General features: G+C 45.1%; 4 protein-coding genes across 7 annotated transcripts in view; 2 read left to right on the forward strand and 2 right to left on the reverse strand.

Moving 5' to 3' along the window:
* Positions 1–10135, forward strand: part of LOC142201182 (patched domain-containing protein 3-like) — an 18560-nt gene extending 8425 nt beyond the window's left edge. Inside the window, exon 4 of the mRNA XM_075272009.1 lies at positions 8274–10135. Within this exon, the coding sequence (XP_075128110.1) occupies positions 8274–10135 (1862 nt within the window). The remainder of the gene's footprint in view (positions 1–8273) is intronic.
* A 4766-nt stretch (positions 10136–14901) lies between these two features.
* On the reverse strand, positions 14902–45236 carry YME1L1 (YME1 like 1 ATPase). Its single transcript, XM_075271713.1, has 19 exons — positions 45120–45236; positions 39692–39823; positions 32637–32802; positions 32171–32263; positions 31117–31226; positions 30865–31015; positions 28488–28571; positions 26945–27027; positions 25882–25972; positions 24969–25121; positions 24121–24253; positions 23347–23409; positions 21576–21688; positions 20563–20718; positions 19647–19798; positions 19052–19178; positions 18898–18971; positions 18281–18367; positions 14902–17619 (listed from the first exon to the last, which is right to left on the reverse strand). Exons 1-19 carry the CDS (start codon positions 45150–45152, stop codon positions 17476–17478), a joined length of 2145 nt encoding a protein of 714 aa, XP_075127814.1. The 5' UTR covers positions 45153–45236; the 3' UTR covers positions 14902–17475.
* A 5935-nt stretch (positions 45237–51171) lies between these two features.
* MASTL (microtubule associated serine/threonine kinase like) lies at positions 51172–73454 on the forward strand. Its single transcript, XM_075269859.1, has 12 exons — positions 51172–51407; positions 53803–53940; positions 59021–59160; positions 60405–60493; positions 60950–61056; positions 61538–61679; positions 63246–63418; positions 65243–66430; positions 68629–68755; positions 71125–71238; positions 71318–71419; positions 73051–73454. The coding sequence occupies exons 1-12, from the start codon at positions 51216–51218 to the stop codon at positions 73206–73208; spliced, it is 2670 nt and encodes an 889-aa protein (XP_075125960.1). The 5' UTR covers positions 51172–51215; the 3' UTR covers positions 73209–73454.
* Positions 73455–74825: 1371 nt separating this feature from the next.
* Positions 74826–105477, reverse strand: ACBD5 (acyl-CoA binding domain containing 5). Of its 4 annotated transcripts, none has more exons than XM_075271737.1 (14): positions 105392–105477; positions 95678–95800; positions 94401–94521; positions 93703–93775; positions 90526–90640; positions 90365–90397; positions 84873–85028; positions 84065–84274; positions 80624–80724; positions 79900–80074; positions 78948–79147; positions 77317–77364; positions 76466–76575; positions 74826–75220 (listed from the first exon to the last, which is right to left on the reverse strand). In XM_075271737.1, the coding sequence occupies exons 2-14, from the start codon at positions 95751–95753 to the stop codon at positions 75208–75210; spliced, it is 1431 nt and encodes a 476-aa protein (XP_075127838.1). In that variant the 5' UTR covers positions 95754–95800; positions 105392–105477; the 3' UTR covers positions 74826–75207. The 4 variants fall into 4 exon arrangements, with proteins under 4 accessions (XP_075127838.1, XP_075127839.1, XP_075127840.1 ...); XM_075271738.1 differs by lacking the exon at positions 105392–105477 and adding an exon at positions 105152–105174; XM_075271739.1 differs by lacking the exon at positions 90365–90397.
* Positions 105478–121896: the final 16419 nt, after the last annotated feature.

Genomic DNA, 121896 nt, shown 5'->3' on the forward strand with positions numbered 1-121896 from the left:
CCCAGTTTGGACCAATTCATGGTGGAGGGAGCCTCTAAAAACCCCAGTTTGGACCAATTCATGGTGGAGGGAGCCTCTAAAAACCCCAGTTTGGACCAATTCATGGTGGAGGGAGCCTCTAAAAACCCCAGTTTGGACCAATTCATGCTGGAGGGAGCCTCTAAACAGCCCAGTTTGGGCAAATTCATGGTGGAGGGAGCCTCTAAAAACCCCAGTTTGGACCAATTCATGGTGGAGGGAGCCTCTAAAAACCCCAATTTGGACCAATTCATGGTGGAGGGAGCCTCTAAACAGCCCAGTTTGGGCAAATTCATGGTGGAGGGAGCCTCTAAACAGCCCAGTTTGGGCAAATTCATGGTGGAGGGAGCCTCTAACCAGCCCAGTTTGGACCAATTCATGGTGGAGGGAGCCTCTAAAAACCCCAATTTGGACCAATTCATGGTGGAGGGAGCCTCTAACCAGCCCAGTTTGGACCAATTCATGGTGGAGGGAGCCTCTAACCAGCCCAGTTTGGGCAAATTCATGGTGGAGGGAGCCTCTAAAAACCCCAGTTTGGACCAATTCATGGTGGAGGGAGCCTCTAAAAACCCCAGTTTGGACCAATTCATGGTGGAGGGAGCCTCTAAAAAACCCAGTTTGGACCAATTCATGGTGGAGGGAGCCTCTAAACAGCCCAGTTTGGGCAAATTCATGGTGGAGGGAGCCTCTAAAAACCCCAGTTTGGACCAATTCATGGTGGAGGGAGCCTCTAAAAACCCCAGTTTGGACCAATTCATGGTGGAGGGAGCCTCTAAAAACCCCAGTTTGGACCAATTCATGGTGGAGGGAGCCTCTAAAAAACCCAGTTTGGACCAATTCATGGTGGAGGGAGCCTCTAACCAGCCCAGTTTGGACCAATTCATGGTGGAGGGAGCCTCTAACCAGCCCAGTTTGGACCAATTCATGGTGGAGGGAGCCTCTAAAACCCCCAATTTGGACCAATTCATGGTGGAGGGAGCCTCTAAACAGCCCAGTTTGGGCAAATTCATGGTGGAGGGAGCCTCTAACCAGCCCAGTTTGGACCAATTCATGGTGGAGGGAGCCTCTAAAAACCCCAGTTTGGACCAATTCATGGTGGAGGGAGCCTCTAAAAAACCCAGTTTGGACCAATTCATGGTGGAGGGAGCCTCTAAACAGCCCAGTTTGGGCAAATTCATGGTGGAGGGAGCCTCTAAAAACCCCAGTTTGGACCAATTCATGGTGGAGGGAGCCTCTAAAAACCCAAGTTTGGACCAATTCATGGTGGAGGGAGCCTCTAAAAACCCCAGTTTGGACCAATTCATGGTGGAGGGAGCCTCTAAAAAACCCAGTTTGGACCAATTCATGGTGGAGGGAGCCTCTAACCAGCCCAGTTTGGACCAATTCATGGTGGAGGGAGCCTCTAAAAACCCCAGTTTGGACCAATTCATGGTGGAGGGAGCCTCTAAACAGCCCAGTTTGGACCAATTCATGGTGGAGGGAGCCTCTAAAAACCCCAATTTGGACCAATTCATGGTGGAGGGAGCCTCTAACCAGCCCAGTTTGGACCAATTCATGGTGGAGGGAGCCTCTAACCAGCCCAGTTTGGGCAAATTCATGGTGGAGGGAGCCTCTAAAAACCCCAATTTGGACCAATTCATGGTGGAGGGAGCCTCTAAACAGCCCAGTTTTGGCAAATTCATGGTGGAGGGAGCCTCTAAAAACCCCAGTTTGGACCAATTCATGGTGGAGGGAGCCTCTAACCAGCCCAGTTTGGGCAAATTCATGGTGGAGGGAGCCTCTAACCAGCAGAGTTGTGGGAAAGCAGGGTGGAGGGAGCCTCTAACCAGCAGAGTTGGTGGAAATCAGGGTGGAGGGAGCCTCTATCCAGCAGAGTTGGGGGAAATCATGTTGGAGGGAGCCTAGTATTAGCAGAATTGTGCAACGCTTATGGTGGATGAGTATGAGGATGCGGAGGAATTGGAGAGGTTGAGTACAGACATGGAGTTTCATGTTGGGGTGCTTTACACAGGTGGGCACAAAAATGAAGGCTCTATCCAGTGGTGGTTCATTTTTATCAAAGTGAGCCGGTCGGCACTCTCAGCTGACAGACGGGTGCGCTTGTCAGTGATGATGCCACCGGCTGCACTGAACACCCTCTCAGATAGGACGCTGGCGGCAGGACAGGACAGCACCTCCAAGGCATATAGGGCAAGTTCAAGCCACAGGTCCAACTTCGACACCCAATACGTGTAGGGCGCAGAGGGGTCGGAGAGGACAGGGCTGTGGTCGGAAAGGTATTCCCGCAACATGCGCCTATACTTCTCACGCCTGGTGACACTAGGACCCTCTGTGGCGGCACTTTGGCGAGGGGGTGCCATCAAGGTGTCCCAAACCTTATAGACAGTGTGCCCCTCGTTTGTGTGGACCGGTGAGAACTTGGTCGCCTACTGGAGGAACTGTCCTCCCTGCCGCCAACGTCACATGCTGGAAACATCTCCATCATATTCTGCACCAATTGCCTGTGGCAAGCATTGATGCGATTGGCCCTCCCCTCTACCGGAATAAAAGACGAGATGTTGTTTTTATACCGGGGGTCAAGGATAGCAAAGATCCAGTACTGGTTGTCCTCCATGATTTTGACAATACGCTTGTCGGTTGTAAAGCACCCCAACATGAACTCAGCCATGTCTGCCACAGTGTTAGTTGGCATGACTCCTCTGGCCCCACCGGAAAGTTCAATCTCCATTTCCTCCTCATCCTCCATGTCTACCCATCCGCGCTGCAACAATGGGACGATTCGAAGTTGCCCGGAAGCCTCCTGTATCACCATCACATCATCGGACAACTCTTCTTCTTCCTCCTCCTCCTCCTCCTCCATTAAACGCGATGAAGCGGACAGATGTGTGGACCTACTCTCCAGCTGTGACGGATCGGATGCTATCCCTGACTCCTCTGTGTGATCTGAGTTATCCCTGATGTCAATCAGGGATTCTCTCAGAACACACAAGAGCGGGATTGTAAGGCTCACCATCGCATCCTCAGAGCTCACCCTCCTTGTGGACTCCTCAAACACCCATAGGATGTCACAAAGGTCTCTCATCCATGGCCACTCATGGATGAGAAACTGAGGCAGCTGACTTTGTGGCACCCTAGGGTTTTGTAGCTGGTATTCCATCAAAGGTCTCTGCTGCTCAACCACTCTATTCAACATCTGAAACGTTGAGTTCCAGCGTGTGGGGACGTCGCACAAAAGCCGGTGTTGTGGCACATGCAGGCGTTGCTGGAGAGATTTTAAGCTAGCAGCGGCTACTGTCGACTTGCGAAAGTGGGCGCACATGCGCCGCACTTTCACCAGTAGCTCTGGAACATTGGGGTAGCTCTTTAGGAAACGTTGCACCACTAGGTTGAAGACGTGGGCCAGGCATGGAACATGTTGGAGTCCGGCAAGCTCCAGAGCTGCTACCAGGTTCCGGCCGTTATCACAAACGACCATGCCTGGGCCCAGGTGCAGCGGCTCAAACCATATTGCCGTCTCATCGAGGAGGGCATCCCTCACCTCGGAGGCAGTGTGCTGTCTGTCCCCCAAGCTGATCAGCTTCAGCACAGCCTGCTGACGTCTACCAACGCCAGTGCTGCAACGTTTCCAACTCGTAGCTGGGGTCAATCTAACAGCGGAGGAGGAGGCGGTGGCGGAGGAGGAGGCGGTGGCGGAGGAGGAGGCGGTAGAGGAGGAGGAGGAGGGGGGTGTTCTTCTCGTGTCCCTGCCAGGAATGTTAGGCGGGGAGACGAGGTACACCGGGCCAGTTTGGGAAGCAGTCCCAGCCTCAACTACATTCACCCAGTGTGCCGTCAGTGAAATGTAGCGTCCCTGTCCGCATGCACTTGTCCACGCGTCGGTGGTCAAGTGGACCTTTGTGCAAAGCGCGGAACTAAGGGCCCGCCTGATGTTGAGTGACACGTGCTGGTGCAAGGCGGGGACGGCACACCGGGAGAAGTAGTGACGGCTAGGGACGGCATAGCGAGGTGCCGCAGTTGCCATCAGGTCCAGGAAGGCGGGAGTTTCAACAAGCCGGAACGCCAACATCTCCTGGGCCAGCAGTTTAGCGATGTTGGCGTTCAAGGCTTGCGCGTGTGGGTGGTTAGCAGTGTATTTCTGCCGCCGCTCCAATGTCTGAGAGATGGTGGGTTGTTGTAAAGAAGCGCCTGATGGTGCCTTTGATGGTGCAGGAGAAGGAGATAAGACAGGAACAGGGGAGGATGAGGGAGAAGTCAACAAAGTGGCGGAGGCAGATGAAGTGGTGTCCTGGCTCGTCCTCTGGAGTGCATCGCCAGCACAGTCAGCAGTGGCAGTGGCAGAGGCAGAGGCAGTGGCAGAGGCAGTGGCAGTGGCGTGAACGGCAGGCGGCCTTTGTCCTGCCGTTGCTGCCTGCCACTGATTCCAGTGCTTGGATTCCAAATGACGGCGCATTGAAGTGGTGGACAGGTTGCTCTTCTCAGAGCCCCTAATCAATTTCGAGAGGCAAATTGTGCAGACAACACTATATCTGTCCTCGGCGCATTCCTTGAAAAAACTCCACACCTTCGAGAAACGTGCCCTCGAGGTGGGAGTTTTTCGGGGCTGGGTACGAACTGGAACATCTTGGGAGATTCCGGGTGTGGCCTGGCTTCGCCTAAGCTGCTGACCTCTGCCTCTGCCTCTAGCTACCCTTTTTGGTGCTGCACTTGCCTCAACATCCACACTACTTTCCCCGCTTGACATCCCCCCTGTCCAGGTCGGGTCAGTGTCCTCATCATCCACCACTTCCTCTTCCAACTCCTGTCTCATCTCCTCCTCCCGCACAATGCGCCGGTCAACTGGATGCCCTGACGGCAACTGCGTCACATCATCGTCGATGAGGGTGGGTTGCTGGTCATCCACCACCAAATCGAACGGAGATGGAGGAGACTCTAGTGTTTGAGCATCTGGACACAGATGCTCCTCTGTTAGGTTCGTGGAATCGTGACGTGGAGAGGCAGGTTGAGGGACAATGAAAGGAGCGGAGAACAGCTCTGGGGAGCAGGGACAGTTGGGGTTATTGTTCTGTGAAGCTTGGGAATTTTGGGAGGAAGGAGGACAAGACTGTTGGGTAATAGGAGGAGAGGAGGCAGAGTCTGACTGGCTGCTGGACAATGTGCTGTAAGCGTTCTCTGACAGCCATTGCAAGACCTGTTCCTGGTTCTCGGGCCTACTAAGGTTTGTACCCTGCAGTTTAGTTAATGTGGCAAGCAACCCTGGCACTGTGGAGTGGCGCAATGCTTGCTGCCCCACAGGAGTAGGCACGGGACGCCCTGTGGCTTCACTGCTACCTTGCTCCCCAGAACCATTCCCCCGACCTCGCCCACGGCCTCGTCCACGTCCCTTTCCGGGAGCCTTGCGCATTTTGAATTCCCAGTTAGAAATTGGCACTATATACCAGTAGCAAAAATTGTGGGTGCACGTAACCCCAATATATTCTTTGAATTCCCAGTCAGACAATGGCACTATATACCAGTAGCAAGAAATGAGGGTATTTATAACCCCAATATATTCTTTGAATTACCAGTCAAACTGGCACTATATGGCAGTAGCAAGAAATGAGGGTATTTATAACCCCAATATATTCTTTGAATTCCCAGTCAGACAATGGCACTGTATGCCAGTAGTAAAAATTGTGGGTGCACGTAACCCCAATATATTCTTTGAATTACCAGTCAGAAACTGGCACTATATGGCAGTAGCAAGAAATGAGGGTATTTGTAACCCCAATATATTCTTTGAATTCCCAGTCAGAAACTGGCACTGTATACCAGTAGTAAAAATTGTGGGTGCACGTAACCCCAATATATTCTTTGAATTCCCAGTCAGACAATGGCACTATATACCAGTAGCAAGAAATGAGGGTATTTATAACCCCAATATATTCTTTGAATTACCAGTCAGAAACTGGCACTATATGGCAGTAGCAAGAAATGAGGGTATTTGTAACCCCAATATATTCTTTGAATTCCCAGTCAGAAACTGGCACTGTATACCAGTAGTAAAAATTGTGGGTGCACGTAACCCCAATATATTCTTTGAATTACCAGTCAGAAACTGGCACTATATGGCAGTAGCAAGAAATGAGGGTATTTGTAACCCCAATATATTCTTTGAATTCCCAGTCAGAAACTGGCACTGTATACCAGTAGTAAAAATTGTGGGTGCACGTAACCCCAATATATTCTTTGAATTCCCAGTCAGAAACTGGCACTGTATACCAGTAGTAAAAATTGTGGGTGCACGTAACCCCAATATATTCTTTGAATTCCCAGTCAGACAATGGCACTATATACCAGTAGCAAGAAATGAGGGTATTTATAACCCCAATATATTCTTTGAATTCCCAGTCAGACAATGGCACTATATACCAGTAGCAAGAAATGAGGGTATTTATAACCCCAATATATTCTTTGAATTCCCAGTCAGACAATGGCACTATATGGCAGTAGCAAGAAATGAGGGTATTTATAACCCCAATATATTCTTTGAATTCCCAGTCAGAAACTGGCACTGTATACCAGTAGTAAAAATTGTGGGTGCACGTAACCCCAATATATTCTTTGAATTCCCAGTCAGACAATGGCACTATATGGCAGTAGCAAAAATAGTGGGTGTATATAGCCCCAATTCTATTGCTAGGGGACTTGCAGGGTATTTCTGGGGTGAAGGTGGGGGGGCACACCGTTGGAACGGGTATCGGGGGTATATATCGGGTATACGGGAATACACTGACAGTGTATTCCATTCAGGATCCTGGGAAAGCTGGGTTGCGGCGATTGAGCCCGTCAGTGCCACGTTACACTGACAAGCTTCTCCCTGGAATTTAGCTCTTACAAGAGCTGTTGTGGTTGTCTTCTCCTTCCTATCCTAGCCTGTCCCTGCCTACCCAGAATCTAAGCCCTAGCTAGCTGGACGGAAACCTCCGTCCTCGGTGAATTGCAAGCTCAGAATGACGCGAACCTGGGCGGCGCTGTTCTTTTAAATTAGAGGTCACATGTTTTCGGCAGCCAATGGGTTTTGCCTACTTTTCTCAACGTCACCGGTGTCGTAGTTCCTGTCCCACCTACCCTGCGCTGTTATTGGAGCAAAAAAGGCGCCAGGGAAGGTGGGAGGGGAATCGAGTAATGGCGCACTTTACCACGCGGTGTTCGATTCGATTCGAACATGCCGAACAGCCTAATATCCGATCGAACATGAGTTCGATAGAACACTGTTCGCTCATCTCTAATAATGACATGTCACCTGTTGGTCGGTACGATTCCGGGGATAGAAAATTATATAGTTTTATACGTGTTTTAACTCCTTCAAAAATATATAAATTTGGTGTAAATTGTGGCAACACAAACTTCAGCAAAACTAACTTTAAAAATTCCCCTCTAGCGATGAGTGAATCGATTTTTAAGGAGTCAAATTTGTGACAAATTTCCCAAAAGCTTCCAAAAACTTTTTGGATTCATCTGGCACAGATTGCTCAAAATTGTTGCCACCATTTTACGGCAGACAGTTCCCCCTTTAGCACAACCAGTCATGAGTCTAGTAGGTGGGTGAGCCAGACACACCATTAAATAACCCAACCACTTTGTGGAACCACAGGTAGGAGAAAAAGGATGTCAGATAATGAACAGAGGTGAACCTAGCCCCTCTGCTGCCTGAGGTGGACAATCAGGGACCACTGCCACCTCTATTATGCCCCACAGTTGCCCACCCAACTCTATCATGCCACATAGTGGCCCACCCCTGAACTATTATTATACTCCTAAGTTTTTTCAGACCCTGGAGTATAATAATCAGAGACCCAGGGGAGGTGAAGTAGCATAATAAACAGTGTTACTCACCTCTCCGGGATCCAATGTTACTCCTAGCAGGCTTCGGGCCTGTATGGTAATGTCCCAGATGTCACGTGGTTTGGGACATTACCATACAAGCCCAAAACCTGCTAGGAGTAACACCGGATTGAGGCGAGGTGAATAAAAGTGTTTATTATGTTCCCTCACCTCTCCTGGGACTCTGATTATTATACTCGGGGGTCTGAAAAAATCCTCTGAGTATAATAAAAGCGGTAGTTGGGGATCGTGGCCTGGGCCACCACCTTTCCCTCTGAAAGCCGTGCCTGCGGTGGCTGCCTCACCTTGCCTCATTAGAGATCCGGCCCTTATTATGAGAGATAATAAAACACAAAATACTCATAAATTGTTTTGATATTGTTTTTTCATAGGAGTCGGGGTGGACAACATGTTCATTATAATCTCCTGCTGGCAGCAAACAAAGGTGACGAGTACAATTGAGGAACGTATGGCCGACACCTACCAAGAAGCGGCAGTTTCCATCACCATCACTACTCTCACGGATGTACTGGCCTTCTACATTGGTATAATGACCCACTTCCCCACCGTGCAATCGTTCTGCATCTACACAGGAACTGCCCTGGTCTTCTGCTACATCTACTGCATAACCTTCTTTGGAGCAATATTGGCTTTGAACGGGATGCACGAAAATAACAATAGACATTGGTTGATTTGCATGAAAGTGAATGACAAAAAGGACAATAAAAGAAGCCTTCTGTATAATGCCTGCTGTGTGGGTGGCTCATATGACCCAACGCAGGAGACCGAAACCGAGCACCCGATTACTGTATTCTTCTATAAGTACTATGGACCATTTCTTACCAAGCCATGGCCGAAGGTATTTGTGTTAGTGTTGTATCTCTTCTATTTATCTGCCAGTATTTATGGATGTGTTCAGATACAAGATGGAATTGATATTCGAGATTTGGCTACTGCCAATTCTTCCTTGACTCAATTTTATGATGTAGAAGCTACGTATTTTTCAGAGTATGGTCCAAGAGTTATGGTGGTTGTGAGTAATGAAGCCGAATACTGGGATATAAAGACTAGGGAGATTATTGAGGCTTGTATGCAAGCATTGGAGAAGAACCATCATATAGCTGAGGAATACACCGTATCTTGGTTAAGAACATACGAGAAAATAGCGAAGGAGGAAAATCTGAATATAACCACTAAGGAGAACTTCATAAAACACTTAAACCGAATTTACGTAAATTTTACAGAATTTAGACAGGACATCAAAACCGACGGGCACAGCATTAAGACTTCCAGGTTCTTCATCCAGGCTCTTAATATAGTCACGGTGGATGATGGGAAAAATATGTTGACCCACTTACGAGACGTCACAGCCAATTGCAATATTGAAGTGTTTGTCTATCACCCCTTGTTCATTTACTTGGACCAATATATTGTAATCATCCAAGACACAATTCAGAATATCGTAGTGGCGACGGTGGTCATGCTAGTCATTTCGGTTCTCTTCATACCAGACCCATTGTGCTCCTTGTGGGTGACATTTGTAATTGCATCCATCATAGCTGGTGTGACCGGCTTTATGTTCTTCTGGAAAGTTAACTTAGATTCCATAACGATGATAAATCTTGTCATCTGTATCGGGTTTTCAGTAGATTTTTCAGCTCATATTGTATATGCCAGTGTTTCGAGCAGGAAGCCAAACGCAAACCAGAAAGTGATTGATGCCCTGCATGTCCTAGGTTACCCTATCGTACAAGGGGCTCTGTCGACAATTTTAGGAATTGCTGCACTTTCTGCAGCACAAAGCTACGTCTTCAGAACCTTTTTCAAGATCATGTTCCTGGTCATCACATTTGGGGCACTTCATGGGCTGTTATTCTTACCCGTGTTCTTAATGACACTAGGGTCCTGTAGAAATCCATGGAAAAGCAAAGTAGATCCTAAAAATACTGAAGAAACCAATGCAAAGGTTTCTTCACCTGCAATTATTTACAAGGTTCATCCTTTGGCATCTGATATCCACATGAGAAAACCAGAGGCGAGTTTGCCAGGATATGCAATTACAACATCCGATGTGAGGGACTACGGTAGACTCGATGGGAATTGCTACTCTAGGAGTTGGCAGGGAAGTGTTTACTCCGTGCTTCATCAAGACACCAAACACAAGGGTGATGCTAATGCAAATACACTTGTAGAATATAGAAGGAGAATGCTGCAAGTATACCTGGGACATAAAACTGATCAAGACCACCACTAGGCATCATTGATGGAGGGCAATGCAAAGCGTGCACCTAAATAATAGACTATAGTTGACACAGGGCTAGCCTTAGGTTGGGTGATACCCTTCTATTGATGCCCCCTCATTAGAGTGCACTACATGGTTTCCAAAAAATACAATGACACTAGTAATATTCCTGTAAAGTATCCAAATAAGATGGCAACAGTGTAGTCTAAATTATCCGTAAATTAAGGCACAAAAATGCATCACCCAGGCCAATGATGCCCCAAATGTCATTGGAAGTCTGTTGTGAGACTCAGGGGTCGCATACACATATAAGGCCATTAGTAAACGCTTTTTCATATTCATTATTACATCAGTAACACAAGACAATGCATGTCTAGGAAAACTAAAATTAACAGAATCATTAATAAATATGTCGGAATTTGTAGTTAAAACCAACATGGCCAACTATGGAGGCCTCCAACTAAGATGGCTGGATTTTCAACCATTTCATTTTCAATTGAATTGTTGCCCCTTAGACACCAGGGCCTATGTATGACCACGTCTCTGCACACTCTGAAGGTCTGCTTCTATGTGACTACGGCATTGGGTGGAGACCTTGGAGATATACAACCAACCACCACACTCTCCTATATACATCTACATTTCCTATAAAGGGCACCTGAATTGTAAGGTCGGCCGAGTTTTCCTTCTGATCTGACGACTGTTCTATATTTTGCCAGAGGCTTATATGATGATGATATACAATATTAATAAACTTTTCTACATAGAATTTAAATTGTATTGTATTAGCTCTTAGATTCAAGACAAGGCTCTAGAAGATGTCTCCTGGAACTCTAGATTTTCTGGCAGTATTTGTGTCATTAATAAAAAAGGAGCCAAAAATTGTTAATAAATCAAATTTGAGAAATTCTTTGCTTCTTTATTCTTACCCAAGTTCCTCTATGGAGAGGTGAAATCTGTAAACAGCTTCATATTAGGTGTGCAGAGGAGCGGGCTCTTGTATAATACAGGGAAGCGGGGGGGCTCAGGTGTTATAGAACCTAGAACAGTGTTTCTGGTATCATATGAAAGAGGAGATTCTCCGCTTCCATGTATCATACAGATCTTCTTGTGTTCCAGGTATGACCAGTTAAAAACACAGTTGGAATTGGGAGCAGCGGCAGCTACCTATAAATATCCCAATCTCAACTTTATCAACTGGTGATATATCTGGAAACTTTACAGGCAGAACCATGAATCTCCTATTTTATGTGACACCAGGATCACTGTTCTAAGTTCTATATTGTACGAAATATATCTGTTTATATTTGTTTCTGAAGTGACCCCCTCCCCTTATGCCCAGTCCACCATATACCCAATGAAAACTATATACAGATTTTAGCTCCAAGGCAAAGAATATAGAAGTTCAGGATTTCACCGAAAGGAAGTCACTTTTCTTAATAAAGTATGTTACAAAATTGAGCAGACAAATCAAAAGTTGCTCAAAAGTTTAGTTACACAAATTTATTTATTTTTTTTGCATTTTTCATCCTTTGTATTGCAATATGGGACAGAATGGAGTCAGAAAAGAGGACAATATCATGGCACCCATGAGTAATATCCTGTCATGTTACTAACCTGAAACTAAATTTCATGATAAGACGTTGCCAAATTGCAAAACTGAGAATGACAATCTGTATAATTTGTTGGTCAATGATTTCATTGTTCAGTACTATGGTGGATCACTGTGTTATTGTTAATTCCTTATTTTGCATTTAATCAAATAAAAAACGTTATTTTTGTCAATATTCAATTGGTAGAAATAAACATGACCATATAACAGCGACATCTCTCTGCTAGTCTTCCTTTCCTTCTCATGGCATACCTGTCAAGTCATTACACAACATACAAGATGGCAGCACATGCACATGTTCTAATGTATGTGGAAACCTGGTCTGGGAAGACAAAAAGTACCCAGAGCAAAGCATGAAGGAACATCAGTCAAAAACTCCAACCATGTAAGCGGCTCAGTGGTTAGCACTGGTGTCCTAGGTATGAAGCAGCCAAGAACAACATCTGCAAGGAGTTTGTATGTTCTCCCCGTGTTTGGTGGGTTTCCTCCCAATCTCCAAAGACATACAGATACGGAATGTAGATTGTGCAGCCTACTTGGGACAGTTTTGACAATATCTCGGTAAAGAGCTGTGAAATATGATGGCGCTATGTAAGTAAGCAAAAATAATAAGACATGATGGGAACCGGTAAAGGTATACATAGGGTTCAGAATAAAAAATAAACACAATAACATGGGCACACAACTGAAAATTAGTTGGGAAGATCAGAAGACATGTCAGGAACAAACTTCCAGCAGTTGTGGTTGGGAAATCTCCAGTAAGTGAATGTAAGCATGGCTGGGATAAACACACGTCTATCCTAAGATAACAACGACAAGCAACGGAGCTCCTCATATAGGGGAGGGGGAGGTGAGCGCTCCGGTATTACTGTGCTGTCTATCTTCAGCTTTTCCACTTATCGGCTGGTTTAATTGAATTTGGCTGATGAGGGCTGAGATAAGGAGTCCGTTACCTCTGTATGGTACTCAAATCCAGCTCTGCTACATCAGTTTCCACATCAGCATCATACTGTGGATCATAGCAGATAGCAGAGCAAGTGAAACCCCGCCCACCAATGTGCGAAAAATCCAGGAAGTGACGAGTAATCCAGAGCCTTCAGGCTGCAGAACAAGAGTTATGGGAATACCCCTTTAAGTTTATGTATCACAAATAGTGCGGTATAATTAATTATGGATAATTACCCATTAATTTCTTTCCTGTCACCTCTCCTTTATGTCATCAGCTTTTATAAAAAGATTCGCTCATTACAAATACAATTATTTTATATTTATTTTGCCCATCAGATATTTTAGTCAAAATAAATTACTGAACCATAAAATGTAGATGGAAAAATTCAACAGATTAATGATGGCTACAGATGTATGCAGGGAACATCGGTCAACACCGACCATGATATTACGGGCTGTGATATTAGGTTATCTTTCTAAATGTGTGGCACAATGATAAATGTTCTACATATTGTACAGTATGAGGTCATCACTATTTATTGATCCCATTGCAAAATAAAAAAATTATAAGCTCTAGGCCAATATTGTGTTGGTCCTCCTTCAGCTGCCAAAACAGTGTGACCCATCAAGGAATGGACTCCAGATGGCACTAAGATGTTACCAACAAATCCTTTAAAATAGGTTCCCCTGTCCTGATAGATGACAGAATAATCTTATTGAGAATTTCATGACTTGCTCAATGGCCGCCAGGGAGTTGATAGGTCCTTCTTAAAACTGCATAGTGGAGCCTCCATGTGTTGAGCGCAAGGGAAAACGGGGGCCAACTGAACACTTTTGTTGTGTTCCTCAAACCCTCCCTTAACAATTTCTTCAGTGTTGTAGAGCCTTAAGCTGCTCAACGAGACCTCTTCCATTTTGGAATACTGTCGACTTGATGGGGTGCACTTGATCTGTACGTTTACATGGCTGGTAACCGTCATGACCGTCAGAGCTCAAGGTTTCCCAGCAGAACACTACTCTGGACATCTCTCCGACTCAAATATGACCATTGAGGCCAATGATTGGCCAACGCAGGCACTTGAACCTCTTCTGACCAGTCCAAGCACTGCCAACCAAACGAAGGACCAGGGGTAGGTATCACTTATTTTTTTTTTACCACCCCGAAGGAACGTGGATTTGCCATTTACCCTGAATATTCCTTTTCAGAAAGCTTTGGCAGCCCATGATCCTGTTACCAGCTGTCATTCCTTGTAAGATAACCACCATTGCATATTGGGAAGACCCTACAAGATCTGTTGTGTTGGAGATGTTCTGGTTCAGTCTACATATCACAATTTGGTCGTTCAAATTCTACACTAGTCTATTTTTATCACCTTCACCTGGTTGCTCATTTGATGTCTTGTACTTTATATTCCACCACCTGACTGGCGCCATGTCACAGGATTATTATTCATCTCCCCGTCGTTGCTTTTTAATCTTCTAGCAGGTCAGTGTATACACTATAGTAGTATTTGCTCCAGCCATAGTTTCTTCTTTCTATTTTTGGATATTCGTCCAAATCATCAAATAACACACAAAAGGGCAATCGAGCCGGTCAACGAAGGAAATAAGGTTCCATAAACTTAAAGGGGTTGTCCGGGAAATACAAAAGTGGGGCAGGAGGCAGAGGAAGAAGATACACCACACACCCCATACTCCCCGGTGTACTGCCCTATGGCACACAAAGGCTTGTTCCAACAGATTGGCACCCATTCATCTGAATTGGGTTACTTTGGCAGCAAGAATATGGATTTCTGAACATGCCATTTGGACAGTCGTACAAATTTCTGCAACATATGAATTCACCCTTTTTATGCTGCCCATACACATACAATCATAGTTGGCCAATGGTTGTGTAAATATCACTGAAACGGATTGGTCAAGGAGAGTCTGTTTCATGTGCAAGGCTAAGTTCACACCAGCGCTGGGTGTCTGTCCGGCACAGATCGATCATAAACTGTCACATGGGCAAGTGCTTCAAGGATGCAATGGACGCCCCGACAGACTTATAGTCAGTGAGGTCTCTTGGGCTACATTGGTATCTGTCATAGAATGGAACTGAAGGTTTCCAAAGACGAGAAAATAAAGGACGGAGGAGAACAGCGAAGTACAACAAACCTTCCGACTAAAGTTTTCAAAAATTCTAAAAACAAGACAAAAATAACAGAAAATCCGGACATTTCGCCATAAGAACTTCGATTTATTTACATATTTAAATATGCTTCATACACCTCAATATACACAGGTAGGAATACGCGTTACGTTCCACTGACAGGAGAGTAAGACGTCTTCCAGGAGATCCAATGTACAAGCGGGCGTGAGCGGCAGCCACACTTATACACACCAGAGATGTGGAACAGCCCGAAAAGGTCAATGCACACATAATAAAATGCAACGCTGGCAATTCAGAGATCGTTACCTAAAATAGATGTTTATTTTACGTGGATGCTCGGGACACACAGAAAACAGCTGAGCCATATATACATCATAACGCTGGTTAATACAGAGAACGTAAAGGGAGGGCAGAGAACACAAAGCCGGACATTTTCCCTTTTAAAAACTGAAGAGGCGGCCGTACGATACGTGGAGGAATACGTCTTCCACCGCCGCATTAACCCCTTCATTTTATTTACTCTGGCCATTCTCCAAAACAACTTGGTAACCCTGAATGCCACATAAGCTACACAATTGCATCGGAGGGTATGTGCAATATTTTAGTATATATACACACATACATATATATATATATATATATATATATATATATATATATATATATATATATATATATATATATATTAAAGGGGTTGTCTAGAAAGCGATTTATAATATAAAAAGGCTCTGAATGGAATTTAAAAAATTCAAGATCGCCCCTTTAATCAGACCAGATTTACGGTGACAAATTTTCTGTTTAAGCATATATTCTACCTAGAGGACTTCGTTTTAAGAAGATCACCCCTCCTCCCTAGAAGACCACTTGCACTTTTTGGGTCTTCTCAAACAGGTTTCATAGTATACACTCCTTACCGGTCCCGATTCCCCTGCTGGTCTCCACTTCCTGGTTCCTCTCAATGCAAAGGAAGTGCCACTCAGCCAATCACTGGCTGAGGAGAGTCATCGCAGTGTCTGCTGATTGGCTGAATAGTCATGTACTCTGTATTGAGAAGACCCATGGAATATCAGGACAGGTTCGGCAAGGAATCGATGAGGCGAGTATGGCTTCTCTGATTTTGTTAACTCATTCTGAGACTGTACAGACCTTACCTGCTGGACAACCCCTTTACTAGCACAGACATAAGTCCACTCTTGATTTTTACTAAAAGGGTACAATTGTATTTGTGTGTATGTGTACATAAAGGTCTCAATAATTCAAGATGTAGAAGACATGATGTCAGCTGCATAGTTATAGCACGGCTCACACTACATTAACCAAGGTTACGTGCAGGGGTATCTGATCCCCCAAAGATTGCTCCATATGGGATGGTCTTCTCCTGGACTATAAAGCCCATTGAGGTGCCTTAACACATTATGGTTGAGGCAGTCAAAATGCCATTACAGAAACTGCTCAACTGCCTTGTGTGACTATACCCTTAAGTCAGAGCCCGTGCCATCCGAGGATCCCCTTGTAGGTAATGTCGAAGTGCTCAGCCGTCCCAAGCAGGTACTCCATCATTCATTGCTACGGTACAGATGGAAGACCAGCAAGGTATGTATATGGAAAATGCCCTACCAGGAATATATTGTATCCAGCCATACAAGGAACCAGCACAGGATCAATTTCATATCAATGGGAAAACCTGTAACATATGTGATTTATTGGGAAAAAAAATACTATTTTCTCACCAAATTATCAATATAGAATTAAAAGGGACTGAAAAGAAGATCCCCATTCATAACATGGCCATCTCCTTGCATCTAAACTATAAAAATGGCAGCGATCCAGCGAATGTCAGTAGTGGAATTAAAATTAAAGGGGCATTCCTACTTTTTATAAAGTTCCTGGTGTCCTTTAGAGCTGTGAGCAGCAAGTGCTCAGTTTCTGTGCAGCACCACCACTGGAGACACTAGGTATTACACGGTGTCCATTCAAATCAATGGACAGTCCATATCATGGATGACAGGACAGGTTCTCCACTGTCAGCTGCTTTACATTGTACAGAGGGCCACCCCTTATAGATCAGACTTTATACAATAGACTTTGTGTAGTCATTCTTTTACGGTTTTCAAGATCTGGCTGAAACCGCAATACCCCTTTAAGATATCCAGACACGAGGCCTGGTACGTTCATATACAGTCACAGCTTTTTGTATGCGTTAGTTTTAGGCTTCCGGACATGAGGATCTCTTGGTCATTCTTTTGTTTTCCCCCTGACCCAATTCAAGTCCTGCACATAAGTCATAAGCAGGGCAGCCGGTGAATAGTAACATACACATCTAGACAGAAGCTGACCCAAGCACCGAGAGGCCCGAGACTGCGTGGTGGGTGATAAACGTAGCCATACTGACAGTGTACTGGACAATATTCTGCCTATGTGATGAGGGGGGGTTTCTATACCATGAGTTACCTGCCCTGAGGTCCTGCCTTCTTCTGCTGGACATAAACCTCTATTATGGTGAGGAAAGACAAGACTGGATTCTGAAACTCAGCGATATTTTGGCATACCTTAAATAAAAAGTTGTATGTAAATATAAAGAATGAATTACGCAGAGACGATAAAACCATGAGGAGCGCACAGTCCGTCACGCCGAAGATATCATCTGGCATCCAGCTTCTTTCCTTCTAATACCATCTGAATTTCTTTGGCATCCAATGTTTCATACATGAGCAAAGCCTCGGCCAGATTCTTGTGCTCCTTGGCGTGAGTTTTCAGAAGGTTTTTCGCACGTTCATAAGAATCCTTAAAAAAAAAGACAATATAAGGATTTATTTCCACTTTCTGCAAGGGACAACGAACACTACTGTGAACGTAGGGTTAATAACACAAGTCACACAGGTGCACTTCACCGTAGCACCTATAGACCAAGGGTGACCAATACGTTGATCGCGATCTACTGGTCGATCGCGGAATGCAGCCAGGGATCTCCGGTGTCTGCTTGTTCACAGTGCAGGCTGAGTCGATTCTCAGCCTGCGCTGTGAACAAGCACTCCGAACACTTGCAGGCCGGGCAGCAGCAGCTCCGGGGGATGACGCGCTCCCCCCTCCTTAGGGATGGAGGGGGCCGGGGTGCTGCTTGTGCACAGCGCAGGCTAAGAGTCATCTCCGGACACTGGCAGGCGGGGCTGCCGCAGCCCCAGCCTGCCAGTGTCCAGAGATAACTCTCAGCCTGCGCTGTGAACAAACAGACACCGGGGATCCCTGGGCGGCCACAAAACGCCACTGTCTCCTGCTCTCACGCTCCACCCGGCCCCGCCCACAGGCCCGCACCGGCACCGCCCACAAGGTGGGTAGTAGATCGTTTGCCTTGGTCAGCTAATAAAGTAGCTCACACGCTGAAAAAGTGTTAGCACCCCTGCTATAGACCAACTTCATGAGCCAAGTAAAGATTTGGCCATCTTACCTTTAAGAGAGTTCGAACTTCTTGCTCGATGGCAGCTTGTGTCTCCGGACTCAGTTTCCCAGTGTCAGAATACGTCATTACCCCCAGCTGAAATATAGGAGACAAAGCATGATGTATACACAGCAATACTATAGACGGACTACAACAGGTCTCTCTCACTAAACACCTCAAGAGGTTGTCTATTAAAGAGGGATCCATTACAGAGGACCTTCATGTAACAGCTAGAGCGAAGACTGCTTCTGTGGTGGGGCTCCAGGGGCCCCCACTATTACAGATGATCACTCCATGACAGCCTGTGAACAGGTTATGGTTAAGTGACCCTAACCTAAAATGGGGTCCGGCACAACTCCCTGTTCCCTTTGCCGCTTCTGTCTGACGCCAGGGACCGCTGAGGCTCAATTACAGGCACGCCAGTCAGCAGACCAGAAGACAGCAGGCAGCGGCGCCCAGAGCCCGTGTTCGGTCCAAACAAAAGCAGTGGGTGAACCTCGGGAGGTTTACCCAACACTTACTGTAAAAGGAGTATGATTTAAAGGGGCATGACCTAAATAACTGAGATAAAATACCCAATTTATCACCCAGCGCCAGCATGACTCCAGAGTAGTAAACTTTTGTACCTTTTCACTCATGCCAAATCTTGTCACCATCATTTTTGCTATTTTGGTTGCGCTGTCAAAGTCACTAGAAGCCCCTAAAAATAGAAAAAGTGACGTCAGATCTGAATAACTGTGCACTGTGTAATACACGGACCCAGCTCAGATAAGAGGTTACCTGTAGTTATGTATTCTGGCCCAAAAATGATTTCCTCAGCCACTCGGCCTCCCATGCTCACGTCCATCTGTGCAAGGAGCTGGGACCTGGTCTCACTCCAGCGATCGTTTTCTGGCAGAAGAGACACCTATAGCGATGAGAAATCACATATATGTAATGTATCTGCATGCACATTACTACTAATCCATTGGAGGAACAATTCTAGGGCATTGTTGCCGAGAACTCCGGACCTTCCTCTGTTATTCCTCCTGGAAAAGTATAAATAGATTGGCAGAACAGTGATACCACATATCAACGGAGCAGGTACCAACAGCCTCTCAAACCGGCGCCATGAGTGTCAGGCTGTGTAGGGGCTGACCCCACCGGCAAGGACAGAGGTCACGTCACCTTGTCAATGTAAGCATATATTTCCAGTGGGAACAACAGAGTACAGCTGTGCAATATAGAGTGCTAAGAAACCATGTTTAAAAATTGCAATTTTATGAGAAATACAAGTATTACAAGGGATACAAGTCAGAAGAACTGACCCGTATCCCTTCACCCCCCCCCCCCCTCCCGACATATATACAAGCATTGTATATTGTGCAGGACTCACGTGACCAAGTGTTGGTCCTCTTGGCATGATTGTCGCTTTGTTAATAGGCATTGCATCTTTAGTGAAGTAGGCAATAATAGCATGACCTGACTCGTGATAGGCAGTGATTGTTTTATTCTTGTGATCTATCTCCACACTTCTCCTCTCAGGACCTTTAAGGAGCAAAAAAATAAATAGATAAAAAACAATCATCATCAGCAAAAAAAAAAAAAATATATTATATTTTTAGAGAAAATCTTTATTATAATAATTGCAAAAATGTTTAATTTGTAAAATCAGCTACAAATGTAAATCTGGTTTGGTTTGTGGGAAAACTCGCTTAGGGTGAAGCCCCACTTTGCTGAAACGCAGCAGATTTTGTTGCAGTTTTTTGAGCCAAAGCCAGGAGTGGATTGAGCAGAAGGGAGAAGTATAAGAACTTCCTATATATTATATATATATATATATATATATATATATATATATTATATATTATATATTTCCTACTATATTTATATATAGTTCCCATTCCATTTGTAGCTATACTTGGCTTTGGCTAAAAAAAAAAAAGCAACAAAATCCAAAACAACAAAAGCTGCCTTTCCGCAACGTGGGGGCCTCAGCCTTAAACATTAGCTACCACTGAAGGGGCAATTGTCCATAGGGTTCACCGTTTAGGACCCCTCTCTATTAGACAGATTGGACCATCACTGCAAATACCAGGTCAGGTTGTGGGGGAATCCATGTGAGCACATATTACACTATTGCCCATTCATTCGTATAGGCGCCATGTAATGCCACATCACCGCACCAGTAACTTCTGATCTGGACCTTTCAGTTTCTAGATAGGGGATGTGCCAGATGACCAGAATCTCTCCAGCAGTTTATTACCTTTATTATTGTACAGTAAACTATACACATGAAGCACGTTACATACCCATGAGTATTTTATCCTTGGCAAACTCCAGTTCCCTCATGGTCACCATCTCTTTTCCATCCACAGCAGCTTTCAGAGCTGCCTGGTTGACCAGATTCTCCAGCTCTGCTCCAGAAAACCCCACAGTGCCGCGCGCTATAATCTCAGCTTCAACAGCTACAATACAAAAATATCAATATTCATAACCTAAATTATAAGTTTACGTGTTAAAGTTGCAGTCACAAATGACCATAAACCTACAGGGGCCTGGTTTGTAGCACTAAAATATTGATGCCTATCCTCGGGATAGGTTATTTACAACCGATTGGTGGGGACTGTCAAATAGGACAGAGCGATTTTGCCAAAAAATAAATAAAATTATATATATATATATATATATATATATATATATATATATTTATTTATTTTTTCCCAACCCTTTGGATGATTTTTATCTAGATTTTCTTCTTTCCAATTTGGGGAAATGTCAGTTGTTTCGATCACCAATCACAGACATTACTACCGGACCTCCGCTGTTTAATACAGCAGAGACCCGGCACTCATGACTTGTGAGCGAGTGCCATACTGAAAGACCACCACAAGGTGAGGGGCAGAAAGGGCAGGGGTAAATTTGACAATTCTGTTACCATCAAACTCCTTAAGGGCAAATTAATCAAATTAATGTGATTAATTGCCCAACTCTATTAGTGCCCAGCACCTCCAAGATCAGCTATATAAAGAGGCTGAAGTGTTTGGTCAAAAGCTGCAACCTATTCATTCAGCACAGTGCCATACATTGTATAGAGGCTGTGCTTGGTATTGCAGGGCTGTCACTTAGTCACATGAGACTAAGCTGCAAACAGGTCATATGACTTACATAGGAGATGTCACTGATAGTCATCTGTGCACTGCTACAGTTAGTCCTCAGGGTTATACTATACAAGGACTTGTCATGTGAGCTCTGACATCATTACGTATAGAGAAAATTACTTCATGCTGAATTGCTTTTCAGTCTGTAAATGCAGAATACTTACAGTGGTCATACTTGATTTTGCTGAGATACCATTTCAGGATTTCTGTGCGTCCCTTGACATCTGGCCTGGGGACAGTCACTTGCATGTCAAAACGACCAGGGCGTATTAAGGCGCTACGCAGGGAGAAAAAAAAATATATATATTGAACGGGGCGCCTGTATACACAACATCTGCATACCGAGCCATGAAAAATAATCAACCCTTTCCCAAATATCCTCTATTGTAACAAGAGATTTTTTTTTCTGGAAACAGTGCCACACCCATCCATGGGTTGTGTGTGGTACTGCAGTTTGAATGCCATTCACTTGACTGAAATATCTGACACAACCTCTGGGTAGGTTTTAGAAAGAAAGAACTTTAACCCCTTCCCGACATCTGTCGTACACGTATGGCGTCCGGCGGATGTCTTCTGTTTTATACAGTAGACACCCAGCGCTAATGCCCACGACCAGTGCTCGCACCGACCGTGGGCATTAAGCCCTTCAGCGCCTCGGTCAAAGTTGACCAAGGTGCCATTTTCCCCAAGTCCAGAATCCCATTGCCATGACAGTGGGGAACCTTGTGAAGGCTCCCCGGCCTGTCATTCACTGGATTCTATTGCAGGCTACTCTATGTTGCCTGGAATAGAAGCCCCGGTATTTTGCATTGTAATGCATTGCATTAGTGATCAGACCCCATGGGGTTCAAGAAATGCAAAATTAAAAAAAAAAAAAAAAAAAACTAAAAAATAATAAAAATTCAAATCACCCCCCTTTCCCTAGAACACATATAAAAGTACTGAAATACTGTGAAACACCTACATGTTAGGTATCCCTGTGTCCGAAAACACCCGCTCTGCTAATCTATAAAAATATTATCTTGCAAACATTAAGACTTCATGTGGTTCTGAGAGTGGAGAAATAAAAAAAACTTATAGGATTTGGAGGGGAGAGGTCAAATCCGAAAATCAAAAAATTCCCTCGGCGGGAAGGGGTTAAAGAACCGACCACTAACACAATAACTGAGGAAACACAAGTGAAGTGGAACCCTGCTAAACCTCCGAAACTGCTGTGTGTGTCTGACTACGAGTAACAAAATGTCGCATGCAAAATACTCTCCTGCTGAAACCTGACTCAACAGGTCAAACCGTACCTTCTGCCTAGCAAAAAGACAGCCTCCATGCTTACAACATCACCAATCTAGACTTAAAGGGAGTGTCCAGGCATAGAACAATATGGTGCCATGACAGGAAGCTACCTCCACCGGACCTCAGAGGAATCGGCTCCCCCCACATGACCTCAGGTCTACAAGGGAACCTTCTAACAACTCACAGTCTTTGCAAAAACTGAGAGGATCTACAAACTCCTACATAAGTGATTACAACAAAATTGTCTATACTATAGAGAACTGTGAATTTCTCCTTTTGCCATATCTTTGTCATACTCCAACCCAGAGTCTGATGAAGGCTCGAGAAGAGCCGAAAACGTTTACACTGTAACCACATGTTGAATAAAATTCACTTTGACTAAGCACCTACAACTCAGTAGGATCAGCTTGTCAACTTAATGGTTAAGGAGTGGGACCCTTCCCCTACTGAGATTACTCTGGAACTCCCTCAAACCTACTTCACTACTAGAGTTCAGCTACACTGAGGTGAATGTTACACGTGCACAGGTCTGGGGCTGTACTTTGAAGAAAGCAGCCATGTTTTGTTGTTTGGTTTTTTTTCAACACCCCTTTAAGACATAACAAACCACTACTGCATGGTGCCATTATTGAAGGTAACACGTACTTGTCCAAGGCTTCGGGGAAGTTTGTCGCGCCAATGATTATGACACCTTCATTGGGTTTAAAGCTGAAAAACAGGATAATATACAGATATCCAGGATTAATACCATAAGCTTAGAGGGGTTATCCAGGCTTTAAAAAAATATGGGCCAAATAACAGGAAGCATCAATACAAAACATTACCTCATATATATCCCGTTTATTTTATTTTCAGGTCATTGACCACAGCTGTGACGTTTTGTTTAGAAGCTCACTACTCCTCCCTGTGAGCAGAGCAGCCAGCAATTGAAACGTCACACCAGCACGTAACCTCACATGTGGAATTGATTTATTACCTGCGATTTCCTTGACGGGGAGACACTTTGCATTTTCATTGAGGGGCTTTGTATCCTCCCCCCTCCCCCCATAACACAATGACAAATTTCATATCAAAAAAGAACCTTAATAACCCCTACCATCATAATAGGCAAGAAGACTCTTTGTATAAGTGACCACCCTAAGGCCTTATTGACATGGACAAGTGCATGAGTCTGGGCCCGCTACCTGCCTTGTGCCACTTTCAATAGCGGTATATTTGATATGGCAGAGGGACCTTTAAGGCCCCAACAGAATGCAGAGCCAGATATCGATTTCTTATAGCTATGCCCCTGACTAATGGGTATCTACATAAGACCATTACCTTGCTCTGACCATCATGGGAATTTCTGTAGCATAACAGCAAGATCATCCCCAAATAAATAAAGTTGTACCTAATTTAATATATCATTATACGACGTACCCATCCATTTCGGCAAGGAGCTGGTTGATGGTCTGCCGAGAGTACGGGTGCATGGGGGATTCAATCCGCTTACCACCTACAGAATCCAACTCATCTATAAATATCACACACGGTGCATTGGTCTTGGCTTCCCCTTTAAAGTAGAAGAAAAAAAGTGAACGTCAAAACAATAGAATAATGACGGATCTGTATAAACTGCTGAAATGGGAAAAGAAATGGGCAACAATGTATAGAAAACATTACGACCGACATCACTTGAAGTAATAGGTCATAAGTGAAATGTTCAATAGCTATTGTCTTCCGAAACAGTGCCCCACCAGTCTACAGGTTGTGGGTGGTATTGCAAATTTTTGTTGAGTTTTTTTTTTTTTTTTTTGTAAATTGCAATTCCAACTCTTACCACCAAGCCTGAAATAAACTGTGACTTTCTGTTTCCTGGAGATGAACATTTGTGGTCATAAACACAATGGTTTGGAGCAGACTCGATTCACTTGTATGGGAGAGTTTCCTAGACATGTGGCCTGGGCAGAGGTCATTGTGTAAAGATGTGAAATCCTCTATTGTGACTGGTAGATTCTGTGTCATATCTACATATACATTGCTGTGATTACTGAGTGAGAGGGCTGCAGTAAAAAATTCTGCTACACAAAACAGGAAGTTTCAGCATATTATTTGGCTTGGTGGCCATAGTCAGAACTGCAGGATTTTTAGGATTATTTATGAAATATGGATAGCATGGAAGGAAGTCATTTTCTGGCAACACATTCCCTTTAAAAGAAAAGAAATAACCTAAAAGATGACAATAGCACTGAGGGGTTAATACTGTAACAATATAACAGGACACATACTGAAGAGATTCCTGATGCGACTTGCTCCCACGCCTACAAACATCTCATCAAATTCAGAACCGGAGGCATAATAAAAAGGAACGTCGGCTTCCCCCGCCACAGCTCGAGCGAGGAGAGTCTTTCCAGTTCCTGGTGGGCCGACCAAAAGGATGCCTAGAAGAAAAGTCAAACGTGTAAGTTATCAAAAGTCACTCAACACGTACCATATCAGCTGTGTCCCAAAAGTGACAACAGGATACCACAGCCCCTTGAGCAGTAACCCCTTGTTTGGCACAGCCTGGGGTATAATACAGTTATCAGAACGGGGTCTTGCAAGGAATAAAACATCTTTGTGATTATCACAAGAACAAAACAGGGATCTGGAAAATCATAAAGAACCGATATAAAATCTATATTAGAAAACTGTAGAACTATAATCACTCTAGAAAAACCATTTGGTCCCTGAAAGTATAACTGTATACAGGATTAGTAATCTTAGAAGTAAATTCATGAGTTTTTCAAATTACATTGCTTTAGCAATGCTGCTTTGTTTGCCTGCTAAGTGAAATTATTCCTGCCAATGTTTCCATGAAGCACGTCCTATGTAAGGAGACAGGAGGGATGACGCGTGTTGCTGCTCTCTGAGAGGGCCGAGTGCTCTCACTGGTACCCACAGCATTGCCTGCAGGACAATCAGTTTTCTGATAAAGGCTTTGGAGCCCTGACTGTTAGTTCTCTATATAAAACACAAAAATAACATTGAGTCCGTTCTCTATAGAAGCATGCTAAGTGTTCTATACAAACCTGTGTAAGGTAATAGACATTTACCGTGCAGATTAATAGGTGTGCATTGATATTAGATTTCTAGTAGTAAATAATCTCTCGCGGTAAACACAAAGTCTATTTTCTATGTGAATTCTACAAGGTGCCTTACCTTTGGGAAGTTTGCCTCCTAAGGCTGTGAATTTCTGAGGACTTTTCAAAAACTCCACCACTTCCTGAAGTTCTTGTTTTGCTTCTTCAACCTGAAAATAAACAATTCCATAAATTACAGTACAACCTGTTTGCTAAGAACTAAAGCCTTCAATCAACCGACTGCTAATAGAAGTAAGGTTATGACCTGCTATAGGGTGCTCAGGGGGCACATACTAGCCGCTTCAGTCATCATTCATTAGAATGTAAAAAAACAAGATGGAAGCTTTTGTCTGACTTGTCTGTTATTGGTTTAAACAGAAGATAAAATCACATAGGCAGGACTTTATCTTCCATCTGAAAAGTAAAAGAAAGACAAAACCCTTCTTCCATTAAAGTGAATGATGACGGATGCAGAGAGATTGTGAACCATCTGTAATATGACTTTTCAGTCCATTGCTCTGATCTTATAAGACATCAGAGAAGCTAACTGAAATTAAAAGGGTTATGATACAAGAAGTATTAGGGATAGAGAATAAATACCTGATTGATGGCTCTCTTACCACTGGCAACCCCACCGATCCAGAGAACAGGGGGTCCATTCCCCCCGATGTGTTTAGCCAAAGCGCAGCCAATGGGAGTGCCGGAGATAGCAGGGTGCTGTACTTCAGCTATCTCTGGAACTCACATTGAAGTGACTGGCAGCTTCACGCGCCACCAGTCACACCCACCTTTAGCCTGGCTGCTGTCAGGCGGAATCCACCACTGAACAAGGAACCTCCTGTTCTTGTATCATGGAATAACCCCTTTAAGCTGGTGTAAACTTTCCCGATTGGCCAGTTCTACCACTAAGGCTTACATGTACTGGTAGGCCAGCTTAAGCTGGTCATGCTATGCAAGATGCAACATATATTGATAAGAACTTGACTGGATCTGCATACCGGGGAAGATCCTTTTTTTTTTTCTATGGGAAAAGGGTAGACGACTTCCTCATAATGCTCCACTACCCAGTCGTCAGAAATATTGGGTCTTGTATGATGCCACCTAGCCCCTTTGGGCAGTGTCCCTATATTATCTGTACTCACCCCTTTCACATGTTCAAAAGTGACATTTTTCATCTGAATTGGATCAACTGCAGCATCAAGCCCAGATGTTGCTCTGAAACGAACTGCAAGACATGAAGGTTATACAATGTAACGTAAGAAATCTTTCAACATTTTTTTTTTTCCTAGTATGCAACTATGTCTCGGTCATAGACTTGTACAGACGGGGGCGGCTGTCACCTGTCCTAATATAGGACTGGTTAGCAGACAGAATATATGGTTCTGCACATAGGGGACACATTCTTGTAGGACAATAATCTTCCAATTGCTATTATACTCAGTTTTCTATAAATGCATTTTCTTTTTTTGAATATAAATATATATATATATATATATATATATATATATATATATATATATATATATATACACACACACACACACGAGATCACAGATGTCCAATCCCAAACCTTTGCGTATCAGGGTTCGCACATGGATCATTAATATAGTTGCTTTCCTAACCCCTAAATGCCAAAGTGAAAAGCAGCTGCAGTACCTAATGTGTTTCCTAGAGAGGGCGCTCCCTCTGTCAGCCCTTCGGCATGATCACATGGTGCTATTCAGTCACTCACGTAGCCATGAGCTTGACAAAGACTACAAGCATCTATCTACTAAACCATGCCATAAGTTAGATCATTATATATAAAAAAAAAATAACATATTTGGTATCGCCAAGAATTGTGATGAACCAATAAGCGACACCTTATAATCTGCCACAGAAAATAGATCTCAGGCCCAGTTCACATCAGCGTTCGGGGAGTCCGCTTGGGACCCCCCCCCAACCCGAACTGATGTGAACCAGACCTCACCCAGCAAAATCAACCCATTATATTTCTACATCAATGAGGAACAAAGTCTTCTTGCGCCAAATTGAGCCACAAGCCTCGATCCACGTTTCGCCCGCCACATTGTGTGAATGGCACCAGTTTTCTGCTATGAGTTAGAATGGAAATGTACGTCATTTCCTACCTGATGTAGATTTGACAGATTTATGAAGTATATCCGGTTCACTGCACCAGTTGGGTGGTTTATGAAGACTGATGTACAATACGTCGGCCATGGTCCATTGCTGGATGTGTTAATAGCCCTATTGGCTAGTGCAGAGCTCTAATAGCTAGATAGGACTCTACTCCTAATACACACATCGCAGCTTGTCCTGAAACGTCTCCTAAAATAACAGGTACATTGTAAAGAAGTTTTCTGGGCTTACAATATTGATGACCTATTCTTAGGATGGGATATCAGTATCGGATCAGGGTCCGTCGCCTGGAAACCCAGCATTCAATTGTCAGCCGCTACCAGAACTATACGGTGGACAGACTATCAAAATACTGCAGCTCAACTACCATTTACTTGAGAACCAAGACGTGCCATATTAGGGGTCTGAAGGGGACCCGTCATCTATCCAAAATGTCTGACTGCCTAGTAAGTCCTTATATTCCCTAAGAAACAATCCAATATTTTAGAGCAAACTGGGTTTTTTAAGCACAAAGCTCTAAAACAAAAGAAAAACTCAATATCCAACCTGATAAGAAAGGGGTCTTTGATAAACCATAGATGCCAAGTAACAGGACAGCCAGCAGGATGTAGCGGGTCCTCTTCAGAGACTCTAGAAAAGCATCGACAAGAGAGAAACATCAGAATAATGAACACTGCAAATGCAACGATGAAGAAACATGTGAACAGCAGTGATAATGGTTAGAAAAGACGACAAATCAAAAGATGGCTGGAAAAGAGATCTCTGAATGGTAAGAAGCAGCAGAAGACATCCTGAAGAACATGAGGCCTGTAAGTATTCATCTGTAGAACAGAAGGGGCCACCCCCGACAGCAGCACCACACATGTAGAAACATCTAGAAACTGGAAATATAGCTTTTTCCAGAACAATTCATACTCGTTAGGGTATGTTCAAAGTTTTTTTGCAGGCGAATTTTAAGATTAAATTTGTCTATACCATTCATTTCAATCAGTCAGTAGAAGATCAGCCTGGAGGGAAAACCAAAAAAAACCAAAAAGCTTCATGATCTACCTTCAGGCGGATTCTGCCATTGAAATTAATGGAGAGGAAAACAAAAAAAAAAAAAAAAAAAAAAAAAAAAAAAAGCTAGCAGATTTTTTGTATTTTTTTTCTGCCTCCCATTCATTTCAATGGGCTTGGCAAAGTCCTGACACTTCATTTTAACTCTAGCTTTAGGGAAAAAAAAATAAAAAAATCTGCCTGACTTCCAATGAAATGAATTAGAGAGTCGAGAGGCGTATTTTAGAGGTGGATTTTGAGGCAGATGGAACGGATGCTGAGCAGTAAGGCCAGCCTTTCTGACGGTGTAGAGATATCAGTGGTGAAAATAACAGCATATATATATCTGGCACCAGAGTGCGTACGGTCAAAGCTGAGGACTTTGTAGTGGTGTAGAATACCGCCGTTGCCAGAAGACACGAAAGGTCCCCCCGACTCCTGACAGTACTCGTCCATAGACTAATACTGGGGAAGGAAAGGAGGGGGGGGGGGGCGCGTTCCTCACATTTTACGCTGTGTTCACACCAGCGTCTAGACTCCGTTATCAGGTTTCCGTCTTCTGCATGCAGAAGACGGAAACCTGTCATGCCAAGTCTGGCCGTGAGCGCTGGTGAGCGTTTTATGTTCTCCGCAGCGAAACCGTTTTTTTTAAAACTGGACACAGAGCACTGCATGTCCGACTCTGTGTCCGGTTTTAAAAAAAAAAAGCTGGCTTCGCCACGGAGAACATAAAACACTCACCGGTGCTCACGGCCGGACACTTTTCAAACCCATTCAAATGAATGGGTTTGTAAAGATGCCGGCAGGTTTCCGTCCCCTGCCCCTGTTTTGTGCAGGAAACGGAAACCTGCAGAACGGAGACCGGGCGCAGATGTGAACGAGCCCTTTAGTGTCATTGCTGGGTGGTAAGGAACGCTACCTCTGACAGAACGGTGCTATGAACCCTACTGTCAGGAGGGGCGCTCCTCACAGACTGTCAGAAACCACCTTATGACACTGAAGAGCTACAGTAACGGCACCGATAGCTCTTCACCAGGGGCACGTAAAGTGAAAGCCGATAGTGCACAGAATTCAGTGCAATGTCGGCTTTCTAGTAGTGTATTAGACTGCATGTGCCAGAGGACGTGAAAGATCCTCTTTAAATGTCGTCATTCTTAGTTAACTGAATAACCATCTTGACTTTCTACCCTTGGTGCGGTGCTAGATGAATGATTATTTAGCCAACACCTTATTATAGGCCAACATGACTGTAGGGTTTGTGACCAAGCAGAAATTTCATAGTGCTTAGTATAGAAGTTGTATCAAGATCCTTGTAGAAACCCAAAGCGGCCCTCGGTGACGACTGTAATAAGTGTTATTAGTAACAGAACCATATTTACACTTCTATACAAATAAGGACTAAACATTTTGCAAATATAATTAAAAATTTAGCAGCGTTTGAAAGATTTTGTGTGTCCGGGTTATCTTCTCGTGCATGCCTTGCCCCTGCCCACAATAAGGACATCAAGACTGGGTTTCTGACAAGTCCCAGACCACAGAAAGTTCCTTCAGTCATGGTCATGTGCATTGGTAACCGATCAAGACAACAGATGTCACCACTAAGATGGTTAGAGGAAATCTTTAAAACCCTGCAGAATTGGTAATGGTTTATACTTGCAAAAGTATTTCAATTTTAATACGCTTACGTTCATGGGAAACCCCTTTATACATGAGCTGCCTTTGAAGGGGGCTGTTCCCATTAGGGTAGCAGCTGTCCATATTCCATCATGGAGAGAGTTGAACAAACATACACATCTGATATTGAGGACCTATTATAAAAGGTAGGTCCATCAATAGTAGAGTCCAGGAAAATCCCTTGAAGTGAAGGTATACACTATATACTCACCAGTGGTCCTCTGAGTGAGAGCTTGAGCTTTCAGGAAACCCTCTGCAAATCCGGTTTTAAAGGCGTCCTGGTGTCCTTCTGGAACATTTTTATTTTTAACAATCTTGTCCAAATTTTCTACGTCTGGAACTCGATCTCTCATCAAGAATCCCTGGGGGAGGGAATAAAAAAATATATATATAAAATTTGAGAAATAAAATTCTCACAAGCCCTTTATGAGCTCTCTACAGAGCCTGTGATACCCGTACATACCTTCATAAATGAAGGAGCGGTATTCTGTGCGGCAGCAAGGCGCTCGGATGTGGACTGCAGACGTCTCTCTTTGGTCTTCAAAGTCTTGAATCCCCGAGACTGTATGTAACCTAAGAACATTTTCAAGGAAGTTACATTATAGCTACGGGTCTTATTCTCACCAAATTTCAATAGTGTTTTTTTTTTTCAGTACTCAATACCAGAAAAAGAATCAATGAAGTTGTATTGAGGACTTCTGCCACCCCACACAAGAAATATCAGAAGATTAAATGGCATGCACTGTATACGAGGCGTCCTCACTCCTCCTTGACAGTCTTCGCTTTGTGGTTTCCATCTCTGTAGGTGGGTGCGGTTCAAAGATCAAAACCACAAAATGAGGACTATCATTGTGAAGGCCTGCCATTGAATTTTCCAGACACTTCTTGGGTGGTGAGATAAGACTTTGATACGACTAAGAAAAACAAAAACAAAAAAAAACTCAGCTTAAAGCAAAGGCCAAACGTAGCGAATTGTAGATAAATACGCTGCAGAAAAAAAAATGTGTGCACTGAATTTTGCATTTTTTACTGGTAAAATTAAGATTCTGCTTTTTGATATCGCTGCGCGTTCCTCAATGTGGGGATGAGATCAGTCATTTTGCTGTGACTTTAAGACATAGTATATTCACAAAAGCCAAAAATGCTGCATATCTGCAACGCGTGGGAACCTGAACAGCAGAGAGTCTGACCGCTAGAACAGAAGTTACGTGCTTGGGCTGGCGGACCTCACTGACGATAATAGAGTCCATCATTTTGAAACTGAAAGAGCAGAGAAAACAGGAATCCGTGCAGGACTGTTTTTCTCCGCCGATTCTCAGCAGCCCCCGATGCACATGTGAAGCCAGGCTAGTTTCAGTTTCACATTAACCTGTAAGTCTTTCCTGTCCCAGTGAATTGTATACACTTTCCTCCAAAAAATAGAGATGTGGCACTTTTTCAATGCAATTCTATACTGTATAGGATAAGGACAAGTATCAGCAGCAAAAAAAAGTCTCGAAACATAATCGTGGTCTTACCCGGCCAACGTTGGAGGTCTGTGCTGACTTGTCTTAGTGGGCTTGGCTGCGGCACAGAAAATGGTCTGAGAGTGCTGAAAGTATTCGGGTATCCTTTGAAAAAATAAAAGTAAAATGAAGAAAAGTGAACATATATGCCACTAGCACTGTGGTAGAACAATAAAAGGGGGTTTCCAGGCTTATCAATTGATGGCCTATCCTTAGTAATCAGTTGAAGACTGGAGGGGGTCTGACACCAGGGATCCCTGCCGATCAGGACCGCAGTGTTTGGGTGAGCGCTGTGAAAAACACTCACAGCGTGTTACATTGTATACCTGCTCGGCTTAGTTTTGCAGCTCAGCTCATTGACTTGAATAGGACTGAGCTGCAAACAGGCCAAGTTATCGATGAATGTAATGTCACATGTCCGGTGAAACAGAAGCCATTACTGCTTCAAACAGCTGATCTGAGCGTAAGAAGTACTCACCATTTTTATTTTCGAAGAAAGACTCAGCAGACACATACGATGTACGCCAGGAGGAGGAGCTTTTCTTTTTATCGGCGAAGAAGCCGGGAAGAACTCCGTTTAGAAGTGTATCAAGGTCTGTGGTCTTCAACTCAGACAAGCCCAGGTCCCTGAGATTTAACAGTGGCTAAAAAAAAGAAAAAAGGGAAACTTTTATATCAGAAAGACAGATAGTCCACTGATGGACAAGTCACTAAACAGCATCCACGTCCTGATAAATAGCGGAGATTTCTATTGGCAAGGACTAACCTAACATGTCATATGTGTATCCAAAACTGGGACCCATTTAGGACCAAACATAGGGCCCTTTGGCTCATAATACCGTATATACTCGAGTATAAGCCGACCTGAGTATAAGCCGAGGCCCCTAATTTTACCAAAAAAAAAAACAGGGAAAACTTATTGACTCGAGTATAAGCCGAGGGGGGGAAATGCAGCAGCTACTGGAAAATTTCAAAAATTAAAATGGTCGGAGTTTTTGGGTGCAGTAGTTGCTGGGTGCTGGGGAAGGGGAGGAGGTGTTTTGGTTGTCTGTCTGCCTCTTGCCTGAGCTTGACGACTGGGATTTTTTTCCCCCACTTGGAATTCAGCTTGGCTGACTATAGGGGATCTGCAGTGCTCCTATTAACCCCTTCCCGACAGAACAGGAGCACTGCAGATCCCCTATATTCAGTAGACCGGGCACGGTCAGACACAGGGATACCTAATGTGTTTGTGTGTCAAAGTCATTTTCTACTTTTATATGTATATGTATTCTAGGGAAAGGAGGGAGGGAAAGGAGGGAAAGGAGGGATTTACAACTTTTATTTACTTTATTTTTTTATTATATATTTTTTTTAAAGCTTTTTTTCCTCACTATTTTATGGGAGATTCTATACATTACTATTGCGGCTGGTCATAGACCATATATAATTTTTTTTTTTTTTTTTTGCTTGACTTGAGTATAAGTCGAGGGGGGCTTTTTCGGCTTATACTGGAGTATATACAGTAAGAAAAATCAACAGTCCAGGGCACATTGTCGGCCATTCATATAGACCACATATGTGAATGTCTGGCGGCCGACATAATTTCTCCTATAGACTTTGTGGTTGCAGCAACTGTACAAATATATTTGCAACCATGACAGTCAATCAATTAACTCTTCTTCCTCAATGTTTGTACCCAGGATTACACACACAGTTCTCTTTGTAGGAGATAGTTTTCAATGTACAAACCAACAGTGATCCTCACGTGACATACGCATAGGACGGACTGGAGTAAAGGTGACTGGTGTGGGGTCGGCATACTGTAGGGTCAAAGGGACCAAGCAGGACAAACAATGTGCGTTCAGCTTAGAGAGTGAATCTGGACTCTGCCATATAAAGCAGGAGGAGAAAAGATGACAACTTGTGTGTAAGAGGAGTTACTGAGGAAACTATCCTTGGGCGACTCGAAATGTCAGCGGTTAAACCAGTTTTCCAAAGAAAGCAGGAATTACACCAAAATAGAAACGTGTTCAAGGGTCATCTAGTTTCTAATATTGATGGGCAAGTCATCCATATTAGATCTGTGAGGGTCCCATAGCCGAGACCCTACAGACCTGCCGTTCGGAGACAGCTCGGCCTCCAGTTAGGTTTACATGCCAAGAGCTGCTCACTCATTGTACGGGGTTTGGGTACGGCTGTGCAATCCCATAGACATAAAAGGGGAAGGCTGCAGATTGAAAACCTGCCACTACAAATCGTACAGCAAGACAGCAGCACAGCTACTTACAAGTGCACAAGTCCTTTAACCGGTTAAGGACCGCCGTACGTAAATTTACGGTCTGCGGTCCAGGTACCTAAAGACCGGACTATTGTAAAAATACGTCCTGTCTATTTCGCGGGGGGAGGGGTGCGGGGAGGACGGGGGTTAGGTGTTACTAACACCTAACCCCTTCCTCAATAACGTCCAGTCGGAACTGAGTCCGACTGGACGTTTTAACCCTTTCGATCGCGCCGTGAAACATCACGGCGCGATCGAAAGGCATTCGCCGACAATTGAAGCTGATCGGCACCCCCCCGCGGCGAGATCGGAGGGTGCCGATAACAGTAAAAGGTAGTCTGGGGTCTGGCCAGTGACCCCAGACTGCCCGGAGCCCCCACATACCTGGTGATCCTGCCAGGACCTTCTGATGTCAGGCTGTGCGTCTACACAGCCTGACATCCTGCTACGGAATGCCATGTGGGACACCTGCAGGCTGTGTCTCACATGGCATTCTATATCAGCAAAGTATTGCTGATTGAAGTGTCCTAAATGGACACATGAAAAAGTAAAAAAAAATGTAAAAAAAATAAAATGAAGTGTATGAAAAAAATTAATAAAGTTATAAAGCCCAAAAATCCCTTTTTCTCAATAGAAAATGAATTATATAAAAAAAAGAACTAAAAAGTAATAAAAACAATGCATATTTGGTATTGTCGCGTCCGTAACAATCTGTACAATAAAACTGAAATAATATTTAATGTACACGGCGAACGCCGGAAAAAAAACGGAAAAAACTCGCCGGAAGTAATGATTTTTCGCCATCTCACCATACAAAATATGCTATAAAAAGTGATCAAAAAGTCATATGCATCCGACAACAGTACCAATAAAAAGCGCAGGTTGTCCCGCAAAAAATAAGCCCTCAACCAACACTGTCAACCGAAAAATAAAAATGTTACGCCTCTTAGAAGATGCGATGCAAAAAACATTGATTTATGTCCCCAAATGTGTTTTTCCTCTGCAGAATTAGTAACACATAAAAAAATACTATAAATGAGGTATCGCCGTAACCGTACCGACCCGCAGAATAAAGGGAACATGTTACTTATACTGTACGCTGCATGGCGCAAAATTAAAAAAGAAAAACTCAATGCCAGGATTGATTTTTTTTTTTTTAAATCCAGCAAAAAAGGGTTAATAAAATGTATTCAATAAGATGTAGACACCCAAAAATGGTGTCATTACGAAATGCATCTCATCCCGCAAAGAATAAGCCCTTATATGGCCGCGTCACCAGAAAAATAAAGAAAATATAGCATCTCACAATGTGAAGACAAAAACCCTCAAAAATCGCCAAATTATTAGAACACAACTGGGTGCGTCATGTAGGGAATATATAAGCTGTGTGAGCGGATATCAGGGGACACCCCAGATTTACAGCTTATGAGGGAACAGACACCAGAAGTGACCCCTAAAGTGACCCCCAGAGTGACTCCCCCAATCATAGGAGCTACGGGGACATAGTAGGGAATTTGGTGTTTGCAATGTCCTCCGCACCGCTTATACATTCCCTCTTCGCCATCCGCTGTGCAGTCACGTCCGGGATACTAATACTCACTACACCCCCTGATAAATTCTTTGAGGGGTGCAGTTTTCAAAATGGGGTCACTCCTGGTACCCCATGGAATCCACTTTTCTGGTACCTTACAGGCTCTACAAACATGACATGGCGTCCAGATACCAAACATCTGAATCTGTACTCCAAAAGCCGCATAGCGCTCCTTCCCTTCTGCACCCTGCTGTACGTCCAAACTGCAGTTTATGACACATGTATGACACATGTATGACACTGGTGTAACCCGGATAACGGACATAATGTCATATGTGGGTATAAACTGATATTAGGGCACAGCCGGACACAGAAGGGAAGAAGGGTCATTTGGTTTTTGGAGCGCAGACGGTTTGGTTTTTGGATGCCATGACACTTCTGTAGAGCTGAAACGCCAGTAATTTGGAATCCCCTGATAAATTACCTTATTTTGGAAACTACACCCCTGAAGGATTTATCCAGGGGTACAGACAGCATTTTTAACCCCCAAGTGTTGCTATAACTTTATATATATAACTATAACTGTAGTGGATTGTGAGAGGTGAAAATGACCATTTTTCCAGGAATACGTCCTTTCAGTGCGTAATATGTTGTGCCCACCTTGTATCAGAGATGAACGCTCTAAAAGCTGTTGTGCCTGGGATACCCGTTTAACAGTTTTTGGAGTGTCTCTGATGACATAAGTCGGGCACAACATGTTGCACACTGAAATGGCAAATCTGTAAAATTTTCATTTTTAACTTCTCTATCAGTTGCGATTTCATTTCTGGAAACTAAATAAATGCAACACTCAAGGGTTAAAAATTCTCGCTACACCACTTGATAAATCCCATCAGTGGGGTAGTGTCCAAAATAGGGTGACATGTCTGCGGATTCCACTTTATTGGCAATTCAGGGGCTTTGAAAAAGTGGCATGACGTCCAAAAACCAAACTGTGCTCCAAAAACCAAAATAGCGCTCCTTCCCTTCTGTCCCCGGCTGTGCCCAAACAGCCATTTCTACCCACATATGGCATTAAGTACGTTATCCGGGGTACACCAGTGTCATACATGTGGGCATACACTGCTATTTGGGTACCCAGCAGGGTGCAGATGTGAAGGAGCAATATGTGCTTTTGGAGTGCAGATTTAGATTCTTCGTTTTTGGACACCATGTCACATTTGCAGAGACCCTAAAATTGCCCGTACAAAATGGGGTCACTTCTTGGTGAATTCCAGTTTACTGGAACCTCCAGGGCTCTGCAAAAACATCATGGCGCCCAGAGGGTCCCTCTAAATCTGTACCCCAAAAGCTAAAACGCACAGTGGTCCTTCCCTTCTGAGCCCTGCTGTGTGCCCAAGCAGCAGTTTACACCCACATATATAATTTTTTGACCCCCGGGATGGCCCACTTAATAGTTTTAGGAGTGCAGGTCTCTGACAACACAAAGTGGGTGCAACGTATTGGGCACCGAAATGGCATATTTTTAAAAATTTCAATTTTCATTTTGTACATTAATTTTTGGGAAGCATTTTAGGCTCAAAATGATAATACCCCTTGATACATTCCTTGACAGGTGTAGTTTCTAAAATGGGGTCACTTTTGAGGGGTTTCCATTGTATTGATACTTTAGGGGCTCTGCAAATGCGACATGGCACCTGAAAACTATTCCAGCAACATCTGCCCTCCAAAATCCAAATAGCACTCTTTCCATTCTGAGCCCCAGCATGTACCCATACAGCAGATTTTGGCCACATATGGGGTATTGCCGTGTTCAGAAGAAATTGTGTAACAAACTGTGGGGGGCTTTTAATTCTTAAACTATTTGCAAAATTAAAACTATGGCGCTAAATGGACAATTTATTGGGAAAAAAAGTAATTTTTCATTTTCACGTCCCAATGTTAATAAAATCTGTGAAACACCTGTGAGGCCAAAATACTCACTCTACCCCTAGATAAATTCTATGAGGGGTGTAGTTTCCAAAATGGGGTCACTTATAGGGGGTTTCCACTGTATTGGTACTTTAGGGGCTCTGCAAATGCGACATGGGACCTGAAAAATATTCCAGCAAAATCTGCCCTCCAAAAGCCAAATAGCCCTCTTTCCATTCTGAGCCCCGCCATGTTCCCATACAGCAGATTATGACCACATATGGGGCATTTCTGTGTTCAGCAGAAATTGTGTAACGAACTTTATGGAGCTTTTTCTCCTTTATCCTCTTGTGAAAATTAAAAATTTGGGGCTAAATTGACAGTTTGTTGGAAAAAAAGTAATTTTTCATTTTCATGGCCCAATGTTAATAAAATCTGTGAAACAGCTGTAGGGTCAAAATGCTCACTCTACCCTTTAATATGTTCTGTGGGGAGTGTAGTTTCCCAAATGGGGTCACTTTTAGGGGGTTTCCACTGTATTGGTTCTCTAGGGGCTCTGCTAATGCGACATGGCACCTAAAATTATTCCAGCAAAATCTGCCATCCAACAGCCAAATAGCGCTCCTTCCATTCTGAGCCCCGCCATGTTCCCATACAGCAGATTATAGCCACATATGGGGTATTGCCGTGTTCAGGAGAAATTGTTTAACAAACTGTGGGGGGCTTTTACTCCTTTAACCCCTTGTGAAAATGAAAACTTTGGAGATAAAGTGACATTTTAGTAATTTTTCATTTACACATCCCAATGTTAGTAAAATCTGTGAAACAACTGTAGGGTCTAAATGCTGACTATACCCCTTGATGAATTCTGTGAGGGGTGTGGATTCTAAAATGGGGTCACTTTTGGGGGGGGGGGTTTCCATTGTTTTGGTACTCTAGGGTCTCTGCAAATAAGGCATGGCGCTGAAAATTATTCCAGCAAAATCTGCTGTTCAAACACCCAGTGTCGCTCCTTCCCTTCCATGCACTGCCATGTGCCCAAAAATCAGTTTACACCCACATGTGGGGTATTTCTGTGCACGGGAGAAATTGCACAATAAACTGTCAGATGCATTTTCTCCTTCAACCCTTTGTGAATGTGTTAATTTTGGGTCTAAATGAATGTATTAGTGAAAAAAAATGAAATGTCTAAATTTCACTGCCATATTATTTTTATTCTTATGAAATGCTTAAAGGGTTAACAAACATCCCAAATGCTGTTTTGAATAATTTGAGGGGTGCAGTTTTGAAAATGGGGTAATTTATGGGGGTTTCTATTATACAGGCCTTTATAATTACTTTCAGAACTGAAGTGGTCCCTAAAAAATTGGTTTGGAGAATTTTCTTGTAAATCTGGAAAATTGCTGTTACACTTGTAAGCCTTGTAACGTCCAAAATAAATTAAAAGACAATCAAAAGATGATGCCAATATAAAGCAGAGATATGGGAGATAATATTTATTCATGTATTTGGATGGTATGACTATCTGCCTGAAAAGCAGAGAATTTCACATTTTGAAAATTGCAATTTTTTTCAAATTTCCATCAAATTTCCTAGTTTTTTTTATAAATAAATGCAAAAATATTGATTAGTGTTTACCACTAACATGAAGTATAATGTGTTACGAGAAAACCATCTCAAATTCATTTGTGTAAGTTAAAGCGTCTCAAAGTTATTGCCATTTAAAGTGACACATGTCAGTTTTGAAAAAAGAGGCCTGGTCTTTAACATACTTTTGGGCCTGGTCCTTAACCGGTTAAGGAAGGCCATTAACCCCTTGTATGATACATACCTCAGCGCTGTATGCTTCGGTGTCAGTGGTCGCTTCACGCTGCAGAACCTGAATGGAGGATGAGCTGGGAAAGTATGCGGCGGTTTTGGGAGAGTGGAAGGCAGTGATGAGGTGACTTAGTGGTACTGTAACCTATGAAGAGAAGAACAGACATATTAGAAATGGTCCAATACTGTATACATACACTAGAACTGAGTATATCTGGATCCTAATTTAGCCAGTCTAGGCTAGAGGGCTCTGCTTTTAGTGTTAGGGTCCCATCCGTATGAGGTCGCCTTGTCACCAGTAGATAGGGGTCTAATAAGTTGATAAAAGAGAACGCTACTGTGGCCCATGAATGACTTGAGAGTCTCTCCATTCGCTTGTATGGGAGTTCTGAAAACATGTCCCCGAAACAAAAGCAATTTCAGATAATGTCGGAGCAGAATATCGACACCCCCCATACACATAAGAGAGTCATCTGCTGCTGCCAAAATCAAGCGTGACTGCTTTTTATGTGTACGGGAGGCCTTAAGAGAACGCACATATTGTACATTGTTGCTTCGTATCTTTGATAGACACATCTGATGATATACTATCTGCCATGTGTGGGTTACACAACTTCCCAGAACGCTGACACAGATATAGATATAGTAACACTAGGACACGGTGTCCTCACCTGATCACTGTCACATTACCCCGTAATACAGACACACCAGCTATGACACAATCCAAAATAGAGCGGAGGCAGGGCCATAGCTAGAGTCAAACCTACCCTATAGATTATAGTGGATTGGATTAGAATAATAGGTTACCCTCCGGAGGGGCAGCAGGTCACAGCTCCAGGTTCTTACCATTACTAACCAAAAAGGGAGAGAATAGATTATTCTGATAGGTCAAAAGCCAACAACAACTGGATATCCATAAAATCTAAGTGAACTTTCGGACAACTTGTGATTTTCTGCCATTAATACATTGTGTAATACACAGGACTTTATCCGCACATTTCACATTTAGGCTCCTTTCTGTGAAACCCTGCATGTCTGTAGTCTCGCCCTTGCTGTCCCCGGCTTCTCACTATGTACGGAGTACGGGCTGTGACGTGGGTTTTGTTGATCAAAGCCTTCTTCATGGGAGTTGGCAAGCGCAGTCCTGACTGTAAGGTGCCAGCCGATGTCGCTGTGACGCCCGGGTGGAGGCAGGCACAGGACATTCAATACTGCACTTGCGGATCTTGAAAAGGGCCTTAGGCCCAGTTCACTTCTGCGTTGGGCCATTCCGTTTTCCTATACAAATGAAATATGCAGAAAGAAAGGTCCTGCAAGCATCACTTTTCTCTCTGCATGTTTCGTACGGAAACCGTGCAGACCCCACTATAGTCTATGGGGTCTGCTGGTTTCCTTAGGTAACTGCTTTTTTATGCGGATAGGCTTCCGTTTGGGGGGGGGTCCCCAAGTGGACTCCCCATAAGGAAACCTGTACACAGGGGTGAATTGGGCCTGAGGGACGTTTAAAGTGCTTATAGAAGCCCATACTATGGAGTAAAGGCCCTTAAAGGGGCTCTATCATAATGACTTTTCCCAATGACAGAGCCCTGTAAAGCTCCTTTCAACTAAAGGGCATAATTATAAAACACCAAAATTCTCAGGGATGGAGTTGCAGTCCAACATAACAGATATATTAGGCCACCGTATCAGAAAGGTTGTGTAAGGTCATGTAAGATTAATGTCGTGCTCACAGACTCCCTGTAAAGGGATCTTCTGAATAGAAGGCAGAACAGAGATGTGAACAGTCTCTGCAGAGAACACCTCTAGTGATGGGGGGTCCATGAGAGGGGAAAGGTGGCTCGGTTTCATTGCTGTGATCCTTCTCTTCACTGCGCCATTCACACAGCTGTCATAAGGCAAATACACTCCAGACATAAAGCGTGAGAATACCCCATAAGGCTGACGGACATTATAGGGCTGACCTGCTCTATACAGCACCTGTCCGCAATGGGCAAATACATAATAGTCCTGGATGAGCTAACATATAAAGGGTTACTCAGCCGATAGACTATATAGAGTCTTAGTGTATACTGTAAACAAGTTCCCCTATATGATGTTACATAAAGACTTATTCCATCCCAGGTATACAATGGATCAAGAAATCTGCTGTTGAAGTTTTTGGGTTGGGTCTATTGTTCTTATTGCCTGGCTATTAGAGAATATCCGCCGGCTTGTGGAGGGGTCATTGGGCTCACAAAGCCTGTGGGACATACACTTTCCGCCGCTGGGTTACTAATAGAGATGAGCGAGTACTATTTGGATCAGCCGATCCGAACAGCACGCTCGCATAGAAATGAATGGACGTAGCCGGCACGTGGGGGGTTAAGCGGCCGGCCGCCGTCAAAGCGGAAGTACCAGGTGCATCCATTCATTTCTATGGAGCGTGCTGTTCGGATCGGCTGATCCAAACAGTACTCATCTCTAAAAACGAACAAATCTCATTCTAAAGCCAGGTTCACATCTGTGCTATTGCAGAAACGCCATGGACGACTTTCCTCTCCTCCTCTTTCAATTTGAAATCCAGAAAGAGAACCTGCAGTAATAATCCGCAGGCCGTGCGTAGAGGACGCAACGTGTGGATGACACTTGTTTCAATCCCATCAGCTACATTACAACTGTATATGGCAGTAGGTTTATTGCTTCTATATGGCCTTTTATGAAGGTGATTGAGTGGGCTACACAGCTGGCAGGACTGGCATGAGCCCACTTGGTGACTAAAATGCACCAAAGGGCTCGTGTGCATGCTATATAGGGAATTCTTCAGCCCCCATCGTGTGTCCTCCATCGTGGCAGAATAAGGTGACAGATGCTTCACAAGTGGGGACGGTTTATGGGAGCAAAGTCCCTTGTTAGCTGTAGTGGAGTGTTCAGTCAGGAGAGGCGAGAGGTGGGGTAACATAAAAAATAAAGTGATACTCACCTACCCTTGGGCCTCAGTTCAGGTGTCATATCCTCCATTCCATCTGGTGATGGCACTGGCCAGGCCGGGTACTGCAGAGGTCAGTACTGAGAAGGACCAATGACGTCACAGGTACCCACCAGGTCACCGAAACCTCTGGCTCAGCCAGTGCCAACACCGAAAGGAATTGGGGACATGACAACCAAACAGAGGACACAAGTAGGTGAGAATCACTTTATTTTTTTCTTATTTTACCCCATCCTGGCCCCTACTGGGTTTTTTCCAGTAATCCTGGAATATCACCTGCATGTTCCTGAAGATCCCAGTGGTTCTACTGATGTAATACAGACGTAGCAGTGCAGAAATTTTCATTTAAAGAATGACCTTCTTTTATGTCCTTATAGCAGACAGTGCACTTTCCTGGTATGCGCCCTGGTGCCAGGGGAGGTAAAAAAATAAATAAAATAAATAAAAATCATACTTCCTTGTCTCTGGTGTCCTCCCAGCACGGTCCAGTCCTGCTGCTTTGGTGTCTCCTCAAAGTGAATCAGCTTTCCGGCTGTGACTACTGAGGCCACAGTGATGTCACATGCCCTTTGTTGTTCGGCCTCAGCAGTCACATGTGGCGGGGACTACTGCCGGAATATAACACTGGACCGAGAAGACTGGACCGCACTGGGAGGCACCGAAGGATCTGGGAAAGGAAAGTATTTTTTTTTCCCTCACCTCCCCCAACTTATTTAAAAAATACATTTATTGCCCATTTTTGTCTGGACAAACCCTTTAAGTTTCTGTACCATGTCAACAGAAAAAAAATAAAAAAAAATTATGAATTGATGAAGTATGATGTCCCCCAGTCGTTAAAAAGTCCTTCAGGGACCTCAGGATAGGTTATGAATATGTGAATGGTCAGGATCTAACACCCAGGATCTCCACAAATGTTGTTCGCATAAATTGCAGTGGTTACAAATTCTGTCACACAGTACAGCGGCAGCTCAGTCCCATTCAAGCGAATGAGGCTGGGCTGCAATATTAAATGCAGAGCCTATGATGTATACAACACCGTGCCCGTATTGAGGACCTGCAGTGATCAGGGGACTGAGCTGCTCCTGTACCATGTGACTGATGAACATGACATCACTGGCACCAATTATGAGCACTATGGCTTCTTAGGGGTCCTGGGTGTCGGACCCCCATCATTCGCACATTTCTGACCTATCCTACCGAAAGGTCATCCAAACCTAAGTCTTGGAAAACCACCTTACACTAGGGTCACTCTAGCCTTCAGCTCCTCCTCGTCATCAAGACTGTAATAGGGTCTGCCGGCTAACTGACAGGTTTCCGCCAGTTTATACTGACACCGGAGAGAAACGCCATACAGGAATTATTCTCTCTGCTGATTTTCATATGGACTCCAATGCAGATATGAACCTAACCTTAAAGGGGTTGTCCCCGCCAGAGGAGCTTTATTAAAAAATAAAAAATAATAATAATAATTATTCCCAGGGGCCTTCCAGTCCATTGTTGTGAAAGTTCCTGCTACACATAACCGCTGTGACCAATCAGCGTCGGGTGTGATGTCACTACCGGTGACGTCCCAGGGTCTCTTCCTAAGGCCCTATTCACATCTGCATTCAGGGAGTCTGCTTGGGAACCCCCTGAACGCATAAAAAGCGGTTACATGGGAAACCACAGACCCCATAGACTATAACGGGGTCCGTGTGGTTTCTGCTGTTTCCTGCAAGCAGCACTTTTCTCTGCACATGTTTTGTGCGGAAACCACACGGACCCCATTATAGTGTATGGGGTACACCAGTGTCCTAGGTCATTGCTTTTTTAGGTGTATAGGTTTCCATTCGGACTGTGTGGTCCCCAAGTGGAATTCAAATGCAAACCAGACGACAGACCGCTATAGCACAAGGGATCCGTGACGTTGCGGCCGGCAGCGGTTTCACTTTCAGAAGCCTCTGGAGCACCAGGGACAGGAGAGGAGGGTTTTTTTTTTTTTTTTGAGCTTTGGCTGCCCAGCTGTTGCAGAACTACAACCCCCAGCATGTCCTGCCCGCCACAGGGTTAGATGCCATAGATTATATGGTATATATAGTATATAGCAGGACCCAGGACAACACATCACCACAAAGATTCTAGGTCACAGGTGTGAACATCGACCTAATAGTTTTACAGCTGTTATTCCTAAGCTGTCCGGGACACAGCGCACACTCCGCACATGAGCAGCTCGGCCATGACAGTCCCACTCCAGTCAATACAACTTCTACATAGAAAGTTATATAAGAAGCCGACAGCCGCCACACAGGACACAAGTCACCACCCGAGTGCCATGAGGGAAGTAAGTAACCAGGTCTATCCACCGGGGACAGACTACAAGTCCCAGCACGTCCCCTGACATGGGCACAATACCACTACGTCACTTGCATCAGCCCAGACGGAGCCGGCGCCTAGGTACAGTCCCGCCGACATGACGCCATCACGTGACGTCACTCACCTGCGGCTGCACCGTACTGCTGAGCGAGAACATGGCGTCCGCACACCGGGGGGATCAGCCCGGCTCTGGATCTCCGGCCACTAGTCTGCAACCCGGCGTGATGTAACAAAGGTGACCCGGATAACCCAGCAGCCAGGAACTTCCGGGTCGGTGACGTCACTTCCGGATCTGTCAAGTTATTTGCAACCATGGAGACAATACTTTGTACTGGGGTGTTCCATGGCTTAGTCATTGTCCCTGACACTTATTACTGTGTCTGCTTATAGTCTGACTGTTATCATGGCGTATTATGTAATTGTGCAGAGTGAGGCCGCACTGTATATAGATTGTAAGCTCTTGTGAGCAGGGCCCTCAGCCCCAGTGTGTGACATGACTTTCCCTGTAATGTATCTTCCTGTCTGTATCTGAACCCTACAAAATTGTACAGCACTGCGGAATATGTTGGCGCTATATTAATAAAATGTATTATTATTATTACAGGTTTGCCATAATTGAATATATTAAAGGGATTCTACCATTAAAGGCATTCTGCCATTAAAACCTCTTTTTTTGTGGATAAGACGTCGGAGTAGCCTTTAGAAAGGCTATTCGTCTCTTACCTTTAGACGTGATCTCCGCTGCGCCGTTCCTTAGAGATACCGTTTTTTACCGGTATGTAAATTAGTTCTTTCACAGCAATGGGGGCGGGTCCCAGGACTGAAAGTGCAATGGGGGCATCCTCACTGCTGCTCGAGAACACGATCCTGCGACGCCTCTGTCTTCAGCTGGATCCTCGCCTTCTCAGTCATCTTCTTTTGCGTCACCTCCAAGGCCTGCACAGTTGGCTCAGAGCTGAGTGCGAATGCCGTCCGGCGGCCATTTTTGGGAGGCCGCTCCTGCATTGAACTACAAGAGAAAGAGCGGCCTCCCAAAAATGTCCGCCAGCTGGCATGCGCAGTCGGCTCTACTAGTGTCTCACTGGCAGAGCCAACTGCGCAGGTGTCGGAGGTGACGCAGGAGGAAGACGACAGAGAAGGGGAGGATCCAGCCGAAGATAGAGGCGTTGCAGCATCGTGTTCTCGAGCAGCAGTGGGGACGCCCCCATCGCATTTTTCAGCGCTAGGGCCCGCCCCCATCGCTGCCAGATAGCTAATTTACATACCGGTAAAAACGGTATTTCTAAGGAACGGTGTGGCGGAGATCACATCTAAAGGTAAGAGACGAATAGTAGAGATAAGCGAGTACTGTTGGGATCAGCCAGTCCGAACAGCACGCTCGCATAGAAATGAATGGACGTAGCCGGCACGCGGGGGGTTAAGCGGCCGGCTGCCGTCAAAGCGGAAGTACCAGGTGCATCCATTCATTTCTATGGAGCGTGCTGTTTGGATCGGCTGATCCAAACAGTACTTGCTCATCTCCGAATAACCTTTCTAAAGGGTATTCCAATGTCTTATCCACAAAAAAAAATAAGTTTTATTGGTAGAATCCCTTTAAAGATTTTTAGGTAATTCACAGCAGAATGCTGGATATTTGGCTTGGGTTACTGCTTTGTTTCAAGGGACCAAAAGAGGGATGAAATCAGCACACTGCAACAAATTTACATATACTATCCCCTAACCACATGTCCCCTTTGGCCCTGCCTGACCCCACTCAGTCCCTTTTTGTGTCCCCACACGGTATAAAGCTCCTTTTAGTGGCCTCGATTGCATATGATGCCCCCTAGTGGTACCACACAGTATACTGGGGCAAGTATATGATGGAGTCTACGTCATATTTCTGGCCTAAATATATCGCAACTCTCAACACGAATTATCGCGCCTTTTTGGGCCTCCCACATCACCTTCATGAAAAGGAGAGGCGCTACATTTTTAATATAATTTAAGTTTAGGCTCATACTAGCATTGGAGTAGTCGGAGGACCAGAACAACGGACAGGCAGATTGCTGTAATAGCAGTTACACACAGAGCTCAATGGACCCCATTGATTATAATGGGGTTTGTCGGGTGGACGACGTTATAAAACTGAAACCGGTGGAGGAAAAAGACCACCATGCAGGACTGTTTCATCTGCTGATTTCATGCGGGCAGTGCATGGCAAGCCCATGGACCCCATTATAGTCTATGGGGCCTGTGCGCTTGAACTGCACAGCGCTTGCAGTTGCGCTTGTGTTCCGTCCTTAGGGGTCCTCATGCGGACTCTTACGGACAGAACACATCAGCACGTGTGAACCGGGCATAACACGTCTCTGTGGGGTGAATGAATTATCAGGTGTCCAGTGTTAGTGCTTCCCAAACCTGCAATCTGTGCACTAGAGGGGGCGATGGCAGACAGGGAGGCGGTTTATTTTAAACTGCACTTTGCTGAACTTTGGATGAAGTTGTAATGGAACTCCATGTTGCAGTGGCTGAAGGTTGGAGAGGGGGGTGTTTGTGGGTTTTTTGTGTGTGTTTTTTTTTAATTAACATGTAGGACTGCTTTATTGATGGGATTGCCTGCTGGATGGAGCTGAAGCAGGGAGAGAGGATAGTGCTGTCTGCATGCAGTCCCATGTTGTTGGTGGGGGAGGGGAGAGGGGTAATGATTTTTACATGAGACTGCATATTAGGAAGTGGCTGAAGGGAAAAGGTAGGCACCGCACATCTTGATCAAATCCGCCAGACAGATACTCGGTGATGAAGTACGCCCGCTGCTCAGAATGGTGTGCAGCATACAGGTGGCAAATGAAGGGGCATTCTCTGGCAGCGGCAAGTATCTGCTGCTCCCTCAGGATGGTCTCCATATCGTCCTCTCTTTTCTCAATGGTCTTGATGGCCATGAAGGTCTGTCGGCCAGGGACTGATGCCAGGAAAACCTGAGGGAGACAAATAGAAAATGGTTGTTACATCGAAAAGGAAAAGGGGCTCATTCACATCATATAGTGTCAGCTCTGGGATTGTGCATGGAAAGGCCATAAAGGGGGTCTCTACTATTACTATATGGGAATGAACAGAATAGGCACAAGAAGGCGGATCGGGTTGGGATCAGCATTTGGCTCAATTTAGATCACGTTTATTTTTTCATCTGTTTTTCTGAACTGTTTAATGATTAATACAGATGGTCGTCCGTATACATAGAGATCAATGTTAAAAAAAAATGGATCCATTTTCTACACAGAAGGGTAATCTACCATACTTATGTCTCTGTACAAATAAAAAACTGCAAGATATGGATTACATGATCAGAATAGAGCCTTATTCACATTGGGTCAATGTATGTATTGTATAGCATAGACCAGGACATGGATATAAACAGTCCGCCCCCACAGCTCTGATCCTGAGGTCCTCCATGAGTCAGAGTACCCCTTTATATTAACACTAAACCTAACTATGGTGATACACAGAGCAGATGAGATATGGGGCACAAAGCAGTGGTCATGGGGGCAGGAAAGTCTCTGGGTGTCCTAACAGTCGCCCCATAGACCTAGGCTACAATTCATATCTACCCAGTCCACAATGTTGACAACAGGAAATAAAATGGGGGTCAAAATGAATAAGAAGTGATAAAACTTCTGCCAAAGTGGAGGATAAAGCCCGGCTGATGGTAAGGCCGGGGTAGGAGCCTGATGTTTCAGCGTCTTGGCTGCTGCCAGGAGTCGGCTCCTGGTCCTCTTATCCTTTATCCTGGGATCCTCTCTTCTTGTTCTTCTTCTTTGGTCTATCGTCACTCTCCTCTTCTCTCTTCCTCTCCGTCACTCTCCTCTTCCCTCTTCCTCTTCTCTCTTTTTCTCCTCTCTGTCGCTCTCGTCTTTCCTCTTCTTCTCCTCTCCTCTTCCAGTGGACGCCATTCTGGTCGTCTCACTCAATCCAAAAATATCCAAAAGGCAAAATAAAATCTGAAGAAATCTGTAGAAACTCTTCTTCTCTCTGCCGTTGACAGTTAAGAACTGAATGTCAGTTGGCCGTGCGCAGGTGAGGTGATGTCATGGCCGTGAGACCCTCCGGTAGCTCCTGCCTGGCAGTGCTCCAATGCCCTGCACTACCACATACACTGTGGGGTTGGCATCATGGGGGACAGTCCAGTGTCCTGAAGATTGGGAGAGACCTTTATGGCGACTTCTAGTGCTGTATTATTAGTAGATGGGGAAGAAGTGACCGCTGTGTGAGGGCCGGCCGTGCCCATAGTCCAGTATTATAGAAAGTGTTACTACTAATATGTATGGAAAGAATATATGTGTAATACATGTTCCTGGGTGTCTATACAAAAAACAATCATTTGAAAGGGCTCTGACAATGGTTATGGGGGCACTCTACTCTTCTTTATGGGGGCACTGTAATATTCTTTATGGGGACACTGTAATCTTCTTTATGGGACTCTCTAATCTTCTTTAGGGGAACTCTAATCTTCTTTAGGGGTACTCTAATCTTTAGAGGGCACTCTGGCACTAAGGGTACAGAAAATGATCATGTAAAAATTCTTCCCCCTCTTACAATGAGCTTTACTCTAGATTTAGTGTATCCGGGATAGAGAGGGGTTAACCATTTCATTGTAATAGCGCCCCTGGTGGTTGCACCTATAAACCTGGGTTCTATGCATTGTATACAGACCACTGGCATACCTCCCAACCGTCCCGATTTCCATGGGACATTCACGAATTCGGGGTCCCGGTCGGCGTGAGGTATGTCCCGGTTTCAACTCATCGACGACTGGAGGACGCCGATGAGTTGAACACATAAGCGAGTAAAGCAAGAGCTGTCACAGCTCAGCTCCGGCTTCTGCATGTGTAGACGTGATGTGATGACGTCACATCGGGCCTTCAACTATGTGAGTGACTGCGGAGAGAGCTGCGGGGGAGGGTTGAAAGGTGAGTATAAGTGTTTTTTTGTGTTAAACATTGAGGGGAACATAATGAAGGGGGCCATGAAACTGTGAGCAGATGAAGGGGGGAAAAGGACATGAAACTGAGCAGATGAAGGGGGGACATCAATCTGGGGGCAAATATGGGGGGACATGAATCTGGGGACAGAGATGGGGGGACATGAAACTGAGGGCAGATGAAGGGGGGGAAAAGACATGAAATGGTGGGCAGAGATGGAGGGACATGAAACTGGGGGCAGAGATGGGGGACATGAAACTGGGGGCAGAGATGGGGGACATGAATCTGGGGGCAGAGATGGGGGACATGAAACTGGGGGCAGATGAAGGGGGGGGAAGACATGAAACTGTGGGCAGAGATGGGGGGACATGAAATTGGGGACAGAGATGGGGGACATGAAACTGGGGGAAGAGATGGAGGGACATGAAATTGGGGGCAGATGAAGGGGGGAAAAAGACATGAAATTGGGGGAAGAGATGGGGTACATGAATCTGGGGGCAAAGATGGGGGACATGAATCTGGGTGCAGAGATGGAGAGGACATGAATCTGGGTGCAGAGATGGAGAGGACATGAATCTGGGGGCAGAGATGGAGGGACATGAATCTGGGTGCAGAGATGGAGAGGACATGAATCTGGGGCAGAGATGGAGGGACATGAATCTGGGGGCAGATGAAGGGGTTTTATGAAACTGCGCGCGCTGCACATTTTGTCCCTCTTTCTGCTCTTCATAAGTTGGGCGGTATGCAGACTTTTAGTGGAGATACCGGCACAGATGTGAAAATAAATTCATGCTCATGAGACAAGAGAAACAGAAGAGCAAAAACTCCAATGACAAGTGTCAAATGTGAACATAGCATTAGGGAATTGTCATGTGAGCAATTACCCGGCCTGGCACAGATCCTCCAGCAGTCAGACAAGCCTACAGCAGATTTCATGTTGCTGTAGAATGAGTGGCCTCAATGTGAACAACAGTCTTATGACCAACTAGGAACTTGCACAATTTTCGAAAACAAACATAGGGGCTGTTGCCCTAGGTAAACATGGCCGCCACCGGCCGAGATAAATGTCAGATAGAGGCGTGGTTATACGGAACTCTCAACAGTGATTGGCCGATGCTTCCCTTTCCCTCTGTCCTGCCAGAATGCTACAAAAGTTATTGGTCGGGACAACTGGTGACGTAACTTGGAGGCGTGACTGTCGTTTAAACTGCAGAGGCGCCGCCGAGGTTCTGTGCGGGGACATAGACAGCTAGTATACGGGTAACATGGGGGTGTCGGGAGCCCCGGAGGTGGCGGCGGCGGCGGGGGAGATGTCACTGTGCGGGGAGAAGAAGTTCACGGTGCCGCAGCCGCCGTCCATCGAGGACTTCACCATAGTGAAGCCAATCAGCCGCGGGGCTTTCGGGAAGGTTTATCTGGCTCGTAGGAATAACAACAACAAGCTGTTCGCGGTGAAGGTGAGACCGGGGCTGCTGGGACTTGTAGTGCACCGTGTTAGGCTGGATCTATAGGGGGTGTCACTAAAGCTCCCAGCATGGCCAGGCAGTGGTGGCTGCAGGTACTCAGGGCATGCTGGGAGTTGTAGTCCTACAGCATGATAACCCTTGTCTTGCTGTGATTAATTTTGCATTTTTTTAAGGCAGCTCCTAATGTCATGTCTGTATTTATCAGTGTCCTACAAGAAGGGGCCCCTCGTTCAGCTGATCAGCAAGGGCCCCAGAGAACAAACCCCATTTATTTATTACAGCATCACTTCGTATAATGGGACTACACTATAAGACTAGGCTAATACTGCCACTTTGGCATAACACCCATCACACTACCAAAGATCGCCATGTTGACCTGTGACTCTTCACCAATGTAGGTAAATGGAGTCCTATCGCCACCCCAGAGTGCAAAGATTGCAACTTCTTTACCAGTCGTAGGACCGTCAGGGTTGCAACGTAACTCCGTTCACTTAGTGAGTTGCTGGAGGACGTGGTGTCGTGGCCAGAATCAGACAGGTTTTGTTGCTAATATTTGACAAAATTTTCAGTACCTGGAGTCCTGGGTTCGAATCCGGCCAAGGACAACATCTGCAAGGAGTTTCTATGTTCTCTCCTTATCTGTGTGAGTTTCTTCTCGCACTCCAAAGACATACTGATAGGGAATATAGATTGTGCACGATGTGGGACAGTCCTGACAATATCTGTAAAGCGCTGCAGAATATGACTGACGCTAGGTTCACACCTGCGTTCGGCACTCCGTACTGTGGTTTCCGTCTTCTGCATGCAAAAAGATGGCAACCTCAGACCGGGTGCGGCGGTGAGCGTTTCATGCTCTCCGCTGCGATACCGTTTTTTTTTTTTTATCCAGATACAGAGTACTGCATGTCCGACTCTGTGTCCGGATTTAAAAAAACGGTTTTGCAGCGGAGAGCATAAAACGCTCACCGGCGCTCATGGACGGACAGCTTTCTCACCCATTCAAATGAATGGGTGAGAAAGAGTCCTGCAGGTTTCTGTCTCCTGCCTCTGTTTTGTGCAGGAAACGGAAACCTGCAGAACGGAGACCGGGCGCAATTGTGAACGAGCCCTGAGCTATACAAGTAAGACAAATGTGTGGCATATATTTTGGCCTATGCGTTGCAAAAAGTAAATCTTTTTTTTAATGTAGATTGTCAGTCCCATATAAGGATCACATTGTACATTATTCCCTATCAGTATGTCTTTGTAGAAGGGGAGGAAATCCATACAAACTCCTTGCAGATGATGTTCCTGGCGGGATTCAAACCCAGGACTCCAGCGCTGTAAGGCTTCAGTGCTAACCACTGTGTTGCCCCCCTCTGCATTGAAAATCTGCCCTGCTGGAGAAATGAGAGGTTACACTGGAAATGAGATGTGTAGGTTTACCTAAAGGATCATTCACACATGTTGAATTGGACACAGATTTTGACACTAACGTCGCACCAAAATCTGTGTCAAATTTGACGACCGTCTTTATCCCCTGCAAGTCAATGGGACAGATAATTTCGGTATGAATGAGTAGTTGGAAATTCTGAGGATACGCACCATGGAATCACAGCGACTACTCCTTACGTGGATCGGTGGCTCCTCACGTGGAAGCTCAGCCTTGGAATTCTAAGCTCGGATTCACATCTGCATTGGAGTCTCTTTTTTTTTTTTTAAGACTTTTTTTTTTTTTTTTAAATGTAGATTGTGAGCCCTAGATAGATCTCACAATGTACATTTTTTCCCTATCAGTATGTCTTTTTGGAATATGGGATGGAAATCCATGCAAACACGGGGAGAACATACAAACTCCTTGCAGATGGTTTTCTGCCCTTGGCGGGATTTGAACACCAGGACTCCAGCGCTGCAAGGCTGCAGTGCTAACCACTGAGCCACCGTGTGGCCCCCTTTTTTTTTAAGACTTAATTGCTTTGTGCATCCAAAATTGCCGGATAAAAAAAACTCACGCAAGTCTGCCATTTTTTATCTGGCCCCCAAATTCTGCCTCCCATAGTATTCAATGGAAGGCAGAGATCACAGCAGGACATGTAAAATTCAGAGTCCTGCTAGTCTTGCCGTGGATTCGGTGGTTCGGGAGTCTCTGCATATTAGTCCCAGTCATCTGTGCCTAAATCAGCAGAGGAAAGCCGCACCAGAATGGCAGTGCACTGCATCAGCAATCCCGCAGCCCAATAGGTTGTCGTGGAATTTTGCTTCATTTTCCACTGTAGGATTACCGCAACGTATTGCCGATGCAGTGTGAGCCTGGCCTTAAAGGGGTTTTCCAGGCTTACTTATTGATGAGCTATCTCCTTACAGCAGTTGTATTCTAAATCTAAGATGGTGTTCTCCTTTTCGGCAGGTGGTGAAGAAGGCGGATATGATTAATAAGAACATGGTGCACCAGGTTCAGGCGGAGAGGGACGCTCTAGCTTTAAGTAAAAGCCCCTTTATTGTTCACTTATATTACTCTCTACAGTCGGCCAATAATATCTACCTGGTAAGTGGCCAGAAGAATCTCTTGTGTTCTCTGTGTTATGTGCAGATTTCCTGCTATTCCTCCTGACCTTCCTATACACATGCACACTGGTCATTAAGGTTGAGCGATCGTGTTCGGAAAAGATCGGATTCCGATCGGCGATCGAGAAAATTTCACGATCAGAATTCCGAACACGATCTTTTTAGGTGGGATCGAGATCGGTGATTATTTCCCACAATGCTTTTCTACTGGCCAAGCATTGTGGGAAAAGCTAACAATGTTAGCTTTCACACTGAGTATACGCTCTGCTCATTCTGAGCGGAGTGTATACTCAGTGTGAAGGCTCCGCTGCGTTTCCATAGGAACGAATGGAAGCAGCCGGCACACAGCCTTAACCCCCTGCGCGCCTGCTGCGTCCATTCATTTTAATGGGAGACTAGCTAACTAGAGATGAGCGAACAGTGTTCTATCGAACACATGTTCGATCGGATATCAGGGTGTTCGCCATGTTCGAATCGAATCGAACACCACGTGGTAAAGTGCGCCAAAATTCGATTCCCCTCCCACCTTCCCTGGCGCCTTTTTTGCACCAATAACAGCGCAGGGGAGGTGGGACAGGAACTACGACACTGGGGGCATTGAAAAAAATTGGAAAAAGTCATTGGCTGCCGAAATCAGGTGACCTCCATTTTAGACGAATAGTGGATTTCAAATCCGGGTCATATGAGAATGTGAACTTTGTGACTATGAGACAGGGATAGCTGTACAGGCAGGGATAGCTAGGGATAACCTTTATTTAGGGGGGAATGTTATTAAAAATAACTTTTTGGGGCTCTATCGGGTGTGTAATTGTGATTTTTGTGAGATAAACTTTTTCCCATAGGGATGCATTGGCCAGCGCTGATTGGCCGAATTCCGTACTCTGGCCAATCAGTGCTGGCCAATGCATTCTATTAGCTTGATGAAGCAGAGTGTGCACAAGGGTTCAAGCGCACCCTCGGCTCTGATGTAGCAGAGCCGAGGCTGCACAAGGGTTCAAGCGCACCCTCGGCTCTGATGTAGGAGAGCCGAGGGTGCACTTGAACCCTTGTGCACCCTCAGCTCTGCTACATCAGAGCCGAGGGTGCGCTTGAACCCTTGTGCACACTCTGCTTCATCAAGCTAATAGAATGCATTGGCCAGCGCTGATTGGCCAATGTATTCTATTAGCCTGATGAAGTAGAGCTGAATGTGTGTGCTAAGCACACACATTCAGCTCTACTTCATCGGGCTAATAGAATGCATTGGCCAGCGCTGATTGGCCAGAGTACGGAACTCGACCAATCAGCGCTGGCTCTGCTGGAGGAGGCGGAGTCTAAGATCGCTCCACACCAGTCTCCATTCAGGTCCGACCTTAGACTCCGCCTCCTCCGGCAGAGCCAGCGCTGATTGGCCGAAGGCTGGCCAATGCATTCCTATGCGAATGCAGAGACTTAGCAGTGCTGAGTCAGTTTTGCTCAACTACACATCTGATGCACACTCGGCACTGCTACATCAGATGTAGCAATCTGATGTAGCAGAGCCGAGGGTGCACTAGAACCCCTGTGCAAACTCAGTTCACGCTAATAGAATGCATTGGCCAGCGCTGATTGGCCAATGCATTCTATTAGCCCGATGAAGTAGAGCTGAATGTGTGTGCTAAGCACACACATTCAGCACTGCTTCATCAAGCCAATACAATGCATTAGCCAGTGCTGATTGGCCAGAGTACGGAATTCGGCCAATCAGCGCTGGCTCTGCTGGAGGAGGCGGAGTCTAAGGTCGCTCCACACCAGTCTCCATTCAGGTCCGACCTTAGACTCCGCCTCCTCCGGCAGAGCCAGCGCTGATTGGCCGAAGGCTGGCCAATGCATTCCTATGCGAATGCAGACTTAGCAGTGCTGAGTCAGTTTTGCTCAACTACACATCTGATGCACACTCGGCACTGCTACATCAGATGTAGCAATCTGATGTAGCAGAGCCGAGGGTGCACTAGAACCCCTGTGCAAACTCAGTTCACGCTAATAGAATGCATTGGCCAGCGCTGATTGGCCAATGCATTCTATTAGCCCGATGAAGTAGAGCTGAATGTGTGTGCTAAGCACACACATTCAGCACTGCTTCATCAAGCCAATACAATGCATTAGCCAGTGCTGATTGGCCAGAGTACGGAATTCGGCCAATCAGCGCTGGCTCTGCTGGAGGAGGCGGAGTCTAAGGTCGGACCTGAATGGAGACTGGTGTGGAGCGATCTTAGACTCCGCCTCCTCCAGCAGAGCCAGCGCTGATTGGTCGAGTTCCGTACTCTGGCCAATCAGCGCTGGCCAATGCATTCTATTAGCCCGATGAAGTAGAGCTGAATGTGTGTGCTTAGCACACACATTCAGCTCTACTTCATCAGGCTAATAGAATACATTGGCCAATCAGCGCTGGCCAATGCATTCTATTAGCTTGATGAAGCAGAGTGTGCACAAGGGTTCAAGCGCACCCTCGGCTCTGATGTAGCAGAGCTGAGGGTGCACAAGGGTTCAAGTGCACCCTCGGCTCTCCTACATCAGAGCCGAGGGTGCGCTTGAACCCTTGTGCACACTCTGCTTCATCAAGCTAATAGAATGCATTGGCCAGCACTGATTGGCCAGAGTACGGAATTCGGCCAATCAGCGCTGGCCAATGCATTCTATTAGCCCGATGAAGTAGAGCTGAATGTGTGTGCTAAGCACACACATTCAGCACTGCTTCATCACGCCAATACAATGCATTAGCCAGTGCTGATTGGCCAGAGTACGGAATTCGGCCAATCAGCGCTGGCTCTGCTGGAGGAGGCGGAGTCTAAAATCGCTCCACACCAGTCTCCATTCAGGTCCGACCTTAGACTCCGCCTCCTCCAGCAGAGCCAGCGCTGATTGGTCGAGTTCCGTACTCTGGCCAATCAGCGCTGGCCAATGCATTCTATTAGCCCGATGAAGTAGAGCTGAATGTGTGTGCTTAGCACACACATTCAGCTCTACTTCATCGGGCTAATAGAATGCATTGGCCAGCGCTGATTGGCCGAATTCCGTACTCTGGCCAATCAGCACTGGCTAATGCATTGTATTGGCTTGATGAAGCAGTGCTGAATGTGTGTGCTTAGCACACACATTCAGCTCTACTTCATCGGGCTAATAGAATGCATTGGCCAATCAGCGCTGGCCAATGCATTCTATTAGCGTGAACTGAGTTTGCACAGGGGTTCTAGTGCACCCTCGGCTCTGCTACATCAGATTGCTACATCTGATGTAGCAGTGCCGAGTGTGCATCAGATGTGTAGTTGAGCAAAACTGACTCAGCACTGCTAAGTCTGCATTCGCATAGGAATGCATTGGCCAGCCTTCGGCCAATCAGCGCTGGCTCTGCCGGAGGAGGCGGAGTCTAAGGTCGGACCTGAATGGAGACTGGTGTGGAGCGACCTTAGACTCCGCCTCCTCCAGCAGAGCCAGCGCTGATTGGCCGAATTCCGTACTCTGGCCAATCAGCACTGGCTAATGCATTGTATTGGCTTGATGAAGCAGTGCTGAATGTGTGTGCTTAGCACACACATTCAGCTCTACTTCATCGGGCTAATAGAATGCATTGGCCAGCGCTGATTGGCCGAATTCCGTACTCTGGCCAATCAGCACTGGCTAATGCATTGTATTGGCTTGATGAAGCAGTGCTGAATGTGTGTGCTTAGCACACACATTCAGCTCTACTTCATCGGGCTAATAGAATGCATTGGCCAATCAGCGCTGGCCAATGCATTCTATTAGCGTGAACTGAGTTTGCACAGGGGTTCTAGTGCACCCTCGGCTCTGCTACATCAGATTGCTACATCTGATGTAGCAGTGCCGAGTGTGCATCAGATGTGTAGTTGAGCAAAACTGACTCAGCACTGCTAAGTCTGCATTCGCATAGGAATGCATTGGCCAGCCTTCGGCCAATCAGCGCTGGCTCTGCCGGAGGAGGCGGAGTCTAAGGTCGGACCTGAATGGAGACTGGTGTGGAGCTATCTTAGACTCCGCCTCCTCCAGCAGAGCCAGCGCTGATTGGTCGAGTTCCGTACTCTGGCCAATCAGCACTGGCCAATGCATTTCTATGGGGAAAAGTTAGCTTGCGAAAATCGCAAACTGACAGGGATTTCCATGAAATAAAGTGACTTTTATGCCCCCAGACATGCTTCCCCTGCTGTCCCAGTGTCATTCCAGGGTGTTGGTATCATTTCCTGGGGTGTCATAGTGGACTTGGTGACCCTCCAGACACGAATTTGGGTTTCCCCCTTAACGAGTTTATGTTCCCCATAGACTATAATGGGGTTCGAAACCCATTCGAACACTCGAACAGTGAGCGGCTGTTCGAATCGAATTTCGAACCTCGAACATTTTAGTGTTCGCTCATCTCTATAGCTAACATCTCTAGTAGCTACTTACCTGCAGAGATGGCTCGTCCGGCTCCCGGTGTTCTTGTTCTTCTTCGCCTTGCTGCCCTCGCCTCCCAGGTTAGTGTTAAAGAGCTAGGAAGAAGGCGGGGCTTGTGGCTTAGGAGAATGTGGGCGGGTATTGGGAGGGGAAACGTCACGTCTGCCCTCCCAGTACCCGCCCACACTCTCCTAACCTGGGAGGCAGGGGGCAGCGAGGCGAAGAAAAATGAGGGCACCGGACCAGCCATCTCTGCAGGTAAGTGGACACCAGGGGGGGACTAAGTACCCAGAGGATTAAAAAAAAATCCTCTGGCTACTTCGTGATTAAAAAAAATCACTACACAGCGTGGATTCTAACAATTAAAGCGTTCAGTTGTTAGATTCCATGCTGTATAGTGAATAGGATTGTTTTTAAAATCCGATCTCCGATTAGTAAAAAAAAATCCTATTGACTTGCATTGGGATCGAGATCGGGTTCGAATGAAAAATGATCGGAAATCGGATTTCAAAATTGATCTTGAAAAGTCAAGATCGGCTCAACCTTACTGGTCATGTCACATTAGATGAATGTTGTCTGGACCTGCCGCTCCTCTAGTGTGCACGACCAGCTTATATCTGTGTTCTTCTTATAACATCTGTGTCTTCGATCAGGTGATGGAATATCTCATTGGAGGAGATGTAAAGTCTCTCCTGCACATCTACGGATACTTTGATGAGGATATGGCGGTTAAATACATTTGTGAGGTCGCGCTGGCACTTGACTACTTGCACAGACATGCAATAATTCACAGGTAAACGCCCTTAAAGGCTGCAGACTCTTCACTGCTTGTCACGCATGGTGCTATACATCTCATGACATCATACAAATAACTATTGTAATGACCTGCTGAACAAAGTTGTCATGTCACTGTTAATGCAGTGGAATAAAATGCAAACAATGATAAAATCCCCCCCCCCCACATGGACCCTCAAGAACGTTGTTAAAGGGATTCTAATGTTATTCCTACGTGTTAGGGACAAAAAAAAGTCATTTTAATGATAGAATCCCTTTAAAGGAGAGAAAGATTAGCATGGCCTCTGAGTAAGAATCGCTTTAAAGGCTAATCCATACATTATACATATCCCTTAATGAAAGTACAACTCGTCAAGCAAAGAATAAGCCCTCACGTAGCGATGCCGACAGAAAAAAAAGTTATGAATTTTGGAAGGCGAAGGAAAAAAGTCACCGAGCATTGGCCTATGAACTACCTGCATCCTTAAAGGGTTAATGTAGACTCTTTAAAGGGATCCTATCATTGGATACCCTTTTTTTCTTCTCCCTAACCCATAGGAATAGCCTTAAGAAAGGCTATTCTTCTCCTACGTTTAGATGTCTTCTCCGCGCCGCCGTTCAGTAGAAATCTTGGTTTTCTTTGGTATGCAAATGAGTTATCTCGCAAATGACTTCTTCCTCCGAGTAAGTGGCCATTTTCTTGTGGCCTGTGGGCATGCGCAGTTGGCTCTGCCCGAGGCCTAGAAAATTGAAAGCCAGGACGGAAGAAGATGCAGGGAGAAGGCGTTCCAGAAGAAGATGGAGACGTCGCTGGAGAGTTCTCTCGCAGCATTGGGGACGCCCCCAGTGCTGTTTGAGCGCTGAGGCCCGCCCCCAGTGCTTCAAGAGAACACATTTGCATACCGAAGGAAACCCGGATTTCTACCAAATGGCGGCGCGGAGAAGACATTTAAAGGTAGGAGAAGAATAGCCTTTCTTAAAGCTACTCCTTCGTGTTAGTCAGAAAAAAGGGTATCCAATGATAAGATCCCTTTAAATGCCCGGGATCCTGAGACTTAGAACTATTGTAACTTCAGTCCTTTACCTATGTGCGGCCAGATATATGGAGATTGCTTTGCTAGACTAAGGATAGCGTTGTACAACAAGACTTTACATTCTTCACCTCTAATCTCTAGTTTTGTGAGTCTTTAGATTGTGCAGACATTTTACTCTTCTAATCCGGGCTAATCTGTCCAATTTAACATTCTTTGTGTTTTTTTACAGGGACCTTAAGCCTGATAACATGCTGATCTCAAATGAGGGCCACATTAAGCTAACAGACTTTGGTCTCTCCAAAGTGACTCTAAAGAGAGGTAAGTATAAGGGCATGTTTACACACAGCACATTTGTTGTAAATGTCCGCATTTCACTGGTTTTTGTATGGGTCACACGTGCATGCACTACATCACCCTCCCCCCCCACAAAGTATTTTTCTGTCCGCGTGTTCCGAGCGGAGGGAACTCGGACCCCATTATAGTCTATGGGGTCCATGTGCTTCCACTGTACACCGCTTGCCAATGCGTTTGGTATTCCGTTCCCATGCGGACTTCCCAAACGCAGATGTGAACGAGGGGTTAGTGCTGTTTTGGGGGATTCAGTCTAGTCCTACACAATCGGATACCATGAAGCCAGCACATGGGCAGTGATATACTGCTGTACAGTCGTGCCTTTACAAATCTCAGTAGTGCATAAGATGTTACATGCTGGAAATCTTAATATTTCATGTATTGTACTTCATACCAGACACTCTTACTTATTCTTCTTTTAAGAGCTTAATATGATCGATATTCTTACAACCCCTTCAATGGCCAAACCCTTGCGAGACTACTCCCGCACTCCAGGACAAGTTCTATCCCTTATAAGCTCTCTGGGATTTGTAAGTATTTCTTTAAGTGAAACTTGTGATTAAATGGTTAAATAATGATCATTAAAATCTTGATAATTAGAGTATCCTCATAATAGATGGGGCTGATCGAGGGGGCTTTCCAGTGCCTGGGGTTCAGCTGATCGGTGGGGGTGTCAGGTGTCAGATCCCACCACCTATCTGAAATTGATGACGTATATTAAGGAGTATGGCTGCAGGACCAGACTACGAGATGTGGTTGCAGTCTGTTACCATAACTAGCTGAAGACCTAAAATGTTACGATTTTTAATGACTATTTTATTTATTTATTTTTTATTTATTTTTTTTATGTTGTAGTTTGGACTCAAAACTGTAGATGCCGTTTGTGTTTTTTTGTTTTTTTTAAAGGGTGGGTGCTGTCTGAATTGTAGATCAGATTCTATCTCCATATCTTTGCATTTTATTTATATGTAACTTTTTTTGTTGTTGTTTTTTTTGCCTCCCCCATAATAGAACTCTCCGGTCCGAGGTAAGGCGCAGGGATTGTCCTCCACAATGACCCCCGTACTTCAGGAGTCGTCTCAGGGCAACTCTACTCCTTTTTTAATGAGGAATAAAGAAAATTCAGTGAAATCCAGCAAGCTCCTAATATCATGTAAGTGATCTCTACAAGACATATACGGCCGCCATTCGTGTGGTAGGAGGTAAATGATAGAAGCCGGGCTGCTTTAGACATAGGACAAATGGTCCGTGTTTTTCGGACTATAAGACGCACCTAGGTTTTAGAGGTGGAAAATAAGGGAAAAAAAATTTTGAAGCAAAAAATGGTAAAAATATTTAATATATAGGAGTTGTAGTTTTACAACAGCTGCAAGGCCACATTGTATTCTAGGGAAAGGAGGTGATTTAGAACTCTTATTTATTTCATTTTTTTATTATATATTAAACTTTTTTTTTTTTTTTTAAACTATTTTATTAGTTCCTAGGGGGCTTGAGCCTGCGGTCACTTGATTGCAAGTCCCATAGACGGCAATACAACTGTATTGCCGTCTATGGGATATTCTGTATATTACTATTACGGCTGGTCATAGACCCAGCCGCAATACTAATATATAGCAGTGACAGGCCTGGGAGCCTTCATTAGGCTCCCGTCTGTCACCCGAACAGGTCGGCTCCTGCGATATCGCCACACAGGAGCCGGCCTGTAACTTTACAGGTATGGGGCCGGTGGGGACCGGCCCCGGGGGGGGGGGGTAGTTTACACTTTGGGTGGGGGGGAAGGGGCCGCCAATACAGACCCGGCATCCACTGTAATAGGCGGATGCCGGGGAGGGTTAACGCCGGCACATGTGCCGGGGCCTGAGACATCGCTATGCTCCTGTCCTGCATGAAACCAGCAGGAGCGATGCTGCTATTGCGGGGAGGGACGGAGGAGCGGAATAGCAGCATCACTCCTGCCGCTGCTGGCTTCATGCAGGACAGGAGCATAGCGATGTCTCAGGCCCCAGCACATGAGCCGGCGTTAACCCTCCCCGGCATCCACCTTCCTATTACTGCGGATGCCGGGTCTGTATTGCGGCCACATTCGGACTATAAGACGCACCCTTCTTTTCCCCCCAAATTTGGGGGGAAAAAAGTGTGTCTTATAGTCCGAAAAATACGGTATGTGAATGCCTTGATGAATTGCTGCGGTTCTGAAAATCAAAGATGGTCCAACACGCTACAAGATGGATGTCTCTAATGTTCCAATTCAATGTATAGTCTTAAGGCTAGGACTTCATAGGGAATGAAATTTATTCTAAAATTTACAAATTTATTACAAATGTCTTGAGCTGATATATTGCAAGTGACTGTTACAAACCCTATAACATTATGCCTAAATATCATTTAACATGATAGACTCCTGTGAGTTTTAGGCCCCTTGCAGACAACCCTATGAAGTGTATGGGTCAACAAATTACACATGGATACCAATCAATAACCCATAGACTTGAATGTATGGACCAAGGTGCAACCACAGACTAGAATGGGACCCGCTCCATATACAGTATTTCTACAGCCCATACACACACCCATAAAAGCTAAAGTGCAGGGGTCCATATAAACAAATGGGAAAAGTGTAGGACCCCTCCATGTTTGCAATTGTAAAAAATAATTCCAGTCATGTCCGTGAGGCCTTCCTTGGGTTCAGGATTGCTTAATCGCTGCTTTCCTTTTTCAGGTCCTGAGGTAAACACATCCAGTCCTAGTATGCCTGTGAAATGTCTGACGCCCAACCTACTGAAGTTCAGGGCTCGGGTCGGAACGTCCAGCACCAGCAGTCAGTCCCGGTTATGCTTATCAAGTATGGAATCGGATTATTGCAGTAGTCCAAAATGGGAAAATGCAAACCAGGTTTGGATCATGTTTCATTGGCCGTTATAGATAGTTTGTTATAGATATCTATAGATAGATAGCACAGTGGGGTAGAGGGCCCTGCCCGCGAGGGCTTACAATCTATGTGGGAAAGGGGGTAGAGACAGAAGGAGAGGGGGAGACTGTACAGATGGGGGTGCGGTGATAGTGTTATTGGAGGTTGTAGGCCTTCCTGAATAGGTGAGTCTTCAGGGCCTTCTTGAATCCTGTGATTGTGGGGGTCAGTCTTATGTGTCTTGGTAAGGAGTTCCAGAGTATGGGGGATGCACGGGAGAAATCTTGGAGGCAGTTGTGTGAGGAGCGGATGAGAGCAGAGCGGAGCAGGAGGTCATTGGAGGATCTGAGGTTACGTGTGGGCAGGTAGCGGGAGATGAGGTCAGAGATATATGGAGGGGACAGGTTGTGGATGGCTTTGTATGTTAGCATTAGTAGCTTGAACTCAATTCGCTGGGCTATAGGTAGCCAGTGGAGGGACTGGCAGAGGGGAGCAGCTGATGAAGATCGGGGGGTGAGGTGGATTAAGCGAGCAGCACAGTTTAAGGTGGACTGGAGGGGGGCGAGGGTGTTTGCTGGGAGTCCATGGAGAAGGGTGTTGCAGTAGTCTAAGCGGGAGATTATGAGGGCCTGGACGAGCATCTTGGTAGTTTCAGGGGTGAGGAAGGAGCAAATTCGATGGATGTTCTTGAGCTGGAGGCGGCAGGAGGTGTTGAGGGTTTGAATATGTGGCTTGAAGGATAGTTCAGAGTCCAGGGTTACCCCAAGGCATCGGGCCTGTGAGACAGGGGTAAGTGGGGTTCCCTTAAATTTGATAGATGGATCAGGCGGAGGGGCCATACAGGATGGGCTGAAGATGATAAACTCTGTTTTCTCCATGTTGTGTTTGAGAAAGCGGGAGGAGAGGAAGGAGGCTACGGCCGCTAAACAATCTGGAACTCTGGCCAGCAGGGAGGTCATGTCTGGTCCAGAGATGTAGATTTGGGTGTCATCAGCATAGCAATGGTACTGAAAGCCATGAGATTCTATGAGTTGGCCCAGGCCAAGGGTGTAGATGGAGAACAGGAGGGGTCCTAGGACGGAGCCTTGGGGGACACCTACAGAGAGAGGGTGAGGTGAGGAGGTGGTGTGCGAGTGGGAGACGCTGAATGTGCGGTCGGTGAGGTATGAGGAGATCCAGGAATGGGCCAGGTCTGAGATACCAAGGGATGAGAGAATTTCTAACAGGAGGGAGTGGTCAACTGTGTCAAAGGCAGAGGAGAGGTCGAGGAGGAGGGCAGAGTAATGGCGCTTGGCTTTAGCGGTTAGCAGGTCATTAGTGACTTTTGTTAGGGCAGTTTCAGTGGAGTGCCGGGGTCTGAAGCCTGACTGTAGTTTGTCAAAGAGCATGAATACTCAATGCAGTATCTAAAGAGTGTTTACTCTAGAAGGCCCCTCTGTTTCATCCCCAGCACTGAGATCGCTGGAGTTGATTGATTAAAGGGGTACTCTAGGGAAAGAGGGGACTCTGGCAGCTGCCAGAGGGGGAAGGAAACTTATTCTGTCCAGCATACACCACTAGCAGTACCAAGGAACACATATGGAAACATGATAAGGGTATTGTTTAAAGGGGTACTCTGGTAGCTGCCAGAGGGGGAAGGAGACTGATTCTGTCCAGCATACACCAGTAGCAGCAACAAGGAACACATATGGAAACATGATAAAAAAAAGGGTATTTTCTCTAAGCTATTAACATGGTTTTGGGATTTTTGATAAGCAAATGGTTTGTGGAATTAACCCCTATGTTTTTTGCATTCTCTTTTGGTGCAGGAATTAGAAGGTCCTCCATATCTGAGCTCCAGTCGGTTAAAGAATAGTATGTCCGATAAGTCACTGAGCAAGCACCACTTGGGAAAAGTTTCCAAGTGCATAAAGGATCTGGAGTCGACCATCTCGCCTATTGTTCATCGGAGAAATAGCAAGAAATCGGATACTCAGAATGACACCAATAACCTTGAAGACACTCCTATTGCTGGCTTGAATGCAAAAGGCCTCATAAGAAAATGTCTTTATGACCCTAACACTCACGAAGAAAAGGAGAACTTGGGTGTGGACAGACGGTTGGATGAATTGCACAGGTCTCCAGAATCTCCTCCTTGGCTGGCAAGTTCTTCCTTGGATCCCTTAAAGTACAATGAAGATGAAAACTGTGATCGAGTTGGAGTCAAAAGGAGTTTTTCACTTGTTGAAACGAGTCCTGGAAATGATGCCATGGAAAAGAAAAACACTTCCCAGTATAGACGAGCTTACAAACTCTCAGGGGTTAAGCCAAGTACAGGTCTAACAATGGAGATAGAGACCTTGTTTCTTGGTGACCTCCGTAAGAACAGTGAGAAAGAAGATAAACTAGAAGATGCGTTTGTCCCTGCATCGGTTACTCCGGAGAAAAAATGCTCCGGAAATCCAGTTGCCAAGAACTTGTTGTGCGAGTTAAATGAGAATTGTGAGCAGGAGGGGGACGGCAGTAACTGTGGACCAGAGAAGGTCAAGGCTTTAGAACAAAGCCCCAATGGAGAATCAGAACCATCTCTTAATATGTCCATGACAGAACACCAGTTGGAGAAGGAGCTGTCCGATATGGATAAGAGCATGAAGGAACTCTCCTTTGAGTCAGACAAAGATGCCAATACCAGCTCCTTTTCTGAGGGACCTGGAGCAACCACAATATCTGAAAATATAGAGAGGACGGTAGAAAGGAGTGTAGGCCGGAAATTGCCAGACTTGACCAATGATTCCTTTGCATCTCCTGCAGTAGTAAGAACATTAAACAGGTCTAAAAGAAGGACCGTGGTGGCCTTCAGGAGCTACAACAGTCCTATCAATGGGTCAAACCTCTCAGAACCTTCTCGGATCAGTCTTGGATCAGTGGATAAAATACACTTCTCTTTGGGTTGTACAGGATCGTACCCATTGGCAGTTACTCCCGCACAGAAGGATAGAACGTACAGGAATTCCCAGGTATGACTTGTCTAATGACTAATATAGGTCTTATTTTTTTTTCAATGAAGAAGAATTCACATTTATTACTGAACAAAGAAAATGAACATTCCTGCGCTCTGTATTATGCCCCATAGTGGCCCCTGCACACAGTATTATGTCTCACAGTGGCCCCTGCACACAGTATTATGCCACATAGCGGCCCCTGCACACAGTATTATGTCTGATAGCGGCCCCTGCACACAGTATTATGTCCCATAGTGGCCCCTGCACACAGTATTATGCCACATAGCGGCCCTGCACACAGTATTATGCCACATAGCGGCCCCTGCACACAGTATTATGTCCCATAGCGGCCCCTGCACACAGTATTATGTCCCATAGTGGCCCCTGCACACAGTATTATGTCCCAGAGTGGCCCCTGCACACAGTATTATGTCCCATAGTGGCCCCTGCACACAGTATTATGTCCCATAGTGGCCCCTGCACACAGTATTATGTCCCAGAGTGGCCCCTGCACACAGTATTATGTCCCATAGTGGCCCCTGCACACAGTATTATGTCCCATAGTGGCCCCTGCACACAGTATTATGTCCCATAGTGGCCCCTGCACACAGTATTATGTCCCATAGTGGCCCCTGCACACAGTATTATGCCCCATAGCGGCCCCTGCACACAGTATTATGCCCCATAGTGGCCCCTGCACACAGTATTATACCCCACAGTGGCCCCTGCACACAGTATTATGCCCCATAGTGGCCCCTGCACACAGTATTATCCCCTATAGTGGCCCCTGGACACAGTATTATCCCCCATAGTGGTCCCTGCACACAGTATTATCCCCCATAGTGTCCCCTGCACACAGTATTATGTCCCCACAGTGGCCCCTGCACACAGTATTATGCCCCACAATGGCCCTTCACACAGTATTATGCCCCACAGTGGCCCCTGCACACAGTATTATGCCACATAGTGGCCCCTGCACACAGTATTATGCCCCATAGCGGCCCCTGCACACAGTATTATCCCCCATAGTGGCCCCTGCACACAGTATTATCCCCCATAGTGGCCCCTGCACACAGTATTATGCCCCATAGCGGCCCCTGCACACAGTATTATGCCCCATAGCGGCCCCTGCACACACTATTATGTCCCACTGTGGACACCCATGAACAATTATTATACTCTGGGGTCTTTTCAGACTCCAGAGTATAATAATCATAGACCCAGGTGGGAATACCTACATAAAAACACTGTCACTTACCTATCCCCGGCTCTGCTGCAGTCTTCTGTGGTGTCAGCCATTTTCAATGACGTCCGGGACGTCACATGACCCAGGACGCAGGCCCCGCTCATGTGACGTCAGGGACATCACACAACTAGGCCCGAAGCCTTCCCGGAGAGGTAAGTAACAGTGTTTTTTATGTTCTTTTACTCCCCCCCCCCCCACCTTCCCGAGTATAATAATAGTGGTTTGTGGGGCCTGCGGTGTCACTTACTGATCCCAGCCACTGCCAGGATCGGTAAGTAAATAGGGCCCGTTACCGGCTGAAGTAACTCCAGACGGTAACGGCCTATTAAGAAAAAAAACGCAGCAGTAGCGCCTTTCACCGGGCCTCTAATGTTCCTGGCCCTGTGGCAGCTGCTACCCCGGTAGTTAGGCCCCTGCAAACAAAAACTACTATGTCTTACTTTTGGGGGGTGCCTTATATTAGACAATATGATTTTGTGGTATTGGTTATAGATCGTTCACCATAGACTATCGGAGAGTTTACCAGAACACCCTCTTTCTATATAGTCTATTGGGGGGAAAAAATGAAAATCATAGAGTGGGGTCCTTGGTTCGGGACTCTCTTCTATAAAACCCCACTGTGGTGGCCTTAACCCAATATACTACTGTTGCCCAGTCACTTAAAGGCCCTATTAGACATGGCTATTTTGAGAAGGAACGCTCATCCAACCTCTTGTTCCTGACAACTGACCAGTATAGCAGTGTCCACAGTCGCCCAATGAACGAGCATTTGCTAATTTCAGCAGGACAGAAAGATCCTAGGCCATTGGTAGCTCCTCTCTCTCTAATAAGGGTTTAGCTTTAGCGATTGTTCCCCTGCATCGATCAGCCGATCACTGCTTGTTCTACCTAACACCACCCTAATTCTTGGCCGCAAAGCTCAGTTTTGTTTTCTTTATACTAAAAACTTACCTTGTATGACTTCTAGGGTCAGTCAGAAACCCCTTACAGGACCCCAAAGAGCGTGCGGCGAGGAGCAGCCCAGCCCGAGAATGAGAAAATCCTTGGCACCCCGGACTACCTGGCCCCGGAACTGTTACTTGGGAAATCTCATGGTGAGTTTCTCCGTACTGAACGGTCCAGTGGGTTTGGCTGCACTTATGTAGTAGTGTTTAGTGTCTGCCTAAGTAATGAAGTGCGCGTATTCCAGTCTGTATGACCATTGTCCCTGTAACATCTGTTTTCTTTGTACACAGGATTACTGGTATCTGGTAAGTTAACCATTGCCGCTTTGGTAGCGGGAAGCTGCTTTATACGGTCACATAACAAAGTCTAACCTCATCTGCAGCTATCTGGCTGGTTCAGTAGCACAGTCTGCATTAGGCCTCTCTCCATTAATAGGGTTGAGCTGATCTTGAGATTTCAGGATCGATTTTAAAATCCGACTTCCGATCATCTTCCAGCCAATCGCGAAAGTTGCTCAATCGCCGATCGGGATCCAATCTTTCCCGATCGCTCAACCCTAATTTTATATTCTATACATAGGAGGGTTGAGCCGATCTTGAGATTTCAAAATCCGATTTCCGATCATTTTCCTCCCGATCGTGAAATTTGCTCAATCGCCGATCGGGATTCGATCCTTCCAGATTGCTCAACCCTATTGGCCAGTGAAGCATCGGAGCAGATGAGAGCGATGTACAAAAAAAAAAATCTTGCTCTCCTTCGATTCCCCCCACGACCTGTTACGTAGTCTGTACCCTTTCTGATATTCGTTCCTGCTGCAGTGATGATGCCCTGACACAGGCACATGTGATGTCATCACCGCAGCGGGAAGTACCACAGAGCGGGCAGAGTAGGAACAATATTGGGGTATCGCTGACATTAGATTTTTTTTTTTATAATTTTTTTTTTTATAGTACAACCCTTTTAAAATTGTAAATTTATTTTTACCAAGGAAGTTGGTGCATAAAATAAAAATCTGAAAATATTTAAAGGGACAGTCAAATTTAGATATTGATTATTTAAGGGGATCTTTCATGTCCTCTGACACTGGCAGTATTATATACCAGTAGAAAGCTGACAGTATGCCAAATGGTTTTTAGGTTCTGCCCCCGGAGGGTTCCAGGCAGGTTCCACCTAACTCATGTGATTGGAAACAGCAGCCGGTCCCCAGGTCACCTCTGCTTCAGGTAGTGGATAGTGCTCCGAATTCAGCGCACTGTCAGCTATGCCGGTGTGCGCCCGGGTGCTGGAGATAATAGTACTGTTAGTTTCAGCACTGATATCTCCCTACTGTCAGAAGGGTGTGGCTTACAGCCTAGTGTCATCGCTGGATGGTGCGAAACGCCTCCCTGACGGGTGGGGGTGGGGCGTTCCTTACCACCCAGTGATGACGCTGAGCTGTAAGGTCTGCCTTTCTAACGGGGGTGAGATCTTGGTGTTGGAAACTAGCGGCACTGATATCACCGGCAAAGCTGACAGTGCCCTGAATTCAGAGCACAGTCAGCTTTCTACTGATGTACAATACCACTGATGTGTATTCAGGATAAGACAACATGGCTGCTTTTTTATTCTCAGGAAGTGACATCCTGTCCATTGGTCACAGCCAAATGAGTAAGACTGAGCTGAGCAAGGCCGCATGACCAACAGACTTGATGTCACGTTCTGAGAAGCAGAATAACCCCTGGATAACCCCTTGTAAGGACCAGTAGCATGCAGATCACCTTGGAAACTGCATTTTTGGGACTGGATTGAAGTTCTGTAATTCGCAGCCCTGGTATAAAAAAGCCCCATTATATCGATGGTTAGGATAGGTCATCACTATCAGATTGCAGAGGGTCACACCCGACATCGCTTCTGATCAGCTCTTTGAAGAGGGCAAAGTTTTCGGACGAGCGCTCTTCAATACGTGCCAAGCACAGTGCCATATGTTGTACAGTGGCTGTGCTTGGTATTGCACCTCAGCCCCATTTCTTTGAATAGGGCTGAACTGTAAACAAGCCATGTGACCAATGAATGCGATATCATAGGCCTGTGAAGCAAAAGCAGCGCCCTCTGGAGCCATATTACTATTTCAATTGCTGATCGGCGGGGGCGTCGGACCCCTTCTGGTCTGATATTGATGGCCTATCGTAAGGAAACCTTCTGCCAGCTGTAGCCATTGTGTTCAGTGGCCATACAGCAGCTTCATCCAGTAGGTTCAAGTCCAAGGAGTCGTCCTTGATTCCGGACACTGAGCTTTTTGTCTCCATGATTCTTTAGTGTATTGCTATGTCACAGCCCGGACCCCTCCTTCAGTCTGTATATAGGAGGAGGTATTAAGCTCTGTGCCAGCTGTGGGGTCTTCACGCTTTTATCTCTGCCAGAATCTGCTTGGTTTGGCTGCTGGACGTGGAAGGGTTGGTTATGACGGCTTCTTCTAACACAAGATGCTTGGGGATCGGGGTGATATTGATGACTCTACTCATTCTGACTACGTCTTTAGGACCGGCAGTGGACTGGTGGGCCCTTGGTGTTTGCCTTTTTGAGTTTCTGACCGGCATCCCCCCATTCAATGACGAGACTCCAGCTCAAGTGTTCCAGAATATTCTGAAGAGAGGTACGTCTAATAGACTTCAGAATTGGTGATGGCGGTGGTCAGGCGGCCATTTCTTTACTGTAATATTTTGCTTCTGCAGATATTCCTTGGCCAGAAGATGATGAAACCCTTTCAGTCAATGCACACGATGCAATAGACATTCTTCTCACCCTCGACAACACAAAGAGAGCCGGGTTAAAAGGTAAAAGGTTTTCTATGGTGGACTCACTGGAGGGTGATGACAGAGGCGCAACAAAATGTGTATTGGGGCCCCTTCCCACCTTGCGCAGTTTAGAATAGTGGTATATTTTATGTGGCACGGCCCTGGAGCGACTTTTCCGATGTACCCCTATAGCTAGGCACCTGCTGGATGATTGATATTGATCAGGTCAGTGGGCATTCAACACCCAGACCCCAAAGATCAGCTTCTCAGTGTAGCAGGCTTTATTCATCACATCATCTGGTATCAATCAAGTGAATGGGGCTGAGGGATAACGTCTGTACAATACCCAATGATAAGTTGGGAAGAGGCCGCAACACTTGCTGTTGTGTCTTCACGTAACTGATCTGTAGGGGTGCTGAGTACTGGACCCTCCATTGAGCTGATATTGATCACCTATGATGATCAATATTTTAGTGGCAGGAATTGGTTCTAAATCAGATAGTTACAAAATAGAAATGGTCACTCCGCCTGCTTTAGATAAACCTGTTAATGTTTCTGAGAGTAAAGCCGGGTTCACACAGGGTTTTTGGGACAGATTTTGATGCGGAATCCGCGTCAGAATTCGGCTCAAAAAAAAAAAAAACCCACCTCCCATTAAAATCAATCGGAGCCGGTCATTTCCTTTTTGTGCGAGCAGTTTGTTCCCGCTCGCGGAAAAAAGAAGCGACTTGCCCTTTCTTCAGGCGGATTCCGCAGCTGATTCTGCTGAGAACGTCCACCTCGCAACACTCCCACCTGACTAGGCCGGTAGCAGAATGCCGTGACTGGTTGCTGTTTTTTTGGACCGGAATCTGAGGTGGCCTCTGTGTCAAATTCTGGTCCAAAAACTCACATGTGAACTTACACTAAGGGGTAGGTGTGAGGCGAGTATCTTGTCATTTTGGGGGAGGTTTCCATACCAGTTTATGGCTCATTTGTAGGCATTTCTATCTCCTGTGAAAAACTTGTTCAGCCTGACTTATTCTGTAGCGTTGTATTGTGCCATGTGTCAGAACCATGGTGTGGTGAGCTAGTATCTGCACTATTAAATACCACAAGGGGTAGGAGATCTGAGAAACGCAAATGTACTTGCTGCTCTTCGTCTCCATTGCAAAATAATGGTGTCCCCACTTACCATGTGCACTTGTGTCCACCTGCCCGGTCTCCATCCTATTCCCCGAGAAAACTGCATTGAGGATAATTTCTGGTGGTCAGTTTTAAAACCCATTCACTTGAATGGGTTTTTAAAGCAAACCCACCAGTGTCTGTATGCAGCCTCTCCATGGGGAAACCTTTTTTTTTTTTTTTTTTGCACAGTCACACATGCAGGACTTTGTATCTGTCCAAACAATCCGGTTTCCCCATGGAGAGGCTGCATACGAACACTGAAGCACAGACCATGAAGGGGGTTTTAAAACTGACCGCCAGGACGCCGTCCTCCCTGGCGAATAGGACGGAAACCTGGCAGGCGGACACGGGTGCAAGTGTGAATGCCTCCAAACACTGGTGTCTTATATTGTAGAGAAGCCTTTGTGCCCCCCTGAGCCTGTTGGGGATTGCTTTCTGCACCCCGATGTAATAAGACGTACATTAGTGCACGTTTTAACCCTCTTCTATATATTCTTGTACAGAACTGAAGGCTCATCCTTTCTTCCATGCTATTGAATGGGAGAACTTGCAGAACATGCCAATGCCTTTCATTCCCCAGCCAGACGACGAAACAGACACCACGTACTTCGAAGCCCGAAATAATGCCCAGGATCTTAAAGTATCTGGATTCAGCCTGTAGGACTCTCTCCCCGTGAATCCTCCGTCCACCATTTTACTATTCACAAATGGGAACACTGCCATATTAATTCAGGTTTTTAGCTCAGCTGTTGTGGTTTGTAGTTTTAACTAGGTGGTGACCTGTCCTGGAACACGGCTGTGGATCTTATGCTCTGTAAATATTGTTTTGCGCCTCTTGCACCTTACATTACTGGACCTGCTGTTGTAAATCTTAAGGTAAAATAAAGTAATATAAATGTTTGAACTATCAGAGTTTTCCTTGGATTTTAATTTGTAATGTAAAATGACAAAAATATTACCAGTAAAGAGTGAAATCACCTTTTCAACCATTCTTACTTCTTCTAAAGTCGAGTGCACATGACTGTACGCCGCACAGGGATATATGGATGTTGTCCGTGCACCAGCCCTGCTTCTGTTGTTTCAATCAATCAATAGGAACCGTGGAAGAAGGCTCGCAAAATCGGACAGGAATAGGAGCGGTTCTGTATTTTGGGACCCGGACTGTCAGCTCACACACATGGGACTGTGTGCCCATAGAAATGAATGGGTCAGTGTGAAAAACTCGGATCCAATCATCTGCAAGGGGGCTAAGGCAGAGTCAGCAACCTTCAGCACTATAACTCCTCCATTCACTTCCATAGGAGTTCCAAGAACACCAAAGAGTGCAAGTGTGCATGCTGGGAGTTGTAGTTTTACAACAGCTGGAGTGCCAAAGGTTGTCCACCCCTGCTATAAGGTGATGTTCACACAGTGGAATTTGAAGCAAAATGTTTCCGTTTGACCAAATTTTACATCCAATTCTGCACCTGGCACGCAGTATTTCCCACCACCACCTATTCACTTCAGTGGGAGTTATAAAGCTAAATCCGCCAGAAGATTAAGTATCGCTAAAAATAAAAATCACTATCTGCCTCCCATTGCAATCAATGGAGGCTGGTTTGTCAATTTGAGGCCGAATCAGTCAGCCCCAAAGTCCGCTATGTGAACATACCCTTAGGGGTTTTTTGGTCACGATTTTAAGGCCCCCATTGGTGCTCATTCTTTAAAGTGGATTAACCTCGCGACATCGGCCTGAAGACAATCCCTCCAGACTAGGCCTATTCATTTGCGCCTAATCCGGAGTGGAGCGTGCAACTGGCCACCGATGCATTGCACCGACAACCAGTCGCAGCTTTCCGTATTTTGGACCGGAACCTGAGTTGGCCTCAGTCTCAGGTTCCGGACCAAAAAACCCAGTGTGAACTTACCCTTACAGTTCTAACCAACTCAAGTGCTGTCTTTGTGACTTAGGCCCAGTTCACATCTGCGTTCGGACCATTCCGTTTGCCTATCTGCATGAAACATGGAAAAAAAAAAAAAGTCCTGCAAGTAGCAGAAACCACATGGGCCCCATTATAGTGTATGGGGTCCGTGGGATTCCTTAGGTAACCACTTTTTTTTTTTTTTATGCAGATAGGTTTCCGATCGGGGGGTCCCCAAGTGGACTCCCCGAATAGAAACCCGAATGCAGATGTGAATAGGGCCTTAGAACACTTACAGAAGAACAAATGCCCCAAAAACTCAATGTACAAGTGTATTTTCTACCACCGTGCCTTTAAGGAAAAGCTTAGACTTGCCACAAGTTTTATGTATAGATTTTATTACTAAAGTAAATCTTACAGGAGAGAAATTCCAGTGTCACATGATCCATCACAGCCATGATCTTCAGCGCCCGGCCTCGTCCCCTCACTTGTGCATATTATTCTACGACATGCTGTCAAACTTTAAAAATAATTTAGTTTTCAATTGAATGTGATAAAACGTTAATACTACCGCCAGCTTAGTATAGATTCTTATAGTCAAGCTTTAGTAAAATTAGTCCTTATTCTGTCATCATTCACTTAGTGCAAGGAATTTACTAGAGCAAAGAGAAGAGGAACTCCCGGCCCCTGCCATCCTCAGCGGGACAATTAGGGGGCGTCCCCGAGTAGCTTTACTGAACCAGAGTCACTTCTGGCTGATCAGGTGGGCTTCCTAGAGACGAGAGGAACATACAGAGTTATCCCACACAGAAAGGTAAAATGTGATAGAACGGTGTAAGGGAATTGTTCACATATATTGGAATTTCATATTGCTAATCTAATAGATATTTTACTATAAAGCTCCAAATGTGCTATAGATCTGCATATGGTTTAGCCCCATTCAGTGGCGTAACTATCGGGGTAGCAGCTGCCACAGGGCCCGGGACATTAGGGCGCCGCTGCGTTTTTTGGTTTTATTTTTTAATACGCCGTCACCGGCTGGAGTTACTCCAGACCGTAATGGGCCTTATTTACTTACAAATCCTGTCGGGCCGGGATCGGAAAGTGACGCCGCAGCCCCACAAACAGTATTATTATACTCGGGGGGGGGGGGGGGTGTCTTTTCTGACTCCCGAGTATAATGATCGGAGGCCCAGGAGAGGTAAGAGAACATAAAAACCAGTTCCTTACCTCTCCAGGCTCCAGATAGGCTTCGGGCCTACTTGTATGATGTCCCTGTTGTCACATGATCAGGGTCTGCGTCCCGGGTCATGTGACGACCCGGACGTCATTGAAGACGGCCGACGGCTGAGGAGTGCAGCTGAGCCAGGGATAAGTTAAGAAAAAGTGGTTTTTATGTTGTTATCCACCCTCACTCTCCAATTATTATACAGTGGGGGCCACTATGGGGCACAATAGTGCACACAGGAGTGCAGGGGGGGGGTCGGTTGGGGTCTTCGGCGTCAGTCGGGGGTGGGGCCATGTCAAAAGTTCGCCATGGGGCCCTGCCTTTCCTAGTTACGCCACTGTGCCCATTCAATGTGGCTAATCCACAACGGGCCAATTCAGGGTATGTGCCATATTTATATGGAAAATGCACCATAATGCATTAACATTAATGAGAATCTGTTGATTTGGGACACTGAATGTGCACACTCTGCTCCAGATTAGGCCCAAATGAATGGGCCTAGTCGGGAGGAGGGAGTGTCTTCAGGTGGACGTCAGCAGCTGAATCAGCCACAGAATCCGCCTGAAAAAAAGAGCATGCCGCTTCTTTTTTCCCGCGAGCGGGAACAAACCGCTCACAGAAAAAAGAAATGACTGGCTCTCATTGATTTCAATGGGAGGCGGTTTTTTGGTCAGGATTTTGACGCGGATTTCATGTCAAAATCCTGACCAAAAAACCCTGTGGTGAACTCAGCCTTATAGAGGATGATCTGGAGTAGGGAGAGGAAAGCGGCAGCGGGTAAACACTTACCTCCGTTTCCTTTGTAGGTATAAATGTATTAACCAATGAGCAACAAATGGCCAGATAACTGCGAACACCAGGGTGCCTGACGAAATTTCAAAGGGCCACCAAGATGATTTCTGTGAAAAATAAAATAAATCACAACTGAACTAGTTCTGTACAACTCCCATAGACAGCTATACAATTGTACTACAAAAGATTGCAGGTTCAAGCCCCCCAGGGGGAGCTAATAAAAATATAATAAAAATAAGTTTAAAAAAAATACATACAGTACAGACCAAAAGTTTGGACACACCTTCAAACTTTTGGTCTGTGCTGTATATTAAAAAAAAAAAAAATTAAAATAAAAAAAATTAAAATCTCCCCCTCTCCATAGACTTCCAAAAATAAAATAAAACAAACCCCCACATCCAAAAATGCCGGGTCTATAAACCTATAAAAATATTTTTCCCATATGATGAATACTGTAGCACGAAAAAAAAAAAAAAAGGAAGTCAAAAATAAAAAAAAAAATCGGAAAAAAATGCCTGCGGAGGAAGGGGAGGTTTAAAGGGAACCTATCAGGTTAATCTGGGACACTAAACCACTCTACAGATCCTTGTGGAACATGGGTTTAGTGCCCAAATTGCCTTGTAATAAACCCATCCGTGCCCACAATTACAAAAGTTTAATTTTTATTGTGGGCACATATGGATTTAGAACAGAGTGATTTGGGACACTAAAACCCCAGTCCATAAGTAAGGACCTGTAGGTGGCTTAGTGTCCCAAATCGCCCTGACATTCCCTTTAAGTAATAGCACTGGTGATTGTACATACACATAGATGCAAGTATATACATATATACACACATCATATTATACCTTGTTAGCTGACTGATGAAGATTAGATTCCAGGAGCATCGATCGGGCCTAAAAAATTAATAATGTGTCATAAGAAAATCTTTCAAAAAAAATATCCTCAGAGCTGACCAGCCCGTTCCAGTCACCCAAGCTCTTAAATGAAGGAAAAATCCAGAACAATCTACATCATATGATGAAATAGGAACAGAACCCCCACTGGGGACACAAGGGACTCACATATCATCGGCTATAAAATCCCCCCACCTTGGCCTGCACATTCAGTCTTGTGCATGAGGTCTTAAAGGGGTTGTCCCATCACAAGGATCCTATCTATACTGCTAGTTTATGTGGATATAAGACTTTTCCTAAATACATTGCTTTATCAAAACTGCTTTGTTTGGCCGCTATCTTAATTTATTCACTTCATTGTTAACACTGCGTTTCTATGGCCACTGGGCTTATCTGCTGCCTGCTCTCAGAGGGTGAGGGAGGGGCTGACAAGCAAAGGAGCTCCTCAGATAGGGGAGGGGGGAGGTGAGAGCTCCGGGATTTCTAAACTCTTTCTTCAGCTCTTCCACTTATCAGCCGGTTTAATTGAATTTGGCTGATAAGGGCTGATATAGGGAGTCCGATACCTCTGTATGTAATGCAAGCTGACTCAAATCCAGCTCTGCTACATCAGCTGCATACTGTGGTAATGCATTTACAACCAATCCCTCATTACTAACTGCAAATATAGCAGATAGCAGAGCAAGTGAAACCCCGCCCACCAATGTGCCGAGAAATCCAGGAAGTGAACAGAGCAGACAGCCTGCAGGTTTGTGAACAAGGGTTATGGGAATACCCTTTTAATATCTACCTCTCTGGTGGTCTAGTGCCGTGGCAAGGTAAAATCTTCCTTCGCTGACGTCTAGATCAGTAACTGTATTAAAGTTATTGTCCAGTGAAAGTCGTCATCTAAGATTGCGGTAACATGATAGATATCAGCTGAATGTACGTGAATGGAATAGACTGACATAGCTACTCACGTCAGCCATCAGACTCTACCAACCCTTTCTACTCTGACCCTGGGATCCAGAGGAAGGGCCAAGTGGTATTGGGGAGAGGTAGGTATTTTTATCCTTCACCACTGCCTAGTATACCATACTGGGACTCCATACTGAGGAGGCTAAAAGCTTTGGGGAGGAGGCTGAACTATGACTATGGGTCACATATATGTTAAAGGGTTACTGCTATCTTGGCAAATTGCTACCAAGATGTGAATAACTCCTCTCATGCTCAGACCACCAGGGCAGGACTTACAGAAACACAGAGCGTGCAGCTCTACCCTTGAATCTGGGCTACAGACAAGGTGTAGCCCATTTACCTATGTTCAGCTTTGCTACTGTTTTTGTAGCTCCCATTCACCGCTTAGGAAGTTCCAAAAACAAAGGTAAAGCAGCACAGCTCGGGCGTTTCTGTAAAATCCGCCCTGATGCCAGGACTTGGGAGCAATTATTCCTATCATGGCAGCAAATTGCAAAGACGGGAACAACCATTTAGAACCTGCTGAAAAAAGAATACAGAACTTATCATTTTTGGTAGGCTAAATATTATCATAAATGAGTGAATATAAACCTACATGAGATATGTACAGAATAGTCTGTAGCTACCTGAGAAGCAGTAAGGGCCTCCAATGTCTGCAGCCTCTGGAGCACGTTCTGCATGTCTTCCTGTAACCGCAGTAATACCACCGCTATCTGCTCATTTATACTTCCCTCTGGTCCTCTCTCTGATCCCCATCGTTCACCATCTCCACCGCTTCCTGACTGACCACCGCGGGATCCATCACCCACTGGATGCATACGATTGGCTACACAGGAGAACATTTGACATAGGATAATGTTACATAACAACAGACATTGCTCTGCCCAAAGGCTGATGGCACAGCCAACTGCACGTGCCTAGGATTTTGTAGACTAGTGCCAGAAGAAGATGCGGCAGACAGGCGTTCCTGAAGAAGATGGAGGCAGAGCTGGAGATTTTTCAAGCAGCATTGGAGACGCCCCCAGTGCTGTTTGAGCGCAGGGAAACGCCCTCAGTGCTGTGAGAGAACTCATTTGCATACAGAAGAAAACCGGGAATATTACCGGAATGGCGGCGCGGAGAAGACATCTAAAGGTAGGAGAAGAATAACCTTTCTTAAGGCTATTCCTATGTGATAATATTAAAAAAATGGGATTCAAATGATTGTGCTGATGTGGACACATCCCTTGTCCTGTGGATATGGAATAAGTATCCAATTGTCGGGGTCTGAGTTCTGGGTCTCCCAGTAATCAGGAGGGGAGACAAAGTCCCCTAAAGCCTCCTTGTGATTGAAGCACTAGTGTGCTTGTATAGCTGGAACTCCATTCACTTCTATGGGGCTGTAAAAGATCTCTGGCAGTGCCCACAGCTCCACAGAAGTGAATAGAGCGCCAGTGACGCACGTGTGCTTGCACTCCATTCACCAAGGACATCATCTGCAAGGAGTGTGTATGTTCTCCCCATGTTTACATGAGTTTCCTCCTGGTACTCCATGTTCCGTGGTATACCCTGTCTTTACCATGTAGAGTCCATGCATACCTCTTCCTCTTCTAGACGCAAAGTATTCAGCCTTCTCATTCCCAGACTTCTCCTTCTGTGGCGTCCGTCCAGAGGCCTTCCCGTCTTCTCCACCTTCTTTTGCTTCTCCACCAACACTGACATCTTCCGAGGGCTCGGTCCTCAGAGCGCACTCTACCAGCTGACTATGATCCACCTGCAAAGCATGGAAGTGAATGACACAGCACAGACTCTCTGCGTTCTACATTACACTGCAATGTCCATGGACAGCTGTCAGGTTTTTCTGTCACTCTGCTTTGTTCGTTGGCGCCAATTCTTACAAAGTAAGTCCACAAACTAGTGGAGGCTTCAGATTTGGGAGCCAAAGTTAGAGAGAAAAGTTCTGCTTTGCCTGTTGGGCTCTGGTACAGCTGCACAGGACATTACTGCTTTTAAACCAAAGGGGGCGCTATAGGTTTGACCCTCAGCTTCATTCTAATTTTCCATTCTGGGTGGAGTTACCCTTTACATGAAGAAGAGGAATAAGCGGAATAAATGATGCAAGTGCCAAGAGAATAGAAAAAAAGATGACTTGATAGTTCTGCATTGGAAATAGGAGAAGTAAAGGAACATTAAGAAGAAAGCTTCTCTTATCTCCTTCCATGGAAACTAGATTTGGAATGATCTGAAGATCCAGATAGATAATGAACAGAGAAGCCATTATAATATGTCCCATCATTGCCAGACACAAGAGAACCCCACTTACATCTTCTTGTCCAAACTGCTCCATCGAATCGCAGAATATCTCCGAGTCCGAGTCACTTGTCAAGTGCTGCATTGCAGCAATATCCTCTGTGCAGTCGTCTCCTGGAAGACAGGATTTTATGGGTTAATAGCGACCTCTAGAAATATAATTCCAAGGACACTGAACGGGCCGACTCGCCCACAGTAACCAAACGGAGTTCTTGGTGGTCATTGGTGACATCTCATGTTCTTGTCACTGACCATTCTGTATATACTAGTATTCTTCCTGGGTATAAGGAGTAAAATTAATGGTGGGGGGGGGAGGGGGGGAGGATCTAAATTCTATCATTAGAATTCCGTTTTCACATTAAATACATGTAGGAATAGCCGTAAGAAAGGTTATTCGTCTCTTACCTTTATTATTCTGATTTGTTCCGCCGTTCCTGAGGAATTTATTCTTTCTTCCTTTTGCAAATGAGTTTCCTCGCAGCAAAGGGGGCATCCCCTGTACTGTCTGAAAACTCTCCAGCGATGGCCTCTGTCTTCTTCACCGGGTCCAAAAGTGACGACTGGCCATGACCGTCAGCCATTTTCCTGTGGGCCGAACGGGAGAGGCCACAAGAAAATGGTCGATGGACATACGCAGTCGGCCATTTTCCTGTGGCCTCTCCTGTTCAGCCACAGGAAAATGGCTGATGGTCATGTGCAGTCAGTGCTTTTGGACCCAGAGAAGAGGTGGAGGCGGTGAAGACGACAGAGGCCGTTGCTAGAGAGTTTTCAAGCAGCACAGGGGACGTCCCCTTTGCTGCGAGTAAACTCATTTGCATAACGAAGAAACTCCTCAATAACGGTGGCACGGATCAGAATAATAAAGGTAAGAGAATAATAGCCTTTCTTAAGGCTATTCCTACGTGTACTTATTGTAAAAAGGGTTTCTAATGATAGAATCCCTTTAAAGGGGTTTTCTGGACTAAAATATTGATGACACATCTTTAGGTTATCAGATTGGTGGGTGTCAGACACCAGGCACCCCCATCGATCAGCTGTTCTAAACAGCTGCAAGAAGCAAATAGCGCTGTTCTCTGTATAGTGGCCACACCTGGTACTGCAGAGCAGCTTCCACCCACTTTAATGGGAGCTAAGCTGCAGTTTAGCCAGGGGCGTAACTTGAGGGGGTGCAGAATAGGCAGTCGCACCCAGGCCCTGTAGCATAAGGGGGTCCATAAGGTGGGTCTTCGTAATATGACGGGATCAGTTCTATAGACAATACGTTATAGTTTGAGGGCCTGGTACAAATTTTGTATTTTGGCCCAAAAGAGCTACAAGCTATTTTTGTTGCATATTTTGCTGCAGTTTTTGAGCCAAAGCCAAGAATGACAACTGGAAAAGGAAACCCGTGTTTATTCGCTATGACAATGACATGAGCTGTATGTACCACTACAGGTGTATATACAGTATACGTCCCATGGGGGACAGACATAAGCTACCCTTCTAATATTCATAGGGCAGTGTACCTAGTTTGTCTACAATACTAAGACGAAGTAGATTAAAGTATTAGTCCATGCTCCATCCCCCATCCACACCTGCAGGTCATAAGATATGTACAGCACATATACAGCAGTAAGCTATCCAGTTTACTTTTAAGGGCTCGTTCACACCTGCGCCCGCTCTCCATTCTGCAGGTTTCCGTTTCTTGCCCGAAACTGGGCAAGAGATGGAAACCTGCCAGCATCTTTCCAAACCCATTAATTTGAATGGGTTTGAAAAGTGTCTGGCTGCGAGCGTTTTATGCTCTCCGCGGCAAAACCGTTTTTTTTTTTTTTTTTTTTTAACCAGACACAGAGTTGGACATGCAGGACTTTGTGTCTGGTTTAAAAAAAAAAAAAAAACGGTTTCGCCGCGGACAGCACAAAACGCTCACTGGCGCTCACAGCTGGACACTGTCTGACAGGTTTCAGTTTTCTGCATGCAGAAGATGGAAACCTCAAAATGGAGATCGAATGCTGGTGCGAACCCAGTGTAAGCCGTACATACAAGGTGAGATGACATCAGGTTACTTTATAAAATCTTTGAGTAACACATTAAAATCTTATATACAGAATCATGTCTTGCTGGCTGTTTCCAATGCGACCAGCAATCCCATGAATCCATCTCTGTACTATAATATGCTCTGAATGAAAGGTGCTAAATGGCTTTTAGTAAAGCTGCGTTGACCAGGGTCCGCCATCAAGTAAAGGTCCGGTTATTTTTCACAAAAAAAGAAGCGTCCAACTAGAAGATACACAAGAAAAATTAGGAAAAAATATTTCCTAATGTAGCATTATACTCCGCAGGAGGGACTCAGGGCTCGTTCACATCTGCGCCCGGTCTCCATTTATACAGGTTTCCGTATCCTGCACAAAACTGAGCAGGAGACGGAAAGCTGCAGGACTCTTTCATATCCATTCATTTGAATGGGTTTGAGAGATATGCAGCCGTGAGCACCGGTGAGCGTTTTATGCTCTCCGCCGCAAAACCATTTTTTTAAAAATCGGACAAAGAGTCAGACATGCAGTACTCTGTGTCTGGTTTAAAAAAACGGTTTTGCGGTGGAGAGCATAAAATGCTCACCGGCGCACATGGCTGGACCCGGTCTGACAGGTTTCCGTCTTCTGCATGCATGCCCTAAAATACATATTGAGAAATATAATTAAGGGCTCGTTCACATCTGCGCCCAGGTGTCCGTTCTGCAGGTTTCCGTTTCCTGCATAAAACAGAGCAGGAGACGGAAACCTGCAGGAGTCTTTCATACCCTTTCATTTGAATGGGTGAGAAAGCGGTCCGGCCGTGAGCGGCGGTGAGCGTTTTATGCTCTCCGCCGTGAAACCGGGTTTTTTAATCCGGACACAGAGTCGGACATGCAGTACTCTGTGTCCGGATTAAAAAATCCGGTTTCGCGGCGGAGAGCATAAAACACTCACCGCCGCTCATGGCCGGACCCGGTCTGTGCTTTCCGTCTTCTGGCATGCAGAAGACGGAATGCACAGAACGGAGACCAGAACGCAGGTGTGAACCCAGCGTTACTCACTGATACTATGGGTTTGAGGTGGCTGTACACATTAGATGTATGCCAGCGAACTCACAAACTTCCGTGGGACCAGCCGACCATCTGATGTGTATAAGAGTCTGTCAACTCTCCCCAAGCACATGATCACAGTCAAAAGGAAAGGGCGTGTAGATTTCAACATAAGCAGTGCTGTCCCCTCTCCCTATTTAGAGCCTATTATGCTCCACTAGGCATATACATGTATGGAGACATTGGCAGAAATAGTTGCTGGCCAAACAAGTGTTTGGTATCCCATCTGTATGGCCAGCGTTCGCTCCATAAGGCTGTATGTGTGGGTCCGGGATGACTTGGTCTTGTTTTTCGAGTCTTCACTTACATATTGGAGCCGTATAATGAATAGTAGGAGAACGTACTGACCTTTAATGGCCTCCAAGTCTTTCACAGTGTCATCCTGTGTGGTCTTTGGATTTCCATTCATCTCCGTTGTGTTGTCATTGAGATCAGACTTGTTGGGGACGTGGTTGGGAATGTTGGGAATGTAATCGCTATGATTTACGGGCAAACCATTAGTAACTGCAGTATCGGGGCACGGCTCAGGGGTGACATCTTTCTTCACTGCTTTTTCCTCTGTAAGAAAAGAACAAGCTGCCCATTGGGATCTATGCAAATGTCTGACAAGCAATGGACCACAGACAAATGTAATGGATTTACTGACAGTGGAGCACCAGGGTTCATGTTTGTCTAATTTATCTTGTAGACTGGATTTAGGAGGTTCTGGGAATGGATGTGGACAGGGGGTGCATGGGGTTAAAGGGCTTATTCACTGAAGACCAATTGGGATCCTCACCGATCAGATGTTTGAAGAAACCATCATTGTATATTGTATAATGGCTGTGTTTGGCATCACAGCTCAGCCCCACTCACTTGAATGGGGCTGAGGCCATTTGACCAATAAACGTAACGTCACATGGCCTGTGAAGCAGAAGTGCCGCTGCTGCATGAAACAGCTGATCCATGCGGGGGCCCAGGTGTTGGATCTCAATGATCTTCGATTGATAACCAATCCTATGGTGGTGGTAGACTCCCTTGAACATCTCCAACAAGCTTTATTCATACAGTGCAGGTTCTGCTGCAGATTTGACCTAATCTATACTGCTAATCTATTGTGAAATCTGCTTGATAATACATTTCCAAAGGATCTTCCAAGGTTTTTGCAGGGTCCTACCTTGCTCACTTAACTCGGCCTCATCTCCATCATCCTCCTCTTCCTCCTCCTGCGGTCCAGTCTCCTCCTCTTCAGATTCCGCACCGCTGTCGCTGCTCTCTGCTTTTCCATTCACGGCCTTACAGTTAGGTGTGGAGGTCAGGGCCGAGGTGAGGTCTACAGGAAGGTAAAGTCACGTAATATTACAAACACGTTACACGCCATATTACCGCCATTATATTCAGAATATAAGCTCAATACAGCAACAATACGAGTAATGTGAACAAGACCTACTGATCAGAGCGTGTTCATGGGGGGGGGGTCGCGCGCCCACCAATATAATAAGCAGATTTCAATGGGTTCGGCTGACCATTTAATGTGTACACTCCCCTGACAGCAGATGTGGGGAAGGATGAGGATTGTTCTCAGGGAGATAAGGCGCTGCCAGGAGTCTGTCTGGCCCTAGTCTTCTCCCCTCTCCCCATTTAGCCCACATGCACCGTTCACCCATGTGTGGAGATGTAGAAGAGATAGCCAAGAGTGCTCGGCTGACGGCCATCTGAAGTGTGTGGGCTGTTTAAGTGTTAATTCACTGCATTAGCCAAAAACCATTCAGAAGTTGCCTATAGACATTAGTAGATAAGTGAGGTCTGCAGACAAGCTAATGTGTACCGGTGCCAGCTGGCCGCCCACGCTCAAGATAAAGAATATTGGATTTATTTGGCAGATTCCCTATTGCATTTCCCGGGTCAATGGCACCAGAACAGCCCAGCTGTCACTCAATCCTCCTAAACTGCGCAGAACCGAACACATCTGAGGCCTTGTGCTCATGGCTGGATCAGGTGCTGGAACTGCTGGCCAAACAACTTTCATAGGACAGTTATATAAGGTCTAAGGCAAGCGGAGATCTAGAAGCAAGTCCTCAGCTCAGGCTTCTAGAAATGAGTTTTACAGGGAGTGGTTTTTTTTTTTTTACTTTCTTCCTCCTGGTGTTATATATGCTGTACCCAGGGCTTTCAGGCTAGTTCCGAACCCGCGTCACGTGGTCAAGCCCCGCACACATGTATGGAGAAGTAGATAAGCCTATCCTTAAGGTCAACCGTATCTGTTCAGCATGGGTCTGACACCCAGGACCCCCACAGATCAGCTGTTCAGGTGAGCACCGCCTCTGCTTTACAGGGCAGTCATGTCACGTCCGTTCATCACTTGGCCTGTTTGAAGCTCAGTCCCATTCAACTGACCAGAGCTACAATATCAAGCACAGACACTATGCAAAGCATAGAACTATCCATGGTGTTCAGTGAAGAGTTCGCAGTTCTCACTAACACTGTGCTCTATTCAAGCAGTTGATGTGCAGGGGGTGCGATCCCTCAGGACTGATGACATATCCTAAGGATAGGTTATTAATAAATAATGCCTGCCCCTGCGCTGCTAGGCCACCCCAGAGCTACCATAGTAGCTATTCTAGTATTGATCACCCGATACATATGTGTTCTACAGTGACCATATAGGCCCCATATGCTATAACGACTGACACCCTTGTAGTTATGCAGGTACAAGTGACTATGCAGCTACTCCTGTATACAAGTCAATACTACTGTAATACATACATATGTAATATACGTATAGGAAATACACTTCCTGAGATGTGTTACTTGTGGACTATTTCTGTAACTTGTCTTGAGTAAGGCCTGTAGTAACCTGGTATGACAGTACTGCCTTACACAAGATACTGCTGCAATGGCAGAGTGTCGGTCTCAATATCTAAAACTGTCCTGGGATTGCTGTTGGCCAAACTATCCTTTGACAGACAGCTTGTTAGGACGGGCGCTGTGCTGCACGAAGGCACCCAACCCGATCCCTGTCCAGTGCCGGAGTCACTGCTGGTTCCGGCGTTGGGGTAGGCCAGAGGCCTCTACTTGAGTGGTTATTCGTTTTCATTCAGCATCAGCTCCCTGCCTCTCCTTCCTTCCTCTCGCGGGGATTCAAACTTCTAGGCCTCAAGCAGAGCCGACTGCACATGCCCACAGGCTACAAGAAAATGGGCGCTTACACCAGCTTATGAGTAAGCGGCCATTTTTCTTGTGGCCGGAGGGCATGTGCAGTGAGCTCTGCCCGAGGCCTAGAAGTTTGAACCCAGCTCTGGAAAAAGACACGCAGATGGAGACGGTGCTGGAGATTTCTCTCGCAGCATTGGGGACCGCTCCCAGTGCTACAAGAGATCTCATTTGCATACAGACGAAAACCGGGATTTATACCGAACCGCGGCGCGGAGAAGACATCTAAAGGTAGAAGAAGAATAGCCTTTCTTAAGGCTATTCGTATGTGTTAGTCACAAAAAATTGCATTTTAATGCTAGGATCCCTTTAAGTGGGAGTAAAAGGGAAATGGAAAAAAGCCCAATAAGAGGAGAAAAGAGCATTTTAATCTATTAACATAAATCACAAAGTTTCTTACCTTATTACAATGGAAACGTCCTATGTATTACTATTTTGCTTACTTATATAGCACCACCATATCCCGCAGCAATTTACAGACATCATTAGTCACTATCCCATATAGGACTCCCAATCTATAATCCCTATCAGTATGGAGGAAACTGGAGTACCTGGACGAAACCCAGGCAAACACGGGGAGAACATACAAACTCCTTGCAGATGTTATCCTTGGTTGGAGATAAGTCATTGTCTCCAAGATGGCTGCTCTGGGACAAAACTGCTATATACTTAAGCTGTGCAATTTCCAAAACAGAAATGACAGAATCCCTTTAAGGTGCTGTAGCATCAATCCTTGCACTAGATCATCTGCGCCTCAAACCACGAGTGGAAGGGATTTGTTAGCAGAAATACAAAGTAATAGAGAGGAAGGAGCCGGGGTTAGAAGGCACCGTGATAATGGTGTAAAGTGCGTTGTATTAGCAGAAGTCGGGATCTTAAAGTGCTCCTCTTACCACAAGGCAGACAGATCTCCTCCCGGCTCATCTGGTAGTCAGTAAATCAATGCATTGATAAATTACCATCATCTATTATTGTCTGCCTGTATAATGGCCTCCTTCAATAGCACGAAATCTGATGGTACAACGATGGCTATAGACCTATCCCCTATAGGACACGTACCCATGACTCATGGAGGGTAAATTACACCCCACTCCTAACCGGCACCCCCGCATAGCACATGGCGTTATTAATCCTGTGTCACATGAACTTTGATATCCCCTGAGGCTGTTACAAAATAAGAACTTGTGCGATAATGTTTTGCCCTGATAAGGAGGATTAACGAATAAATAGCATTGTGTGTCAGAGCCAAGAATCTCAGCCAGCCGGAGTGGAATTTACCCTCCTAACCAGGCTACAGGATCACGCCGACCGGAGAATAGGAAAAACAGGGAACAAAAAGACACAAAGTAAAAAGACACGAAGGCGAAATAATAACCACTGAACAATATACACATTTTACATACAGTACTTGCATTCGAGAAGGCAGCTCTAACACTAGGCTCACATGTGGGTTAGGGTTTTTGTTCGGGGAATCTGCTTGGGGACCCCCAGAATGAAAACCTAATCTGATTAAAGGGATCCAATAATTGGATACCCTTTTTTTCTGACTAACACGTCGGAATAGCCTTAAGAAAGCCTATTCTTCTCCTACCTTTAGATGTCTTCTCCGCGCCGCCGTTCAATAGCAATCCCGGTTTTCTTCGGTATATAAATAAGCGCTCAAACACCAATGGGGGCGTCCCCAAAGGTGCGAGAGAAATCTCCAGCACCGCCTCTATCTTCTTCTGGAACGACGGCCTCTCCCTGTGTCTTCTTCTGTCCTGGGGTTCAATCTTCTAGGCATGCGCAGTTGGCTCTGCTATCGGGCCTCTGGCAGAGCCAACTGTGTATGCCTGGGTCACAAAAAGATGGCCACTTACATCAGCTTACTGTGTAAACGGCCATTTTCTTGTGGCCCAGGCATGCGCAATCGGCTCTACCCAAGGCCTAGAAGATTGAAACCCAGGATGGAAGAAAACTCAGAGAGTTTTTCCTGAAGAAGATGGAGGCGGCGCAGGAGAGATCTGTCGCAGCATTTAGGACGCCCCCAGTGCTGCGAGAAAACACATTTGCATAACGAAGAAAACTGGGATTTATACAAAGATGAACCAATTTGGGTAAAACCCAAAAAAATGTATAGATAACTGCGCTGAACCAATGTCTAAAACCACGAATTTTTATTGAAGACACTTAGTAAAACACACTTAGTGTTTTTACTAAGTGTCTTCAATAAAAATTCGGGGTTTTAGACATTGGTTCAGCGCAGTTATCTATACATTTTTTTGGGTTTTACCCAAATTGGTTTATCGTTGTATTTTTGGCTGCTCCCCCGTACAAAGGGGGTGTTGATAGAACTGCTGCTCATAGGAACCTTTTATCTTTTAATTTGTGGTATAGCCACTTTAATTGTAGATCAGCTCAGTGCACCCAAAGTTTTATATTTATTTAACTGGGATTTCTAAGGAACGGCAGCGCGGATAAGACATCTAAAGGTAGGAGAAGAATAGCCTTTCTTAAGGTTATTCCTACGGGTTAGAAAAAAAAAAGGGCATTCAATGATAGGATCCCTTTAAAAAAATAAATAAATAAATAAAAAAGTTACCCGCAGAAACTTGTGGACCCCATAGACTATAATGAAGTCCGCCCAGTTTCTGCCTGAAAGGGAAAAAAATGTGGAGAGAAAAGTGCGGCTTTCAGCGCTTTTCTCTCCACATTTTTTTTTTTTTTAAGTGGGCACGAGGACAGAAACCCTGAACGGAGTTCAAAGGTCTGGTGTAAACCCAGCCTTACTCTTATAAAGACCAATACTCTAATAGTCCTCTATTCAGGCTCAAGCGACTACTTCCAAGGAACCCAAAATATTTTCTGAAAAACACTTTTTCCTGGACATTACTAGAGATGAGCGACTAGTATTTGATTGAATACCTCGCTCCCATAGGAGTGCGTTTAAGCGGCCGAACACCAAGGGGTTAAGCACAGTGAATATTTGATGCGCTTAACCCCTTCCTATGGGAGCGAGGTATTCAATCGAATACTACTCGCTCATTTCTAGTCATTCTAGTCAAGTAGAGGGAGGTCATATAGAAAGTGGAGTAACATCTCAGGCCAGAAGTGATGCACCAAATTTATCAAACATTGTGTGACATCCAGCACAGTTTATGGGAGCCTTCACACAGAGTAAATGCTCGTTTATTTTTGCAAAATACACGTTTAAAAATAAGATTCCCATTGACTTCAATGACATTTAGGCAACGCAGAGTCTTTCCATTAAAGGGGTTATGCAGTTTTTATGTATGTATCAATAATCTTCTAATATATATCCTGCTTAAATTCAGCCCAGCTTATCTGATTTATTTTCAGGTCAATGACCTCAGCTGTGACATTTTATTTGCAGGCTCGCTGTGTGTGCCCCCATGACCTAATTTTTTGTATAGAATTAAAGCAAAAAAATCAAACAAAATGAATTTTAATTCATACCTTCTAAAGACTTAGCAACTTTATCCAATCGTACTAGCAAGCGGAAGAAAAAAAAAAAAGAAAAGGAAAGCAAAAAGTATTGACTGGAGGAAGCGGACAGGTAGATAAGAAGGAGAAACATCTACTAGGAATAATCTAAGACACAAAAGAGTATGTCCAACCTGACGTTACTCCAGATCCTCGCCCATGTTTTTTGTCTTCCACTAGTTCATAAAATGGACCTATGACCTGGAGTAATTCTTCCACTTTCTCCGTCATTGGCATTGTCTCAAGGATCTAGTGTCCAAAAGGTAAGAAGTCACACAATAAAACTGGGAGAAGAGATTTTTTTTTTAATTAAACGCTACTATTTATTTTTCAAATGTTTCTACTGGAGACTTAAATTTCCTTCTGTGTTGTCTTTGTCACATATTGGTCTATGGAACTACGTGAAGTTACAGGCCCAAAGCTTGAGGCTGCACTACTGAGCAATTCTAATGATAAAATGTCCTCTAATTTCTATCAAATGATCAAATACAGTGAGCTCTCTGATATATAGGGTTATATGATAGAGGAGAGAAGCTGAGCTCTGTGATATATAGGTTATATTATAGAGGAGAGAAGCTGAGCTCTGTGATATATAGGGTTATATGATAGAGGGAGAGAAGCTGAGCTCTGTGATATATAGGGTTATATGATAGAGGGAGAGAAGCTGATCTCTGTGATATATAGGGTTATATTACAGAGGAGAGAAGCTGAGCTCTGTGATATATAGGGTTATATGATAGAGAAGAGAAGCTGAGCTCTGTGATATATAGGGTTATATGATAGAGGAGAGAAGCTGAGCTCTGTGATATATAGGGTTATATGATAGAGGGAGAGAAGCTGAGCTCTGTGATATATAGGGTTATATGATAGAGGGAGAGAAGCTGATCTCTGTGATATATAGGGTTATATTACAGAGGAGAGAAGCTGAGCTCTGTGATATATAGGGTTATATGATAGAGGAGAGAAGCTGAGCTCTGTGATATATAGGGTTATATGATAGAGGAGAGAAGCTGAGCTCTGTGATATATAGGTTATATGATAGAGGAGAGAAGCTGAGCTCTGTGATATATAGGGTTATATGATAGAGGAGAGAAGCTGAGCTCTGTGATATATAGGGTCATATGATAGAGGAGAGAAGCTGAGCTCTGTGATATATAGGGTTATATGATAGAGGAGAGAAGCTGAGCTCTGTGATATATAGGTTATATTATAGAGGAGAGAAGCTGAGCTCTGTGATATATAGGGTTATATGATAGAGGGAGAGAAGCTGAGCTCTGTGATATATAGGGTTATATTACAGAGGAGAGAAGCTGAGCTCTGTGATATATAGGGTTATATGATAGAGGAGAGAAGCTGAGCTCTGTGATATATAGGGTTATATGATAGAGGAGAGAAGCTGAGCTCTGTGATATATAGGTTATATTATAGAGGAGAGAAGCTGAGCTCTGTGATATATAGGGTTATAGGAAGGTGTCCCCCCTCCCCCACTTAATACAGCTATCCAACATATATACACAGCAGAAATTATCAGTATGGGCCGGGGTAAGCCCACCCTTAGTGACCCAGATATTATAATGACTTTCAGAGCACCCGACATTAACTATAACTCAAGTTCTGAAGATTCCAGCAGGAAAACAGTCCGAGCCCTTGAGCTATAGAAGACAATGAGCATGGCCGGCTGTAGTTCTGTCACTCCTTGACCTGGCCTCTACTTATACTTTTTGTGTTGTGCTCGGGCCGCACAGAACTTCTGTGTTTCCTCCTTATGTGAAATTCTAGAGGATGTTATACATGGTAGAAGATAAGTGAGGTGCCGGGGAAGTGAGGTGTGAGCCGCGTCTGGATGAAATTACCAGACAATCTACTTAGCGGTAATAAAATCCCGGCAGATTGCTTGTTATTTTCCTGTAGAAATCTAATGACCCAGATCAGGAGTCCGCACCGAGACACGAATATTCCTGGAATTTCATATCACTACTATACTGTAGGCTTTTAAAGGGGTAGTCTAATCTCAGATATTTAGGACACATGGCTAGGGGTGTCCTCTGACTTGATGCCGCAGTAGCAGGGTGAGGGAGAACCCTGTCCTGAATGAAGGTAGGACTCACACTTAGCAGACATTTATGTCGTATTTTGAGGGTATGCTATAAACAACTAAAGTGAGAATACCATTTTAACATGGAATATCACAGACTTCAGCTTCTCGGGCAGTGGGTTGCTGGTTTAGTTCTTTCTGTGCATGGCTGAACCCATATGTTTCGGGGTGTCCCAGTTCTCCTCTGACAATAGGTGAGGACAGAATGGTTGGATGTCAACAGGCCCGATCTTCACAGAGGTGTCTGGCAGTGATTTAACCCGCTGCCCCCATTGAGAACGTGTGTATGCTTATCCTAGACGAGGGCGCATGCGTATGGGTTGGAAGGAATAGCTTTTGGGTAGTCAAGCATTTGCCTACTGTGTACAGCGAGCTTGAAGCATCAGATCCTAAACTATCCGATGCGTATGAGGACCCTTTAATGTTCACATGAAGTAAAACAAGGGTCTAATGGTTTCCTTTATCCTCTCCAGCCCTTTGTGATAAGCAGCGTCAGAGATGTCCGGCAGACGCTTATCTACACCCCTACTAAAATCAGTGGATCGACAACTATTACGTATGTATGGCCCATTTAATAATTCAGGAGACTTTCTAATACAAAATGACTGACTCATATGAGTCAGCCCATCTAAGCAGATCACAGGAGTGCAAGTACTTAAAGGGGATGTCTAGGAATATGTCATTTATGGCCTATCCTTAGGATAAGCCATACATACCTGATCAGAGGGGGGGGGAACAACAGGCACCCCTGGCAGAGATCAGTCTCTTGGGCCGCTTAGGATGCCTGTACTATACACAACATGGGACCGGGCGCAGTGCGCTCCAATCGCTGGAAGTTACAAATTCATGGAAACCCTTTTAAATGTAAGAGGGAACTAAGGGCTGTAAATATCTGTATACGGGCCTGGACTCTGCTCCGTTGAACCGACATGCTGACAGGTCCAGACGATACACGGACCGAGTTTCGAGGCCGGAACTTGGCGGTATGAAACTTGACTAAGGGTATGTTTACATGTAGAGGAGTGAGGGGGGATTTTGGGGGATATTTGCTACGACAGACGTAAGGAAATATTTTGGTGATGTTTCCAGATCTGACTTTATACTATTGGACCAACCATCAAAGACATTAAGTCCACTGTATACTCCATTCTATGTCTACCACGATATTTCCCATCTTATCCTAATACATAGCCCCAAGTACTCTAAGACTTCTTACCTTTTTCATTTCATCCACATAAGCTATCATGGCGTCTTCCTTAGACATGTCTCCCAAGGAGTTCCAGGCATCCCTGAAAAAAGTGATCTCAATAAAGGTAAAGTGGAAAAAAAAAGGTTCTAAGATAATATGGCGGCCATAAACAGACTCAATGAGCCCAACATATAATGTACGTTGGAGCTTCCCGACCCCCCCCCCCCACGATAGATGAGCTCGGTGGAGAGAGGCGCGTGGCATGTTGACATTGAAAACCCATGCATGCCCGGTACAATGGAATAGCCCCATCTTGCCAGGGACGTCAGGACCCAGACCTGCTGTGGCTCCCATATTAAAGGGGCAGCCTGTGATGAAACACTCCCTTTAACTTCCACTCAAACTCTGAATGTAAACAAGGACGTTTCCATTCACAGATGGCAAAAGGAGATCTTGAAATAAGTGAAAAATGGAAGCTTTACATATAATAAAGCTGCGCATCGTCTCATTACACAAAGGATACATCTTTAAAGGGGTTTTCTTGGCGTTAAATATTGAAGACCGAAATCCCTTTAAGAAGCACAGAGTGCCTATCAGTAGGCTAGATCTGCAGATAAGCCCCAGTACAAAGGGTAAAGGCTACAGCTTCAGAGTCACAAGCGCTCAGACTATCCTAGGCAGGGTAGTGATACAATACAGAGCTATATGGAAATTTAAGGAGTCACCATTTGTATCGACCAACAGGATCCCAGAATCCAGGCCTCTGTATATTGCACGGCCCTTGTGTTGCTTGCTTGTAAAAACTGTAGAATTTCAGCATCATCTCGTTGGATGGTTGGAAAGAGCCTGAAAAGAAATATTACAATTCAGGTTCTGGGGATAAGATCACTCCTTAAGGAGAGAGCACCATTGCAAGCGTATGGAGATTTACAAAGCCATTTTTGCTCCACTGGGGGATTATGGGAAATATGCAAATCTGTTTTCCAGGATGTAAATAGGAAAACGCTGCCCTCTAGGGACAGCCCCCTTAAACATCATGCATGACTTTTTCAACAAGCTTATTGTTATGGTGCGAGGTTTAGCCAAACCAGTAGATCTATTCTGTTCTTTATTCTCAGGAAAGTTCATCAATACCCAACTGGTGAGAATCCAACACCCAGAACTGATCCGAGGATCCAGCTGCCTCACAGTGCCAGAACCAGCTCTATTCCTATTCAAATAATGGGAGTAGAGCTGCAGTACTCTGGCGCCACCACTATACAGCGCACGGGAGTAGAATGCAATTTTCTCTCTAGCCCCCACCATTCCCAAGCAACAAGGGCAGGCAGTTTTGATGCCTATTTAAGCTCTGTTATGTCAGGAGGGCGGTGTCAGGCAGGGGGCGTGATTCAGAGCTCCAATCAGAAGCAGCCAGGCTCAGAATCATACCCCTTGTCTGCTCCTGCCTGACACCGCCCTCCTGACAGTACAGAGACTAAATAGTATATCAAAGACACTGCGCTACTCCATAGACATGTGTGTAAGAAACCTCAATAAAGTGCATGTTTATTCAACGTCTATGGAGTAGCACAGTGTCTTTTCCATCCGCCAGTCATTATTCTCAGTTGCTTCTCCCCGAGGGGGTGTTGGATGATTCCGCTACTGCTTTTGTCTCCAGTTTACAATTCCCAGACTGTCAACTACTTGGGACTAGCACAGAAGGTGACAGGAGCGTATTGCTCAGTACGTTACTTATTGTGTAAATAGTAGATCAGGCACCAAAACTGGCAGCACTGATTGCTCAGGAATGGTGGGAGCTAGAGAAAAAATTCCAACTGTGCCATAATCAGTGGAGTAGCAGCTATTAATAGATGTAAAGAGCTGGACTCATTGTAGGCGGTGACAGGTCGTCTTTAACTCATAGCATAAACAAATCCATATATAAAACACGCTGCTACATACAACATATGTTAAAAACAAAGTATCTAAATAACAAAATCACTATTATTTCATCGATTCTCACCATTTTTGGGCAAGCTCTGGATGACGCTCACGGCTGCCTCAAATCTTGTCTGGTGAAGGGGTTTTGTGTCCGCCATATTGGAGACAAGGAGATTGCAAAAACGAGTCCTGAGAGATCAAAACGCTGGAAGACACAAAAGGAAGAAGTCATTATAAGATCTTGTGTACACCGCTCTAGCTGTATAGGGAATCTACTGTATAAAGCCTATATGGCTACAGTGGCTTCTGACGTCATTGAGAGGCTTCGGATGATACATTCTCTATAAACCTGACAGGAAGGAAATACAGTTTGCCCACCAGATACCATAATGTGGAGAAAATCTCCAAAACATGGCCTGAATGGAGCATCACATGGTGGCGATGAGGACCACAGCACAGGACCGCAGGAGTTTTGGAATATACAGAGTACCCTACATCTGCACCTGACTGCAGAAACCCATAAGGGCTAGTTCACACGGGGCTAGTGACCGCGTATTATGGTCCTGATTCTGATGCCAGAAGCCGCATCAGAATAGGACCAAAATGCCCCTGCCGCGACTGTCACGGCTTCCCGCTCCGGATTAGGCCCAAATGAATGGGACTAGTCCAGAAGGTGCTGTCACGAGGCGGATGCCGGGGCTGACTCAGATGCGGAATCCGCCTGAAGAAAGGACAGCTCGCTTCTTTTTTCCGTGAGCCGGGACATAACACTCACAGAAAAAGGGAAGCTAGCGGTCTACATAGACCTCTATTGTGAGGGGGCAGATTCTGAGGTGCATTTGGTGTCAAAATCTGCCCCCTCTTGCCCCGTGTGGACGAGCCCTAAGACTGCGACAATCTATTCTAGATACTGTCAAGAACATCAGAAATAATGATACAGAAAAAGTTCTTGAGACTTCTATTAAAGGAGTTATCGATTTTTCATACTGAGGACCTATCCACAAAATAAGTCATCACTATGAGCTGGCGGGGTCCAACACCCGGACTCCATACAGACCAGCCGTTTCTGAAGCCTCCACGGACCGGAAGCAGCTAGTGGCTCCATCCACAGTATAGCAGTGGTCCAGACGAAATGCAGCAGCAACCCTGTTACTTGTATAGGGGAGACTGTACACACTCTCCATCCACTATGGGATAGGACATAAGTTTAAAAAAAAAAAAAAAATCAGTTTACATTTTTTTCATGGGCCATCCCTTTAAGGGGGTTTTCCAGATTCAAAAACTTTTTAACAAACTGATCACCTATCCATAGGATAGATCACTAGTATGTGATGGGTGGATGTTGCCATACCCATCGGCTAAGAGGTTACTGCAGTAGTCAGGGAGGGGAGACAGCTCTGAGCCTTGGTGGTAAAAAAAAAATTTTATTTTAATTTTTTTTATGTAGATTGTGAGCCCCATATAGAGCTCACAATGTACATTTATTTTCCTATCAGTATGTCTTTGTAGTATGGGAGGAAATCCACACAAACACGGGAGAACACACAAACTCCTTGCAGATGTGGCTCCAGGCGAGGGATTCGAACACAGGACTCCAGTGCTGCAAGGCTGCAGTGCTAACCACTGAGCCACCGTGATGCCCCCTGAGCGGTGTACATTGTCTAGCGGTAGCATCAGCTTATGGCAGCTGTGCTTCCAGTCCATCCAAGAGGCAGCCAGGTTAGCTGGACCCTCCATCTTCTGATTTACCATCCCAGGAATATCCCTTTAAGTGTAGCGATACCCAGCGTCCATGTGTCAGCCCCCACCTAGGACTACATCCGACAAGCATACGTCACATTACACCTATCAGACTATAAAACAGCTGGAGCCTTTCCATAACTAAAAATACTCAAGTAATGAGTAGACGTCCTCTAAGAAGCTATTATCACGTCTTGGAGGTGTCACACTAAAACTGGTAAGACGGGCTGAAGAAACAACCAGCGAGGTCAAAAATAACCTAAGTAATAACCGAAATAATAGAAGGGTGTAGAGATCTCAAATAGGAGATTTACTGCCGCAACTCCAACTCCTAGGCCTGTAGCTGTCAGGACATGCTGGGAGTTGTAGTGCTATAGCAGGAAATCACAGCGCTAAGTAATTCTCTAGGTGACATTGGCATTTATCTGGCATAGGTTTGAAAAATCCAAGTGCAGCGCCAGGAGTCATTGTTTTTGTGTTTTTTTAGATTTGGCATTGGTTCAGAGGGCGCCAGGTGGGTGCGAGCATGCCCAATGCTAAAGTGTCAGGAACTAAAGGCAAATTATATTGATTAACCTAGTAATAGCTAATCGGTTGGGGTCTGACACCCGGGACTCCTGCTGATCAGCTCTTTTCAGTTGTTATATGGAGAAGGTGATGGCGCCTTTTCCCATGTAGTGGCCGTGCTGAGTTACTGCAAGTCACTTGTATAGGAGCCGAGCTTCAGTAACTGGGCACAGTCACTGCAGGGGTCCCGGGTGTTTGACCCCCACCAGTATCCAAAGTATAGGTCATCCATATCCATATACCTGGAAAACCTCATGAAAGGAGTCTGCCAGCGCCGCTGCCCCCATTAAAATAATTCCAGCATTGGGTAGCAATAGCAAATTTACCTTTATTATTGTGGACCAAGGAAATTAACTCATCACATATCGGGGCGCCTATGATGTCTGACGCCCCTACTATGCAATGCAATTCGTTTAATGGGGGTCAATGGCTCTGACAGACTAACGATTTCTTGGCTTTCTGATTTTAGGGCTCATATTCACGGCCGTATTATAAGCACGCGACGTATATTTATAGCCAAGGACGGGAGTGATTTCTTATCTTTTTCTCCATTTCGTTTGGAGGCAAGAAATAACTGCAGCAAGAATACAAAGTGTGGGGAATAATCACATGGAATAAAATACACATCATAAAACAATCTGATGTATATACCGGCCGAGGAGTCTGCGGCGCAAATCAAAGGTTTCTGCACCAAGTCTGCACACAAGATTTTCCCCTGGGGTAAGAAATGGCAGTCGAGAAACAAAGGCTTCTGTCAGTGCCTGCTATAGAAAACAATGGCGGCACAACTGAGGATTTTGTCCACGTCAATGCTGAGACACTTTCAATTTTGCAACAATACACTGGATACAGATAGTGCCGAAAATCAGTGGAGAGCAAAGTCCCGCACGGAGGATGTTTCTCTCTGCTGGTTTCTGTATATGGGATCCGCGGGCGTACGTGGCTGACCGCCGTTTTAGCAGACGGGCTCTCTGTCGGTGAGATCTTCTAGTGGATCTGAGCAATGGAGAGCATGCCACAAGTATCAACCTTGTCTTTGGTCGAACATAAATGATCAACAACAAAACAGAAGTATATGGTGGCTCAGTGGTTAGCACTGTAGCCTTGCAGCACTGGAGTCCTGGGTTCAAATCCCGCCAGGAACAACATCTGCAAGGAGTTTGTATGTTCTCCCCATGTTTGTGTGGATTTCCTCCCATTCTACAAAGATACACTGATAGGAAAAAAAAATGTACATTGTGACCTCTATATGGCGCTCACAATCTACATAAAAATTATTTAAAGGGGTTGTCCCATCACAAGCATCCTATCTATACTGCTAGTTTATGTGGATTTAAGACTTTTCCTAAATGCATTGCTTTATCAAAACTGCTTTGTTTGGCCGCTATCTTAATTTATTCACTTCATTGTTTACACTCCGTTTCTATGGCGCTTGGGATTATCTGCTCATTTGTCAAGTGATGTAGCTGCCTGCTCTCAGGGGGGAGGGAGGGGCTGGGAGCAGCTCTGAGCCGCTTGTGTCTGATACGTAGCGGAGCTTCTCAGAGCTTCTCAGAGAGCTCCGGGATTTCTGAGCTCTTATCAGTCGGTTTAATTGAATTTGGCTGATAAGGGCTGAGATAGTACATCTGTATGTAACGTAAACTGACTCAAATCCAGCTCTGCTACATCAGCTTCAAACTGTGGTAATTCATTTACAACCAATCCCATGCAAGTGAAACCCCGCCCACCTATGTGCCGAGAAAAGCAGGAAGTGAAGAGAGCACAACAGCCTGCAGGTTAGTGAACAAGCATCATCGGAATACCCCTTTAATAGATACTGTCTTTATTTAATGTCCATTGCTCTCATCCGTCACAGGATTAAAACAATGGATATTAAAGGAAGCTTGTCAGATTGATTTGGGACACTCAACTACCCACAGTTCCTTATGGACCAGGGGTTAATATCCCAAATCACCCTGTTATAAAGTCGTCTGTGCCCGCAATAAAGATAAAAAAGCTTTACACTCCCCTTGTCACTGTCCTCCCTGCCCCGATGCAGTTACCCTAGAGCAGTGATGGCGAACCTATGGCACGCGTGCCAGAGAGGGCACGCAGAGCCCTCCATGCTGGCACGCGTGCGGTCGCCCGGATCGCTCACCAACAGGGAATCCGGTACAGGATTCCCCGTTGATGAGCGATCACTGCCTTCAGTTGTATGTGCAAATGCACATACAGCTGAAAGCTGTCAGGGTAGGCCGCGGATCGCGCGACCGCGGCCTACACTGGCTGCAGAGTTTGACCTCTGCCCCGACGCGGGCGCGATGACGTCATCAGCGCCGCCAGTGACAAGAAGGTGGATGCCGGCGGCTCTTCAGGGGTGAGTATGAGAGTGGCTCACTGTGTATATGATGTTGGGGGGAGCGCTTATAATACTTGGTGGGGTGTATGATACTGGGGGGGAGTGTATAATACTGGGGGGGCTTATAATACTGGGTGGGGTGTATAATACTGGGGGGAGTGTATAATACTGGGGGGCTTATAATACTGGGTGGGGTGTATAATACTGGGGGGAGTGTATAATACTGGGGGGCTTATAATACTGGGTGGGGTGTATAATACTGGGGGGAGTGTATAATACTGGGGGGCTTATAATACTGGGTGGGGTGTATAATACTGGGTGGGGTGTATAATACTGGGGGGGCTTATAATACTGGGGGGGCTTATAATACTGGGGGGTGTACTAAAGAGCATATAATACTGGGGGGGGCTATTTATAAGCACACAATACTGTGTGTGGATGCCACTGTGGAGCATATAATCCTGTGGGGGGGGGACACCTACTGCGGAGCATATAACACTGGGGGGCTACTGTGGTACTGTGGAGAATATAATATTGTGTGGTGGGCCCACTGCAGAGCATATAATACTGTCTGGGGTCCCCTCACTATTTATATCACACAGTATCTGTTTTATAGCAGACGTGATATTAGTACAGGATGTAAGAATATTACACGGTAACTATAAAACAGATCCTGTGCGATGTAAATAGTGAAAATTAATTGTTCAAAGTACCAAATGCCGAGACCTTTACATTTCAGTACAACGTTGTTTGTATTATTGAAAGCTCTGTAAAGCCCCACATGACTGTAATTTTTGGTCAGTAACTGTCCGCAATTGTGGATCCGCATAGTATTAAGTCTATATTGTCGTGTTGGCACTCCGCGAACATTTTGTGGGTTTTGGGTTGCAGTTTGGGCACTCGGTCTCTAAAAGGTTCGCCATTACTGCCCTAGAGGAGTACATCTCCGCCTCAGCTCCTCCAGGACTTGCACCGTGAAGCTGGAGTGTACATCCTCAGCTTCATGGAAGAACTGTACAGGCCCCGGGAGCACCAGAGAAGAGTCCGACGAGGCAAATAGAAAGGTTTTTTTTTTTTTTTTTTTTTTATTTAAAATGCCGATTTAATTTACAGCAATTTGGGACACTAACTAAACCCCTGGGTGGTGGACGAAAGTGTCCATCGTGCTGTTTACATTAGAGTCAATGATAACGAACACAGATGGAGGGGGAGGGGGGGCTTGGTCTGTATCCATTATTCTGCTACAGTTAATGTTGTTGATGTCATCCTATGATGACCGCAATGGACATTTACAACGGTAGTGTGAACATACTCTAATTGAATTCCCCATGGACCAGACCTCAGGTGTATGCATTGGAGTATACTTCCCTCGCTTCACTGGAAGCACCAGAGATAAAGCCGATGAATAAGACTCATCTCTAGGCAAGCATAAAGCTTTCAGCCGGGCCAATGTATGGACCAGATTTTCCGTTCCAGATCGCCTATTGCTCCTCCCCCATTGGGCAGATTAATTTATGATGACGGTGGGATTGCTCATGCAGACAGTCGCACTATTGAACAATTGGTCATCTGACAGCTAATGTTTTTTTCCAATAGATATCATCATAAGCAAACCCAAAGATATATTTTTTATGTAGATTGTGAGCCCCATATACGGATCACAATGTACATTTTTTTCCCTATCAGTATGTCTTTGTAGAATGGGAGGAAATCCACGCAAACACGGGGAGAACATACAAACTCCTTGCAGATGTTGTTCTTGGCGGGATTCGAACCCAGGACTCCAGCACTGCAAGGCTGCAGTGCTAACCACTGAGCCACCATGTTGCCCCCTAGCTCAATGATATTTTGCTTGCAGGCGGGTGCATTTACACCACGCTATAAGTAAGCAAATCATAAGCAAATGTCACTGATGAGAAAGCACCTTCTTAGGAAATGAGCAGAAAGCAGTTTCTAGACGCCATCATTTCTAGGAAACCTTGTCACTATATCCACCATTGACCCCTTTATGCTGGCCGCAGGTGGGTGAGGCAGAGTGTGAGGCCAAGGCTGTCCTCAGAGGGCATTTGGTGTTCCATTCCGGTGAATATCGAGCAGGTCTTATACTGCTCCGTGTCATCAAAACAGAATGGATCAGATCACGGAAAACACCAGAATGTCACTCCAAGTGTCATCCCACTGCAAAATGGACCCCTCCTCGGGTGCCATACTCGCGTGTACGGGGCCTGACACCTCAGAAACACCCCTAGGCAAACAAACCGCACTTTCCTTAACTTCTGTACCCTTCAATGAGGAGTGATCAAGCACGGCACGAAAGAGTGAAAACCGGATAGTTTGCAGATGTTGCTGAAACGGTCACGTTCATTTAAATGGGGCTTATAAATATTAATGTACACGCCGTGGAAACAACCACATTTAGATAAATGGAACTCATTTTCAGTTGCTGAAATTTCTACAGCAAGTCCGCACCATGAAATCCTTTGTAATACAACACATATATCAATTCGGGATTTTTTTCCCCACTAAATAGAAAGCAAAACTAGCATAGCAGTAAAGGTTACCCAAGACTTGATATCCTAAGGACAGGACATCAATCAGACTGAAGGGGACACAGAAACCCCCCACAATCAGCTGCCATAGCCACTGGATCTGCATTGTGTAGGGATGCAAGTACACAGCTCTGTATACTGTCTTACTGCAGCCCATCCCCCTGCCATGGTCACTACACAGTGTATGGAGCATCCTGCAATCAGATCCAGCGACAACACCTTTAACACTACAAATGCCAAATGAGTCTATAACCTACAATGGCCAGTATGTGTTACTGCATGGATGTGCACTTTTTTTGTTTTAGTACAATGTGAGTCAATGCATGACATACAGTATGTCACTATAGGGAGTAAAGTGGCATCCACAACAGCTCTATGCTGAATGTACTGCAAAAACAAGGTCTGAACAGAGCTTAACATAATAGGTATAATGCTACAGTTCTGCCACTCAGCATTAGGCCTATAGACCGGCAAATGGGTGTAAAAGGGTGACACCCAAAAACTCTGGAGCAACTCAACATAACAAACCATCTATTCTATACTGCACAGAAGGCCATAAAAAAATCACATGGGTTGGAAGAGATTTATTATAGTGTTGACACTAAATGTAAATGTGGCTCATCTTTAAAGGGAACCTGTTAGGTGGATTTGGGACACTAAACCGCCTATAGATCATTATAGGCGGGGGGGGGGGGGGGGGGGGGGGGGGTTAGTGTCCCAAATCACCCTGTATTAAATCAATCTGTGTTGCCAACTAAAGCTGAGGCCTCATGTTGCAGATTTTGCTGCGGATTTTTGAGACAAAGTCAGGAGTGGATTGAGTAGAAGGTAGAAGTATAAGAGTGTCCTATAGATTTCCCACTCTTATTGTAGCTGTTCCTAGGTTTGGCTTAAAAAAACCACAGCAAAATCTACAAGAAAAGAAGCTACGTTTCCGCAATGTGGGTCTTTATTGCGGAAACACAGCTTTTATTGTTGCACTTTTTTGAGGCAAAGCCAGGAGTGGATTGAGCGGAAGGGAGAAGTATAAGAACTTCCTGTATATTCCCATTCCTATTGTAGCTGTTCCTAGGTTTAGCTGAAAAATCTGCAACAAATTTAGCTGCGTTTCCGCAACATGGGGCCTTCGCCTAAAAGTTGGTATAAACATATACTATATAGTCTAAAGATTCGCCAGATTTACTATTTTGCATCAGCCACCGTGACATATCTGAAGCCCACACAGACTGCCTGTCTAAGGTTATAACATTGTACTATTACTACATCTAGGCCTCTGACCCTACTACTTGTGCTACAATCATGGCTGGCATTCAAGTGCGCACGGCGGTCTCTTGTTATGCAACAACGCTTAAAGAGGACCTTTCATCAGATTGGGCACAGGCAGTTCTATATACTGAATTCATTGCACTGTCAGCTTTCCCGATCTGTGCCCCAGGTAAAGCGCTTTCGGTCCCAGTACTGTAGCTCTTTACAGTCAGAAGGGCGTTCCTGACATTCAGTCAGGCACGTCCTTCTCCACAGCAACACCTATCGCGCTGTACAGTGTGAGCGGGGAGGAACGCCCCCTCCCCTCCTGATAATACTCCTCTATGGACGAGCACTGTGAGCAGAGGGAGAGGGCGTTCCTCCCCGCTCACACTGTACAGCACGATAGGCACTACTGTGGAGAAGGACGTACCTGACTGACTGTCAGGAACGCCCTTCTGACTGTAAAGAGCTATGGTACCGGGACCACTAGCTCTTTACCCGGGGCACAGATCGGGAAAGCCAATAGTGCGCTGAATTCAGCGCACTGTCTGCTTTCCAGCGGTATATAGATCTACCTGTGCCCCGGACCATGAAAAGTCCTCTTTAAAGCTAGAAATCCAAGAAAACTTCAGCACTGGGCAGACAAAGACTACAGTGTTGCAGAAACGCAGCTTTTTTTGTTACAGATTTTTGAGCCAAAGCCAAGACTGGATACATAAGGAATGAGAAATATATATAGGACGTTCTAATACTTCTACCTTCTGCTCAATCCACTCCTGGCTTTAGCTCAAAAAACTGCAACAAAATCTGCAACAATAAAAGCTGCTTTTCCACATCGTGGGGCTTCAGCCTAAAAGTAAATAAAGTGGTTGCAATCACCTCACAAGACTGTTGCGGTTGCAATAGCTTACAAGTCGCAACGCCACAGTATTGACTTTCATTGCTTGCAAGAAAGACACCAAAGCACTGCAATCTTGGCCATGCAAAGTGCATCTTGTACAATCATTGGTTGCACAAAGATCGTCGTGGTCAAAGTAGTCAGCTAGCCATATAGGTTTGCAAGTGGACACCCCCTTTAAGGAGCATATTATGAGTGCAGTCCAATACTCACAGCAGCCTGTACCGCTCAGATATAGGCCACAGCTAGACAAGCCCAGGCCAGTCAGCAGCAGGACCGGGGCTGAGCAGTGACGACCCTGCAGCTCATACCATCACATACTGGATACAAAGGTCGGGGTGACGTGCGGCCGGGCGCACGAAACAAACCGAAACCATCGACTGCTGCGACATAGTATGGAGCCTAGGCGACAGCTCAGGCCTACCTAAGCCTACACAAGGAACAAGCCATCACCTGGGAAGACACCTGCAAAGCCCGGAGCCGTCATAGTGTCCCCATCTGTCAGAACCCGCCGCAAAGCTTCTCGGGAAATGTAGTCCTGAGGGAGAGTCACGCACACAGCAACGCGTGATCACTAAGGGTCTTTTTTTTTTTGTTTCCGTTCAACTAACTTTATTGATCGCAACGTTTCCGCGACAGCTGACAATCAAACTGTAAACAATAGGGCGGACATTTTGGTGTAGTGTGAAAATAAATGAAAACCCAATTCTTGGTCTCCTGTGACTTTTTGTACATTATTTAGTGAGGTGCACTGCTTACTTTATGGCTTGGCAAGACATCTTTGGTTACTTAGGATTTATTATAGTGTGGCAGTATAGTGTACAAGAATTTACAAAAACTACTATTATAAGCCATTGTCTTTGGTAATGGTGGTCATGGATATGAGATTTGTCACATAAGGCTGGGGTGACATTGGCGTTGGAGTCCCCGTTTGGAGACTACGTCGCAGTGACAGTGGAAATAATGTCACAATTACGACTTTTTCGAAGAACAGACACCCAATGAATCCTATTATAGTCAATGGGGTCCACCAGGCACTGTTGGTATCTGCTGCTTCAGCGGTCCATATGTACATTCTTGTGGTGCTCTGATGGACCAGATCAATGGACATAACAGGGCAGATGTGAACAGACACTGGGGGGGGGTTATATTCTTTATTCACTTTTATCTGTAATCATAAGGGACATACATCAAAATTGAGAGTAGGACCTCCCTTCTTCCCGCTATCTGAGGTGCACTACCAGAAACACACCTCTGAGATAGGTGTTCCCACTCTAGTGTCATATTACAGAACCTGTATACTGCTAGTCTGACACTAGATAACATCCAAATTTTTGTGGGGTGGATCATTCTCTGTATATATCTCAATGTATGTTCACACAGAGTTTTTTGAAGGCCGAATCCACCTCAAAATCCACCTGCAAAAAATAGCTCCTGTTGACTTCAATGGGACCTGCTGGCATGTTTTCCACTAGCTAGTATCGGGAGAAAAAAAAGCAACGTGACTTATTTCGCTGTGGATTCCGCAGCTCGAGACACGCTCCTGTTTAGGTCCATTCATTCGGGCCTAATCGGGAGCGGGATGTCGCGACGGAATGCCGATGCACTGCGTGTGAACATACCCTTATATTGGTAAAATGAACACAGTACATGTATGAGAACATAACCCGGACACAATAAGGACATCATGGCTGGTTATCAGGAGGACACTACATGTATGAGAAGATAACCCGGACACAATAAGGACATCATGGCTGGTTATCAGGAGGACACTACATGTATGAGAAGATAACCCGACCACAATAAGGACATCATGGCTGGTTATCAGGAGGACACTACATGTATGAGAAGATAACCCGACCACAATAAGGACATCATGGCTGGATATCAGGAGGACATTACATGTATGAGAAGATAACCCGGACACATTAAGGACATCATGGCTGGTTATCAGGAGGACACTACATGTATGAGAAGATAACCCGACCACAATAAGGACATCATGGCTGGTTATCAGAAGGACACTACATGTATGAGAAGATAACCCGACCACAATAAGGACATCATGGCTGGTTATCAGGAGGGGACACTACATGTATGAGAAGATAACCCGACCACAATAAGGACATCATGGCTGGATATCAGGAGGACATTACATGTATGAGAAGATAACCCGGACACATTAAGGACATCATGGCTGGTTATCAGGAGGGGACACTACATGTATGAGAAGATAACCCGGACACAATAAGGACATCATGGCTGGTTATCAGGAGGACACTACATGTATGAGAAGATAACCAGACCACAATAAGGACATCATGGCTGGTTATCAGGAGGACACTACATTGTATGAGAAGACCTTTCCTTCACCCCTCATATTGAATCACTCGCACGTTCATGTCACCTCCACCTCAAAAACATCTCCAGAATACGCCCTTTCCTCACCAGAGATACACTAAAGACACTTATTGTCTCTCTGATTCATTCTCGCCTTGACTACTGTAACTCCTTACTAATCGGTCTTCTCCTCACTAAACTCTCCCCTCTACAATCTATTCTGAATGCAGTGGCCATGTTCATCTATCAGGCTAGACGCTACAGCGATGCCTCTGGTCTGTGCCAGTCACTACACTGGCTGCCTATTCAATATAGAATAAAATATAAAGTTATCACTCTCATCCACAAGGCTCTCCATAATGCCACACCTCCCTACATTTCCTCCCTCATCTCTGTCTATCGCCCAACCCATGTTCTCCGTTCACTCAATGACCTCACACTTACATCTTCTATTATCAGAACCTCCCACGCTCGTATACAAGACTTCTCCCGAGTTGCACCACTTCTCTGGAATGCTCTACCCCGGACAATCAGATTAACTCCCAATTTATACAGTTTCAAACGCAAACTAAAGACACATCTCTTCAGACAGGCCTATCACAATGTCTAACGTAAACCCTTAACCCTCCTCTGTCCCCGCTCCCACATTTCCCCACATGATATGATGTCATCTCATGCTAACTCCATAGGTCCAAGCTCCATCCACATGTTACAGGACACGACTGTTGATGGCTCATAAAGTCTTATGTTTATGCAATGACAGTCACCTCTATTACAAAAGGGTCTGACCTCTGTATAAGTAATACCGCCCCTGCTACCTATTGTGTCACCCCCTCTACCTCATAGATTGTAAGCTCTTGCGAGCAGGTCGCATTGTGTGAAATAATTTTCTTTGTAATGTATCTTTCTGTCTGTATTTGAACCCTACAAATTGTACAGCGCTGCGGAATATGTTGGCGCTATATAAATAAAATTTATTATTATTATTATTATTATTATGGCTGGTTATCAGGAGGACACTACATGTATGAGAAGATAACCCGGACACAATAAGGACATCATGGCTGGGTTTCTGACAAGTCACAAACCATAGAACACTGATCGGTGCACAATACATACAACTTACGGCAGACCATCTGCTCCCCTTTCTGTTGGTGGAGTTCCCTGATGGGGATGCTGTGTTCAAACAGGACAATGCAACATGTCATCGCTCGTTGTTGGCACGGGACTGGCTTAATAAACACCAGTGTCCTCACATCCCTTGAGTGGCCAACCCGCTCGTTCGACCTCAACCCCATAGAGCATTTATGGGATACTGTGGATATCAGTGTTTGCTCCATGGACCCATCACCAACTACACAGGACCAATTGTAGGCTTCAGTGCAGACTGCGCGGATCAATATCCCTCCAGAACTCTTCCAACACCTTGTGGAGTCCATGCCTCTTTGTCTTGCTGCAGTTATCAGGGCTCGCAGAGGGGTGACCTGCTATTAACGGCACTTCCGGTACCTTCCCATGACTTTTGGCCACTCAGTGTATAATGTCTTCATATGGTAAAAGGAAAATGTTTGTTTTGGTACCGTGTTAGCCAGTGGTTATAAAATATAAAAAACAAAAAAACTTTGCAAGTCTTCAGTAGGTGATACCTTTTTTAATGGCTAACTCATAGTGATGACAGAATATGACGTTTCGAAGCTTCCTCTGAGCTTCTTCTTCAGATATAACTTCGAAACGTCATATTCTGTCATCACTATGAGTTAGCCATTAAAAAAGGTATCACCTACTGAAGACTTGCAAAGTTTTTTTGTTTTTTATAATGTCTTCATAGTGAAGGAGCCGAGCTGACTCCTGAGTTAGATTAAGCAAATGAATTCAGGGAAATCTAAGGGATCTTTGCTTTATTCGATAGATTTAACTCTTTCATGACCCATGTATAACGGATGACGTTCATCAGAGTCGGATTTGTCCAACATAGTTGGTCCCAGCTCGAAAGGACCTTTATGATTTAGCAGCTGTTGGGGTGTAAAGGATTTTCTTAGATTAGTTAGATGACTGAGCTGTGTCAGAAACATGGACTTGGAATGGGAGTTGAGGCCAGTTTTTGGTGAAGTCGAACTTAGAAAAAAGTTATTGACTCCGACTCTAACTTCAAAATAAAATGATTATTTTTAATATTGTATTATTATATAATTATTGTATATTATATTACACAGCTATTGATATTGTAGAATTAATTAGATGTTACAAATAGAGATGAGCGAACACTGTTCGGATCAGCCGATCCGAACAGCACGCTCCCATAGAAATGAATGGAAGCACCTGTGACGCCGGCGGCACGCTCAGCGCGCCATGGCAAATTTGGCTCCATCCACTTTTATGTTGACTCCACCCATTCTCATTCATTTTTCACGTGCTCCCACACAGTATAATCCTCCTACAGTCACCCGTAAATTATATGTCCCCCCTCTATCTCTTCCCCAGTTTCATATACACCCTTCATCTGCCCCCCAGTTTCATGTCCCCCCTCCATCTCTGCCCCCAGATTCATGTCCCCCCATCTCTGCCCCCAGATTCATGTCCCGCATCTCTACCCCCAGATTCATGCCCCCCATCTCTGCCCCAGTTTCATGTCCCCCCATTTCTGCCCCGATTCATGTCTCCTCCATCTCTGCCCCCAGATTCATGTCCCTCTATCTATGCCCCCAGATTCATATCCCCCATCTTTGCCCCCAGATTCATATCCCCCCATCTTTGCCCCCAGATTCATGTCCCCCCATCTCTGCCCCAGATTCATATCCCCCCATCTCTGCCCCAGATTCATATCCCCCATCTCTGCCCCCAGATTCATATCCCCCCATCTCTGCCCCCAGATTCATATCCCCCATCTCTGCCCCCAGATTCATGTCCCTCCATCTCTGCCCCCAGATTCATGCCCCTCCATCTCTGCCCCCAGATTCATGTTCCTCCATCTCTGCCCCCAGATTCATGTCCCCCATCTCTGCCCCCCAGATTCATGTCCCCCATCTCTGCCCCCAGATTCATGTCCCTCCATCTCTGCCCCCAGATTCATGTCCCTCCATCTTTGCTCCCAGATTCATGTCCCCCATCTCTGCCCCCAGATTCATGTCCCTCCATCTCTGCCCCCAGATTCATGTCCCTCCATCTCTGCCCCCAGATTCATGTCTCCCATCTCTGCCCCAGATTCATGTCCCTCCATCTCTGCCCCCAGATTCATGTCCCCAATCTCTGCCCACAGTTTCATATCCCTCCATCTCTGCCCACAGTGTCATGCCGTCCCCCCTTTCATCTGCCCCCAGTTTCATGTCCCCCCTCCATCTCTGCCCCCAGATTCATGTCCCCCCATCTCTGACCCCAGATTCATGACCCCCATCTCTACCCCCAGATTCATGCCCCCCATCTCTGCCCCAGTTTCATGTCCCCCCATCTCTGCCCCCAGATTCATGTCTCCTCCATCTCTGCCCCCAGATTCATGTCCCTCCATCTATGCCCCCAGATTCATATCCCCCATCTTTGCCCCCAGATTCATATCCCCCCATCTTTGCCCCCAGATTCATGTCCTCCCATCTCTGCCCCCGGATTCATATCCCCCCATCTCTGCCCCCAGATTCATATCCCCCATCTCTGCCCACAGATTCATGTCCCTCCATCTCTGCCCCCAGATTCATGCCCCTCCATCTCTGCCCCCAGATTCATGTTCCTCCATCTCTGCCCCCAGATTCATGTCCCTCCATCTCTGTCCCCAGATTCATGTCCCTCCATCTCTGCCCCCAGATTCATGTCTCCCATCTCTGCCCCAGATTCATGTCCCTCCATCTCTGCCCCCAGATTCATGTCCCCCATCTCTGCCCACAGTTTCATATCCCTCCATTTCTGCCCACAGTGTCATGCCGTCCTCCCTTTCATCTGCCCCCAGTTTCATGTTCCACCTCAATGTGTACACACATTAAACTCACCTTTTCCTCGCTCCCCCGCCGCTCTCTCTGCAGTCTCGCTAATACTGTTGTAGGCGCGATGTGACGTCATCACATCGTGTCTACACAGCCACTAGCCGGAATGCAGTGGCAAAGCAAGGAGCTGAGCTGTGACAGCTCCTTGCTTTAGTTGCGTATGTATTCAACTCAGAGTTGAAATCGGGACATACCTCCCTCAAACTGGGACCGCGGGACACGTCACCGAAATCATGAATGTCCCGCGGAAATCGGGACGGTTGGGAGGTATGAAGTTGGTTGGTGCTTTGGCCTACCAACTCCACGGTTCTGGCTGATGATATGTTCCATGTAAATGAATGGGGATGTTTACTTACTCTATACAGCTGGTGGAGAGGATGGGACCCGAGGAATCCTATTTCAAGAGGCCTTAGGTTCAATCAAAAATTTCTCATAATCCCAGATTGTGACATTTTTAGCACCAATGCCCTGGATCTCCCAGTGCTGGAGCCTGCACTTTTTCTATAGCTTAATGTATAACAAGTTTTATTTGAAAAAATAGGAAGACAGCATTTATCAGTTTTGGGCTGGCGGCATCAATACACTGTTGAATTACATAATAGTATAGGCACCGCTCATGGGTTATCACAGACGCTGGCCAGCAGAGGTCCTCACTATCAAGTACTAAGGACCTGTTATATTCAGCAAGTGAAATCGTCTACAGGTATCAATACTTTTAATAGTCTTTTCAGTAAGTACATTTATTACCTGTCCATAGAACAGGTTCCTGGGGTCCCCTCAGCAGTCACTAGAACCGACATCCCGAGACCAAGAAGCCCTAACTGGAAATAGAGACTGAAGCACTGAAGCATTTTCTTCTTTCTTATCTGTCTTTATTTTCTCATGGTCTTATATATTATATGTTACATGATTATGCGGCAGCTGCAGAGAATTCAATTACATAGGGTACCTGGACATAAGAAGACCTTTATTGTAGATTGTTGTAGGCACGCTCATTTGCATCAACCTTTTACATTTGTCTGCCATTGACTCTCTGTTAAATATCATTGGATTACAATATACATGGAATGTAAGAATTACAAAATCACCACAAGAATACCATATATAAACTCCCTTTAAAAATGTATACATAGGTTTATCTAATCCCTATAGACATACTACAAACCCAATGGAGAATTTGCCCGGCATCGTTCACCCCAAATACGGTGCCAATGCCCCAAAAGCTATGAAGCATCCTTGTAAAGAAGTGCATTTTTTGTTGCAAATTTTTGCTGTTAAAATCTGTAGTTACAGTTTTTGCATGTGTTTTGTTTCCCAGAAGGAAGTCAATAAAGAACGTCCATCTGCTGAAGTTTCAGTAAAGCCATGATGGGGTCCATGCAAATGCTAGTTTATTACAGTTTGGGTTTTAGGAAGAAGGAATGCAAATATATTTTTGTAAAAACAGAAGAACTTGGGTATCTAGTCCTTATATAGGCAGTCAGGGAACCTGTCTCATTTAGAGATGAGTGAACACTGTTCAGTTCAGCCGTTCCGAACATCACGCTCCCATAGAAATGAAAAGTGGACATGCAGGAATTTGTGTCCGTGCAAAAAAAACCCGAAAAACAGTGAATGCCTTAAAAACAAAGCCCCTAAGAAAGTCGCACAAACGCACTTTTTCTCCAATTCCACCCCATTCTGATTTTTTTCCAGCTTCCAAGTACATCATACAGAATATTATATGGTACCATTATAAAGTACAATTTGTCCCGCAAACACTAAGCCCTCATATGGCTCTGTGAATGGAAAAATAAAAAAGTTATGGGGTTTGGAAGGGGAGTCAAAAACAGATCACAGCTTCATGGTGGTCAATTAGATTAATACTGAAAATATTATAATTCATAAACCGTGAGTGTTGCGTTGAAGGCTCCGGTCACATCTGTGCATAACACAACATAAATTCTTGATATAACGGATGTGGACTGCGTTTCCCTCTGATATCTAACAATAGCTGCCAGTTTCCTTTTGTATTCATCACATTCGAGCGGCGCTCACAATACAGCGTCATTATGGAGTAATCACTGCCCATTGTACCGATCTCCTATACATAATATACACTGATGAATTTGCCTTTGTGCTCATATTTTGGAAGTGCTGACACTTGGCATTCGGTATTCAATTTTTTATTTTTTTTTGGGTATAATAAAATGGCCTTTATTCACACAGAGCTGTACATTATAAGCAAAGCAACTATTTGGGCTCAGTATACAGAATAATAGTAGTAATATTAGTCAGTGAATGCCATTTATATTCAGAGTGTGGAATAACCAACAAACTGCGGCTCCACATAGAGAACTGATTAATGGGAGAAACATGTAAAAAAAGGAAATTATTCCGTGTTCTCACAATAAGTACTGAGTAAGTAGTGTTATTTATCTGTTAGTTTGCTTTATATTCCTTCTGCTTTTAGTGTCACTATTAGAGAACTGAAAATACATCTGCATACAGTATCTATCTATAATCTATCTATCTATCTAGAAAATGGAAAAAATGGCAGCACTCCAATATTTAGAAAAAGTGTGGGTTTATTTTTTTCTACTATCTATCTATCTATCTATCTATCTATCTATCTATCTATCTATCATCTATTTATCTATCTATAATCTATCTATCTATCTATCTATCTATCTATCATCTATCTATCTATCTATCTATCTATCTATCTATAATCTATCTATCTATCTATCTATCTATCTCCTATCTATCTATCTATCTATCTATCTATCTATCTATCTCATATCTATCTATTACATATCTATCTATCTATCTCATATCTATCTATTACATATCTATCTATCTCTTTCATATCTATCTATCTATCTATCTATCTATCTATCTATCTCATATCTATCTATCTATCTATCTATCTATCTATCTCCTATCTCTCATCTACCTATCTATCTATCTATCTATCTATCTATCTCATATCTATCTATCTATCTATCTATCTATCTATCTATCTATCTATCTATCTATCTCCTATCTCTCATCTACCTATCTATCTATCTATCTATCTATCTATCTATCTCCTATCTATCTATCTATCTATCTATCTATCTATCTATCTATCTATCTATCTATCTATCTCATATCTATCTATTACATATCTATCTATCTATCTCATATCTATCTATTACATATCTATCTATCTCTTTCATATCTATCTATCTATCTATCTATCTCATATCTATCTATCTATCTATCTATCTCCTATCTCTCATCTACCTATCTATCTATCTATCTATCTATCTATCTAATATCTATATATATCTCATATCTATCTATCTATCTATCTATCTATCTATCTATCTATCTATCTATCTATCTATTATCTATCTATCTATCTCATATCTATCTATCTATCTATCTATCTATCTATCTATCTATCTATCTCATATCTATCTATCTATCTATCTATCTATCTATCTCCTATCTCTCATCTATCTATCTATCTATCTATCTATCTATCTATCTATCTAATATCTATCTATCTGTCATCTATCTATCTGCCTATCTGTCTCCTATCTATTTATGTATCCATCCATCTACTTGTCTATCTATCTATCTATCTATCTATCTATCTATCTATCTATCTATCTATCTATCTATCTATCTCTATGCCCACTAATCTTCAATTGATAAACTAGGATAGGACATCAATTATTTAGCCTAGACACCTTGAGGCTGGGACCACACATGTTGTTTTTTACACTGTGTTTTACAGTTCCTGCAAATCCCTTCCACTCATTGTGGGAAAATACTCGCGGCAGAGATGCTGGGTTTTCCAAAACTGTTGGAAATTATAGCATGTTAATTATACCTACAGAAGCACTGGCAATTTCCCTATAGGTATAATGGAAGCAGAAAGTCTGCAGAGGAAACCTCTTCCATCCTGTATTATCAGAACCTCCCACGCTCGTATACAAGACTTCTCCTGAGCTGCACCACTTCTCTGGAATGCTCTACCCCAGATAATCAGATTAACTCCCAATTTCTACAGCTTCAAGCGCAAACTAAAGACACATTTTTTCCGACGGGCCTATAACAATTCCTAATGTAAACCCTTCCGTACTGTAATTAAAATCCCTAAAATTAACCCTTCTCTGTTCACGCCCCTGCATTACCCCACACAATATGATGCCGTTTCAGGCTAACTTTATATGTGCAGGCACCATCTGCACGTTAAAGGACACGACTGGTGACGGCTCATACAGAAAAGCTGCATTTCTGCAATGTGGGGATCTTGGCCTACAGTGGTATTTGCATGTAGGAATGTGACGCTGATTTTGGAGCAGATTCTGCCTGCAGCCCAGATTCCTCAACTGCCTGTTTATTTTGTTTTTGAGGAGATTAACCAGAAAGGTGCACTTTGTATTCACCAATTTAATGTGATAATAAGTGTTTGCTTGTTGTTGTTGTTTTTTTTTTTTACCATAGTGTGGTTTCTTTCCATACCTGGGAGGTATAAATAGACATAACCATGGATGTCACAATGCATACCCATACTGGAAGTCAAACAGAAGTCTGTGCGCAAAGGGAAGACCAACCTCTGCTGGCATCAGTGTGAACAAGGCACAAGTCCAAGTAAAAGGAAGATATACTTGTGTAACTTATTATATATTTTTTTGCCACACTGATAAGCAAATGGCAGGCGGACTGTACTTAGCAACAGACGCCATGGACAGCAGGTGACACCTCCAGATCTCCGCACTTCGGAGCGGCATTGTCACTCAGTATCTTCCGACTTCTGCCCCAGACCACCGAGAAGACAAGATGGCTGACAATCCTAACCTCGGGACTACAGAATGGAGAGCGGTAGATTTTTAGGCCCTTCTGGGGATTCAAGGAGTAATTTTTTCCCTTCCGGTGTCTCCTAGCACGGTCCAGTCCTGCTACTCCATTGTTTACTGTAATGTACTGTGTGAGGTCCAAAAAAAGGAGGGTCATATACTGAATGGGGGCCAAAAAATAAATGGTTGTGTGCTATTTGGGGGCCAAAGAAAAGCAGTAGCACGCTGTGTGGGAGCCAAATAGGAGGAGTCTTTTTGATCTGAAAATGGGGGGGGTTTCCTACAATTTTAATTAGGGGGCTTAATCACACACCCAAAGATAGCTGGGTTAGGATTTTTTGATCTGCAAACGGGGGGGAAGGAGGTCATATACTTGGGGGGATGCAAAAAGGGGTGCCATATATTGGGGGGAGAAGGGTGCTATATATCTAAAAAAAAGAGGTTTATATATTGTAGGGGGGGAATCAAAAAAGTGGAGTCATATATTGGGGAAGGGCCAATAAAAGGGGATAATATAACGCATGAGGGCCAAAAAAAGGGGGGCCATATACTAAATGGGGGCAAAAAAGGGGGGGCCATATACTAAATGGAGCCAAAAAAAGGGGGGCCATATACTAAATGGGGCAAAAACGGGGGGCCATATACTAAATGGGGGCAAAAAAGGGGGCCCATATACTAAATGGGGGCAAAAACGGGGGCCCATATACTAAATGGGGGCAAAAAAAGGGGGGCCATATACTAAATGGGGCCAAAAAAGGGGGGCCATATACAAAATGGGGCCAAAAAAAGGGGGGCCATATACTAAATGGGAGCAATAAAAATATTGTTGTGTACTATGTGGGGACCAAAAAATAGAGGTAGTACACTGTGTTGGGGCCAAATAAGGGAATTTTTCGATCTGAAAAATGGGGGTGGGGTGGTGTGGGGGGGTGTCCTACAATTTTAATTAGGAGGGCCCAATCACACAACCAAAGATAGCTGGGTTAGTTATTTTTTTTGGGAATCAACCTCCCTGCCGAATTCATTCAATAATTGTCTGCAACTACCAAGAAGAATTGATGGAAGGAAAAAGGGCAAAGGTCACACCAAATATCGGTGGGGTTTACATTTTTCTTTTCGTCATTCCGTTTGCACGGTGCTGTACATCAGGCAGAGAGGGAACATGAAGTACTTTGCAGCCTGACGTCAGCTTTGAGTTTGGGGCCAACGTCTTAGCTTTTCCTTCCACTAATTTTCTTCTGAATTCCGGGGGGAGAGAAGCTTCATACTGGCAGTGACCTGATCTCACAATTCCAGAGCTTTCCCTTTTGCTAGCGATAAAGTATCATGTAATGCTATTCTAAGCTGATGCAAAGTTACATTTAGTGCTCAGGGAATTTTGTAATCGTGAGCGAGGAAACAAGCACAGCATGGAGGGATGGAGGAACAGGTTGTCATTAAGGAACAACAGTTGGCAAATATAACATGACATTGTGTGGATGTCCTCGGGTCTGTTCCAAAGGTCTTGGTTTCCGGAAAGCATCTGCTGATAATGTTATGTCAGATTTTCAATAACAGAAATCTATGAGCTGTTCCAAAGTGGTCTAAGTGCTCAGTAGAGGACAAAATCAGCAGCAGGCTCAAGTGTAAAAATATACAGTAGATATAGATTATAGAGGACCTTCCACCACCTCCACCAGTACAAGTTCTTAGCATCTGTTAATAGGTGCGGCTCAACTGATTCCAGCACAGTTGGAATTTTCTCTCTAACCCCCACCATTCCTGAGCAACCAGCGCAGGTAGTTTTGGTGTCTGATGTGCTATTTAAAGGGGTTGTCCCATCACAAGGATCCTATCTATACTGCTTGTTAATGTGGATGTAAGACTTTTCCTAAATACATTGCTTCAGCAAAACTGCTTTGTTTGTCCACTATCTTACTTTATTCAATTCTTTGTGGCTACAGCCCTGACTTAGCTGCTCATGAGTCAAGTGATGTATCTGCTGCTCTGAGGGGGGGGGGGGGAGGGTTAAGTGCAGGGAGCGAGCCTGTGTTTCTAGCTATTCCTGTGTCTACACCATGTGACCTAGCTTCCTGTTAGCAGATAGGGGAGAGGAGCTGCTTGCATTTCTTCTGTTCTCCCAGTTATCAGGCTAGCTAATTCAATTGTGTTCATTATGGCAGAGACAGGCAGTCTCTGTATGTAACACAGAATGGAGTTGCTGCTGCCTGTACGTCATAGTCCAATGTGGGTGGGCGGAGCTACACCAATTTTGGGGCGGAGCTAAACAGTAGGTTGCAAGTGAAACCCCGCCCACCAAATGATGCAAGAAATCAGGAAGATGATTATGTGAGGTGGGAATACCCCTTTAAGCTCTGTAATGTCAGGTGGATAGTAACAGGCAGGGGGTGTGACTCAGAGCTCCAATCAGAGGCTACCAGTGTCTGAGCTCAGACTCACCCCCCTTGTCTGCTCCTGTCTGACACCGCCCTCCTGACAGTACAGAGACTAAATAGCATATCAGACACCAAAACTAACAGCATTGATTGAACAGGAATGGTGGAGGGTGATTGTTAAGTAAAACACTTCAGGGACAGAGTGGGACATGCAGGGAGCTGCGTGGGACAGAAGCTTAAATTCGGGACTTTCCTGCTAAATGCGGGATGGTTGGGAGCTATGTATTGTCCAAAATTTGAGATAATTTAAGGGCCCATTTATTTCTATGTCCTCATACACATTTCCATAATTTTTACAGCTCAGTGTGCAGGCCTTAGAAACCATCTATAAAATATATTCATATTTGCGGCACAGATTTGGCCACACAAGTTTTTTGCGAATCGGTGTGTGGGATCATATAAGTCTTTTTTATGGCACAAACTTGCCAATAAGGGGCAACACGGTGGCTAAGTGGTTAGCACTGTAGCCTTGCAGTGCTGGAGTCCTGGGCTTGAATCCCGCCAGGAACAACATCTGCAAGGAGTTTGTATGTTCTCCCCTGTGTTTGCGTGGATTTCCTCCCATTCTACAAAGACATACTGATAGGAAAAAAAAGTACAATGTGATCCCTATATGGGGCTCACTATCTACATAAAAAAGAACTTGTCTCTATAAGAATATGGGATCACACAGAGGATTCAACCTGAGAGAACCCTTCACATGGTGATTCGTGAATGGCGAAAGTGGGAGTGAACTTTTTGCAGGTGCGTGGCCTTTATAAATGGGCACAATTACGTATGCCCAGACCCCATATAATAATATTAGACCCCAGATTGATCATCTGCTCTAGCAGGAACTAGAATCTGCCAGTGTATTGGCGACACATTCAGCACCACTCCTATTCAAGAGCAGCACTGGAGTTCACCCAAACCATCTGCTATGCAGTGGATGGGGCTGCTGTGCCTCTCTTTTTACTTGAATTGGAGAAGTGCTGCATGCATCGCCCATCCACTAGTAACTTGCAGCCCATAGAGGCTGCAAGAACTGATGATCTGTGCAGGGTCCAGGAGTCGGTCCCACACATATTGATGACTTATCCTGTGTGTAGGTCATCAGTATGAAAATTCTGATTGAAAACCCCTTTAAGACTATGCTCACACAGTGGAACCTGAAATACCAAAGAAAAAAGATGCTGCATACCATGTAGGAGGCGCTCAACACAAATAATATATTTGTAAACATCTTTATTTGCATTTACAAAGTTAAAGAGAACCTGTCATCTTCTCATGCACATGCGGTTTTATATACTGCTAGAAAGCCAACAGTGTGCTGAATACAGTGCAATGTCAGCTTTCCTGTTATGTGCCCCGGGGCTGGTTATATTGGTGCCGTTAGTTTCGGCACCGATCTCTGCCCACTGTCAGTATGGTGTTCCTGACAGTCTAGTGTTCCTGACAGTCTAGCGTCATCGCTGGGATGTGAGGAATGCCCTCCCTAATGGTAGTCTAACGTAGCCCTGAACTTTCAGCGTGGGTCTTCCTCACAGCCCAGCTAGACTGTCAGGAACACCCTACTGATAGTGGGCAGAGAACAGTGCTGAAATTAACGGCACCGATATCTCCAACCCCGGGGCACATAGCGTGAAAGCCGACGGTGCACTGAAATCAGCACACTGTTGGCTTTCTAGCGGTATATAAAACCGCATGTGCCAGAGGACATGAAAGGTTCTCTTTAAGAACATGTATGCTGCCTAAGGAATAAGGTGAGCATGGTGTAACTAGGAATGGCGGGGCCCCATGGTGAACTTTTGACATGGGTCCCCCCCGACCGACCCCTCCCACGCATTCCTGTGCACTCTATTATCCCCCCATAGTAGCCCCTGCACACGGTATTATGTCCCTTAGTGGCCCCTGCACACATTATTATATCCCTGAGTGGCCCCTCCACACAGTATTATCCCCCATAGTGGCCCCTCCACACAGTATTATCCCCCATAGTGGCCCCTCCACACAGTATTATCCCCCATAGTGGCCCCTCCACATAGTATTATCCCCCATAGTGGCCCTGCACACAGTATTATCGCCCATAGTGGCCCCTGCACACAGTATTATCCCCATAGTGTCCCCTGCACACAGTATTATCCCCCATAGTGACCCCTGCACACAGTATTGTACCCCATAGTGGCCCCTGCACACAGTATTATGTCCCACTGTGGACACCTATACACAATTATTATACTCTGAAGTCTTTTCAGACACCAGAGTATAATAATCGGAGACCCAGGGGGAGAAAAACATAAAAAAACCTCTGTTACTCACCTGTCTCCCGGCTCCTACGCTGTCGGCCTCCGAAGTAGTCCATCTTCAATTACGTCAGACGTCACATGACCCGGGACGCAGGCCGGGGTCATGAGACGTCAGACGACTAGACCAAAGCCTGCCCGGATCGTGGAGAGGTAAGTAACAGTGTTTTTTACGTTCCTTACCTCTCCCGGGCCGCCGATCATTATACTTGGAGGTCCAAAAAGACCCCTGAGTATAATGATAGCAGTGGGAGCGGCTGTCACCAGGCCCCTAATGTCCCAGGCCCTGTGGCAGCTGCCTCTGCTGCTATGGCGGTAGTTACGCCACTGGTGAGTATATTCAATTCGGTACAGTGGAGTTAGAATATTTCACATAGTTTACAAGGACAGATTTGTTATGCTAGGTTCACACTTGCGTTGGGGTTTTCCGTTCTTCGGGTCCGCGGTTACACCCCATAGACTTGCAGGACTTTTCTTTCCGCATTTTATAAGTGCAATGAGGGATAGAAACAGTCACTGAACTCAGATGTGACCGTAGTCTTAGGCCTGGTTCACATCAGCATTAGGGTTTCCCTGAACGGAAACCTATACACACTAAAAAGCAGTTACCTAAGAAAACACACAGACCCCATAGACTATAATAAGGTCCGTGTGGTTTCCGCACAAAACATGCAGAGAGAAAAGTGCTGCTTGGAATCCCAAATGGAAACCTGAACGCTGAGTTGAACCGGGCCTTAGTGACGCGAAATACTGTTAGTAAACCATGAAATTGGTAACAATTTATATAAATACTCTGATATTATGTAACAAAAATGTTTACGTTTATTAAACTGTCCCTAATATTTAAAGAGGTTACATTTTAGCTCTTACAGTGAAATTGTCGCCGGCTGTGACATCCCATGTCCCCTCTCCTAAAGCCACTGAATTTCCTCAGCATTCATGTGCGGTGGGTACTTTTTTTTGTTTTTTTAATGTAAATTGTGAGCCCCATATAGGGATCACAGTGTACATTTATTTTTTCCTATCAGTATGTCTTTGTAGAATTAGAGGAAATCCACGCAAACACGGGGAGAACATACAAACTCCTTGCAGATATTGTTC

The sequence above is a fragment of the Leptodactylus fuscus genome, chromosome 4 (assembly GCF_031893055.1).
Source record: "Leptodactylus fuscus isolate aLepFus1 chromosome 4, aLepFus1.hap2, whole genome shotgun sequence".
NCBI lineage: Eukaryota > Metazoa > Chordata > Amphibia > Anura > Leptodactylidae > Leptodactylus > Leptodactylus fuscus.

Bases quoted from the DNA above. Each gene is read 5' to 3' on its own strand.
- YME1L1 (XM_075271713.1), bottom strand. From the start codon at position 45,152: ATGTTCTCGCTCAGCAGTACGGTGCAGCCGCAG. The intron at 20,719-21,575 runs GTAAGTATTCTG...TTTGTATTGTAG, and splicing joins CAAAATCAAGTATGACCACT to CTGTTGAAGCTGAGATTATA. The intron at 17,620-18,280 runs GTAAGATGGCCA...TTTTTTTTTAAG, and splicing joins AAGTTCGAACTCTCTTAAAG to GATTCTTATGAACGTGCGAA.
- MASTL (XM_075269859.1), top strand. From the start codon at position 51,216: ATGGGGGTGTCGGGAGCCCCGGAGGTGGCGGCGGCGGCGGGGGAGATG. The intron at 60,494-60,949 runs GTAAGTATAAGG...TCTTCTTTTAAG, and splicing joins CAAAGTGACTCTAAAGAGAG to AGCTTAATATGATCGATATT. The intron at 68,756-71,124 runs GTGAGTTTCTCC...CTACGTCTTTAG, and splicing joins GTTACTTGGGAAATCTCATG to GACCGGCAGTGGACTGGTGG.
- ACBD5 (XM_075271737.1), bottom strand. From the start codon at position 95,753: ATGGCGGACACAAAACCCCTTCACCAGACAAGATTTGAGGCAGCCGTG. The intron at 80,725-84,064 runs GTCAGTACGTTC...CCTGTCTTCCAG, and splicing joins AGACTTGGAGGCCATTAAAG to GAGACGACTGCACAGAGGAT. The intron at 76,576-77,316 runs GTATAATATGAT...TATTTTTCACAG, and splicing joins TTCATCAGTCAGCTAACAAG to AAATCATCTTGGTGGCCCTT.